Raw genomic sequence first — 130071 nt, forward strand, 5'->3', positions numbered from 1 at the left:
GGCTGGTAGGTACTGGGTTCGGATCCCAGTCGAGGCATGGGATTTTTAATCCAGATACCGACTCCAAACCCTGAGTGAGTGTTCCGCAAGGCTCAATGGGTAGGTGTAAACCACTTGCACCAACCAGTGATCCATAACTGGTTCAACAAAGGCCATGGTTTGTGCTATCCTGCCTGTGGGAAGCGCAAATAAAAGATCCCTTGCTGCTAATCGGAAGAGTAGCCCATGTAGGTGCGACAGCGGGTTTCCTCTCAAAATCTGTGTGGTCCTTAACCATATGTCTGACACCATATAACTGTAAATAAAATGTGTTGAGTGCGTCGTTAAATAAAACATTTCTTTCAATTCGGATTCCAGCCAACAAGAGGAACCGTTGATGCCATATTCTCATTGCATGCTATTATTACAAAAACTTTGTCTTCGAAAAAGAGGTTGTATTGTGCATTTGTTGATTTTAAAAAGGCTTCATAAACTCATTAAGGCTGGTGTCAAAGGAAAACTTTTAACTGTTATTTATTCACTGTATCTCAATGTGTGTAGTTGTATAAACATTAATGGTTATACATCGGATTATTTTGCCAACAATTTGGGTTTAATGCAAGGCGAAGTGTTATCACCTATTTTATTTTATTTGTTTATTAATGATTTAGAAGTTACCTTTATAGAAAAGGGTTGTTTACCATATGAATGTAAAGATATTACTCTAATTTTATTGTTGTATGCAGATGACTTGGTGATATTTTCTGAGTCTGTTGATGGTTTACAGCAAATGTTGGACTGCTTATATGAATATTCAAACCAATGGGGTATGGAAGTTAACTTAGAAAAGTCAAAAGTAATGATTTTTAGAAATGCTGGAAAAATTAAAAATGGGGAAAAGTGGTTTTATAACCATAAAGTTTTAGAAATAGTTGATAAATTCCCCTATTTGGGTTTCATTTTGCATTACAATAACAAATTCACAGTTGCTGAAAAACATCTAGCAGATCAAGGAAGAAAAGCAACGTTTGCATTGTGTTCCAATACAAAATCTTTATACTTAAATATTGAAACTTTGATATCATTGTTCGACTGTTATATCACTACTATTCCCCTGCGCGTGCTGTAACCTCACTGTGGTTCAGGGGTGTAACATTCTCTTTGAAAATGGCCAATACAGCACAAATCCTCTTTATTTCTTCGAGATATAATTGAAATTTTGAGTAAAAGTCCGTATCTATCTGTGATATTTGTGTTTTTGCACAGTTCTTTACACTGTGTTTTTATTTAAATCTTGAATTTTTATATTGATGTTGATCATCACTTTATTTGTTTGCATTACCATAGTTTGACACCCAATAGCCGATGTATTTTTCGTGTTTAAACATTCATTCATTCCATCACTATTATTATCTGTTATGCCTCTGAAGATGGGGTTTCCACAAAGGGAACACAATAGAAAAGCTTCACCTCGATTTTTGTAAAAGATTGCTAGGTGTAAAACGATCTACTGATAATTCCCTGATATATGCTGAACTGGGTCGTGTACCATTACGAGTCAACAGAATATTCAGTATGATAAAGTATTGGTACAAAATTTTAAATACTGATAATTGCATTATTAAAAATTGTTACTTATATCTATATGATTGTGTTGAGGTTCAAAACGAAACAAATTGGGCTTATTATGTCAAATATGAACTGACTAGGTTAGGTTTTGGAGAGTTATGGCTAAATCAACATATTGATTCTAAACACCTACCTGTCATTAAGCAAAGACTGCTAGATCAAGCACAACAGGTAATTAGAGGTCAGATCCATGACACTCCAAAATGTTTTTATTACAGGTTTTTCATTGATGGTAACATATATGGTTTTCAATACTACCTTAGTAAATACCTTCCTGTACATTTTAGAAAACATATTACTAAATACCGCCTATCAGCCCATAGTCTAGCCATTGAAACTGGCAGATATCACAATATTGATAAATCAGAAAGAAAATGTTTTAAATGTGCTGATGAAATTGAAGATTAATATCATTTTATATTGGTTTGTCCATTATATAACGATTTAAGAATTTCACTTATTAAGCCATATTGTTGGAAAAAGCCTTCTGTCTTTACATTTATTCAACTGCTTACTGTACATAATATTAAGCAAATGCTCAATTTAGGTAAATATTTATATCTTGCTGCAAATTTGAGAAATAGCTGTATTTAATAGGCTTTTTTATGTACTCTCCACAGCTCGTATAATATAATCATATCAAGTTATGTACATCACCACTGTTTACCTGTATGTATATATCATTATTCTGTACTGATGAGCTTTTAGCTCAAAGTCAATCAAGAAATTGAAAATTGAATTTGAAAGAAAAGTCGTACCACTATATTTTACACTGCCGCCCCTGCTCTGGTACCTTCCCCGCCTCCTCCCCCCCTCCTCCCCCCTCCTCCCCCCCTCCTCCCCCCTCCTCCCCCCTCCTCCCCCCCCCCCCTCCTCCCCCCCCCCCCCCCCCCCCCCAAAACCCTTTTGAGCTGTAGTTTAGCTCGTGCTCGTCGTGGTTTCTTGTTTGCTGTATCATGCGCAGTCGTAGAACGTGTCCTTTCCATTACGCACGGGTTCTGTTTACGGGTTTTGTTGGTATATGTATACTTTCAGAGCAAGCTGTTATAACGCAAGCCTGTCATAGGCGTAAGTTTTTACCACTGTCAGCTCCTTCGTCCGAGACTGAAGGGTTTGGGGCGGGAAAAGGTGGGAGTCGCACACTGGCGAGTGTAAGGGAGTACGTACGGGAAGTCCGAACGAGGGTCGGTAGTGTGCGAGGAGGTAATTAGTGATGCGGATTTTTGCAGTGTTTCCCTACAAATCCCTAGGGAATAAGCCAAAGGTAAAAAGCGTATTTTAATTTGTCTTGTTGATTTTGCGTTCAATTTGGTCGGGAAAAAACAAGATGTATCGGGTTAATGTGAAGATATGCCCAAAGAAGGTGTAGTCCGATTTGAATCTGATTGGTTAGCCCTTAAAAGGGAATTTTGGGTTGGTTTAATAGCCCTTTTGTCATTGGTTAGCCCTTAAAGGGAATTTTGGGTGAGGTTTAATAGCCCTTTTGTCAACTAGCAGAAAGGGATTCTTCCCATAGACAGGAACCATGGCCTTTAATATAGGACATTGATTGAGGCGGTAAGGTTAACTTGTACAGCTTACAGCAATCAAGTTTTATTGGATGGTATGGCTGTAGCAATTGGCTCATTATATGTCTTTAAATTGATAACAATGTTGAAGGCGGTAGGGGGTGTTTGGGTTGTTTTTTTTTTTTTTTTTTTTTTTTTTTTTTTTGGGGGGGGGGGGTCGGATATTTGGGTCTGATTGGATTTACTTTATCACTTGGACAATCGTATTACTTGAACAATTATGTTGGTACTCATCTGTGCATGCTTCTTTGATTTGTTACTGTACAATACATTTGCCAATAAATCCAAACATTGGGTTACTTTCCATCCTAGACGGGACGTAGCCGCTCCGTAAAGCGCTGGCATGATGCGCGGTCGATCTAGGATCGATACCTGTCGGTGGCCCATTTCTCGTTCCAACCAGTGCACAACGACTGGTATTTGCTATTTTGCCTGCGGGATTGTGCATATAAATAATCCCTTGCTACTAATGAAACGGCACAAGTCGACACAGGCGCCCATGACAGGCGTGCGCTACAACAACTTGTTCTGAATTTGCACGTAAAACCCTATGATCTGACCTGACCAAATGAAAAAAAAATCCGGTTTTTCACTCAAAGACTTTGTCAGAATTACCAAATGTTTGACATCTAATAGCCGATGATAAATAAATCAATGTGCTCTAGTGGTGTCGTTAAACAAAACTTTAACTTTCCATCACAAGGACTCATTTGCACGTGATGCGACGCGTGAGTGCATGCTGTCCAGCTCTTGCGTCTGTAATTATGTTCATAAACTGAAGGCGTAGTTTGTTATCATAGAATAAATATCTTTGCAATGAACTGTTTTGTTTTATATATTCATGTTAAAGGTGAAATATCATAATTACACTTGATTTTTTTTATTATTATTGACACTGGATTAATATATAATAGGCGCGTTCGGCCCGTTATTTCACTGCGGCTGATCACATGCGTTTTGTAAACGCACGTGTATCCAGTGCGAATGCTCTCATTGGAAATGGTGTAGTTTAATTTTTGTAGCTGCACTGCATCCAATGTGAATTACTAATAGATTCTTAGTATCCTTAGAGACCTTAGTGTCAACACATCTTTAAAAGAACTCTATCTTCTTTTTCGTTTTTTCTTCTGTTTTTCTATTTATTATTATTTTTTTTTTTAATGTTTTAATTTTTGCAGCTGCACCGCAGGTGCCACTATGTATCCAATTTGAATGAACCCTTAGATTGTTAGTATCCTTAGAGACCTTAGTGTCAACACTTCTTTTAAAAAAGCTTTCTTCTTTTTTTTCTTATGGTTTTGTTGTTGTTGTTGTTGTTGTTGTATTTGTTTTTTTAATATTTCAATTTTTGTAGCAGCACCGCATGTACCACTATGTATCCAATTTGAATGAGCCATTAGATTCTTAGTATCCTTAGAACCGTTAGTATTAACTTATCTAAAAAAAACCAAAAAAACACACAAAAAACCTTTTTATTCCTATAAAAACATGTTGCTCATAATTTCCGTTGTTTAAAAATTATAAAGCAAGTTATAATTAGTAGGATTTATTAACGACTTTTGTAACATAATACACAATTATTGGCATCAACATGTTTAATTCAAGGCGGATTTGTTTTGTTTATTGTTTGTTTTTGTTTTGTGTGTGTGTTTGTGTTGTTAGGGGGTTTATTTTGTGTTTCTTTGTATTTTTTTTTTTTTTTTTTTTTTATGATGTTGTTTGATGATGTTGTTTAAAGTAATGGAAAACAAAATAACAAAAGCATCCATTGTTACTGTTAATTTCGGACCATTTCAAATCCGCACTGTGTACTTTGTATGGTAAACATAATACATACAGAATTGCGTATTATCAGATCAAAGGCTTTCTTATCGATTTTGTGACATTCATTGTTTCCATTGACATTCCAACGTGCTACAGCGCAACAACGAATGGGAAAAGAATGTAAAATGTGAAGAAAAAAAAACAGGGAACTGTTCGTAGTTTACTATAGGCTGACCTTGGATGTAGAAATGTGATCCATCGTCACTTGATCAATAGTGGGCACCGTTTCCTCAAAAACGAATGCCCATTGTTGACAATGTGGACAAAAAAAATCGTTTTCACCTCACTTGTGCTTAAACTGGCTAGCAGAAAGAATGGAATGTGTTAAATAGATACTAATGTCTATTCGTCTTTACTGAAATATTCATTTTACAAAGCACACATGTTTCGTTAAAGGTATACAGTTTCCCATGGTCATCAATTTATTAAGGACGTTAACAAATGATGGTAAACCTAAATCATTCATTGCTGCGCATATATGACATATTGTGATGTAGTTTTCTATTTTTCATTCTTATGGTTATGGGAGTTTCAAAATGTTTTTTGACATGATTCAAGCACGGAACCTAAATGTTTATAGTAGCCTGTATCATTTTACGAAGAATTCAATAAGCGTATGGGGTGCATCACCACCACCATCCCCGACATTCGATGTGCCACCCAAATCCCCCAGTGTTTAACGGATGAATGTCTTAAATATATTTATTTTTAGTAAGAAGATATAATATACATGTATATCTATTCGAGGGAATACTGTCACATATATATAATGCATATTTACAAATACTGTTAGTACATTAAAAAATTTTTTTAATAAGTTGCAGACCCCTACTAGAAAAGACATGCATCCACACATCCACACTTGACTGTACTTGTAATAACGATCACCATTGTGTAACCTGTCGAGTGTTTCAAGTGTAAACATTATTATTTCAAAGCTGACCCAAAAAATATTTTAATTAGGGATCAAGGGCAAAAGCACACATGCACCAACTCCCTGAAAAGGGCACTTCAATGAAAATTGTAAACAAATTGTTCAAATTGTTTTTTCGGGGGGGGGGGGGACAGATCCCTTTTCCCCTCCCTTGGAATCGCCCTTGTATTTTTTGTTGTACGTACCCACCAACTAATATCTTACCAAAGTGTATTACAAGAAAAATACTGATTCGTATTGTTATGGTAATGTCAATACATCTAAGGGAGAACGTGTACTTTTAATGGTCAAAATTCGTCAGGCATCGTAGTATGTCTCGTGTATCCATTATACAAAATACGTAGTTCCAGAGCAGTTGTTGACACTCCGGTCGGCTGGTTGTCGCTAGTCTCAATGAGTAGAGTTTGTTCAGTGGATTTTTAATAACCAGTTGTACTTACGACGGCCGGGGTGTATTTATTCTCACAGGATTCCCCCGTGTTCATCGGTAAACAGCCAGTAATTGATTATCGCCTCGGGTACTAAGCTGTGCGTGTTTCAGCCTGTATACGTGTATGGCCAGCCAGACGAGTAGGTTTGATAGTAGCTATAACCTATCTTAATAATGCAAGTCAGATGTCACAATACAGACATGTAGATTAAAATATATGTTCTCTAAATTCTAACGTAACACTTGGTCGGCATAAACGGTTAGTTATTATTTTAAATTATACGTCTATCGCGTAAATGCGATGTAACCAACTTGGACACATTCTCTGTTACTTTCATTAACATGAAGAAAATCTAACGTCAAAATTAGTTTTACGGACTATACTCCCAGAAGCAGACGACAGTAACAGCATTACAATCTTGAATCTCCTCTCTGCGTTGATAGTACAGTTTCAAAATTACTTTCTACACAGTTTCTCAAAGCTTTGAACTGCACTGACCAAAAGAAGGGAAAAAAATCGATCTGCGTGACTCCCGTTTTTCTGTTTTTAAATGGAACGTTCTTACTTGACCCGCGCTGATATCGGCTGAGAGGTCGTGTCTGCCCCTGTAGGAGGAGGTCACGCATGTCCGTCCATAGGGACCCAGAAAAGAAGTTCGCGAGATGGATACAATTAAACTCGGTTCAGCCTGTATGATTTGTGAGAAAATTGCCTGGTGATTGAGGAGTGATCGGTGAAAGATCTTTGAAGATATGCCTGTAGTAAATGAGGGGCTGTTTAAAGTTACTGGTATTTTACCTGTGTGTGTTGACCGACATCCTCTTTTAAAGGAAAATAGTGGCTTAGCTCAGGATAAAGACGTGGGAATATACAGGCCCAGGCAATACGCTAAAGTCTATGTACTTTATACAGCTGCATATCCATCCTTGGAGTTTGAGTTAGCTACTGTATAACGTGTTCAGTGCTTCAGGTGAAAACTTATTTACTATTATTACTGTGCGAATTATAATCCGAACGCACTAAACTATTCGTGCAGTGAATAACGACCGCGCTTTGTGAATAAATCGGAATTACTTATCAGTTCGGCTTATTATATGTACCTGGTGACAATACATGGATGATCATACATGATCATTGGGTAAATAATTACATAACGGTTCTGTTCACCCGTTCGTGATTTTTATACGGACATACATGCATGATATATGTGTGTATAATTACATGTGTACGTTATAACCAACAAGTGTGACAAATGAAAACATTTATTAGCAGAAATTACAACATGTGATTTAAGACCTAAACTGCACCACAGTTCCACCAAATGAAGAAGACGACATATTTCTTTCTTCGTGCGTTCTATGGCCTTTCTGGATTAGTGTTCATGGAAAATAATGCCTCGTGGTTTCTTTGGCAAGTGGTAAATAATGCAGACCCTTTTTTTTTTGATGATTTTGTGATCAAATGCCTGAAGCATTTACTATGAATATTCTTGCAACAGACTTCAGTTAATGATGCTACACCCGCGGGCCAGCTGTATCATGGGATAATTATAGTCTGTTTGTATGCGAATGTCACAGCAACAACAAATGAAGTGGACCAGATTGTTTTGCTGGTGGTTATAAATACCACACCTCGTCGCGACTTTAATGAAACATTTACGTGTTCTGGTTTTAAAAATAAGTCTTCCAAAAACCTCTCATAAAGACAGCCAGCAATATCCAAGTTATTTTCAAGCAAAATTTCTTCAGATATACACATTTGGATCAGTGTAACGTCAATAACAGATGGAATAGAGCACTAACAGGATTCTTAACTTATAAACGTTGAATCCCGTGACTAATGTTCACTAAAATTCTGCAGATAGATCGTCTAATACCTATATTGTTCTGAATCATGATAACCTATCTGTAACAGCCTGGGCATTTGGTTTTATGGTTTTCGTCGACAGAAATGTTGCGATACAGATATGTGCCCAAACGTTCCACCACCGCCGCTGACGAAGATGCTGAAAACAATAAAGAGACGAAGAATTCCATAGACCTTAGTGTTCGAGCACCTGTTGGTGCCAGTACAAAACAGACACCACGTGATGATGGCAACACAGCGGACATTGTAAACAAACAAACTCACAAAGAAGCTGTTTCAAAAGAAGGTAAGAAAAGTGCATGATGCATGCGATACTGTTGTTTTTCTGTTGTTATTTAAATTACAGAGAGGACAAAGAAAGAAAAAGAAGAAAGAGAAAAAAAGAAAAAAAAATGAAGACGAATTTTCCAGTACTCTTATTCTTATTTTTCCTTTCCCTGTCAGTTCTGATTTTCAGAGTTAACATATTTTAGTCAGCATATTACCTAGGTCGTGTTAGTATTTTAAATTCCTCTCTGTGGGGAAGGTGCATATAAAAAAAATACTTTGCTGCTATTAGATAGAGTTGCTTAAGCGATGGCAGAGGGTTTCTTTTTTCACGACATATCAGTCTGTAAGCATCAAAGGGGAGTTTCACATTTTAGCTCCTACGTTTGTATTATTTTGAGACAACTTCTGAGTTCATAAGCTAACTTTCTAATTTTAAATAACCTTTAAACATTGAAGAAACATTAAAAGTAATACCCTTAATTTGATGACATTTCAAGTCCATTTTTTTTTAATTCACCATGATTGTGATATGTAAAAATACAAAGTGTCCACTGGCAGGATTCAAACCTCTGACACTGACTGGAATGGCACTTAACAGTCCATGACCTTAATCGTTCGGGCATCGGGACTTGCACAAAAATGGAATACTATACGAGGTTCACGTAGTCGTTAATAAATGAGCAAATAGTAAATAGTAAATTAATAAATACATTAATAAAATTGAAAGATGTCCAAACATTTATCAATCTACATTCATCTAGGATATTTGCACCGATATTTGTTTAATGTTGAATCAATAACAAATATTAAACTATACAACAGTGCCAACATCTTATTTATATATGTTCAAATCAGATTCCTCCAATAAGTAATTAAATAATTCATTTGTGAAATTAGAAAGGGGACATCGCCTTAGTTCGCCATAAACCATAAATCCAGGAGTACATTTATTAACAGTTAGTAAATATTTAGAAAATTTCCAATCATATCTTTCTATCGACTGTAAGTTTGTAGAGCACCACTTTTAGCAACCATATATTAAAACAATTTTATAAAACAAATCAATAGAATATATTATTCTGGTGGCTCTAAACTATTACACTATAAATAGCCTCCATTGTTTTATTACGATATTTTATATTTATAAATTAACAATCCATATCCCTAAGTATTTGTAGTTATCAACAATTCTTATAAGTGTTCCACTGAATTTAAATATAAATTAATCATAAGATTTTCTTCCTTTACTACTGATAATAATTATGTTGGTTAAGCCTCCATAATCAACAATAATCGGGTTATTCTGGTAGGGCCTCTACGAGTTCAAAATATTGGACTTGAGTACTTGAGAGTCAAGCTCGCCCCAGACCCGACACTTTACACAACATGATGATGAAACTAAATAATAAAGTGAAATAGCATTATGCATCCCAATTCCAGCGCTATACATAGATGCCAAACCATGTCCATGTATTGCATTCCACACATTCGACTTTTGTCGTTCTCTCCCCCCCCCCCCCCCCCCCCCCCCCCCCCCCCACCCCCCTCATGTCTCACACTCATAGCTCTATAATGTAACCGGCGGCAAGCATATGGCAAAATGATGTCAAAGAAATGTAATTAATTGAGAGTGCTCTTCCTTTCACGGGTACTCGAGTCCTGTGAACAGACTCGAGTATTCGTGGAGACCCTAGATTCCGGTAGGCCTAGAACATCTGATGATTCTGGTAGACCTAGCAGCTGTGATTCTGGTAGGCCAAGAGCAGCTTGTGATTCTAGTAGGCCTAGCAGCTGTGATTCTGGTAGGCCTAGAGCAGCTGGTGATTCTGGTAGGCCTAGAGTATCTGGTGATTCTGGCAGGCCTAGATTATCTGGTGATTCTGGCAGGCGTAGATTATCTGGTGATTCTGGTAGGCCTAGAGTATCTGGTGATTCTGACAGGCCTAGAGTATCTGGTGATTCTGGTATGCCTAGAACATCTGGTATTATAGTAGGTCTAGAGCCGCTGGGGATTCTAGTAAGTCTAGAGCAGCTGGTGATTCTAGTAGGCCTAGAGCATATGGTGATTCTAGTAGGTCTAGAGCAGCTGGTGATTATAATAGGTCTAGAGCAGCTGGTGATTCTAGTAGGCATAGAGCAGCTGGTGATTCTAGTAGGTCTAGAGCAGCTGGTGATACTGGTATGTCTGGAACAGCTGGTGATTCTGGTAGGCCTAGATCAACTGGTGATTTTGGTAGGCCTAGAGCAGCTGGTGATTTTGGTAGGCCTAGAACATCTGTTGATTCTAGTTTACATATAATTTTAGGCTCTGTATGTCGTAAACATGTTACAAAGACAGCAACCTTATGATAGTCCCTTTAAATCCTTGATTAAACACGTGCAATTGTGTCTAGCAGGCACGGATACAGGGTTTCTGAAAGGGGGGGGGGGGGGGGTGTCCAAATGTAATGACTGATCTCTGCTTTTACACGGAACAGTAAATATAATCACGTTTCCCTTTAAAGGGTATGGGCGATTTTCAAAAAAGGGGGTCCGGACCCCTGGACCCCCCTATATCCGCTACTGGTCTAGTCCATCTGCCTTTGTAGCAATAAGAAACGCAGATCATTTAGAAATAAAGAAAATAAAAATAGAGACGCATTTTTGTCCAATTTCACATACAAAATGTTTTATCACGCTGTAATTAGTGGAACGATTTTCTTTTTGTTACTAAAAAATAAAAATAAAATTATACTAGGAAATATAATAATACTAATGAGTTTTGTAAATGTTCTGAAGCTACAATCTTTAAATTTTCCACATAAACTTCAACAATACACAACAATTCAATGCAGACCCAAAGGGTAGGGTGTTGGGTGTCCACACACCTGTCTCGGAAATTCGAAGTGCTTCCGTTTTGCAAAATTGTAAGCCCTTCCTAAGAAGATCCTGCATTCGCTCCTGTACAGTGAATATGTTCTTTGAAGCGAAAAAGCTGCGTAATGAGAAATAATGGCCACCCGGAAGGCATATAAGTCCATGCATGATTAAAAATAGCAAATCAATGATCCCAAATGTTTAATAGGTGAAAAAACATTACCCACTGATTACGCGATGACAAACAACGCAACGCGTGACTAACAGCAATTCTGTCACAACTACACTTGACCCCTGACCAGTGCTGACTGCCCTGCTGGAGCTAATCGGATTAGTCTAGTATCCGCTTTAAACAACTAATGCCATGCTCAAACTGCAAAAAAAACAAAAACATATAAAGGTGATATTGGATACATAAGCGCCCCGGAATCGGCAACTGGCGAGGTCAGAGGCTGAATCCGGGGTGGGCGTGCCTGAACCCTTGTGGATAGGGGCACGTAAATATAGTTGCCCGTTGCCCGAGGCAGGAGGGCGCGGGGGGGGGGGGGGGCAACTGCCCCCTAGTGCTGGAGAAAAATCTCAAATTCGGGCAAAAATGGTAGAGATATTCGGGAAACAATTGCTAACCTGAGACCTTTTTATCATGTTTTTCCATCATTCTATGCTCAAAATTAGTTGTAATCAATGTAAAAATGCGTAGTGATTCGTTTATAAAACTCTATATAGCTTTTTTGGTAGTAATGAATATGAAAAATGGGAGCCCGTACGCCTATGTTGGATAGTTCTACCGACATCGGTGGTGTCGTGGTTAAGCCATCGGCCATAAGGCTGGTAGGTACATGGTTCGCATCCCGGTACCGGCTCCAACACAGAGCGAGTTTTAACGACTCAATGGGTAAGGTCACTATACCCTCTTATCTCTCATTAACCACTAATAACTAATAATTAACCCACTGTTCTGAACAGACATGCAGCCCAGATAGCTGAGGTTTAATAATTGGATATATGCATGAAAATAAGTTGAAACGAATGAATAAGGATAGTTCTAACTTCACCGAGGGCTTAATCAACATCATACAATTATATACTTTTTGGTAAAAACCCGACCCAACTAATTAAGATTTATAAATAACCTACTATATTAGACAGACGCGTCAAAATTATTTCCCCATCCCAGGGCTCACCCTGTCTATTGTCAAATTAGCCAACTGCAACATTTCATCTTTGACTAAGAAAATGTTACTTTAATTAACCACATTTTAATATAAAAACTTTCAAAACCAAATTTCGTTCCTGCCACTCAATTAAATAAAACTACCAAAATTGTCCCAAACCCAGCCACTGCCTATCCCAGAGACTGGCTCTTGAGTGGATATGCCTGAACTGTAACAGATATATAGCTGTAATCGTCATGATCGAATTATTTGACAATGACTAACTTCACCAGCCTCAGTGGCGGTATAAGCACAGTAGATTCTGGTAATGCTCGGTTTCTATTTTTAAATACGTATATTGATATAGGGACTTTGGATAGGCATCTTTCCAACAAAGAACGCTTATTTTTCATAATAACACTCCCTTTAAACCGTTCAGCTTAAAGCTCACATTCCAGTATGAGTGCTTCCCCAGAGAGAGTTTTAAAGAGGGTTAACGTTATACTGAGATTGCAACTAAGTGCTGTAACATAATATATATGTTAAAAAACCCAATGAATCTTTTTCTTTACACACCCGTTGGTGAGAACATCATTCGTTATCTCTGATAACACATACTTGTTAACACATATACGTGCGTTAACATTTTAAAGACATACGACTAGCTGCTCCAATGTGATGACCAGGGGCCTAATTCATTAAACTCTCGCAACTTTATGATCTCGCAGTGCAGTGCTAAAAGACTTGCAAAGAGGATGTTTTGTTGTCTAGCAGAGCTTAAGTGATCTTTGTGAATTAGGGTAGCAATGCGCTTAAGGTAATCTTAGGGCTAAGATCGCTCCGTGGAACGGGGCTCTGGTCACCAATACCATACCATCCAATGAAAAAGCCCCAAAACAACAACAACGGTCGAATCGATTACTCCGTGATGTACAAGATAACCTGAAATTGACTTGCTTGTGACGCACACGTTAACTATAAGCGCAAGGGCTATAAATAGGTTTTTGTTGGAAAAGGCATTTAAATTTATTTAACTGTTTTTTTCGGGATATGTAAGAAATAGAATACAACATTCGTGTCCGTTAGATATAATTTGTCTTACAAATCGTTGTTTAAAAAAGTACCCAACTCGCTTTTGCTCGTTAGATACGTTTTAAAACAACTCGTTGTAAGATAAATGGTATGTAACGGCCACTCAGGGCCGTGGCTAAGATTTTTTGTTGGGGGGGGGGGCAACTGAGTAGTTAATAGTCTAAAACTCCATAAAGGGTTAAGAAGAAAATTTTCTTTAAGTTTCTATAATGCCACTCTGTAGTATTTTCTATTTAACAACTAAAGTTACATCTTGCATGCAATTTATTGTTTAGAATATTGCTTTTTGTATATTGAAAGCGTTTATGGTCGTCTTAGTGTTTTTAGAAGCTCAATTTCATTTTACTTCCCATATATTCCCTATAAATTATATGGACGTTAAATATCTAGTGTTTGGACTACTACAAAAAATAGGATAACAAGTAACACATTCTATTTACAAACACTGATATTTTAAACAACAAAATGTATTTAATCTGTAATTTTAATTGTTAAAAATGCTCTGTTAGTTGAAAACATGTTAAATGAAAACAAATTAAGGATTGTCGATTTACGTAAGGAGGTAAAAGGCCTGGCCACCATACCGATTCTCTCGCCCAGACAGCGTGCTTGAACTTTAATTGGAAATATGACCACGAAAATCAAGTTTAAAGTGAAATAACGTTCTAACTTAGTGCATCTACAATTGTTTCAGTCATTTTTTCTTCTTCTTTTGTTTTTTGGTGTGTGTGTGTGTGTGTGAGGGGGGGGGGGAATGGGGAAGAGGCACATTGGTAACGGAAGGCCATAATTTTTAGTTACTTTATAAACAAATGAAAACAAATGGGGGTGTGGTGTAGGGTAGACGTTCGACGTCACAAATTCAAGATTGGAAAGCCAACATATAATCGACTGTAAACTCCGTTTAAACGGACATATATATAAAAGATACGGAACATTGTATTTTTCGTTGTCCTTTGCACATGTATGTGTGTGTGTGTGTGTGTGTGTGTGAATGAGTGTGTGTGTGTGTGTGTGTGTGTGTGTATGTATATATATATATATATATATATATATATATATATATATACTGAACCGCAAAAGAAACGCGAGATTTTTAAATGTCATTTCTATATGGTAAATTATAACAATTTATTTCGGGGATGTAACTGTCAATATTACAAGACATGCTGGTTTATGACTGAGACCCAAATTGCAGGTACCCTTTCAACTTTCCATGAAACGACACGCCAAAACGCACCTGTCTCGAAGGCCGTGGGTGGCAGTCGCAAACAATTGTCATGAAAACCGAAATGCACGTGCATCTCGTGGAGGTTATGGGTATAAAAACCAACTTGAACCGCGTTCCTGGCATTCGTAATTTGCACGCATCAGGTATGACCCGATTGTCAGCAGCGCAGAGAGAACAAGCTATCGGCCGATTGCAAGCCGGGCAGCGTGCCCTGGTTGTTGCTAACGCTTACAATGTCCATGTCAGCACCATCCATCGTCTACAGCAGCGGTACATCAACACCAACAGCACTGCCGACAGTCACCGCAGCGGGCGCTCCCGGGTGACCACGCCCAGGCAGGACCGCTACATCAACCGGCAACACCTCCATGATCGCTTCAAAACGGCCAGCATGACAGCTCGCGCGACCATTGGCACTGGACAGCGACCCATCAGTGACGACACGGTACGACGTCGACTGGCCGCCAACAACCTGTTTTGCCGACGTCCCGCTCGAGGACCTGTCCTCACCGCCCGCCACCGTCAGACACGACTACAGTGGGCTACACAGCACCAACATTGGCGGCATCAACAATGGAGGTTGATAGTCTTCTCTGACGAGAGCCGGTACTGCGTTTCCAACTCGGATGGCAGAGTGAGGGTGTGGCGTAGGAGGGGTGAACGCTACAGAGACGCATGTGTCCTGGAGAGAGACCCGTGGGGTGGCCAAAGCATCATGGTTTGGGGTGCTATAGGCCTGAATCGGAGAATTGGGCCCCATTTGTTCCAAAATGTTGGTGCAGGCAGAGGGAATGGCATCACAGCGCAGCGCTACGTTGACCAGATTCTAACACCTCACATAGTGCCCTTCTTCACGCGTCACCATAACCACGTGTTCCAGCAGGATAATGCTCGCCCCCACACGGCCAGGATCACCATGGACTTCCTGCGTCAGCACAACATCAGAACCATGCCGTGGCCGGCTCTCAGCCCTGATTTGAACCCGATTGAACACCTGTGGGATGAAATCCAGAGACGGCTTAACCAGGTGGTCCCACGGCCGACAACTCGTGTGCAACTGGAGGCAGCTTTCCTGAGGGTGTGGGCACAGGTGCCAATGGCTTTTGTGAACCGCCTCGTGCATTCCATGTACCGACGGTGTATGGCCGTTTTGAACACCCAGGGAGGACATACACGGTATTGAACATGTCACGCCCTACAATCTCGATGTGCTGGATCCCCCCACTACCTGAACACAGGCAAACGACCCAGAGACTGTGGTCAAAGTGCATCCAATAAATTGACTTTATCAGATTTTTCAAAATTTATCTTTGATATTAATAAATTGAAACATATTTTCTCAGCCACACATGTGTCGCGTTTCTTTTGCGGTTCAGTATATATATATATATATATATATGTATGTATATATATAGGGCTGAAGTTAGGTCCAATATGTAGTATGTTCAAAGTCATTTCTGGCTCTAACTTTGAGATGGAGATGTTTTCAACAAAAAGGAACGTAATGTTTTGATGACATAAAAACAATGTAATGGCATAATATTTACATTTTGATTACAATACTGTTATGAAGGGAACTGATGAAAAATGTTAGGAAATTGGGGGAAAGGCGTATATGTTTTTTTAGTTGGTTTGGAGTTGGGCAAAATGAAATTTTTAGACTTTCTTTTTTTTGAAGTATTGTTTAATTTGTCATTAATGCAGCTGTCAATTTAAGTAGTTTGTAAATGTATCGCAATTCGTATTAAAACAATTAAACAATTGAATAAGGGTAGGGGCACCATCTCTAGTGGGGAGCACAAGCCATATTTTAATCTTTATTATATAGAATAGGACAAAAACAAAAAAGTACATGTTCGTCCTCAAGTGGGGGCAACCCCCCCCCCCCCCCCCCCCCCCCCCCCCTCGTTTCTACGCACCTGCTATGTCACAGGTAAAAAATAGTTTTAGTAGTGTTAATTTCAGTGAACGATTAATTAGCTTTGATGTCTAGATAGGTCATCATCATCATGGAGCAGCTATTAAGATGTCTTTAAATCGATATTCAAGACACATGGGATACCAGAAATAACATTATATATTAAGACACCAAATAGCCATGGCGTGGGATGGACGTAGTCGAGTGGTACAATGCTCCTCTGATGCGCGATTGATCTGGAATCGATCCCGTATGTGAAACGATTTGAATGAAATTGCGTGGCATGATGGATTCATTGGACTGTTTCACCTTCCTGATAGTGCTATATAACTGACCGTGTTATGTAGTCTACTATCCCGTCTGTACGTTGGTAGTCCGATACAAACTGACCGCAATGGCATCAAAGATCTTTTGCTGCTAATGATTAATATATATAATCATTGAGTGGCTGCAGCCAATCTGATTAAGACCCAGTGGAGCTGATTTTAACCAGATTGGGCTGTAGCGGGCTTCCGCTCTCAGAAGGCAGGACTTAGCCCAGTGGTACAGCGTTCGCTCGATGCGCAATCGGTGTGGGGTCGATCCCCGTCGGTGGACCCATTGGGCTATTTCTTGTTCCAGCCAGTGCACCACGACTGGTATATCAAAGGCCGTGGTATGTACTACCCTGTCTGTGGGATAGTGCATATAAAATATCTCTTGCTGTTAATTGGAAAGTGGCGACAGCGGGTTTCCTCTCTCTGTGTGGTCTGTGACCATAATATGTCTGACGACATAAACCGTAAATAAAAATGTGTTGAGTGTGTCGTTAAATAAAACATGTCTTTCTTTCTTTCCGCTCTCGACCGTCCTCGGTGGCGTCGTGGCAGGCTATCGGTCTACAGGCTGGTAGGTACTGGGTTCGGATCCCAGTCGAGGCATGGGATTTTTAATCCAGATACCGACTCCAAACCCTGAGTGAGTGCTCCGCAAGGCTCAATGGGTAGGTGTAAACCACTTGCACCGACCAGTGATCCATAACTGGTTCAACAAAGGCCATGGTTTGTGCTATCCTGCCTGTGGGAAGCGCAAATAAAAGATCCCTTGCTGCCTGTCGTAAAGAAGAGTAGCCTATGTGGCGACAGCGGGTTTCCTCTAAAAACAGTGTCAGAATGACCATATGTTTGACGTCCAATAGCCGATGATAAGATTAAAAATCAATGTGCTCTAGTGGCGTCGTTAAATAAAACAAACAAACGCTCTCAGATACCGTAATAAAAATGTGATAAGTCTGTCCTTGAATAAAACATTTCTTCCTTCCTTCCAAAATTTGAAATAGCTGGATAAGTAGTTAAAAAAAGTGCTGAGGTGTCATTAGACGATCATTCCATTTCTTGTTACCACTGTGATTGAGCAATAAATAATAAATTATTGAATAATAGTACATCATTACATGATGTACTAGTACATCATTTAGAGTCGTCTGCTACTGAAATGCTATTGTAAAACCCTTTACGCGGAAATTTGGACGTGTATGCAGTGTTTTCGAAAGTAACATGACACCTACATCATATATTAGTTATAAATACACTATAATATCAGTAGTAGATAAAACTGCTTCAGATTCAAATTTAAAATCGAGGTCGTATGGTTGAGTGCTCTATGTGATATGGTCGATACGCTTCCGGAACTGTCCATACAAAAAAGGTCTTCTTCACCTTGAGAGGTATCCCACGAAACGAACCAATCAGAAGTCATGTTTTATCTAAGTTTTGAAATTGCCCTCCATCTTGCAGTGCTGAATGCAAATTATTGTTTACTTTTTGTCAATTTTCGTCTGGCATTTTAAATGTCGTGCATATTGTAGATATACTGAAAATTTCATGTGATGCTGAAGTAGTATTTTGGTTTTGAAACAGTAGATGGTGGTTAAAAGAGCATCGGGTAAATCGGAAACAATTGTAAACCGACAGTCACAGTGCGACACGCTATCAATGTATCATGCTATGATCATGATCGTGTTATCCACGGATTAAACCCCAAAAGGTAAATAAATAATAATAACAAATCTACAGTATCAAACACTGTTACATTGCATGCTGATTTTAAACAAAAAGTAAGCACAACTGTGGTTTAAGCTACACGAATGAACAGACGACGACGTGTGCAGTGTAGGAGAGCTGCTCAAGCCTTAGCCCGAGTACTCTGACTGTAAGAGAGCTAGACGGACATTTGGACATAAACACGCTCTCATTACAGTCAGAGACCAACCTATGTCTTTTTTTGGCAATTCTTGACTACCAAACGGTAGGCAACGATTCCCGCTCTAATACCAAAACAATCATATGTTTGACGTCAAATACCTTTACATCAATCATTTTCGAGTTAATTGATACAAAAAAATCCACATATTAATCACTAATACACTTACTACAGAAAGAAACCCGACAGCACCCACATTCAGTTACGCTTCGTGACACTCCGTCACAACAATTGCAAAGCTCGGCGATCTATTTCGAGACGTAGACCACGTGATCGTGCACTGGGCGATTCCACCTTGTGCAGCAGTTACAGGGGCCGTCTCATATCAAGCGAAGTTACAACATGGAAGAGTTGGCTAATGCCGTTTTGGATGAATTTGGATTTCATTACGTCATTAAACCAAAACAATTACACATTATTGATTCCATTTTGAATTTGAAGGATACATTTGGGGTGTTATCGACAGGATACAGCAAAAGTATGTGCTACGTACTGCCTCCTCTTATGAGACGACCCCTGTAACTGCTGCACAAGGCGGAATTGCCCAGTCTCGAAATAGATCGCCGAGCTTTGTAATTGTTGCGACGGAGTGTCACGAAGCGTAGCTGAATGTGGGTGCTATCGGGTTTCTTTCTGTAATATGTGTATTAGTGATTAATATGTGGATTTTTTGGTATCACTTAACTTGAAAATGATTGATGTAATGGTATTTGACGTCAAACATAGGATTGTTGTGGTATTAGAGCGGGACTCATTGCCTACCGTTTGGTAGTCAGGAATTGCCAAAAAAAGACATAGGTTGGTCTCTGACTGTATTGAGAGCGTGTTTATGTCCAAATGTCCGTCTAGCTCTCTTACAGTCAGAGTACTCGGGCTACTCAAGCCTTGGCTCGAGGATACCAGACGTTTGGTCCCCAAGCGAGTTTTGCTCCAGTCAGATCCCCCCCCCCCACACACACACACACACACACCTCCAGTTTGACTAATTCTCCCCATGTCAGTTGTTTGTCCCTAACAATTTGTCAGTTCCTCCACTCCCCAATATTACAGTGCTGTCCGGTGTATCGGCGCACCTAAGCTTTCAAGGACCATTTTCTATGTGAACATTGTGAAATATTTAATAAAATGCATTTCTTACCAATGAAGAAGTGCATAATCTGAAATACACTACAAAATGTTTTATGTCTGTAGTAAATAAACATTTTAAAATGGTGCATAAATATAGGCACCCCCTTGTATCCAAAACGATTTGCATGTCCGGTGATTCGGCGCAGTAGATGTGGATCGTAGACCCCGCTATTTATAAACCGCCCATGACCTCACTTTTAGCCCCTAAACGCTACACTATAATTGTCCCAGAATTATTTTAGTACTTTTTTGTTTTGTCTTGTTAAAAATATTACTATGAAAATGAACGATCACATATGACCCATCTCATGATCAGTTTCGGAATCGTTTTCTTGAGTGGCACAGTACTACAGATGCAGACATGTTCATTGTCATGCATGGCTAAGATGCCTACAGGGATTTATTTTTCTATGGTAGATTGTGCACACACGTGGATCTTATTTCGCTTTTATTTTTTATAACAATGTGACAATTTTGAACTGGAATGACTGTCAATTAAGGTGTAAAATATTCGTTTTCATTGCACTTGTCTGTGTTTTCTTTTTCGGTTTAAATAAAAAATAACCGAACAAAAATAATTACATTTATACTCTTTACTATAATTTTTAAAATGCGGTAAAGGTGTTTTTAGACTGGTTTTAACATTCTTAATATCAATAAGGCTGACCTACTTCGCGTTTATAAACACGAAAACAGGTGAATGATTTATTTTGAAATTATTATATAATTATTGATAATTCTAAAAAAAAAATTAATTGCACCCTTAACAATAAATATGTTGATACTTGATTAACCATTGAAAAAGGAATTGAACTTTAATTCGTTAAAAACTCTGACAACATGACAACTTCCTAAGCATACTTCACAAAATACCAAGTGCGTCGAATCACCGGACGCGCCGATACACCGGACATGGTTGTAATATTATGTTGGGTAATAAAGATGATTTTGGCAGTTATTTTATTGTAAATATTGTAAAGCGGGTTTTTGGTATATTTACACTCAAAAAACTTTTTCCCAAAGAAAAAACGTCACTAAAGCAATACCTATTGTTCGAAACACACATGTTAATTGTGATTGGAGCTTCGTAAACTCTAAAATCTGTTCTGTCCAGCATTTGTGAGGTTTTTCGATTGGGAAATGGGTTTTTTATTGTAAATATTGTAAAGCAGGTTTTTGGTATATTTACACTCCAAAAAATGTCACTAAAGCAATAGCTATTGTTCGAAACACACCTGTTCATTATTTTGTATAGTACAATCCCGAAAGCTGCTCATCCAATACGTATTTTGGGGGTATCTTGGGGGTAAATAGTCGGACCCTAAAATCAGTCCTGTTCCGCATTTTACAAACAAGGCGGAAACAGACGTATGCATATGTTTAGGTCTGACAACAATATTTGTGCTTCATGTAAATTGTAAATCATATAATATTGATAAACTGTCAATAAAGTATATAAAAAACCCTTGTTGGATATGATTTTGGCAGAATTATGTTTTTTGTGAGGTTTTTTGATTGCGAAAAGGTTTTTTGATTGTAAATATGCCAAAAACCAGGTTTTTGGCATATTTCGGGTGACCGGTTATTATTATTGTGTGTGTGGTTACTATTGTCCGAACCAAATTGTTAACAACTACAAAGAATTACTCTCCTACCTTTAATTGCCGTTAGATTTCCTCCAAAGTTTGTCCAGACACAAATCGCAAAAACCCCACTACAAATATACAGATTCCACACACGAGACTGCAACGATGTCGCCAATATTGTCTTTGCTGAGATTGCATAGGAAAAAATACATGCAGTTTTCTGCCGTCTGCCATGTTGCTTGTTTATGGAATACTCTTCAAGAAGGGTGAAAGCCTCCAAAGTATGTGACACAATTACTATGAAATCGATAATCTCTAGTGTATCATTAAAATAATAATAATAATAATAATAATATGACGTCATGACGTTTGCTTTTTATATCATAACATGTTATGACGTTGTTAGATTAAGTCCTATCTTTTCACCCCTCTTGAAGAATATTCCATAAAAAGTCAAAATGGCAGCTGATACAAAATTACATGCTTTTTTCCCTATGCGCTCTCAGCGAAGTCGATATAGGTGACATGGTTATCATCTGGTATGTGGAATCTATGTCATTGTAATGTTTTTTTCAAGATTTGTGTCTGGACAAACTTTGGAGGAAATCTAACGGCAATTAAAGGTAGGAGAGTAACGTTTCGTAGTTGTTAACAATTTGGTTTGGACAATAGTCATTTTGTACCATATTTTATCATTTATGGTCATTTTGTACCATAGTTTATGGTCATTTCATACCATAGTCGTTTCGTACCATAATGCTTTGGTCATTTCGTACCACAGTCATTTCGTACCATAGCCATTTCATACCTACTTTTTACCATCTCGTACCATAATGTTTGGTCATTTCGTACCATAGTGGTTTCGTACTCAGTATCTTATTTTTGTCATGGTATGCACTACTTATTTTTATTGTTGACGAATAAACGTTGATGTGTAAACATACCTTGTAAAGTGAGCAACGGTTTAAATGAACATATGTATATTGCCACTGATGATCATTTCATGTGATACGAGAACCCCCCCCCCCCCCCCCCCCCCCCCCCCCCCCCCCCCCCCCCCCCCCATCTTATATACTTATATAGGCTTAAAAATTACGTCCTTTGTCCACTTTCGACAGATTCTCTGCCCATGCTTGCCTTATTGCTGTTGGATAAACAATCGTTATAATCAACAGTCACATCAGTATCAATGTTACGAATGTAGAATATCACTATGTGGTCTAGTCTATGATTAAGTATAACAAAATATACACAATCTTGAAATCATTATAACTTTATTTTATAACAAAACACAGCACTGTACTCAAGCTACAGTTAAAACACTTTTGAAATCACTAGCGTTGCGGTGTCAGTCATCAGTGACATGCACCAATCTGGAACAGATTTTCAACAGGCGGCCGATGCTGATTTTCCCGTCACTATAAAGTGCCGAATTTTCGAAGAGCACCTTTTGTGTGACTCTCTCTCTATTAGTCAACTAAGCTGCACAATAAATGATTGAGGTACGAAATGACTTTGGTATGAAATGACCAAGGTACGAAATGACCAAACAGACATGGTACGAAATGACTATGGTACGAAATGGTAAAATTGGGTACAAAAGGATTATGGTACGAAGTTACTGGTTACCATGTGTGTGTGTGTACTTGGTTTGTTTGTTTGCACTGAGGATCAAGAAAAGAGAACAGATCTAATCTGTTTAAAGGTGACCCGTCATAACGCCCCCACATCAAATCGTCCCCACATGCGAAGGACCATGTTTTTGTCTGTAGCTCCGATCCGAGCACCATCAAAACAATGTTTTAAAAAAAAGATAACTAAGATAAGCACAACTGTTTTAATGCAGTTTTTACAGAACTATTTTGGCAAAATATGTTCGCTTATCCCATTTGAGGGATTGGTTCTTGGCATTCCCTGTAAAAGAAAGAAATAACAATCAAATTATTATTTTATTAAATATATTGGCGAAAGAGTTGTCGGTGTCGGGCATGATAAAAAAATAGTTGGAAGAAAAATATTGATGTATAGGCCTAATGGCATTCAGAGATTGAATAAGGTTCAAATGACATTGAATTTGATTCCACTTCTCACAAATAATTATTGTGTATGCGTTGTGTAGTCTGTGTTAAGTGTGACCGGGGACGTTTTGTTAGGAACCGGGGACGTTTTCACAGGGGGACGATTGGGTTAAGGTGAGGTTCCCACTTTATACATGCATTAATATAATGGGGATAACAAAGCTTCAGGTTACCATAAAGCACGGGTCTGGTAACCTCCATACTTGCCTGCAGAGTTTTAGCAGGTTTCTGCCAGAGGGTAAAATGGATATGGTGCCATACCCAATTTCTTTTGCAGAGTTTCGTTTTTTAAGTTGACCTTTTGACCAAAATTAATGACTTTATCATTACTGTCTGATTTTCTTAACCCTAACCCTGAACCTAACCAATTTTCTTTCTGGGGGCAGGCCCCCCATACCCGCTGTTGACTATGGTTGCATTCAGCACACACATTGTAAATATTCAGTTTCATAGCACCATACCCAAACATTTCTTTCTGGCAGAAATACTGTAAATTAGGTGAGCCAAGGCTAAAAGAATGGCCATACATCAGGGGCTTTACCAATGATAGTCTTTTGCTGGTGGGTAAAACTTATTGTCTGTTAAAGAAATAATATTTGCTTTTTAATTTAGTGCCTGCTGTGAGAGATAAATGTTTAAAATTGCTGTAGGTTGCTCAGATTTGCAGTAGGTGAGCATTTAGACTACGGCAAAACATTTCAAAATCACCTCAGTTAACAAGTTCGTAAGTTCTAACCCTGTGGGTGTGAGTGGAAAATTGATTGCCATGCCATAAAAGTTTTAATAAATTTTATTTGAAACTTCATATGATTGCTTGCCTAGCACCATTTCAGAAGAGTTATCGTCAACTGATCTAGATTTGGCTTATGTTGATGACTGGGTTATTGGGCGGATCCTGGAAATATTTGTTTTATGGGGAGGGGTGGGGGGACTAAATGAAAAGGGCACATGGACTAGCTCATGAAAAGGGCAATCAAATTTTTACATTTTTTAAAGCCTAAAAAAAAAAGAGGCACTGAAATATGTTTAGATAGGGTCCCACCTTTGTCCTGTGGCTTCTGCCTCTGGTTATGATGCATAATTTATCAAGTTAGTTTCCATTTTCCATTATCATTCCAAACACGAACATGCTGATACATTGTTATGCATTCATGTCACTGTTCTCATTGTACTGCTACTTGAGTGGCATTTATATTATAGTAAACATTATTGTTCATATATATGAAACTATTTATCAAACTGTTTCATAGCACAGTACATGTATGATCCAAAAGTAAAATTCAAGGGCTGAGTTTATAATATATTTTGTGGGGTTTTTTTTTTTAATACTAAGATATTTGTCTTCTCTGTTTGCAGAGAACAACATGAATCACCATCCTAAGCGGCGGAAGAAGCGCCCTGTACATGGCATTAAGACTGTCGATGTAATTCGGGGTCGTTCTGGATACGGCTTTACTATATCTGGTCAACATCCATGTGTTCTCAGTTGCATTGTTAGCGGCAGTCCTGCAGAGGTGGTTGGGCTGAAACCCGGAGATTACATAGTTGCTGTCAATGGGGAAAATGTCACGAAAGCCAGTCACGATGATGTTGTTCGGATCGTTGGCCTGTCTACAGGAACAATCGAACTTCAAGTGGCAGAAAATTACAACAGTTCCGATTCCTCGGATGATGATTATCCTCCAAGAACGAAATCCCGTTATCCGAATCGCATACGGCCAAGACATGGGCATGCTGGCAAAGATAAGTACCAGTTCTCAGAAGTACCTAGACTCAGTGGACACTTACATTCTTATGGGGAACTAAGGGGAAGTAATTCGAGGAATAGAAACCACGCTCCGGTAGGTGCGGAACCGGACATGTCTAATTCTGCCAGCAGCCAGTCGCAGAGTTCTTCTTTCACATCACAGGAACCTACCAACTCTTCTGCCAACACGGCATCATTTAACAGTTTTTCAGTTCATAACCGGACGCGCCAGTCACAGAGGCAAGAATCCAAATCGAGTTTGAACAGCAAGAATGGTCTGTCATGTTCGTCAACATCGGTCCAGTTTCAAGAACTACAAACGTCTCATGAAATGTCCAGCATGATGCGACATTGCAGTGACGGACGTCTCCAGGAAGCTCTGTCTCATAGTCGTGATAGACACGATCTGATTGACCATGTTTCGCGACATGCCAGTTGCAGCAATTTACAGGTAGGTTGGATAATTTGCTTTTTAATTATAGTTTGAGTATCCAATCTTACATACAATAAGACTATGTCAAAAAAGGATTGAGATGTGATTTTTCAACTTTTAAAAAATTTCATTTCATCTCTGTTTTTGTATGTTTAATTGTAAAATATTTGTACAAAATAGATTGTATTTGATCTGAAATGCTGAAAAACTACCTTTATTTAGGTGTAGTATAGAGGTTTCAGCTTTTTAAAATTCCTGAAGTCATTCAGGCCCTAATCTAGCCAGTGAGGTTTGTTTTCACTGACAATCTGCTCAAGTTGCCGAGTTATTAGCAGTAGTGAGAAATTGAAGTCGCTGTGATATCTTGGTCCTAATCTGATTTCAAAAACAAAATCACACAACAGACTTCAACCCCCCTACTTGTTTAGTGTCATTCACTTGGCACCTTGTCGGTCCGAGTTTTTACCTTAGCGTCAAACTTTACATCGATGCTTGTTGCACTGTTTGCAATGATCAGTCAAGCATTATTAATTCTCGGTGCATTCATTTCAGTAATAATTCAATTAAAAAAATACTAATTATTACTTTCATTTTAACATAACAATATATTATCAACTAGATGTTCTTAATAGTATCACATTTTTAATGAGACATACAATTGTTTTGTTTAAATTTTATTACCAGAAGTAGTAGTAAATTATATTGAAATATTATGGTTAGAAATGAGTGTGTAATTTGGATTTTTGTCTGAATGAATGTAGAACATGGCTAAACATTACGAAATGTACTGATAAATGTTCACTTCGCCTATTTTTTTTATTTGATCAAACTTCTCTTTCTTCTGGGAAGGAAGAAGTCACTTCCTCTACTTTTTCAATTCTAGACTAGGGTCTGGTAATTTTCTAGATTCAGAATTTTTGGTTATGTCATATGAAGTTATGGACAGTAAAAATTGATTAATAATTAGTTTTTTCCCCATCTAAAATATCACAAAAAGAAATCAGCAATTCATATCAAAATACAATATTATTACAATCTGATTATGTTGATGACAGTTTTGAAAATCCTCAAAAAGACATGGAATAAAACACGACTTTTTTAGTTTGGTGCCAAGTGATTTTTCAATTATCAGTGAATGATAATAATATAAAAATACATGCATTTTATTTTCTGTACTAAGATGAACATCATCTTCTCTTGTATTTCAGGGTGCCTCAGCAATGGCAGCCTTACCATGTGCAAATTGTAGTCAGGGTGACCAAGACGATGATGACAGTTTTGAAATGAACGTAGTCGGAGATATCAGAGCTGTTGTGGGCTACGTTGGTTCCATTGAAATGCCCGGTAATGCAAACCGGACTCACCAAAGACTACAGTCTCTGAGGAATGCAGTGCGACGCTTACGCAAAGAGCAGAAGATCCACACGCTGGTTTTGATGGAGGTTGGTGAGGATGGTGTGAAGTTGACCAACTCAACGGGATGCTCCTTGGCTCAATACCCCGTCGAAAGACTGGTTTTCAGCGGAATCTGTCCCGACGACAAGAGATTCTTTGGAATCGTGACCCTCCATAGCAGCTCTGACGATGTCAGTGAACTTAGCCAGCAGCAAGCAGACCATGCTGTGGCCAGCTCCTGCCACATTTTCATGGTCGATCCTGAGCTACGATCTCACAACATGCATGCTCAGAAGGCCCGCACTTTCAATATTCAGTGTACCGTTAATCCGGAAACCCAGCGGTGTCGAGAGTTTCCCAGGTCGGCCACGGCCATCATACTTTCAGTTGCCAACCTGTACAAGAACCGACCACAGGCCAGTTATGACAACGACATTGTCCAGTCCCAGGCGTTTGCAGACCCAGCTCGCGCTGTTCAGCGCAGCAGTAGCAACAGCTCGAACAGTGACAGTGGGTTAGGCTTTGGAAAGGAAGACCGAGCAAATGAACAGGTGTTTGTGGTTGAGATGCCTGTAGAAAACCGACAGCATTCGAACAGTGCTCATTCTGAATCACTACCTGCATTTCCTGTACAGGCAGCTCAGGAACATCCACATATATCCCCCGATGTTCCAACTTTACCCACACCCAGAAAGTCAGCTTTCAGCAGGCCGCATTCAGCATTTGAAATGTGCCGTGCCATCAATAATTCAACAATTAGCGAGGAATGCTGGCAAGGAAACAAACTGAACCTACGGGCGATGGGCGACACTTCCAAGACATCGAACATATGGCGTGCCAAGTCTTCCGACGATCTCGACAAAGCGAACAGTGCTGAGAACCTCCGTCACAGCATGCATAAGCTTATGCAGGCTCGTCAACGCCACAAGAGTGAACAGACGGTGAGTAGCGACAGTGAGTCTCAGACATCGGGTCACAGTGACTTCACACCGACCAACAGACCGAGTTTTTCTTCACGAAGACCTGTATCTGCACCATTTGCTCAGCTGTCGCACCTACATTCTGTCAGCGATAAAGTGGAAATGGTCGATATGGCGGTGGACAAACTCAGCCCACGAGTGTTCTTCCGTCCTCCTGATCCAACTTTGCGATCACCGTCAGCACCCACAATCCCTTACTTTAATCACCATGACGATGATGATTCTGATGAGTCTGATGAAGAAGAAGAGGATCCGATGGTTAGAGGAATAATTTCCAGGCTGAATCGAGACAAGGCGTTTGGGATGACTGGTGAAGATCCACGTAGATTTTCAGAGGGCTACATTTTGGCAAAAAAGGTATGTTTATTTATTTTTATTAATTTAATACTTACACTAACATGAAGAATTAGTGGTTACATTAAATTTTCACATCTCTTTCACTATTTTGTCTGGGTTTTCTAAGAGCCAGTTAAAAAGAATTGTAATTTTCCATTGTGTGAGTTGTCCAGGCTTTCCTGTTGTTAAACTAATGTCATCCTTGTACTGTACAAGACAAAACAATAATGTCAAACAGCAACCCATATTGGCCATAGTTAGAGGGGATGATTTTCCACAATTGCAGAAAAATGGATTGAATTGAGGAATTCCATGTAACCAGTTGGCCCTTTGTTTGAATTTAAAGTTGCATTTATATAATTGACATGCAAATAAAATGACAGTTGGTGTGAAATAATATTGTGCCCTGATGCTGCATTACAACTTTTGTTTTCTTTCAATCCAGCATATTTTGTCAATTGTATGCAGTTGAGAGACTTCTGTAAATATGATAAATTTTATCTTTGTGTCAGTACAATGCAGTCTTTGTTAAAATATAAGTTATTATAACAAGACTTTGAAATCTGTTGGAGGATGGGAGATAACTCTTACTGCTGTTGATTGAATGTTTTTGTGTGGTTTTTTTGTAATTAGAGATTCACTGTCATTAATTTTTGCTTTGTAGGCATGTTTGTGTCATTTTAAAAAACATTATTAGATTATAATTCTTATTAATAGTAGTGAATATTTTAAAGTAACCTGTATTCATATATGTGAATGAATGTGTACCAAAATGAGTAATAGTACTAATACTGCATGACTCATTGAGTATCTATGGTTAATATTGTTCATTCGTTTCATTTACTAGCCACCACCACCCTCCTCCCCACCCCCGCCAATTATGGTAGATCAACTGTTTTCCAAATATATGTAGTTTTATCATATCACTACTAAGGAATAGCATTGGGCACGCCCATTACATAAATCACATATTTTGAGACATAAGTATGCAAATATTTAGAACATAAGTATGCAAATTACATTATTATGCAAATTATATACCGAAAACAGAACTATTTTCACCTGTCAAAATTGTTGACAAACAAACATGGCGTCTTTTGAAGTCGGAGATAGCATTACTATCGATAAAAAAGGAAGTGCTATAATCAAAGCAACTCTACCTTCCGGTAATTATATAGTTATGATTCAAGCTGAATTGTCACCAGAACATTTAGTTAGTGCAAACAGGGGATAGGGTAGATCCACGGACATCGAAGCAGACGCCACAATCCGGCAGGCCCAAAAACAAAACTCGTAGATTTGTAGAAGTAGATGATACGATGATTGGTAATGTCATTACAGAAAATGAAAATAAGAATACTGCCAAAAAAAAACCTATACGACATGCGCATTTTTGAAAACTATCTACAATCAATCAATGAGTCCAGACCAATACATGAAATGCCCCCCCCCCCCCCCCCAAAGAACTCGATGTAATTCTGTGTAAGTTTTACATCAGTGTATGAAAAGAAACCGGGGGACATTACGAACCGAACAGTCTTACCTCTTTCTAAAGCAACATCGTAATAAATGTGGCTCAGCCTAAAAGTCCTGTTGTCCCCCTAAAACGACGAAGACTTATTTTCGACAGACTCAGACTGAACTTGATGAAGCCCTTAAATAGGTCAGTGACGTAGATAGGCCTATGTCTGACAATGACGTAGTACTTGGCAAAATGCCGCGAAAAGTTATTTTGAAAAATTTGGCTATTGTCAATTATTTTATTATAATTTCATTGTTTATATATAAAACTGTTAAATTAGTATTAAATTGTTTAAATAGCTACAATCTTTGTTTCCGCTTTTAACCTAGTTTCAGAAAGGATAGATAACCTTCAAGGTGTATTGACAAACCGATTATCAGCTGAGGATGATAATAATAATAATATTTTTTAATGTGTATTTGTTCAATGTTTATGCCATTTTTAACCAGATTTCCAAATATTTTTTTTTTTTTACATTTGCAAATGTTAATGGGCCATTATTTTGTGAGTATATATATGTATTTTCTGTTTGGGTAAAATACATTGAATTTTGTTACTGGTCATATTTTAAAATAAAATTCACAAAGTTAAATACTAACAATTATCAAAAGATTTTTTTTTTCTCCTAAAACTCTGATCATTGTATTAGGCTAAGACTGGAAAAAACATCACTTCATTTATAAAAAAGAAAAAGAAAGAAAAAAGTGTTTTTAATATTACAAATAATGTTCATACATATTTAAATGAACTTGAAAAACAGTTTATTGTGTTAATTCTTCACTTGGGATTTTCTTGTTTGTGAATACAGATAAATTAGGTTTACACTTGACTGAGGTGTCTGCATTTACATTTACGCTGACATAAAGCAGACCACCAGAGTTGTATCACCTTGAGATTCTCTGAGGTTCGAAGTTCTTAATTAGAGAAAGAGAGGAAGAAACAATAGCTTTTATCATCTCTATGGGCATTTGACAGCTCAGGTCCTACATTGAGTAGTGACCATTTGAAATAGTTTTCTCTATAATTAGCACACTAGCAGCTTCCACATAGCAGAGAACAATTGGAAGATTAGATACTGCAGGTTAAGTGAAGGGGAGTGCAATATCACTGTGTAAACACCATAGTTGCCTGATGCTACTTAGAGGTGTATCTAGAGAGAATGTCAGTGAGATGAGTCGGTAATGACAGTTTTACATGGTCAGTAACAGGTAAGGCTAGGGAACTGGTAGAAAAGTCATCATATAAAAAGGTAAACTTAAAACATATATATTTAAGTTAAGTTAAATAATTTTTTTACTTTCTTTTTGGACCTAATACCCGCTCTGAAACGTGTCAATAATTAACTAATGTTCAATAGCCTTCTATATTTTTTTTACAGATGCAAGCATATATAATCTCCCTTCCCCATTTGAAATGTACATCAATCGAAATTGCCCCCAATATTGAAACAACCCCCTTTATGTCCCGATCGAAACAACCAACATTTATCGGAGGTAGATATCGGGATAGACATGCCTGAACCTTCAGTGGATATAGGCACGTAAATAGAGTTTACACATGTAGATTGGTTGGTTGGACATATATTTTTATATACAGGTAGTTTTAGTCATGTATCCATAGTTTAATCCTAAAATATTTTACCTGTGAACAATATAGTCCGATTGGTTTTTCGCTGTGTGTTTGTGTATGATCAGTGTTTAAATGTTGATGTATGTATGGTTGTTCTATTATATGTCCAAATTACCAATGTTTGACATCCAATAGCCGGTGATTAATAAATGAATGTGCTCTAGTGGTGGTGTTAAACAAAACAAACTTTAACTGTATGTCCTGTTTTTCATATATGTAATAATTAAAAAAGTCTAGTTTTCCTGATGTTTACAAATTGTTAACTGAGGTTGGATAAGATGATCATAAATATTTTTGAGTGTTCAGGTTTTCCATTATTCACAGTTGGATGGTGAAATATTAGTCCTGAGCAAGTTTATAATTAAAGTAAAAATGTTTCTATGAATGAAAGTTGGCAAACAAAATGTATATTTTATGAAAAATGTTTTATACATGCTACTTAACCTTTAGACTACTGGATTAATTTTTAACGTTGAGTGGGTACAAGTTTATAATTTCACTTAAATGTTTTATAAATCCATGAAATAAAGTTCATATATGAATCGGTAAGTATTATTTTCATGTCTTTTTTGTAATTTTTATTATTTTTAGATCGGCTAATGGTAAAAATCTAAAAAGTTGCGTTTACTTACGGGCATTTGTGGCCAGCTGTCCAGTATTTATGTCCATTATTCACGATAATAGTGGTTTTCTGACCAGATTTTTTTTAAAACCCGAACTACGATTCATATTGCAATAATTGGTAATTTTCGTTGTTGGTAAAACGATCAAATTTATTATCAAATTAGCTATCACAATCAGCTATCGATCCCTGAAGATGATTGCGACGTGCCGCCATTGTTGTCAAGCGAAAATACTTGCCGAAAACCACTTTTTTAACTCAAAATTTCAAGGTATTTTCATTTGAAAAAATCAAAACAAAAGCCACCATTTTGAAAATAAAATAAAATTTCTTTTATTATATTTCCGTTTCCAGTGAATGTCGTTTGCAAAACGGCGGGAATGATGAATTGGGGAATGCACTGTATACAATGTACAGTATGTTGACTGACGTGACGTCGGGCGAGATATCTCGCCTGCAGTACTCAGAAGGTTAATTAATATTCATGGTTCTGAATTCTTTCATTCATCCATTCATCCATCGGTCTACAGGCTGGTAGGTACTGGGTTCGGATCCCAGTTGAGGCATGGGATTTTTAATCCAGATACCGACTCCAAACCCCGAGTGAGTGCTCCGCAAGGCTCAATGGGTAGGTGTAAACCACTTGCACCGATCAGTGATCCATAATTGGTTAACAAAGGTCATGGTTTGTGCTATCCTGCCTGTGGGAAGCACAAATAAAAGATCCCTTGCTGCCTGTCATAAAAGAGTAGCCTATGTGGCGACAGCGGGTTTCCTCTAAAAAAATCTGTGTGGTCCTTAACCATATGTCTGACGCGTCGTTAAATAAAACACTTCTTTCTTCTTTCTTTCATTTCCATTAGCCAATTATAGTCCTTCCCATATACTATAAAATTTATATTATAAGTTATTTATTTCTGAACAGATTGTTTTCCAAATTGCACACAAACATAGTTTAGTTTTTTTTGTTATTTCCAAAATACTTTTACTTTTCTTCTTATGTCAAACCAAATTGGATTAAAAAAAAAAAAAAATGAAATTTTTTTTGTAGGATGGAACAGCCGTACTGTTATACTATAGACAGGTATTGTGATATGCGTATGCTCTGGGTTAGCTGCCTATATTTATCTACAGAAGGCTACCGTAGCTTGTGTTGCGGTTCTTACAAATGTTAATTAAGCAATCAAAATTAAATAGAAATGTATAATATTTGGTTAATTAAGCAATCAAAATTAAATAGAAATGTATAATATTTGGTTTAAAGTACACATTCAATATGTTTCTTAGGTGCTTTGTTTTTATAAACTGGCCTCGGTGGCGTCGTGGCAGGCCATCGGTCTACAGGCTGGTAGGTACTGGGTTCAGATCCCAGTCGAGGCATGGGATTTTTAATCCAGATACCGACTCCAAACCCTGAGTGAGTGCTCCGCAAAGCTCAATGGGTAGGTGTAAACCACTTGCACCGACCAGTGATCCATAACTGGTTCAACAAAGGCCATGGTTTGTGCTATCCTGCCTGTGGGAAGCGCAAATAAAAGATCCCTTGCTGCCTGTCGTAAAGAAGAGTAGCCTATGTGGCGACAGCGGGTTTCCTCTAAAAACAGTGTCAGAATGACCATATGTTTGACGTCCAATAGCCGATGATAAGATTAAAAATCAATGTGCTCTAGTGGCGACCGACCAGTGATCCATAACGGGTTCAACAAAGGCCATGGTTTGTGCTATCCTGCCTGTGGGAAGAGTTGCCCATGTAGTGGCGACAGCGGGTTTCCTCTCAAAATCTGTGTGGTCCTTAACCATATGTCTGACGCCATATAACCATAAATAAAATGTGTTGAGTGTGTTTTTAAATAAAACATTTCTTTCTTTCTTTCTTTGTTTTTATAAAGTTATTTCATTTGCAAACGTGATTGGAATTCATTGACATTTTGTTGGCCTCATCGTTGTAACTTTTTAAATGTATATTTAACCAAATGAATTTTTAAAATTGGTTTTGTTGGAAAATATCAACTGTATTTTATTTTCGAATGAAATTTCAGCATGTCAGAAAGTCCAACGAAACAGTGTTTTGTTTTTATTACACAAGGCTCACCCTGTACATTGCCAAATTAGCCAATAGCTAATTTTTATACAAATAGCTACAATATTTAGACTTTGGCTAATAAATATTCAAAATTAATAACATTTTAATGTTTTTTCAAAGGAATACTCTACATTTCTCAAAATTGGCTAAACCAAATTTTTTTCAGTGTGAGCCCTGTTACATACCTTCAAATTATTTTCTGGTAGAAAGAAAGAAAGAAATGTTTTATTTAACGACGCACTCAACACATTTTATTTACGGTTATATGGTGTCAGACATATGGTTAAGGACCACACAGATTTTGAGAGGAAACCCGCTGTCGCCACTATATGGGCTACTCTTCCGATTAGCAGCAAGGGATCTTCTATTTGCACTTCCCACAGGCAGGATAGCACAAACCATGGCCTTTGTTGAACCAGTTATGGATTACTGGTCGGTGTCGGTGGTTTGCACCTACCCACTGAACCTTGCGGAGCTTCCCACAGGCAGGATAGCACAAACCATGGCCTTTGTTGAACCAGTTATGGATTACTGGTCGGTGTCAGTGGTTTGCACCTACCCACTGAACCTTGCGGAGCACTCACTCAGGGTTTGGAGTTGGTATCTGGATTAAAAATCCCATGCCTCGACTGGGATCCGAACCCAGTAGACCGATGGCCTACCACGACGCCACTGAGGCCGGTTTTCTGGTAGAAAGCCTGCATGTACCGGTACTGAGGGAAGGTGTGTGAAAATTTATAACCTCTAAGATGCAATGTAGTGCATTATGGAATTAAAATGTAACAGAATCACAAGCTAAATAAGAGATGAGATTGTCATGAGTGCATTTGTCTTTTTAAAAATTACCTGCAATTTTGATGGATAACCTGGTTGATAACAGGTGAATTTCAATTTCAAATTATTTTCTGACAGAAAGCCTGATTAACTGTAGTGAAAAATCAACTGGCTGTAATATTTTGGACCTAATCTGATTTCAAAAACAAAAATCACACAACAGACATTAAGATACTGGATTGTTTTTGTGTCACAGCTCACCAGACTCCTTGTTGCTGTCGATCCATTGTTGGTGCTAGACTACATAACGCATGTCACACTATTTTCAGTGACCAATTGAGCATTGTTTTGTTCTCGACCAGATTCATTTCAGTCATTTCAGAAAATACTAATTATTACTTAACAACGACACATTAATTATCAGATACATAATGCTTAATACTATCACAACTTTAAAGAAAATATTTGATTGTTTTGCTTAAATTTTATTACCATTATAGTAGTATTTAATATATATATATATATATATATATATATATATATATATATATATATATATATAAAATATTATGATTCAAACAGTGTATAATTTAGAAACTTTCTGAAAACATGTAGAGCAGGACAAAACATTACATGAATACAAGTTGTGCTGATAAGTGTTCACTTTGTCCATTTTTATTAATCTTCTCCTGGGAAGGAACAAGTCACTTCTACTTTTCCATTTCAAGATTAGGACCTCTATAAACTAATGTACATAACATAAACAGGAAGGCAAACTGGTCTTTGAATACAAATGAATACACATGTTGTAGGTTTTGGATATTGAGCACAAACATTCATGCCACCAGTTCCTGCCATGTCTCGATGTAAAGGTTCTTTCAGTCTTGTTATTAAATGTCAGTTTTCAGATAATACAAAGCCCAAATCTGCAACGTGTTACAGTTCATTGAAAAGGATATAATGTCAATGCAGAGTTACACCGGACTGCCCTTGTCACTGTAAGAATTATTGACAGCTGAATCATATTTTTATTTTGCCAAGGATATCCATTTCATTGATAACTTAATACATATGTAATTACGTCAATAACTAGGCCAGACAGAGATTGATTTGCCACGACAATCTGTTAAAGTGTATGTGTCTGTGCATAATATAGTAATCATCATGTTCGAGCTCCATGCATGCTGCTAAAATCCACTTTGACTGGATTGTGGTATTTAGATTACATATTTTTCAAATTGTGGAGTGTTTTTAATAATGGATGAAAATTGTAGATTGCTGATAGCACTATTATCATAATATTTGTCACACGTCAATTCATATACATTTCATCTGTCACACTGGAGGTGTTATTGTGACTTTTGTTGGAGAATGATTGACGTTTGTTTTAAAGTTTCTTATATGTTAGCATGCACGCATGCATAACTCTGTGGGAGCAACATAGACTTTTACAAAGTACATTTTTCGAGGTAGTTTAAACTACTGATTGTCAACAAATAGTTAAAACAAAATTTCGTTTGTAAATTGTATTACAAATTACAGTTTAATGGAGACAACCAAATACTAGTAATGTATTTAGGGGTCCTGGAGAAGCTAATATAGACAACAGATTGACATTAATGAAATGTTTTGGGATTTGTTTAAAATAAAGTTGAATCATAATCGGATATGTTAGTGACTCGAGCAATTATTCTTCGGAAGCACAGGATTCAGGTATGTTTGACTTGTAATATGATTTATTTCAAATCGTAAAGGTATAATGTTTATTTTTTCCTTTTTGTTGTACAAAAGTGTAGAGAAACTTTAGTCATACACTGATTGATACAGTATTTATTCCATGGATTATTTAAAGGGACTGTCCTGAGTTTGCATCCATTGTAAGATGTGTCCAAATAACAGAGATATTTTGGCAAAATGTTTTACATATTAAATACATTTTCTTGTCTAAAATACCAGTGTCTTTATATCCAATGTATTTGTGGTTGTAGGAGTAATTTTCTATTTACCTTAGTACATGTAATATATATTTTTGTCATACATACTAAATTGTTAGAAGGTAAAATCTGGTTTCGGTTACTACAAACATTAAGATGACAACAACAAACACCATGTCTATAGAGACACTGATATCCTAGAGAGAAAAACCCCCATCTTTAATATGTAATTTTAGTCATGTATCAAAAGGTTCCGTATGTTGTAAACATGTTACAATAGCAGCAGACTCATGATATAGTCCCTTTAATGGTAGTACTAAATCATGTAACTTCCGGCTGGGTCAAAGTTCGAGGTTCACCAAACCTTTGATAGAGAAGTGAACACCACAAGTCCTGTGATTGGTAATAAATGTGAGTGTTGGTTGTAAAAAAAAGAAATAGTTTCATCTGGGCAAAAAATGTATGCAATTTTATTTCATCTAGTACCACTGTGTCAAGTAGCCTTGTGCTTGAAACATGTATGGGGTACCTGAAAAAAAAAGTTTTAGAATTTTGTGCAGAACTAGTATAGTCATAGACGCTACCTGTTATCTCAGAAATGAGCAACTTGACCCCCAATTTTTCCCGATTCACTTTAAGGGTGAGGGGTGGTAGTATTTATATCTGGCGTTTATATGTTGATTGATATGCTGCAGGTAGGAGTTTCAGCCACATATGTTACTATTGTCGTCTATGGGATTTGATTTGGTAGTAACTAGTATATACCCTATAGGAACTATCCTGAGATTTCAGTGATTGTCAAGATGATGTCGACCAACAGTAATAGAGCCTTTTTAATAACTGTAAATACATGTTTTCAAATAAAATATTAGTGGTTTTATATTATCGTGTTTCTGATGGTCAAATTTCATTTTATTTCCTAATATAGTCATTAAACAATTTTAATAGTCAAAAACAATTTACAGTGCAGCAAACTCAGGATAGTCCCTTTAAGTACTAACAGATAGTTTTTAAATTAGTTCTTAACTTGGGAGGGCTGGGAAGTGAAGATTATTGGGAGTTGACCACCACCACCCTCAAAAAAAAAAAAAATGTAAAAACAAATACTGTGGTTTATTGTGCAGCTTTAAATTTAGCTAGCTTTCTGTTTTAATCCACATACATGTAGGTTTATATTATAACTGCTACACATATATAGCAGAATCTGTCGTGAGAAAAGTTTTGTTTTTATTTTATTTAAACTCAAATACATATAAGAGAGAGAGTGTTCTGAAAAATAATAAATATAAAAACTTTATAGTCTGTTTGCATAAAAAGGGAACCATGAATTGGGATATATCTCTATAATATATAATGTTAAATGTTCTATTAAACATATTACTAAGTTGTAAACCCATACGAACTCAAAAAAGACTTTTAAGAAATATTTTTGTGTAAATAAAAAAGTATCTTAAATTGCCATCAGATTATGATTATATAGATTAATCTCATTTTTAATACAGGGGTGAAGACAAAATGCTAGAACAGCCTTGGTTCCATTGCTATCGAAGTAATCAATAATACAGTACACTGTTACCAAAGGTAGAACCATGCATTCTCTACATTTGCTGTTCTATCAGTTGTGATCATACCTGCACTGTAACATTTTATGATATTTATAAAGAACCTATTTTTTTCATTTTTTTTCTTTATTTGAGTTGGTATGGGTTTAAAACTTAATAATTAATTTTTTTTTTGTGTCTATACACTTTACAGCAATCTGATTGGTCTAGAGGTAGTTACTTTTGTGCAACAAGCAACAGGCTGGATTATTATATACTCTTCAAAAAAAGAAACGCAAAAGGGTACAAATGGGTTATAACTCCGATTTTATGTTTCCTACCGGTTCATGCTTTGTGAATATAAGGTCATTGCATGTCCCAAACACATTCCCATGGTTACATTCGATAAAACGCAGCTACTGTACAATAAAGTTCCAAAATGTGAATATTCGCAAAAACGCAGCCACGTGCAAACCATGTCACCACTGCACGTGCGTTGTCTGCACGTGCAACATGAACACCGACAGTATAAAAGTGCAGGGTGTTCGCTTGCCTGACCTCTGTATCTGGCCGACAGTTGACAATCCAGGACATGCCACGTCTCAGTGAACCGCAGAGAAACAATGCCATCGGCCGACTAGACGCAGGCGAATCCAGAACGGCCGTTGCCAGGGCATTCCATGTGTCCCCAAGCACCATCTCCAGACTGTGGGACCGTTACCAGCAACATGGATCAACACTTGACCTCCCTAGATCCGGTCGACCACGGGTCACTACCCCCGGGCAGGACCGCTACATCCGGGTACGCCACCTTCAGGAACGATTGACTACTGCCACCTCCACAGCCGCAGCAATACCAGGTTTGCGCAGGATATCCGACCAGACCGTACGGAACCGCCTACGTGAGGTAGGAATTCGTGCCAGACGTCCAGTTCGAGGTGTCATCTTAACACCACAACACCGTCGACTCCGACTGCAGTGGTGCCAGATTCATCGACAATGGCCTCAACTGCGATGGAGACAGGTGTGGTTCAGTGACGAGTCCCGATTTCTGCTCCGTCGTCATGATGGAAGATGTCGCGTGTATAGGCGTCGTGGTGAACGTTATGCGGCAAACTGCGTGCAGGAAGTGGACAGATTCGGCGGGGGTAGTGTCATGGTGTGGGCAGCCATCTCACACACTGGCAGAACTGACCTGGTCCACGTGCAGGGCAACCTGAATGCACAGGGCTACATTGACCAGATCCTCCGGCCACACATCGTTCCAGTTATGGACAATACCAACGCAGTGTTCCAACATGACAACGCCAGGCCTCACACAGCACGTCTCACAACGGCTTTCCTACAGAACAACAACATTAATGTCCTTCCTTGGCCATCGATATCACCGGATTTGAACCCAATTGAGCATCTATGGGACGAGTTGGACCGACAGCGACAACCACAGCCCCAGACCCTGCCCGAGCTGGCAGCAGCCTTGCAGGCCGAGTGGGCCACCATCCCCCGGGACGTCATCCATACTCTGGTTGCTTCAATGGGCAGGCGGTGCCAGGCAGTTGTCAACACACGCGGAGGCCACACCCGGTATTGACTCCAGATGACCTTGACCTTGGTGGTATGTCCTATCACTTACTCACAATGGACTAGAGTGAATTGTGAACAATCCTGCAACATTTGGTAATTATCGGACTCCCCATTCAATAATTAAATCAATTCTCCAAATGTTACGACAATGTGGTTTTGCGTTTCTTCTTTTGAAGAGTATATTTAGATATTTTGAAGAAAACACACCAGAAAGATACAAAAGCAATAATATTGCTATAGCAAAGTTGACATGTAACGCATTGATAATAAAAAAAAAGAACACTCCTTTGCTAATGAAATGAGACTTGGTCAGTGGCCAAAGAAATGTAAATACTTCACACCTGAAACTTACTTTTAAGTGTTGTTCTACAGCTGTTGACAAAAATTAAACAGTTCCCTCAACAGTGCAAATGTTTGACACATTCCCTTCATTTACATTCACAAATATAAACTAAACACGAATTGGACAATTCCTTCCACTATTACTAAATGATCGGTAAAAATGCTACAGCTAGAGGAAATGGCATTGTTTATCAAAATGACATCATTTACCAAATGACATCATTTAAAAATCACCTGATTCAAATAATATTAAATGAACGTTTGCATTCTTATGTGATATAAATATCAATGAAGTTTACACAAACAATACTACAGGCATATTTAAAGTTTAACCAAATAAATTCAGTTATTAATTAAAGTATGCATATAAATTTAATTTTAAGAACTGACCTGAATTATTTTTTGATTCATGCAAGTATCATCATGGGTTTTTTTTGGTTCATACTTGCATGAACCAAAAAATAATTGTGGTCAATTCTTAAATAATATATTTTTATATGAATTTTAACTTTATTCATTACAGAGTTATATGCCAATTCATCGGTTCCTTTTTCATGCAAATGGACTAGTATTGTTTGTTAGGGTAAAAAGGTATATCAGACTGGGCTTTCCCCAATCCTCTCAATCCTGTCATACTAATGTGCATAAAAACTCCTGTCAGGCTGAGTTGGTGGTTTGTAGATTTTACTATTTTTGTTCTGCTGTATAGAAAAAAATTTCAGTGATTACACCAAATAGTGAGTGCAAAAAACCCTCACTCATCCATAGTGTAAGGCAATCAGCTGTAGTTATTTATTTATAAACATGACATTTGCATGTATATAAAAAATCAATCAAATCAAATCAAGTCATTTATTTATATATGAATCATATAAACATGGCATGGTATACATTGGACAACATACATAATTAGAACATAAAATGGTAAGATCAGACACACAGTAATAGTAATGATGACAATGATTATATACGTGTAATAGTTATATGACATGTACACGTAAATGTGTGCAGTGTGTATATGTGTTTATTCAAGTTGGTGTTGTAGTAGAGGGTCTGGTAAGTTCATTTTGCCGATGGTTGAACATTTCATAACAGAATTGGCCAACAGTTGGAGTTACTTGTTCTGGGCTGTCAAGAAGGAAAACACATTTTTCCAGTTCAGACAGAAATGTAAACTCAGAACATATTTGACCGACTTTATAATATATTATTTTTCTTAAATGCATATTTATTGGACATCAAGTCAAAAAATTAATCTCATCTTCTGGTTCTTTTTGGCACAGCCGGCATATATGGTAATTTCTATGGATATTCCTATAATGTCCTATCTCTATTTCCAGTCTGTGAGCACATAAACGTAGTTTTGTGAGAGCTTGTCTAAAATTGGTATTTTTTTATATGTTTCAAGTAATTTGCCATTTCATATTTGTTTTTAATATGTTTAAATATTTGCAGCTTTTCAGAGTTCTGTAGCTTAATTTTAAATTGTTTGTAATATCTGTCATCAAGCGTTAGTTAATAGACTTGTTAATGTTACTATCAAGCATATCTTGTAAATAAGCACTGCATCATATAATATAGATCTTGATTCTTCTACATTTTCTAGGTACATAAAATATTTACAAATATTTGTATGTATGTTATTTATAAGTGGGTAGCACCCCAATTCACTCCTGCAGGCAATGTTAACACTGTTTCGTGGGACTTGAAGATTAATTTTACAGAATTTTATATGTAATTTTTCAAAGGGTTCAGACTCTTAATATGTCAAAGAATTTGTGTTGGTTGTGTTTCTTTAGTTTGTCATGCAGTTCCGTGCCCCATACTTCCGAATTATAGAGTAGAATAGGTTTAATTAGTGTATCAAACAGTTGATTATATATATGTGGGGGTGGATTGACACCGGAGAAAGGTTGGTGTAATCTGAAGAGTGTTTTTGATCCCTTATTACTGAGTACAGTTTTAGTTTCAGTAAAGTTTCCAGCTGAGTTTATAGTCAGAGTATGACAAATATTTTGAAAAGTCACTAGCCACAGGGCTAGTGGGTTTGTGAAAACCACTAGCCCACAAGATAAAGCACTAGCCCAAATTCCTGATCAATTATAACTGGATTTTTAGATAAATTTTGTAACATTACACATTTACGAGTATAACAGTAAAATAAAACAAACACTTAAATCATGTTGTAACGTTCAGTTTAAAACACACAAGCAAAAGCATAAAATACACAATATAAACTGTCATGAAATTTGTCCAAAAAAGTTACTAATCAAGTTCCACCAACTCTTCCACATGGCCACCACAGGAATCCACAACAGGCAGATTGTGTCCATTTAGTACATGGCGTGTACCTTTTGCACACCCAATCCAGTGATGAATGCTTTCTTCTGGATCAAAACTTTCTATTTCAGGGCCATGATGCATAATGTACAGCAGAGACTGAAGAGTTTCCTGTGACATTCTGTTTCTCTGTAGTGTTTTCAGCTGGTTCAGTTTGCTGAAAGACCGTTCACAAGCAGCAGTTGATGGTGAAAGCACTATCATGATCTCAACCAGCTTTAAAATACTGCTGAGACCATCAGGTTTACAGTTAAGAATGCTAGCATAAACTTCACATGGCTTCAGATCTTTGTGTGCTTGCAAACGGGCTTTCAGCAACTGGTACTGACTGATCATGTCTGTTTTATCATCTTCTGTCAAAACTGCTGAGAAATGGTCTGTTAACAGCTGGATACTTTTGTTCCCATGTAATGCCAGGTCTTTTCTGCTTTCCGGCCAGTGTTGATGACAGAATGCATTGAATGACAGCAAGGGTTGTTGCGAAAATATTTCAAACCTGAAAAAAAGAGTTAAAACAATTAAGTAAAAGAAAAAATATTTTGAAAAAATATGTTTATAGAAACTATGAGTTTGTGTTGTTTGTTTTTTTTTTTTTTTTTTTTCATCTTTAAAAATGTTACATGATACATGTGTATCACATAATGGCTGATTTTTTTTTATGATAGATACTATAGTAGTTATATTTACCTTTTGTCGACATACTTGATAATGCCATTCACCAAATCCTGGAGGAAGCAGTCTTTCTCAAACGTGAAGTCCTCTGGACAAGCACCCAGCAGTGGAATTCCATCAAAAGATTTGGAGTCATGGCTATACTTGGACAGGAAGGAGTGCATGTTGACGCCTGCTGTTACTGGCTCTGTTCGTAGCAGTTCCAACTCCATGCTTACTCTTTTTATTTCCATCCTGATGTCCGTTACCATGAGTTCATCTCTTTGGAATATCTGAATATAAATAACCACAAAATGAGGCTAGTGAAATAAATATATAAATAAATAGCATGGTGACAAACATATTTTTTCATGTGTTACAAAATAATCAACAAATGACATATATTCACCTGTGACAATTTGGCAAGCAGTGGAAGGACATCCAACATAACATGCAACGTTTTCATGAATCGAAATGTCTGGATTTCCTTGTGAAAGTTGGCAGATTTACAGGCTGCAGTTCCTGCACTCTTGTTGGCTGCTGTGGTTTCAATATGTGTACACACCGCTTTTAGGTTGCACTGGATTGATTTTATTGCCCTGGTCTTGCTGGCTAACCACCGGACCTGTAAAAAAAAAAGATTTGATTGTAATATAATTAAATTACAAATAAACAAAAACAAATTATAGGTACGTTTATAAGAATGTAATATTAATAATAACTTTTTATTTTAAAGTAATTCAAACATATAATAAAATATAACTAACATTAGTTACCGGGTAATTGTTATTATATTATAAATAAATTACAAGGAAACAAAAACAAATTGTACAAGTATTTGCATTTGCAGAATGTAAAATTATTAATAACGTATTTTTATAAGTAATTAAATTTTATTAGTACATACCTGCTTTATACTCGACAGGTATGTTGATATTATGTTGATATTATTCGATGACAAACGTCACGATCAAATTTATTAAACGAAATTTAGCCGAAGTAATTTTAGCCGGGGAAAAAAAACAAAAAAACGATCGAGTGATAGGAGAGTGGGGAAAAAACCACTAGCCCAAAGGGTTTTGCGTTTGTCACTAGCCCGAACTTAAAAACCACTAGCCACGGGCGTCGGGCTAGCGGATTTGTCGAACTCTGTTTATAGTGCAACTCAGATACCTGTATGCATTTGTTTGAGAAATTGTATTGTTATCTAGGTACAAATTGCAGAATCGCAGCAAGTTGTTACTGGTGTGGAACAAAATAGTCTGATAGCCAGTTTGGTTTTAAACATCCGTCCCTCAAACCACCCCCACCCCATTTTTTTTGTTTTTTAAATTGGCGGCACATCAAAAAGTCAAACTGATCAAACTGATCTCCATTATATATAATGAATTCTTCTACAGCTGACGCAAGTTGCACGTGAGTCAGTTTCACAATTTATTTATTTTTAAAAATTGGTGTTTCACTTTTATGACTTGAAGCTGGTAATAACAATGTGCATGTAAACATGGTCAATATAATAATAATGAACAGTTCTACGCGTTGGATGAAGTGCAAACATAATTCTTGTTGAAATAAAATTTTACAAAATTGCCGATCCGCTGATCGGCAAATGTTTGGAAACATTTTTTTTTTCCAAGACTGCCGAAACCGCCGAGCTGATTGCCGATATTGCCACTTTGGTTGGTTCGTGTACTGTGGAGTTTAGTAGTTGTGGGGCTTTTCCTTTTTTGTATGATCATAAAATTTGAATTTGAATGGTTTATAGTTAGGTGCCATAGCTTACAGAAGTCATCAAGACTATTAAGACATTACTGAAGGCCTTGTGGGGTTTCAGACAGGAGGAGGTCATTTGCCCATAACAAATGGGATAGTTTTTCTTTTTGTAGTGTAACAGGTGCACATATAGTTGATTGAAAATTTAGGTCATCTATGAAAATGTTAAACATGGCAGGGCTGTGTGTATCACCTTGTTTTACCCCTATATTTGAGGAAAATGTATCTGTAATGTTATTTGTGAACCTAATTGCGACTTCAGTTTTGTCATAGATTGACTTAACAATGTTATAGAATTTCCCGCCAATCCCTAGATGTAAAATTTTAAGAAGTATCGAATGCTTTTTGAAAATCAATATAACATAGGTAGAGTCGTTTGTGTAATTTGGTTACATATTTGTTTATTAGGGTTTTAAGAATAAATATGTTGTCCTGGCTCTGGTAAATATATATATACCAGAGCCAGTTCAATTACCATATAGCTAAATTGTTATACCTTTTTATAATGGTGTTGTAATAGTTGGATTAATTCTTTTTATATGGGTTGTATTATAGCTATCGTATTATCTATGGTATAGCATTGTCTGTATGTCCGTCCATACATCTTTTGTTTCCGAAGCATTTTTTTTTTTTTTTTTTTTAATCAATTCATATGGGATCATCAAACCTTAAATGTAAATTTTACAATTTGGGATGGTAAAGTGTCGCATACCAATCAATACTAGGTCACTGCAAGCTACTTTTTATACATTACTGCACATTAAAGGAAATCTCTTGACGGGCATACCCCACCAGTATTCATTTGTAATTTATGGAGATACCCACCCCCCCCCCCCCCCCCCCCCCCCCCCCCCCAACTGTTATAAGCTTTCTGTGGCCAGCCTTGTGTGTTGAGAAATACCACAACACATGTAACAGCATCAAATGAAGAATACTTCTTTCCTTTTATTTGTTTGCATGGGTTTAAAACAATTGTTCTTTATGACATTTTACTGAAGGTTTATGAATACCACCCCTGGACAGAATAAATGCCTGCATTGTTTTAAAATAAGAAAACTTACAGACTTGTGTCTTTGATTTCACCAAACTGCTATTAAGTTTTATTCCATTTAAAAATACATTAAAAAACCCCACCCCATATATTATTTGATTTCATTGAGTTATTTATTTTATTGGTTCTTTTTAATATTATTATTTATTATTATTATTATTTTTAATTGTTATTATTATTATTATTATTATTTTTTTCCCCATTTATTTGTTTATTATTATTTTTTTTTTTTTTTTCAGTTTTTAATATATACCTTTTGGAGGAGTGAGGTGTGGGGACAGATGGGTGTTTAGCTTAAACCATGTGTAAATTTACATATATACATTTATGTCTGTGGGAATGTTGCTACAGCATCACGTCCTGTGGCTGGCTTCATGCTGGTGTGTTGACACTGATCATCTCTTGTTGAGCTGCTTCGTGCTGTCTGTCTGCATGTCTCACCAGCACAATTAGACATGCATAGTATGTACATGTAAACGGTGGGAACATTTATCAAATTTATTTTTACTTAACATAGCATTAAGCAAATCTACTTGCACATCATGCTCTATATGTATTTCTTAATGGAATAAATATTTTAATTAGTGAAATACTCATGGATAGATTTACAAATAGGTAAGTTAAAAACCAAAAAGTTTTCAGGGCTTGAAATTAGGTACTCTACTTATAATGCTGAGATCCTCTACTTAAAAAGCTGAGATTGACTAATAGGCTGGGCATATGCGCTACAAAAGCTTGTTCTGAATGTGCACGTAAAGCCCTATGACCTGACCTGACTAATAGGCTAAGATATATGGTATGTAATTATAAATTTGCATTAATAAGATACATTAAAGTTTAACAGACAGGCAGGATGTTCTTCAGACACCTGTTCAATCTTTTAAGGAAAACATTTACTTGGCCCTGTTTATCTTTCCTTAGGTATATTCTCGAGGTGGGATGTAGCCCAGTGATAAAGCGCTCGCCTGATGCGTGGTCAGTCTAGGATCGATCCCTGTAGGTGGGCCCATTGGGCTATTTCTTGTTCCAGCCAGTGCACCACAACTGGTATATCAAAGTCCATGGTATGTGCTATCCTGTCTGTGGGATGGTGCATATAAAAGATCCCTTGCTACTAATGTGTTTTCTTCTCTAAGACCAATGTCAGCAATACCAAATGTTTGACATCCAGTAACCATTGATTAATAAATCAGTGTGCTCTAGTGGTGGTGTTAAAGAAACAAACTTTCTTTTAAACTTATCGGAGTATATTCTCCTTAACTATGCAAAGAGGAGTTGGGATGATTTTGCCGACACCATATAGTTATTTATTATTACTATAATTAAATAACAGGTAATTGAACCATTTTACTTGTTCGGCTAACTGAAATAACTCCCTTTCATACAGGAGGTGTCCTCCCATAAGACAGACGTCCCATAACGCAGACGCGTTAAAACAACACAAGACCCATTACTCATTACCTGCCGTTTACCTTGAATAATACATGTAGTAAATAATGGAATAGTCTGATACAATTAAATACAAAACACATAACAAAATTATATAAAATTAGATTTATTTATACACATACATATACCCGGGATACACATTTTAACATGTCTCACGATTCAATTTTCTGTCTGTTCTACAATTTATACTAATTTTAACAGAGTGAACCATACAGGAGGTAGGACTGTGGAAGAAGGAAGGAAATGTTTTATTTAATGACATACTCAACACATTTTTCAGTGGAGTTCTTAGAAATTTGAAAGCTCATAATGTTATTACCTTGTTATGCTGCTGTTTTTACTGAAACAGTTTCCTGTTCTGTAATAAAATTACTAATTCTTGATTTTCCTAGCTGGGTAACATTGCGTATACTTACAATGTAGTTTTTTTTTTATTGGTTTTTAAAAATTATTGCTCTGGTTTAAATGCTACATGTACTTATATATTAGAAGAGTTTTCTAGGGGGTTTTAAAGGTAGTAAAAGGTTTCACATACTTAATTTTAGTGCTTTTTATTTTAATCTATGATTTAGGAATTTTTACATCCAACATTTCTTCTCATGAAACAATCTGGTCCCAACAGGTCCATGAGCATTAGGGAATTGTTATTTTATTATCACCAACCACAGTATGAACCCATAGCCTTCTGGACAATAGATCTGTCTAAATCTTTTTACGCTAGATCACCTAATTACATCAAACTAGGTGTACATTTTAAACCTTGTATGTGTCTGAACCTGTTTAACAGTGAACATTTAATGCAGTCTTCACAGTTGAAACATGTCTTCTGGTGTCTATTTATACTTGTCTACAGTTGATTGTTACTTTTTATAACCACTTATTTACGAAATGATTGTGCACATTGATAACATGCACAGCTTGTTAACTCTATTAATCAGGCAATTTCTTTAAAAGGCTTTCTTCTTGTATAGGTCAAGTTCTGGGATCCTGTGTTATTGTATGGGGTATATAAAAAAAATATTATTATCCCATTATATTGTCACTCATGACTAGAAAGTGCTTCAGTTAAGTGGAAAAAAGTTTTTGACAGCTAGTTTCACCAATCTTTTGTTAGTAATTTGTCTTTTGATGTGAAAAAAAATGTAAAAATGGCTACAAATATGCAGGTCAGTTTAGAGCTTTTTCAGTATCGGTGTTTGTTTTGGGTACAACTGAGTTTAGAAGCATATTGTCACGGATTTTAGGACCTTATTTCTCTGAAAATGAAGAATAAATGAAAATTATTGTGATACCAAACGTTGCTAAATTGTATTGCAGAAATTTAACCACGATGGAGGGAAATCCATGGCAACCCTCTCGGCAATTGTTTTAATTTTTTTTTAATTACAGACTGACGCCATAATTCAATTATTTTTACAAAATATCATTAAAAAGTGGGATATGGCTATTATGTAGATGGTTGAATTAAGTATTTATGCTTTATAGGGACAAATTAAATGTATGTATTTTTAGGTAATACCTTGTTAAGCCATTAAATAGGTTAATTCGTCTTTGACAGTATGCCTCTAAATTAGACCAGAAACATTATTAGCAATTTTGAGAATTCAGTCAGAAAATCTCAACTGCCAAATTCAAACTTCAATTAATGGCTGTATAGATCTACAAATGGCAGGCAATTTTTTAATTAGCTTTTTAGAAAATGAATAATGAAATATCTATATAGTCACCAAATTGAAGTTCAGTTCTGATTTGATGTAAATGTGTAGGGCTTGGGGAAAAGATATTAAATAGTTAAAGGTACAAATAGCGATTTGTAGGGTCTCTCCCAAATTGCAATGAACCCAACGATAGGTGCATGGTCATTATAATTCAAATCCTTCTTATGTCCATCTAATTTCTAACCAATTGTGTAATCAAAAGTTGATCAGTTAATGCAAAGCGATTATAACCAGTGATCGATGATGAAATTTCAACCAATTTCAAAACAGTTTGTGTGTAATTGACTGGACAACACAGTATTATAGAGTGCTTGTGGTGCATGCACATGGGTATGTATGCATACTTTTTTGCTGTTAAAAAAGTTGAGTGTTAGAACACGGTGCAATTTCCACCCATCCCATATTCAAATACTGGGCGTAAGCAGATGCACTCTGCATTTACATTTATACACCATGTACCTGAGTGAGAAGTGGAGGTTTAGATTAGAAAAACTGAGACTAGCTAATGAGTTATATTATTAGACTAAGTATTATGATGTAATGAAAGGTATTTTTAGTTCACAGACGTCCACTAAAATTATTTAAAATAAAACCTACATGTAGATCACATTGGTGTTTGCTCTTTGATCCGTGTTTCTGGCAGTGGTTCTCAAACACTTGACGTTCATTAAAAGGTGTTTGTCTACATTAGCTTACTCTCAGGGAAGGAGTTTTACTCAAGTGATTAATTACACTAATTGCTCCAACAGGCGGGTGCTGTGAGGAAGACCCTCTGACACTATGTGGAACTAATTGTACAGACAGGATGGGGCTTCCCACACAAACCACAGGCAACACTGCCAAATTAAAGACAGCACCGTCTCCGCTGGCTGCCGTTATTACTGTAGTAATAATTAACGTACATCTGTTATGATTATTAGTGGGAATGTCTTGCTCTGTCGGCTACCTCCTTATACTTTTGAAAATGTGTACTCAGAATGTTGTTTTAGGTTCCTGTGGATTCTTTGATACATACAATGTACAATAATGACAAGAAGTCTGTGCACCTGCAATTTGTTGTGTATACTTTTGATGGTTGTGTTCTTTAGACATCCTTTGAAAGTTTCCAGAAGTCATATTTAATTAGTGTTATTTCAAGAGAACATGAAGCAGATTTAATGTTAACACTATACTCTAGAAAGGAATGTTTGTTTAACATTGTTTAATCACAGTTGGCAGCTGTTGGCTGTTATACATGTGTCAAACATGATTTTTGTGATGTTTGATCTACAGTTAAAGAAGAAACCCACTGCTGTCATATTATGTTACTCTTTTAAGTTATCAGCAACTTGTTTAAAATATTATGACCAGCCTCAGTGGTGTCGTGGTTAAGCCATCGGATATAAGACTGGTAGGTACAGGGTTCGCAGCCCGGTACCGGCTCCCACCCAGAGCGAGTTTTAACAACTCAAGGGGTAGGTGTAAGACCACTACATCCACACATCTTTCACTAACCACTAGCAACTAACAACTAACCCACTGTCCTGGACAGACAGCCCAGATAGCTTAGGTGCGTGCCCAGGACAGTGTTATGTTGAAGTGAATGAAATGAATAAAATATTATTTTTAATGGCTTCTTCCCTTAAGCAGATCATACAAAAAAAAAGTTATGTGCTAACATGTCTATAATTAATAAAAGTACAGCATTCAGTATCTGTTTAGGTAATTACTAGTATATTTAGAAGAATATTTTATAATGTGTAAGAATCCTAAACTTTACACATTTATCCAAGATATAAACCAGACCTCAACATTTAAAGGAATGCTAAAGCAAGGCTTTTGGACTGGTGTGCATATTCAATGATACATAATGCACATTATTGCTTAATATCAACAAGTATAATCGTATAGTTAATTAATAAAACGGTTAACTGTGACGGCTATTATATATAACGGGCACAGCCATTTTGTACCATTCCAGTGAATTCGCCCTCTGGCGAGCTGGTGGTTACGTAATACCTAACGTGTTACGTCAGGAATTAGTCTTCGAACTAAAGAAACAAAACATACCTGATTTTTGCGGATGCATCGCAATGTTCTGTAATAAAATTCATCCCAGTAACACAGCAACGTGTATATGTGGTTTATTTTTCAATACAAAATAAACCACCATTGTCAAAGTGTTGAAATAACTGTATTATATTTTGTATATAAATTAACCCACGTACTGAAATAATAGTCTGAGTGTTTTCTGGGTTAATTGGTCTTCTCTTTCCGTGGCCTGTACCTGTGGTTCTTGATTGGCAGATGTATATTTAGACGGTCCCTAGACACTGTCTAGACACACTAAAAAGACGTGCCTCTTTTATGAAGATCACAGGGTATTGTGTGATAACCTCAAATCGTAATGGACTTTACCAGCTTTATTACTGTAAGTAATTCTGTAAAATCCTTGATTAAATAGACTTTCCCATCTAAAATCACAAAACTGACCAATTACGTAGTCCCAGAGAAAAGAAAATTATCACTTGGGTATCGTGAGTGGTCGTTTTTGCTCGAACATATCCTACCAATAGGCCTAATAATATGTATTTTTTCTTTGGATTTAAAAAAATAAATAAATACTATAACTCCATTTCGTTATATTGATGCAAATTGAAATATATTTAGTTAAATAGTTTATTATACTATCAAGTCATTTATGTTGTTTTACAAGTCAGGTTGATGAAAGCAAAGCGCCTTGTCGTAAATTAGAGCTTTTGTTTACACTGCATAATAGAGAAGTTGGACCTGAGCTGACGTCACTTTGCCCCAAGCTATACCACCGGACGTCACAAAAACAAAACAAAATGGCTGCCCCCAGTTAGCAGGAATAATCACGTTTTTTTTATTAATTCTGAAATTACGCGTTTTTCATTTGTTAAAGTGTCAGTATGTCTTGATGGTCCGGGTATGCATCTTTGCAACACATAAGGCTCTTGTTGGAGTTTAGTCTCCCTTTAAAGTGTCAGTATGTCTTGATGGTCCGGGTATGCACCTTTGCAACACATAAGGCTCTTGTTGGAGTTTAGTCTCCCTTTAAGGGGAGCTATCACTGTTGTTGCCCATCACTCCTCTGAGACTGACTGTATGTAGTTCAAGAAGAAGAATTTTTAGCTCCCCTTAGCATATAAATTTATACAGCATCAGTACATGTATGGTAATATCATAAATGGCTTCCCATAATTTAAGTATGGGGAGCCATTAATCACTCCCCTCAGTTTTTGAAATCTGATAACTTTAAATTTTTTGAAATGTGGCAAGATATGTAAATGTAGCTTATAATATTGCAATTTTTCATTATAGGAATTAGAAACAATACAGCACTGAAGACAATAAATTAAAACACAAACACAAAAACCCCAAAATACGTATAGTCCGTCCCATCATTCTATAAAAATGTTTTTGTAAATAACTTCAGTTTGGTTTGACGTAAGACGAAAATTAAGTGTTTTGGAAATAACAAAAAATTACTATTTTTGTGTGCAATTTACAAATCAGTCGGCTCAGAAATAAACAACTTGTAATAAATTCCTTAGTATCAAAAAAGGCGTTCCCTGTGGGATGGACTATACATGTACATCTGTATCCATTCCTTAATGATATTACAACAGTTTTCTTTAATTTAGAAGTTACATGTATATTTTAATTGGTAGTAGTGACACATTTTTATGGGACAAAAAAAAAGGGTTGGGGGGGATATCACATTTACGGTTTTTCTATTGTATTTAAAAAAATAAGATTTAAAAAGTAAATGGCATTTTTGTTTTGTTGTTTCTTTTATTATTTAATTTTGTTTTTTTATTTTACTATAAAAGTAGAAGTATAATTTAATTAACATGTTTCTATAACAATTGATTGTTTGACCATTGCATTACAAACTGTTACATTATTAAACTTTTTTTCCCCATATACATGTGTATATATATACATATATGTCTTTGATGTTCAAGAAATAAAATCTAGTATTGTTTGTAGAAGAATTTGGTATCATTACATTAAAAAGTTTTCAGGACCATTCAATCCATGGGGTCAATTAGGGCAGAATGAAAACAATACCTTTTCATCAATGCCCCTCATTTAACCCAGCTAGGTGGTCTCCCAGTTTATTGTACCAAGTAGCCACTGCGTCAACCCCCAACAGTAATTTTCACCATCGTTTTCACTGGGCATGGTGTCAAAACAAGGGATGTTGATTATACCTATGTGCACATGTAATGGCAAGAACATTTTATGAGAACAATGATTAATTTCCTTTGATCTTCTGAACAGTGTATACATTCCTTTCCACCTGTGGTAGGAAAAGCAATTACCTTGCTGTTTATGTCATTTTATCACAGTCTGAGTGATTAATTGCATGAAAAGTGAAATGAAGATTGCTTACATGTAACAGAGAGAACTTAAATGCAGTTCTTAAAGAACTTTTTTTTTTTCTTTCTTTCTTTTTTTAACACTATGAGTGTAATAATTTTTATATAAATGTGAAATGATTAATGCTTGATTATATTAACTAAAGGGAACTTAGCCATGATTAAATTTATGTTGCAAAAAAATCCTTCAGATGTGTTTCAGTTAATTACATGTCATTATGTAGGAGTTTTATTTCGATTTTTTAATATCTCTTAATGATTGCTTGAACGTGACAAGTAAAAAGGTTGATTATTATTATTATGAAAAAATACTTTTGATGTAACTTGACGATTAATGTCGTAACATCCTGTATACAGGTACTGGTAGTTGGTTAGGTATGAAACACATATTGCTTACGGGACATTTAAAGCATTGCAATTACCTGTAGATAATTCAGACAACTCAAATATACATGTACATTAAATTAGTATTTGTATTACACAAAAAACACCAAGCAAAAACAACTAAAAAAAATCAACGTCATGACATTTTTAAAATTTTTATTTTGGGTGTGGGTGGGGTGGCAGTGATTTAATCACTTATGCACTTACAGGTATTTTAAGGAAAAGAATGCATGTACAGTGAAACCCCTCTAAACTGAACACCCATGGGACCACGTAAAATGTCTGGTTTTAGAGGTATCCGGTTTAGAGACCTTAAGTTCTTTTCTGATTTTTGAAAAAGGGCCGTAAAAAAATGTCCGGTTTTGAGGGAATTCCGGTTTACCGAGGGTCCGGGTTTTGAGGGAGTTCCGATTTACCGAGGGTCCGGTTTTGAGGGAATTCCGGTTTACCGAGGGTCCGGTTTTGAGAGGTTTCACTGTACTAGTTTTAAAAAGTTTTCTTCAAAGGATCTTTCCAGTAACTCCTGCAACCCCTCACCCAATGAAAACAAAATAAGAAACAACAAACAAACAAACAAGCAAACAAGTTTGCAAACATACAAAACTCTTGTAAGACCATATTTATCCCCAAAAATACCAAACATTCAAAAACATGACCATGTGTCAGGTTTTCTACATGTATTTGTATAACAGCAAAAACAATTACATAATTGTTTTTGGTGTAGAACTTAAATAGTGTCATTGAGGATTGTTTGACATCATGGAGGGTTCTGCACAAGAAAGCCAGTCTAATGAAGAGGCTCATTATCCCTGGATCATGAGCTGCTTAGAAGGATCTACATTCATGTGTCTGCGTTACATAAGGCGCGAAGGCCACCCTTCTACCTGTCAAATTAACCAGGTAAACCAATACCTGGCAGGAGGCGTTCGCACCCACAATTAAGGGAACTGTTCCAAAGAAAAACAGGGGCTTGTGAGATATTATTCCAGTAGATTTTGGGGCTATTATGAATGCCGAGCCATTGACACCCTCTTGATGGGCAGGCATAGAGTCCCCAGTGTCCTGGCTTTTGTGTTCTGCTCATTACGCTGAACACCCGCTCCTTGTGTGACCAGATCACATTATCAAACAATAACAAAGACTTTTGTCTTCAGATTGTTCTACCTGTGGATTGACGGTTGTCACAATATGTAAGATTATGCTCGTATTTAGTAGCATGGTATGGCATTTAGAGAACAAAAATATGTTTACTGTTTTACCTACATGTTTGTAGCTGTGAGTACTATGACTTGGCGTTAACTGAATAAATTCATGACACTTGAAATGTACGAAACTTTATGGTGGTGACAGATCTCAAGACCATACTTAAAAAGTTGATGCTTAACAAGTATTAAAGTTCCAATGTCAAGTATATGTTTAATATTTATGCGTTTACGATAGATTGTGCAGTTGAAGTTTCTTTTCATTCTCTATTATTCTTTTATTTATATTGGCTGCTGTCACCAGTCTGCATATTTGTCACATAAAAAATACACTGTTAACCATTACATAGTACCAAGGTTGGGACACTTTCTGTTGTTTTTGTAAATGTACAAGTGTTAAAGGGACAGATCCTAGTTTTTAAACACTAAGGCATATTTTTCACCAAGACCCTAGTTTTAACCCGTAAAAATGGATATTAAGTTTGGTTAATTTACAAACCTGTAAAAAATTTGGATACCACAGAGTGAAACAAGAATCTGTGACATTGAAATACCCTTAAAAATAGACTAAAACGCGAATCTATAACCGTTACTTCTCAGATGCACGTGCATTTTTTTAAATATGAAAAATGCATTTTGTGGTATTAGAAACACCAAGATGACAAGAAACACTTCGGTTATACAGTCCAAATGGATAATCTAAACAATAAAATATAAGTAATGTTTGATTTCACTGATCATAAACGGCTCTATAATAGTAAAAAATATGCCTTAGTGTTTAATAACTAGGGTCTGTCCCTTTAACAATGATGACAAGTCTTGTATGTTGTATCAAAACAGTGACAGTATACAGGACGAGCAAAACTGTAGTTGTTTTTGTTTTGCATTAGCAATGTTAATGTTTACAAACTATAAAAGATTCCTTTGTTATAATGGTACTCTTATATAATATAATTTTTTATATCTACAAGAGAAAAAGAGAGAAAAAAGTGTTCATTTGTTAAATTTCAGATGTGTACATAAACCTTTACATTAAAATAACATACATAAAACTTTGGTATCTGCCAGAGATACATATGTACATGTAATCCAATATTGTCCGTTTTTTGTCATGGAGTGCCAAGGCTGACTTCCTATTTTTGGCCTTTTGTGTTCTAAGTATGCAAATAATGACTTTCTATAGGAAAAGTAAAGGATCAGTTGAAAACTCACAATCCTATTAGATGTCTTGACCTTTATTCTAGTTTATGCAGGGTTCAAATTATGTGGATTTATTCACTGTCACTACTGTAAACCGTTAACACTACCAGGGAATAGATATGCACCGTTACCACAGAATTTAGTGGTCCACCATAGCGTTTTTGGGAGGGTCATTAAGGAAATGGCGTAGGGGAGGGAGGGTGGGTGGGTTGTCTGGTAGTAGCCCGAGTACTCTGACTGTAAGAGGGCTAGACGGACATTTGGACATAAATACGCTCTCATTACAGTCGGAGACCAAGCTATGTATTTTTTTGGCAATTCCTGACAACTAAAAAGTTGGCAAAGATTTCCGCTCTAATACCACAACAATCCTATGTTTGACGTGAAATACCTTTACAACGATCATTTTCGAGTTGATTGATTAAAAGAAATTCAGATATTAATCACTAATACACACACTACAGAAAGAAACCCAACAGCACCCACATTCAGCTAAGCTTCGGCAAACTCCGAACAGCAGAATTCTAAATTCGCCAACTTATATCGTGACGATGCGTCACATGATCGCCCACTCAGCCATTCTGTTTTCCAGGGGCTGTCTCAAAACGACATGTGCCCGACAATCACCAAAAAAAGTTTGTTCTGTGTAATGACACCACTACAGCACATTGATTCATTAATCATCGGCTATTGGATGTCAAATATTTGGTGATTTTATCACTGTGTTAGAGAGGAAACCATTAGCCAACTCTTCCATGTTGTAACGTCGCTTGGTATGAGATGGCCCCTGTAACTGTTGCACAAGGCGGAATCGCCCAGTGGGCGATCATGTGATCTACATCACGAAATAGGTCACCGAGCTTTGTAATTCTTGCGACGGAGTGTCACGAAGTGTAGCTGAATGTGGGTGCTGTCGGATTTCTTTCTGTAGTATGTGTATTAGTGATTAATATGTGGATTTTTTTTAATCAGTTAACTCGAAAATGATCGATGTAAAGGTATTTGACATCAAACATAGGATTGGTGTGGTATTAGAGCGGAAATCTTTGCCAACTTTTTGGTTGTCGGGAATTGCCAAAAAAATACATAGCTTGGTCTCTGACTGTATGAGAGCGTATTTATGTCCAAATGTCCGTCTAGCTCTCTTACAGTCAGAGTACTCGGGCTAGTCTGGTGGGTGGACAAGATGTGGTAGATTAGGAAGATCAAAAGTTTGTTTGGCTTAATTTAACAACACCACTAGAGCACATTGATTTATTTATTTATTTGATCTATTTTATCAAAGTTTGTAATTCTGACAGTCTTCAGACAAAACCTGTTACATTTTTCCATTAATTAGTAGCAATTTGCCATAGACAGGACAGCACATAGCCTGGAATGGTGACATTTTATTACTGTAATATCCTTCACTCAGATTGAAGTAAAACCATGTGGATTTTGTTTTTGTAGTAGTATTTTTAAAAATTAAATGTACCTATACATCCTTTATGAAATGTGAGAAGAAATAATAAATTTAATGAGGAATATAAAAGATGCATACATGTATAACGAAAATATTTAAGGGGCTATTTCTGTTAAGCAGCTAGTAGTTACTGTACACCCAAAACATCTCGTTTGAACAAACTGCACTGAGCACTCATGTGACCATAGGATCAAACCTTGTCAGACCTATTTTCTGATTGGGATTTTCCCTGTCACAACCAGTGCCCCAAGATTGGTATATCAAAAGCAATGATATGTACTGTTCTGTTTATGGGAAAGTGAATACAAAAGAGTCCCCTGCTGTAAAATGAAAACTAAAGCAGATTTCCTCTGAGAGTTAATATCAGAATTATCTTGTATTTGGCATCTATTAGTTGATGATTAATAAATCAGTGTGCTCTAGTGGTTGTATTAAACAAAACAAATTTGTTAAGCAGACATCTGTTTTAAGAAGAAGTCCTCCTTAATATATTGAAAGCATAATTATTCAGTCCTACATGCTCCGTAGTAGGCTACTTCGACAAGTATTATTGCTTGTTATTGTAAATATGTAGCCCTCAAGCTGTGTGTTCGCCAGTTAGTCCCAATACTAATCAGCTGTGAACTAATTACATCAGATCAAGCAGAAAAAGTATATGACATATACATTTATAATATGGTGTCAGTATCCTGGTAAGTAACATTGACTTACAGCTAGGATAAAATTGTAAAAAAAAAAAAAAAAAAAAAATTCTGTTTTCCATATCCAAAAGCTCTTTTCAGAAAAAAGAAAATATTAATAATAAATTTTTAATTTTTTTTTTTAAATTAGACATTCAGTAATACAGTAGGTTGATTGGTAGTAAAAATAATATATTGTTACGATAAGAAAAAAAAAGGTAGGAAAAAAGAGAACATTAAAGCTGGAGAAAATGTGAGTCAAGGTGGTATTTACAAGTCGGTCAAGTTGTGGAAAACAATATTTATTTTGAGGAGATCTACCTGTAGTTCATTTCTGTGATTTCTTTTTAAGTATTATACTATAACAAAAGGGTATGGGCCCTGGTCGATCTATTTTATACCTTGTAAACATTTACAGTAAACACCACTGCCGCTTGAAGAGATATTTTAAAAAACCCTATTATTAACATATTTCAAAGCAATGAGTTACATATTTACCTACATTTGTTTGTGAAATAGATTGGGGTAGGAGTTTAAAGCTCGAACCATTCAGCTAACTAGTCAATAAACTGACTTGTGGTATAAAAGAAATTAAAATGTGTCAGCGATTTTGTTTGACATTAAGGTCTGCAAGAGATATGATACGTGAATAGAGACCTGTGTTGTATTGGTTGTCAGTGGGAGAAAATCAGTGGCGGTCAATTATTTTCATGGCTTGATCTTCTTGCTGGATCTGTATATTCTGAATGGAATGCAAAGCCGTGCTTTTGTTCCGTGTCCTGCGAGTGTATGTGTGTCTCTCTCGATAGATAATGTATCTGTAGAAGAACAGTTGAAAGCCAGTGGTGTACGAGCTACTGACATGTGACGGGTTGTGTGCTCCATGTTTGTCAATATTCTCTTGTGAAAGACAAACTTTGTGCATCCAAACCTAATTTTAGGATCCGCCCTCTCTCTCTATTGATCTTTAAAACAGTAAAATTGTTGTATGTTGTTGCATGTGTGGATTTGCAGAGTTTATTTATCGTCTCGAAAGAAGAAAGTGGAAACAACCGATTCGCTCCCTGCGTTGATATGTGTTTTTGTGGCATGGGTTGTACGACAATGTGAAAGTTAACTGCAGCTTTTTAATCAGTCGGTCTTCATTCCTCTGTATACATGATTAATGGAATGCGAACATTTTCGTTAAAATTTGGATCTTGTGACGTTTACCATGTCCATAAGGTAGGACTTATATTAATTATTTAATATTAAGTAGATTTATGACAAAACACAAGGAGGAAGAGTTCAAATTTTGTGATACAGAATTAGGTTTATGTCAAGCATATATAAGATAATCTACACATGTATGCAGGCATCAGAATAAGCATAAGGTGTGGTAATCTATGTATACTACTCAAAAGAATTTAACCTTTAGACTACTGGATTAATTTTTAACAAAAACCACGTTGAGTGGGTACAAGTTTATAATTTTTACTCACATATATTCACTTAAATGTTTTATAAATACATGAAATAAAGTTCATATATGATTCGATAAGTATTATTTTTGTGTCTTTTTTTTGTAATTTTTATTATTTTTAGATCGGCTAATGGTGATTAAAATTAAGCAAAAAATCGAAAAAGTTGCGTTTACTTACAGGCATTTGTGGCCAGCTGTCCAGTATTTATGTCCATTATTCCCGATAACAGTGGTTTTCTGACCAGAATTTTTTTTAAAACCCGAACTACGATTCATATTGCAATATTTGGTAATTTTCGTTGTTGGTAAAACAATCAAATTTATTATCAAATTAGCTGTTACAATCAGCTATCGATCCCTGATGACCGCGACGTGCCGCCATTGTTGTCAAGCGAAAATACTTGCCGAAAACCACTTTTTGAACTCAAAATTTCAAAGTATTTTCAATTGAAAAAAATCAAAACAAAAGACACCATTTTGAAAAAAAATCTTTTTTCTTTTATTATATTTCCGTTTCCGGTGAGTGTCATGTGCAAAACGGCGGGAAATATGAATTGGGGAATGCACTGTATACAGTGTACAGTATGTCGACTGACGTGACGTCGGGCGAGATATCTCGCCTGCAGTACTCAGAAGGCTAAGGGTCAAACATTTATAACCAAACAAGTTTCAGAGTGTATTAGATTGATGATGTAAACTACACCAAAATTTTTATTTGTTGTTCCATATTTACAAAAACCCACAAATAAACGTCACTGTGTACAAGAAAGTCACATGACATGCTGTCAAAGTTGAAGGTTGTCAAACATGGATTTTACACATTAGAACATTCGTTTAATAGTGTGTGAATCCACCCCTGGCGCGAATACATGAAGGTTGGCCAGAGGGGCATGGTTATCCCGAACTCTCCTGCCTAATTCGTCCCAGGCGTGCTCTATTGGGGCCAAGTCAGGCGAATATGCTGGCCAATCCATCCTGGCGATACCTTGTTGTCTGAGAAAGTCTGTTACCACCCTGGAGCGGTGGGGTCTGGCATTGTCATCCTGCAGAACTGCCCCGCCGCCAATCTGCTGAAGGCCTGGGAGAACCAACGGCCGGATAATCTCATTCAGATAGCGGATTCCATTCAGATTGCCATCCACCACATAGAGGGGGGTCCTGTGGTGGATAGAGATGCCGCCCCACACCATGACGCTGCCACCACCGAACCGGTGACGTTGTCTAACGTTAACGTCAGCGAAGCGCTCCCCAGGACGTCTGTAGACACGAACCCGACTGTCGTTGAACTGGAGACTAAACCTGGACTCATCAGTGAACATCACTCGACCCCACTGAACACGTTGCCACCGCAGATGAAGCATGCACCAGTGACGTCTGGCCATTCTGTGACGTCATTAGAACTAGTCGACAGTGTCAATGACAGTGGATTTTAATTCATTTATGGGTTGCTTAGACCCACTTTCATCAAAATGGAACAATACCATGCGTGACATTATGGTCTAGCTAATATAATTGACATTCAGAAAATAATGTTGAAAATATCGTCTGACCCTTAAATTCTTTTGAGTAGTATATGTGATACCAATAATCACAGGCTTGGTAGCCTATACTTTATGTCATGTTTATCATGTCCCATTGTTATTGCTGTAGAATCCCTTCACAGACACACTGATATGTTTTTATTTATTCACATCAGTGTTCTTATACTGATTCCAGCACATGTACAGTAAAGTACTCTTATAACGAATCAGATAGTACCATGATACTTCAGGTGTTATAGCAGTAGTTGTACACATTTGTACAAGTTTGTTATTAATATATAGGAAGATAAAACGGGACATTATGATCAGTTCATTCTATGCTTTAGTTCGTTCTAAGCATGGTCTTTATAAGTATACTTTATTGTATGTGAATTTCATACTAGGACAACACTCAGATGATACAAATTTATGTAGTTTTTGTTTTAATAAGAATTTGTGGAGAACAAAGTAACCTGAATGACTGTTCTTGACTTATTTCGATGCCTGCATCCAAGTTAATGTTTGAATGTTTAAGGCTATTCCAAGAGTGATAGCATTATTTCATGGAAAGCAGTGATAGAAATAAGCAGATTTTTTTACTAGTCCACCAGACAAGTACATCTACAAATCTTCTTGTCCATCAATATTTTTACTTGGCCAGATAAGTTGTTAGTTTTATTCAAGATCAAGGACAATGTTTTTGATTGGTCAAAATGAAACAGCATTGTAACTTTTTACTTGTCCACTGGACAACCACTGAGGTGCATTTTTTGCTTGTCCCAGCAGATTATCACTTGTCAGGACAAACGGATAAGTGCTTATTTTGAACACTGTAAGGCCAGAATTATATTTACTTTCATAAATAGTATTAGCCATATTTGTTCCTCATCCCATGCCAATCTTCCATATGCCCTAAATAAAATGCTATGGTTAATATAGGATTCATTTTGAGTGTTATCTAAAAAAAAAAAAAAAAAAAAAGGTTTTGTGTATATACTTCACTGCACATGTATATCTAAGAGATGTACACGTTGTGTAACCAAGAAGTCCTGCATTACACTATCTCTTTGTGTGTGTGTAACTTACACAGGTATGTGTACAGGTATGTTACTCATCTGTAGACATCGTGTTTCAGAATTTAATAGTGCATTTCAAACGTTTTTTTGATGTCTAATATAAATGAAAATATCAGTATCCAGGCACTAATAGCTTGACAGAAAAGTATGTATTATGCTTTGTGGTATATAATTGCAAATCATAGAAAAGCTAAAGTGTCGGCAACTGTTTGATATTAAAGAGTATTTTCCCATATTGTTATAATGTATTTGTCCTACTATACTCAACAAACATCTTGATATAGGTTTATCCTATTACAGTAAATGATGTACGTGTAAACTATCAGTTCAACCCCTATGCTTAGTCAGGGTAGGCATTGCTGACACAGATTTAATTACTAAACACCGTATCTGATGTCTTATTAACCTTTAGACTACTGGATTAATTTTTAACAAAAACCATGTTGAGTGGGTACAAGTTTATAATTTTTACTGACATATATTCACTTAAATGTTTTATAAATACATGAAATAAAGTTCATATATGTATCGGTAAGTATTATTTTCGTGGGTTTTTGTAATTTTAATTATTTTTAGATCAGTTAATGGTGATTAAAATTTGGCAAAAAATCGAAAAAGTTGCGTTTACTTACGGGCATTTGTGGCCAGCTGTCCAGTATTTATGTCTATTATTCCCGATAACCGTGGTGATTTTCGTTGTTGGTAAAACGATCGAATTTATCATCAAATTAGCTGTCACAATCAGCTATCGATCGCTGAAAATAACCGCGACGTGCCGCCATTGTTTCAAGGTATTTTCAATTGAAAAAATCAAAACAAAAGCCACCATTTTAAAAAGAAATATTTTTTCTTTTATTATATTTCTGTTTCCGGTGAGTGTCGTGTGCAAAACGGCGGGAAATATGAATTGGGGAATGCACTGTATACAGTATACAGTATGTCAACTGACGTGATGTCGGGCGAGATATCTAGCCTGCAGTACTCGGAAGGTTAAAACCTTTTTAAATTGGGGCCAGGATCTAGCTCAGTCAGTATAGTGCTTACCTGAGGTGCTATCATAGTAGGATCTATAACCTCCTCTATTAACCCATTCTCTGATTGGACTTTTCCAGCCCCAACCAATGCCCCACCACTGGAATATCAAAATTTGTAGTATGTGCTAATGGAAAAATGTGGGTTTCCTCTGAAGACTATGAGCCAAAATTACCAAATGTTTGATATCCAATTGCCGATGGTTAATAAATCAGTGTGTTCTAGTGGTGTTGTTAAACAAAATAAACTTTAAAACTTTTCTTTTTTTATACACAATGTATAAGAGGGAATTAAAAAAAAAAATTAATGACACCACTAGAGCACATTTATTAATTAATCATCAACTATTGGATGTCAAACATTTGGTAATTCTGACTCGTAGTCACCGGAGGAAACCAGCTACATTTTTCCTTGCTACTAATGGAAAAATGTAGCTGGTTTATCTCTAAGACTATATATGTCAGAATTACTAAATGTTTGACATCCAACAGCCGATGATAAATAAATCAATGTGCTCTAGTGGTGTCGTTAAACAAAACAAACTTCTTCTAAAAGAAATATTTAAATGCATTTGCAAAAAATACCACTAAAAATAACTATTTTGACAAAATTGTGACAATGTCCAACAGCAATGATTACTGAACTGTTAGACAAATATACGCTAAATTCTTTTTGTGAATGAAGATACAGTAGGATAAAAGATGAACTATGTGTATTTTTTTATTAATTGTGGGGAACATATTTTGGGTTTCTAAAACTCTTTTGATAACTTGAGCATTAATTTTTGTTTATATACAGACTTGAATTTGTAAAATATTACACATATAACATAAAGTTATAACCTATTGTGACTGTAAATTATCATAAAAACATTTATTCCTCGTGACACTATAAAACATAATGGGCTGAACCTACAAAGCCTGTTTATGTCTTAAACGCATGTAACTACATACATTTACAATGCTTAAACACCTGCGTTGAAGAAAAACAGGCTTCGTACATTTGGCCCAAAGTATTCTACCCACCATGGTGACCATGTAAAACATAAACAATATTCTACCCATCATGATATTAAAATAACAAAGTATTTTACTCATGATTATGCCAAGCAGCCATTACAACAATATAAAACACCATACGGGTCATTTCCCATCTGCATGCTTTTAGGAATGGCAATGGACGCATTAAAAAAAGAAGAAGAAGAAAAAAGGTTATTAGTAGCAGCATTTCCATATAGTGTGGCATCAAACACCACACATGGAAAACAACCCAGAAGAATACCCATCAGGATTGAAAAGGAAAAGAAAGTAATCTTTGTTTAAGGACACTGTTGCACATAGGGGCAGGACACAGCCCAGTGGTAAAGCATTCGCTTGATGCACGGTCAGTCTGGGATCGATCCTCGTTGGTGGGCCCATTGGCCTATTTCTCGCTGCAGCCAGTGCACCACGATTGGTATATCAAAGGCCGTGGTATGTGTTATCCTGTCTGTGGGATAGTGCATATAAAATGTCCCTTGCTGCTAATCGAAAAGAGTAGTCCATGAAGTGGCGACAGCGGGTTTGCTCTCTCAATATCTGTGCGGTCCTTAACCATATGTCCTTAACCATATAACCGTAAATAAAATGTGTTGAGTGTGTCATTAAATAAAACATTTTCTTTGTTCCATCTGTTGCATTTTTTTAACTTGTATTTTTTAACATGTATGGTTATTTGGTATCATATGGCAGATGATTAAAATTTATTTTATTTAACGACACCACTTGAGCATATTGATTTGTTAATCATCGGCTATTGAATGTCAACCATTTGGTAATTCTGACGTATAGTCTTAGAAGAAACCTGCTGTCTTTCCAATTGGAGCAAAATGTATTTTATATGCACATTTCCAGCACATACCACAACCGTTGATATGTCATTTATGGGGCACTGGTTGGAATGGAGGGGCGGGATTTAGCTCAGTCGATTGAGTGCTCACTTGAGGTGCTTGCGTTGCAGGATCGAACCACCTTGGTGGATCCATTCAGCTAATTGGATCTTTACTCCTTCCAACCAGTGCACCACAACTGGCTAAAGGTCATGGTATATGCTTTCCTGTCTGTGGGAAAGTGCATATAAAAGATCCCTTGCTACATTAGGTAAAATATAGTGGATTTCCTCTGATGACTATGAGTCAGAATTACCAAATGTTTGACATCCAATAGCCGATGATTAATCAGAGTTCGACAAATCCGCTAGCCCGACGCCCGTGGCTAGTGGTTTTTAAGTTCGGGCTAGTGAGAAACGCAAAACCACTAGCCCCTGCGGGCTAGTGGTTTCCCCCCTCCTCTCGTCATCGCTCGATCGTGGGGTTTTTTCTGTCTTTCTTTCTTTTTCTCTCGGCTGAAATTTCGTTTAATAAATTTGATTGTGACGTTTGTCATCGAATAATATCAACAACGCAATGAGTATATAATAATAATCCACTTGAGCTAGGTCTGCAAACTGCAGTAACATGCTATCTCTACATCGTCAAAGTTACAGCATGCATTGTTTACCTTTCCCTTTCAAGTTTCTGGCACAGGAAATAAAGTCTAATGACATGCGTGTTTTGATTGGTTAGACACGTCACGTGGTCGTTAATCGCGCACATGTTTTAGGCTAAGAACTTGGAAATCACCAATCGCGACGACAGGTTAATCTCAATCAAGTAAACCCCAGCCATGCTTTGAATTTCAGTGTTTTTTTTATTCTGATTTAACACTTCGCTAACATGTGGTTATCGGCAATCAGGAAAACAATTTACTTTAATGGTAACCGCATATGCAATGACTCGGCTTGGCCTATTACGTGTATCGGTTTGGATAATACGTCACAGCTGCCGATACAAGATAATACCTTTTTTGTTCATCAATTAACAACGGATTAGATGTCGCCGTTATATTCTTTTGATATCGGTCCGACACGGAATAATGCCCTGTATTTGGCATCACAGTTCCTGGCGACATAAATAGTAGGCCCTAAATATATAACCAACTACCAAATACACAGAACCATCTATTACCGTGTGTCACACTGTCGTACCATCATTTAAATTTAATTATTTTGATAGGTTTTTTTAGATACCAACCAAGAGTTTGCTCAATTATTTTTCCCCGGGGGGAGGGTAAAAACAAAAACGGGACAATGACGATGGATCACACTTGACAAAAGACAAAACGTACGACACGACAAAAAACTGAAAGTTACAACATGATTTAAGTGTTTGTTTTATTTTACTGTTATACTCGTAAATGTGTAATGTTACAAAAATTATATAAAAATCCAGTTATAATTGATCAGGAATTTGGGCTAGTGCTTTATCTTGGTGGGCTAGTGGTTTTCACAAACCCACTAGCCCTGTGGCTAGTGACTTTTCAAAATATTTGTCATACTCTGGATTAATTATAATCCATGTGCTCCAGTGGTGTCGTTAAATAAAACAAACTTCTTGTTTGGAACGGATAAGTTGGAATTTAAAAAAAAAAAAGATAATGGGTCCACTGAAGGGTTCAGTTACAGATAGCACTAAACCAAATAATTTCTGGCTGGGTCAAAGTTCGAGGTGCACCAAACTTTTGATAGAGAAGTTAACGCTACAAGTCCTTTAATTGGTTATAAATGTGAGTGTGTTGGTTGTTAAAAAAAATAGTTTCATCTGGGCTAAAAATGTATGCAGTTTTATTTGATCTAGTACCACTGTGTCAAGTAGACTTGTGCTTGGAACATGTATATAGGGTACCTGTTAAAAAAAAAGTACTGAAATGTTGTGCGAAACTAGGGGTGTTGTAAAAACATCTGGTTATACCAAAAATGAGCCATGAAAGGTACCATTTTCTTCAGTTAATACTTTGAGGGAGGGTTGTAGTACTGATATTTATGGGTCATAGTTTGGTTGATATATTGCATATAGTGTTTTTAAACACAAACGTTAACATGGTCGCCTATGGGATTTTATTTGGTATAGTCATACCTACTCAGTCCAAGCACCTAAGGCAAACACTCTATACTGACTAAGCTAGATCGCACCCCTTACAGTAGATGGAGGCGATAAAATATGGTAATATTTTAACTCTTAATCAAGAGAAGAAACCTGCTGACTACTCCTTACATGCATAGACAGACCAATACATACCATAACTTTTGAGGTACCAGTCGCAAGGAAATTGTTTGAAATGTGTGTGTGTGTGTGTGTGTGTTTGGATCCACAAGTCTACTAGGGCAATGGATTCTTGCAGTCTGTCACATCTCAAAGAAGCACTGTACCATTAAACTACATCTCATTTGATCATTGTGTAGGACATGCGTTCACCTCATTTGAGTTTGTACAAATGCATATTATTCTACACATCATGATTGAAACAATCATTAAGTATGATTCCCATTATGATCAGGCAAAAACATTAAAAAGTATTACACACATCATAAACTATTACACCTATCATATAACCATGTAAAACATCACTGATACAGTGTTGTGAAAATTGTTAATTATAAAATGTAGGGAGGGCATTGCCTGTTGGTCAGTCTCTCAAACATAAATTGATATGTTAATAAATATTGTTTATATAAAAAAGGTATTCTATCCACCATGACTATGTTAGACTGTTAACTTGCAATATCTCACACTTGACATCATCTGGAAATCTGTGATCATTGTGTAGGACAAGCGGTTACCTCATTATTTGTAAATAGCACAGTTGTATGATATTTCTATTAGCAGTTTAATGAGCTGTTTGTTGAGAGGAGCAGCTCGGTCTAACCACAACAATAAACTGCAGGTTTGTATCTCCGCGAGATAGCGACAGTTAGCACAGACTGTTGACTCGGTGGATAAAATACATTAGACGGTTGACACCACATGTTTGGTATTTAGCCCCAAGTTCAAACACTTCCGCTGAACATCCTGGTTTATTTTAGTATTTGAAATAAAAACAAGACGAAAATATCCTGAACAATTGGATCAGTGTATGTGCAAAATGTCTTCAGTAACCAGGCTTTCTGCCAGGAAATAATTTTAGGGTACGTAATAAAAACAAAACTGATCATAGGTGCTCTTATTAGGCATTTCATGTACTTTGCAGGGCTTCAAGATTCTGCTAGTCCCACTCCCATGGCTAGTGATATTCAATGTACATTGGATTTGATAAAAGTTGATAATTAAGCACAAAATTTGAACTAATAAGTAATTTAATGTTGGGAGTGGGGAATTGTAATATCAAAAAGTATTCTGTTTTGCTTTATAACTAGGTTTAGTGCCATTAATAAATAAATGAATGTCAGACACATGCAGCTGCGTTAAGCAACCACAATATTATTCTGCCAGTTCATCTATAATAGACACCGTGTCAGTGGACCTATATTAGGCTATTTCTCATTCCACCAGTGCACCACGACTGGTATATCAAAGGCTGTGGTATGTACTATCTTTTCTATGGGATGATGTATATGAAAGATCCCTTGCTACTAATGAAAAAATGTAGCGGGTTTCCTGTCCAAGACTGTATGTCAAAATTACCAAATGTTTGACATCCAATAGCCAATGTTTAATAAATCAATGTGCTCTAGTGGTGTTGCTAAACAAAAACAAGCTATAATAGACATGTGGAACATAGCCCATTGGTAAAGTGCCCACCTGAGGCATGATCAATCTAGGATTGATACCCATCGGTGGACCATTGGGCTATTTCTTGTTCCAGCCAGTACTGGTGTAATAAAGCCTGTGGTATGTACTACCCTGTCTGTGGGATGGTGCATATAAAATATTCCATGCTGCTAATGAAAAAGAATATCCCATGAAGTGGCGTCAGTGGGTTTCCTCTCATTATCTATGCGATTACTGACCATATGTCTGCCACCATATAACTATAGATAAAAATGTGCTGAGTATATTTGGTTTAACATTTCTTTCATTCTTTCTACAATGGAAGAAAATGATTGTATAAGATACTTTATAAAAGTCAAAGGCAGCTTGGTACAGATGAACTAGAAGAAATGTAAGTGGCTACTTAATGCAAGTGGTGTCACGTACAGGTACATTATTAATAATATGAGAATAATTCTTTGAAAATTGGCTTCATTACTTGAGTGCACGGGTTTGCCCCTATGCCACAGCCTAAACACATCACCTCGTCGGAAAACGGTAATCAGTAATCAGTGTACAATGTATGTACACACCTTGTTCAGCCTGGCACACACGCTGCAACACATCATTTGTCGGGAGTATGAGAGAACAAAATAATTAGCATTATACGAGGGAGGTTGTTTTGTAATGTATAATGCTCACTCTGTTTATTTATTTATGTGAAAATAAAGCTGGTGTACTAAAATTCAGATTACGGTCAGTCCCATCCTTGAAAGCTGCACCTTCCAGGCAGTTTGGTTCACTCGTCTCCCCACGTTTCTGTCTGTAGTCGATTCCTCCTATAAATTCATGGCTTCCACATTCAGGCTTCCAGTGCAGTCAGGATGTTTGGCTAAGTGATTACGTTCCTTGCTAATTCTCTTCCAATATTGCCTCAGGATGTTTCTTTAGTCAAACAAAACTTTACTGATTCTTTCTTTATGTTATTTGACTTCTTACCTTCACCAAACGAGTTCTGCTGCCCCTGTGTATAGCTTTGAGGGTCGTCAATGAAAAAAAAAGAATACAAAAAGAATCTTTTGATCCCTTCGATTCTGCCTTGTTGGCAGTTTATTCATTTGAGGTGAAAATCAGTGGAAGTTAGTTCAGTCTGATGATGGTAAGTCGCACAAAGTTTGCTGATTCTGTCATGATAGACACGGTAAATTTATTTGACTTTGCTTGTTTATTGTTGTATTTCTACTGTTTCAGTTGAATCTGACTTGAGACATACATGGTTAAAATGATCAATGATTTTTTATGGGACAATTAAAAAAGATACCCCAAACAGTAAAGTAATTTGTATGTCATATCATATACATTTTGTTTCTGTGTACCTGTAAGTGTATGTGTTATCACTGTTTACGACTGAATTTGATTTTACTGGGTCCTGTAATTCATACAGTATTTAAATAATTATGTAACTGAATCAGCTATCAGCATTCTTAATAGTACTTCATTTGCATACATGTACTTATGCATACTACATGTATATTATTTAAACAATTTGTACATGTAGTAATACTACTTTTACACTCCATAGTGATATTTTGTTATTACTAAAAACTTTCAAAATATTTTTTTAACAGTGAAAATTAATAATATGTATATAGAGGATAATAAATGAGTTACCAGTTATTATGAAACTTATGTTCCGAGTGAAATAATTTTTACTTGTCACAAGCATGTGACAAATGAAATGTTATGAGGGATATAAATTTAATAATAAATGTTACTGAGTTTCTTTTTCGATTTATTACCACAGCTATTGCATGGTATCTAAAAACCTTTATTTTCAGTATCCTTACACATAGGCCTGTATAGATTTTATTTATTGCTATAGAGATAATTTGTATTTTATTTATGTTCACTGACAGTTGTCAAAATCAGAGTTCTATTTATTTTATTTTAAAAATCAATAATGATAATGCATTTGTATTAAAATAACATTTTTGGAGAGAAAATTTGATGGTGAAAGCAAAGTGGTGTAAATGTAAACTCTTTAAATAATATATAATATGTGACATTGTTAAATTATATGTTTGCTAAGTCATGATGATGTCATATCTAGAATTGACAAGGTCATTGGTTTGTCAGTATCAAATCATCCACTAATGTATGTTAAACCAATGGCATTTCTCATCGAGAAAATACGAAAAATATTTTTCCATTGTGAGTGACCGGTGAAGTAATAGCAGTATAAATGCAAATACATGTTACTAGTACATATGGTTTAGAATTTATTGAACAAGAATAATGTTTAGGTTGTAGCAGTAATGAGAAATTGCAATGCTTGTATTCAGCAAAATTATTGGATTATGAATAAAATATATTGACTACATGTACACTGTTCATGTGAAATTGCATTGAATCAGAAACAGATAGTCATACTTGCGATTAGGTTTGTATTTCACCTTAGTTTGTTGTTGTTGAGGGGTTTTTTTAGTATCCAGTAATAAATTATATGTATTTGAGAAATAAATTAAACTAAATTTATTCCATTGTAACTTACTCCCAACAACAAAAAAACATACCACAAAGCCAAATGAACCCCCTCTCCCCCCCCCCCCCCCCCCCCCCCCCCCCCCCAAAAAAAATATATGCACACAAATACATTGAGAGGGATTTATTTTTTTATGCAAACCTTAAAAAAACCCCAGAAGTATTGGCTGTAATGAGAAGAGACTAGCTATTATTATGCCTTAAAATGGATTTACATTTTATGTGGATAAGCAATGATATTAATGCAATTGCCACTGGTGTACTGTTAAAAACCGAACTGCCTAGAAGTAGAGGTGTGTCGGGTATATATTTCCACTATAATGTACATGTGCAATTTAATTGTTTGGAAGATGTTCATTATTTTTAAAAGTAGGGAGCTGTTTGAGAAAAGTAGGTGGTTACATCTACTGATTGCAGTGAGGTGCAGTGGCACAACCATAACTAGCTGCCAAAAATCACCGCCTACTACCTGTTAATACAGGCTTTCTGCCAGAAAATAATTTGAGAGTTCGTAATAAAAATAAAATAGATGATGATAAGTGTCACTACTATATGTAGGTAATTACGGGTCTGAAATCTTTTAAAACTGAACACTGCATTTCATGTACATTGACAGATGTTCAGCAGCAATTCTCTTACTATAATTTTTCTAAAAGAAAAATTCATTAAAAGTTTATCCATTAATTTCCAAGATTTAAGGGTAAGCAATTTTACCCTTTCGTACCCTCTGGTAGAAACCCTGTAATAAACATTTGTGTATTTGATGAAGATTTATCTTGTTCATGCCAAATTAATGACAAATAAAAAAAAAGGAAAAGGGTTTACCTGCCCAGATACATGTGTAATTATAAGGTGGAACCGGAATTCCCTCCAGATTGGATGTCTGTACAGAAGAGAACCTCTCTAAACCGGATACCTCCTAAAACCGGATGTTTTACTTAGTCCCGAGGGCGTCTGGTTTAGAGGAGTTTCCACTGTATGTATTTTTTTCTTTTAATACTGAATGTTTTATGTTTTCCTTCATTTTTCAGCGAGAGAAAGAAAAGGCGAGTTTAGAAGCTGTTCAAAAGTGGAGCAAGAGAGGCTCGTTCCAGAATCAAAGAAACATGAAACTCCAGCTGCCAATCAGCCAGTCACATGAAGTAAGCTTTAACAAAGTTTTGGTTCTGTTACTTTTTGTTTGTTTACCTGTCTGAAGTGTGAAATTTAAAGGGAGCATTATGTCTTTAGTTGCAGCACTATATATCTTCTTTGGTTAATGCCCAGATTAAAGTTTTTTCCAAATTGCAGTAATGTAACAGTACCCCTTTTTAAATTGATTAATTGCAAGCATAAATAAGAACACTTGTATATACTATTGATTTATTTTATCCATTAAGAGCCAAGAAATGTGTCAAAATGGAATATGTGTACTTTTCAAATCTATTTCTTTGCAACCACAAGACTTTATGCATAGCAGATTAAAACAAATTCAGTCTGCAGTAACTTAATGGCACCCCTATTGGAATCGATTAAAGCATAAATAAAAACACCTGATACATGTATATACTTTTGATTTATTTTTATCCATTAAGAGCCAAGAAATGTGTCAAAATGGAATATGTGTACTTTTCAAATCTGTTTCTTTGCAACTACAAGACTTATAATGCATAGTGGATTTTTGTTTGTAAATCTGTTTGAAGTTCAGAATGTTCTTATCAATCTAATGATATTATTAGCACCATGTTGTTTCTGTACACAAACATTAGCACTGTGTTTTTCCAGTACACAAACGTATTGGAGCCTATATACAAGTCTATAACTAATGACCGGTTGGTTTCAAAGTCATTATGTCGTTACTTCACTCTTAAGAGTGCTACATTGGTTCAGCAATGTACATTGACTGTGTCGACTAGACGATACATTGCTGCTGTGTGTGTTTAATTGATGGTCTGCGTAGAAATAAACAGTGCTACTAGCATGGTCGGTAGCAGTCCTCAAAGCAGACAGAGTCTGCAGTAGTAATAACAATGTTAACTCTGGCTGCTGCACTAATTGACTCTTGGACATGGGATTAATCAGGATATTAATTTCTGAATATTGCTAAGTCTGCAGGTTCAGAGCATTAATTACTCTTAGAGAAAAAATAAATCTGTTGAGGATGTTTAAAATAAGCATGAGCCATAACATATGTAATAATAATTACACTAAAAAGAAAAAAGTCGCAATTAATTTTTTTTATCAAATAAGCACGAGCCTTTTTTTTTCTTTTTTTCCCCTCTCTCTCAAATTTGTCTGACTTAAATTTACCAAGGTGGTGTATAAGGAATATGGTTCTTTTGGCTAATAATATAGTCAGTTTTTATTTACTTTGCTTCACAATAACCCAATATTTTCACACAAAACTTTGGTGATAATCTGATAGTAATATCTTGTAATAAATATATTTCTTTGATATGTATTTGTTTAACAAAACAGATATTTGTCTGGTAAATATTATTTATATTTATATTTATGTATTATTGACAATATTACATGTATATCATTTATGTTTGATTATTACATGTACATTTACTGTGTAAGTCCAGGGTTAAAAATCATAGCTATATCTGTTGAAAGTTTAATATTTTATATAAAATTAGGAATTTCAATTCACCTTTAAAAACAAAGTAGGTTATGTTATAAAGTTAATAATTGGTTGAGTAATTTGGAATATGTTTCAAGGGTGGTAAATTCAACACATCACAATATTTGAAAGGCTTCCGAAATATAAAACCAATTTATAATTTAATTAAAAAAAATTATTTATATTTAGTGATGAAAATTGTTGTGAATGTATTGATTTAAATATCTATATGTGTGTTTATCTGTCATAAAAGATTTTTATAATAAAGAATATTAAATTAAAACAAAATAATAATTTAAAATTCAAGTTTGTAATACTGACTGAGGAATCTTGGGAGTCTAGCAACATAAGAAATAACTAAACATTTGAAGACTGATATATTTGAACACGGGAATGTTCTATAGATGTTTGTGGTCACCCTGTTTAATTTCAACTGTATTGACAAGAAAAATGTATATAGTATTTTTCTGTTATTCTGTATGCATGCAACATCCTTTTGTTACAATTGCACACAGTCACTGTGACAGCCTAATGGGTGGTGATGTTCCTGTAATTCTAGCAAATAAATGGAAAAGATGTTATTAAACATGGCTACATCCAATAATCTTTTTTTTTAACTTTTTAACCAGAATATTTTTATTTTAAAAATTGTATTACTTTCATTATAATAAAATAAGCTGATTAATTGTTAAATACTGTTGATATCTAAAAATGCTTTTAAGTTTAAAAAAAATGTCATTTGGAGTTTTAAATTTGTTTTTTAAATCATTAAAATTAATAGGATTTTGTTTATTGCAAAGAACATGTTACAAAGATGTCAATATATTTATAAATATGAATATTTTTCCTTTTGGGAATTTGTTTTAATAATCTACATATATTAAAAAAAACACCTGTCTACTTGATTTAAATGTTAAAAATATTTTTTTATTTATTTATAATAATACATTATGACTTACACATCTAAAGGACCCGAATATATATCTTCATATACATGTCTAAAAACCCAATCAGGAATAAATGTTTAAAATCCCAATCCAGCAGCCAACTAAGCCACTGTTAAACTTAATTACAAATATTACAGCTCTAATGATTTACCAATAGTGTTTAGCCTAATTACTTGAGAAAAAATCATTAATCAAAGTCAATCACTTCCCCCAAAAACTAATTACCCCATCACTGTTCAGCCATCCAACCCTCTGATGCTGTTCGACCAATCAGAGACCAATCTGGACTTCTTACACACAGCCCCTTTTCTTAAGTCCCTCAATGGGAACAGGGCCCACCAACAATAGGTACACTGGGATGGGGTCACACACAGTGGCAGCTCATTGGCCAATTAGATTTGGCAGGTGGATTGTTTTATCCAACTGACTGGAACAGAACTGTCACAGAACTCAATCAGGCCACCGACAGTTATAGGCCAGCTTCTGAAGTTCATGTGTGATGTTATAAGTAAGGATTTGGTCTGTGGCCAGGCAGTGTGTGCTTGTCTATCACAGCTTCAGCAGCTTCTTTCTATTCTACAAACTGTTGTTTGTCCTTGGCCACTGTTTGAAAACAAAACACCCTGCTGATTCAGGCTTTAAACCTGACTTGCTGAAAGTGAAGCTTGCATGCTAGAAACTGAATTAGACTTTGCAAGTCGACGTGACATCCAGAGTTGCTCGTAAACCCACAGGAAAGGAAACAGATTTTGCTTCTCTCAAAATGGTGCTAGATATAAGCTTTCAGCTGAGCATCTCAATGAACCAGTCGCATGTTTATGGGTATGACCAGGTGTACAAAAAGAAGCGACACCACCGGTCCCGGTCGGGACATATTCACAAGAAAACGCGTTCCGTGCACCCTTTTGGATACTCTTTTATGGATTACACCATTGATATGCATCATGTAAGTACATCAAGAGATACCATGTGATATGCATATAATACATGCATGTATTAGTTTGTTTTTTTATTCATGTAAATCATTAATCATGTGAAATCAATGTGTTGTGTCTTTAAACAAAACAAAATTTATCTTTTTTTCATTAATAATGTGCATCATGTAAATATTATAATTAAAGTATAGCAGAGGCTGGGGGTTTTATCTATCAAGAGATAGACACATGGGCCATAGATTATAATGTATCAGTGCTTTTTTAATTAAATTATTGATATCATGCATCATGTAAGTATTGTACTTGTACATCAATAGATAATAATTATATGTATCATTGTTTTTAAATTTGATTAAACTGTTAATACTGTAGATCATAAAGTATTATAGCAGAGGTTGTGTTTTTTCATACTTCTAAAAAGAAAAGAAGAGGATAAAATAATAATGTAGTTATTAAAAACAGAAGTTATATTTTAATACTTTCTAATACACGTAGTACAAATATTGTTATATATAAATACATGTATTATGCAATAAGCACCAGTACATAGATTGGCTTAGTTTAGGTGTATTTTTAATAATAATGTAGTTGCATAAAACAGACAAGTTATATTTTCTAATAGTACAAATATTGTTAAATATATAAGCACTGGCACCAAGATTGATTTGGTTTCTGTGTAAATGAAGTACATGGTACATACATACAGTGGTGGCTGTGTTACATCTGAGCTACTGTATACTATTACTGTTAGAGCAGGTGTGTCAATTACTTTGCTAATAACCAGCAGCTGATGACAAACCTTTGAAGTCTTTTACATGTATATAAAAGAAGACAGTTTTGATGTTTACTATATGTGTGTTAATAAATAATGTACTGTGGTTAAGTCACATCAAGTCTTTTTAAGACCAACTTGTGAATTTTAAAATACAAATAATTTCTTTTCTACCTTGCAAGCTCAAGTATATAATATATTATATATAAATAGCGTGTTATTTATTTATAATTTGAAATTTATTAACAAGACAAAAATGTGTTTAAGTAAATAATGACATCTCTTTCTCTGCTGTTTGTATTCTATATAATGATAACTTAACTTTTAACTATAATAAATTAATATTCATATTTATAATAATTTTGGTGCAAATGGGCTTACCATGTACACATTGATATTGATTTTATTAATCCAATTCATCTTCTACAACTTAACCTACATGTACATGTAAAGGTAATTTGATGTGACTCAGTGTTCAAGCACAATGTACATATATATATATATATATATATATATAGTAGTCAAAAAGACAGGTGTGTTAAAAGTCGGAAAGCAAACACACAACACCTATTTTCTTGTGCCTGTGTTTAAACCTCTTTGAAGTACAGATGTTTTCTTTGGTCACAGCATGTACCTTCATTCATACTTTCTGTTGGGAGTTTCTCCCTCAAATTATTTCTATTATCTCACAGGCTTTTGTACTGTGGGCCTTCACACCCTGGACAGCTGTTCACTGGAGGTAAAAGAGGCTAAAACACAGACAAGTGTCGAGCCACATGCATGTAGATAACAGTATACGGCCTAGACTGTTATAAACAGTGCGATTAGAGCATTAATGAATGGGTAATTTTGTATTGATCATGCAGGATTATTGCCAGAGCTACTTTAGCATGTGTGAAAATGATGGGCTAGGGTCTAAAGGCAAACGATACATGTGTGTGGTGGCTGTAGTATGTCATGAGCTTTATTCAGGAAAGAATTTTCAAGGCATACAGGCCATACTTTTCTGTAAAGAAGAAAAGAAGAAAGGAATGTTTTATTTAACGAAACACTCAAAATATTTTAATTAAGGTTATTCTCTGTAAGATGACAATAGAGGTTAGTAATTATATAGAACTAAAAATAATATATAAAAATAAAAAAAATAAAAAACCCCAACATTTATTGTTTAGTTTTATAATGATTTTTCAAAGTGTATAAAAAGCAGTTGTGTTGTATACAATATGTATCTTAATAAATGTGATGTGGCAAATTCAGTAATATGTACACTGGTATTTATTATAAAACTATTTTTGAATGTTAAAATTACAGGTGCATGTAAATCTGGTGACTTGGAGTTGGGGGGAATGTAAACAGAAGAAGTAGTTTGTTTTGTTTAACAACACCACTAGAGCACATTGATTTGGATCTTTTATATGCATCATCCCACAGACAGGATAGCACATGCCACAGCCTTTGATATACCAGTCGTGGTGCACTGGCTGGAATGAGAAATAGCCCAATGGAGGAATGTAAACAATAATACTGTTACATAATAGACATGTGCATATAAATCAGATTTATATATTCAATCCACAGAGGTCTTCTAATAATAGTATGTGTACATACTTTTATTATTGTATTCCCGAGGCTATATGTTGTAAATACATGTACTGACCTCGAAAGTATTAATTCTTTGACTAAGTACATTCTATTGTGTATGTTGAAAGACCCAACCCATACAGGTTTATATTTGGATACTAGTATTGGGAGATTAATATCTAAGAAATATTCTGTTTCTTTATGTAATATATATTTTATTTATTTATGTATTTTTTATTATTATTATTATTTTATTATTTTGTTGTTGTTGTTGATTTGTTGTATTCAATTGAATATGCATAATCTTGATGTATCAATATTTTGAAATACAAAAAAAAAAGAGTTACTCTTTTGTCAGATTTAATAGTATTCATGATACTGGCAAGAAACTACGATTAAATGTCTGGTACATTGTAGATGGCTACACTGTTCTTTTGTGTTACACTAGACATAGAAAAATTGGACTTTATGTTAAAATTATGCTCAGAATATTTGCATTTTGACAGAAAATTAATGTATTTGATTTACTTTGTCAGTTTGTCCACCAGCGTCTTTCTCACTAAGCTGTAATGGCTAACCATAATCAGTGTACATTATAGACAGCCCAAATAACTGAGGTGTGTGCCCAGGATAGCATACTTGAACCTTAAATAAAAATAAGGACACAGAAATAAATCAAGGACTAAATCAATGTAAATAGTAATTGAATACAATGTTGAAACTTGATTTACCGTAGAACAACAAAAGATAATCATAAATAATCATATCTAAAGTTTATTTTGTATTTGTGCAAAATAATTAAAAGAAAAATATTAGACTGTGGTTACAGTAATTTAACTAATTAAATTACCAAGACAATAACATTAATAGGATCATAAATACTCATTTTAAATCCCAGAGTAATATTTTGATTTGACAAGTTAATTACCGTACCATGTTTGTTTCGTTATTAATCCACTCTTGTGTCTGATTGACAAGTGTTGGTGTTATTGATGTTAATTGTCCCAGTAATTAATAAATAGTGTCAGCTTTGACAGGCCCAGGTGAACAGTTGTCAGTCAATCATTTCTGTTGTTGTGGGGCAGCCAGCTTGTGTAATTAACCAGTGCTTATGGTGTCCACTCTGTAACACAGACAATCTGTAGCAGCAGCATGCTCTGTTCAACCGGATTTCACAACATACTGGAGTTGACTCTTCAAATTGTGCTGTCCATTCCAGCCACAGAGATAACTGTTGCATATATGCTCATATACTAATGACTAGTTTATTGAGAGTTCAGTTTGCCAGTTTGTTTGGTGTGTTCAAGTGGAGGAAATATGCCCGAGGATACAGCCCAGTTAGAGATAGAGAAGTCGGAAACGTTTCTTCTCCAGAGCTCGTTTCCTGGATTCCGTGGCAGTGTCGCATGGTCTCCTGCTTGTTACTACTGCTCTGTCATTTCACTTCACACTGCCAAACTTCTTAAAGCAAATGTAACATGGCTCGTTTTGTTGTCTTGTGCTGATTTAAAGCAATATTTAATTAACTCAAAGCAATTTGTATATTTCAATGCAAACAGTGAAATGCATGTACCGGTGGTAGTTTGTTGAGTGACAAAAGTGTACATTTATGTAAAGCCTTCAGATAACTATATCGCAGGTGTAAAAAAAAAAAAAAAAATTAATTCAACATTGTTTCAGTATATATACAATAATTTACAGACATGTTTATTTAATTTGGTAATACCATTTAAGTGTAATAAAATCAGATTTTAACTATATTTAAAAAAAAACCTAAAGAAATTGCCGTTATTAGTACCTTTCCTAATATGTTCAGCCATTATACAGTGCACTCTATTCAAAGAAACTTTTATATTCATGCAACAGAGAAATGTTAATTAATGTTTTAATGTAAAATATTTTGTAAATAAGCGACTCATAAATCTAGTTTAGACATGCATAAAATGGCTTAACGATCATGTATATTTTAAAATTGTGTTAAATCTTTTTCAAATAATACTCTATGTTGATGATTACATGTTTGGAATGTGAGGCTACATGTAATGTTTGAGGGATTACAGGTAACAATAAAAATAAATTGCCAGTCTCGAGGGATTAACTTGCTGGCTTACTTTATTGTTTGGTGCTGTATTGGATAGGTTGATTTCCGAATTGATAAAATAGAATAGATTGGATTACAAAGATTAAGAAAAATCCCAACTTCAGTCTTCGTGTTGCTTTAAACAACACACAGGAGATTTATATCACCAAGGGTTTGCTGGTTTGTATCATAAATATTAAAGGCAACTTTGTCTGGTTAACAATTAAATTTATACACTTTTGATAGTAATCAGTTAGCTATATATAACCAGATTACTGAAATGTAAAAATAATTTACTAAATTGTTTGACAAAATTAATAGATGCTTGTGAGGCTAATTTGGTAGAAAATGGAACCACAGTGACATTGTGTGTGTTTCTCTGGGTTTTTTTTTCTTCCACACAGTGTAAATAGGTGGCATTATATTTTGCCTACTGGATGCAACATAAAACTTGGTTTGATTGTTCGGTGATAATAGGTTTATGCTGTCACATGTGACTGGGTTAAGGGGTAAGCCGTGCTTTGGCAAAGTGGTAATAACTGTTATCTCAAATCCCATCTTAAAAAACAGCTAATGAATTCATTCACCTATGAAACACGTGTTTGGGCCATTCTGTAGACTTAACTGAAGTTCAGTTCTGCCACATATCTGGATACTTGGTGCATTAATTGTTTTGTGCCCCTTCGAAACCACGTTTGGATCCCATTTTAACATAAATTCTGACACTGGCTGCAGAAAACAAGTTTCTTATTTGTGTAGAAACATTATGGTTTGAAAAACCACATAACTTTGGGATGTAGATAGAAGTTGTGTTACAGTTTCTATCAATGTGACTAGAAAGTGGCTCTTTGTTCAGCATTTTCCAACTAGTATCAACATGTGTCTGTACCTGTAAACATGGAATATTGTGAATACCTGGATAACGGTTCCTGACAGCATTAGATTTTAAACTGAAGTACATAATTATGATAATTATGTGTGAATGTACATCATTGATTAAAATATCGTAAACATTGGTGGTGGTGACAGATTTTATAATCTGATGATAAACAAAATTGAGAAAAATTCTGGAGCAAAATAATTCTGATAAAATGTGATATATTTTTTTAACACTTGTTTGAAGGGTAAATCTTCCTGTGTTACGGCTGTGCATGGTCCCTAATTAATTTGATAATGATATGTATGAAGATTCTTCGACAAGAATTATTTTCAAATGGATCTGATGACCCCAGGGTCAGTCGCATTCCAACAGCAGATGTGTTACTGGCTCGTAGATTGGTAGGTTTTCACATTTGTTGAGGAATGTCTGTTGCATTTTCTGTTCAGTGTTCTTTTAATTTATATATATATTTTTAACTTTTGTGTTGATTCTTTTTGGACACAAGATATTTTTCTTTGAAACAAGAATGAACTAACACTAATTAATATAAGTCCATGAAAGGTGTGTGTATGTGTGTGTGTGTGTGTGTGTTGGGGGGGGGGGGGGATTGAAAAGGTTAATGGGTACACAATTACTGCTGCTAATAATAATTTTTTAAAACCTGGAAAAAAAACCACCCAGTGATTATTTCTTTTTTTCTTTTCTTCACATGCATTCCAGGTGTTTTTAAAATACTTTCAACTAATGGATTCAGTAATAAAGACAGGCATTTTGGATAAATGTAATCCTGACATTTGAAGACATTGTTTTCTATATTTGTAAAATTATCTTTGCAGTCCCTAATTGAGCCTGATGTTCACTCAAAGTTGGTCAACGCAACAAGTGTGAACAATATTGCTAGTCATGACCGAGAAGAAAAACGGGAAGTCGGAAGAGTTGCGGGATGGGCCGTCAGTTTTGACAAACTTTTACATGACTTTGGAGGTGTTGCAGTGTTTACTGTGAGTAAAGTCTGGTGTCCTAACAGTATACATAACAACAGCTTCATCTATTGGGGAAAAAAAACAAACACAGATATTCATTTTATTCTGCTTTAAAGAAAAATTAATTTATAGATTGTCTTGGCACTCAAATACATATTTTGTGTGAAATTATCAAGTCGGAACATGAAATGCAATATTTCAATTCATACCATGTCTAATGGTGTGTTTCTGTTAATTGTTTTGTTTTTGTTTCTAGAAGGAAAAGTATACTTGTAACATCACTCTTGTATGTTAACAGATTCAATATTAAATATATCCAGTTTCAATATTAATTTCTTCCACCCTGACATGTTATATTTTTCAAAACACTTACAGACTATAAGTTCTATTGTTAATGCAATCTTTTATCTTTTATTCATATGCAATCTCCTGGTAATGACAAACATGTATTTATGTTTGTGTTATGCAGATAACTAATGTTGTTTAATTTATATATTTAGGAATTTCTCAAGAAAGAGTTCAGTGAAGAAAATATTATTTTCTGGCAGGCTTGTGCCGATTACAAGAAGTTAACAAGTGATGACCAGGTAAGACAACCTGGTTTAGTTACTTGCCAGTTTTTCTTCTTTTAAAAAAAAAAAAAAAAAAAATCATTTTTCTTTGGTCTGTTAAAGTTTGTGCCATCCCCTTCCCCACACCGATTTACCACTTATTATTTTTTTAAATAGCAAAAATCTTTCAACTCCACATTCCAGTCCTTGTCATGAGATAATTGTGCACCATTTTCCCAATAGAATTGTTCTGGAATAGTCTGTAGAAAAAGCTTATTTCGCTTTGCTAGTAACCATGTGTAAAGAGTCGATATGATTTTTGATTTATTGCATAGTGATGTCATCTGTGCCGTCATGGCTACCACATTCACATTGGCAATCATCACCAATATGTCTTACTGCATGCAATGTTTTCCGATTTCTTAACCTTGTGTGTAGTTTGATCATGAACTGTAACTGTGCATGTCAGTTGAATCTTTTTATCTTTTTCCACGTCATCTGGTGTGAGTGTTTTACAAAGAATGATTGATAATGGTAAATGCTTGAGATATCGATATAACCAGTCGACCATTGAGACTGATGGTTATCATAAGTGACAGCTGAATAGTATGGGGTGTCTTTATTTAGTTTTTTTTTCTCTTCTTTTTATGTTTTGTTTTATTTTCAAAGGTTTACTTCTAAAAGCTCTTTTAAAGTCTTTTGTGGATTTTTTTTTATAAGCATGTCTTGAATTTTTTTAATTTTTTTTAATTCATTTAAGTAGAATTTTATTTCAAGACATTAAAAGTGTGTGGTACAAGCTGGTACCCAGTTGTCTGACTGAGATGTCCATGCGTGGATTCCAACCAGTGATATGTTATTAGTATTAATATCAAAGGCCAGGCTAATTCTGTCAGTAACTTAATTAACCAATTGCTAAATCTTTATGTTAGAAAATAACTGGTACTGTAAACGTGAGGGGGGGGGGGGGGGGGGAATGGTGGCATATGAATTTTATGAATTTTATATTGTCACTTTCATCCTTGAGTTCCAAATTTGTATGCACTCAATACTGTAATTCCAGATGCACATTGCAGATACTATTGATTGCTTGCGAAACTTTTATGTTGCAAACATGCATTAAGGTGATATTACCGGAAACAGACATGTCATAATATTAATCTGGATTACAGTAAAACTAAAAGTTTTGCTATGGCACTTTTATTAATTGCTCACTTCAATATTAAAACAAAAACACTGGCTGAAAGAATATTGTTTTTAAGTTTTTTCCTTCAATGTGTCATATATTATATATAATTACCAGCAACCAATGCATTTACCTGATGATTACGTGAATATGTTGGGATGACTCTTATTGTCCTCAGGGGACGAGACGTAGCCCAGTGGTAAAGTGCTCGCTTGATGCATAGTCGATTTGGGATCAATCCCTGTCAGTGGGCCCATTGGGCCATTTCTCGCTCCAGCCAGTGCACCCTGACTGGTACATCAAAGGCCTTGGTATGGGATGGTGCTTATAAAAGATCCCTTGCTGCTAATGGAAAAGAGTAGCCCATGAAGTGGCGACAGTAGGTTTACTCCCTCAATATCTGTGTGGTCCTTAATCAAATGTCTGACGCCATATAACTGTAAATAAAATGTGTTGAGTGCATCGTTAAATAAACCGTTTCCTTCCTTCCTTCTTATTGTCGTCATGTTTTTATTGAAAAGTGCATTGATTTCTTGTTACTGACTGATAAATGTGAATTTTTTTCTCAGAAAAAAGTAAAGGCCAAGGAGATTTACAACAGACACCTGTCCGTGAGGGCCCCAGACCCAGTAAATGTGGACAGTTCGTCCCGTCACCAGGCCGAGAAGTTTCTCGACAACCCAACGTCCATCATGTTTGACATGGCTCAGATGCATGTAAGTCAGGTTTAATTACCTCACAGACACAGTGTTCTTAAAAACAGATTTAATGAGGTTGGAATGTGAGAAGGACATGTTAAGACTTGCAGTAACAGTTGTAGGACATGTAAAACCAGTGGTAAGGCAGCAAGAAATTGGGCTACGGTGGCAGTAAGCCGAGTTTGAACAATGTGGGAAAGTTCATATATTTATAATGATGTTGTTCTATAGGAATAACCCATGCAGCAGCAGCAGCAGCTTTCCTTTAAACAATATATCACAATATGGATATGTTTGATACCAAATACCATAACTTTAAAATGTGCTGAGGTGTCTCATTAAAATCTATATGCCAATATGAAATGCTAATATTATTGTTTTGAGTGTGGGGATTCACCCAGGGGTCACTAGGTCAAAGGATAGATGCACCTTAGTATGTGTTTCCTACTAGCACTTCATTTCTGGTATATGGAAATCTGTTATATGTCATCTTGTCTCTTGGGATTACATACAAAAAATAATGATACACCCCCTCTCCCCCCCCCCCCCCCCCCCAAAAAAAAACAACAACAAAAAACACCCCATAAAAAACCCCCACTAAACAAAAAAATAAAAACAAAGAAAACACACGCACACACACCCAAAAAATATGCATTCCTAAAAACCTCATCAAAAGGAGTCTAGCTTAGTGTATCACAACTCAGTCGCTAATAATACAATGACTTTTTCATGCCCTCTTTAAAGGGATAACTGGTACAGAGATTTTGACTTGAGTTATTTGCTTTGCAGATCCACCAGCTGATGAAACAGGACAGCTACGTTCGCTTCCTGAAGTGTGACCTGTACAAGGTGTACCTGATGCGCGAGATGGAGGGCCAGCCCCTGTGTCTGCCCCTGAAGGAGGACCTCAACATTGTGCTGGAGAAGGAGAAAAGCAAGGTAGCCAAGAGGCCTATGTCTTTTCTCCTAAGATCCTTGAAAGCTTTTTCTTTGAAAAATTTCAGTGAGTATGGTTTTGTTTTGGTGGTTCAGCCTGGATATATCCAGCCTTTTCATATTGGGATGTCGCTTGTGTCAGGTGGGGCTGCAATCTAGCATGCTGGAATGGAATGTGGCAGACATGTGGCCGTAATGTGGCATGGTAACATGGAATGTGACAGACATTTTTGGGCCACAATCAAGCATGCTGAAATGGCCTCTGGCAGTCATTTTGGGACAATATATTTAGAATCCTACAATAGTTGTATCGTTTTGAGTTTTTGTGTTGGATATTTTGGTTCCATAATTTAGCATGATGCTATAACTGTAAAGTGTCATTGTGAGAGAGCATAGGACATGTGTATTGTTGCTGTTTCATTCATATGGATTAAGAAAGATATCCATGGATAGTAATGTTGGCTTCACATTAATATTTAGATTGGGTAAAATGATCACTTGTTATTTTTTTGACAGATGTCATAGATGATTTATTGTGCAAAATAAAAACAGGTTAATGTTACAGTTGGTTCTTTTAAAAGTGGTGTTGATAGACTGTGTCAGGGATTTTGAAAAATATATATTTATATAACTTTATGATTGGATGGTTTTGGGCTGATGGACGTTTCATAACTGTGTAAACTTCTATTGATGTACAGGTCCACTTTAGGAAATAGGTTTGCTTTCCTTTTGGTTGGTTTTTCAAGTTTGTTGTATTGTTGACACTGATTTTAAATCCTGACAGTTTGGTTGGGACACAAACCAGAAAGTTCATTTGGTACATTGTGTAGATGATACTGTTTTCTTAGGATTGTGGTTTGTGTTTCAAAGAAAGTGCTTTAGAATTTCAAGAAAAGACTGTGCATTTTGATTCAAAGGAAATTGAGCTGAATAATCTTGATTCGTTGTTTGTGTTTTGCTTAGAGTTTTGATTGAGAGTTTAATAATGGATTAGTTTTGGTCTTTTCTTAGGATTGTTGAATTTGATTTAGAGGAAGTTGAATAATCTGATTCATTGTTGGTTTTTTCTTAGGATTGTGGAATTTGATTTAGAGGAAGTTGAATAATCTGATTCATTGTTGGTTTTTTCTTAGGATTGTGGAATTTGATTTAGAGGAAGTTGAATAATCTGATTCATTGTTGGTTGTTTCTTAGGATTGTGGAATTTGATTTACATCAAATTGAATGGTCTGATTCATTGTTGTTTTTTGTGTGGTAACTTTTAGGATTGTTAATCTGAATTAATGGCAGTTCATACTCTGAAAAGGTTTAAGCTTCAGGGTTCTTTTAGTCTCTTATTAATCTTCTCAATGGAAGGACCACACAACAATAACAATTTTATATTCATGTAATCATTTAATTATTTTATTTATTTTAGAGCGGCAAAGGGAAGGAAAACGAGAAAAGAAGGCGGTCGCTTCTGCCTTGGCGGCAAGGTAAGAACTGAAAGTGATACTGTAAATAGCATTAATGAATGTTTGAGTAAATTTTATTATAAATTCTACTGAAATATCAGATTTAAGTTGTTTAGACCTGTGTCTGCAGCAAATAGTTTTGATTTGAACGATATATATTAAATGAAGTACATTGGCAAATGACCATGCATGCCCTTGTTGTGTTAGTTTCATACCTAGCTTAATTTAAGTGAGAAAAGCATTAAAACTAGTTACGGCACATTACTGTAGGGTCTTTTCCAGCTAGACAAAAACGGCCATTTTGAATTAAAGAAGGCAATTTAGAATTTTGTTTAAAAAGACACTTGATTTTATTTTTTAAAGGCTCTTTTGATTTTTTTTTTTTTTAAAGGCACTTTTGAAAAAAGAGTAAAAAAACCACTTGTATTAAAAAAAAACATATTTACTTTGTGCCTTCCCCTATACCTGGAGGTTGTGCTCGCAAGCATTCAGTTTTACAGAAGTTAGTAATAAGTCGTTGATGTGTCAAATTCTATTGATGCATTATAGCAACATAACAAGCTAGCAGTTTGTTGTTGAATTTAACTATAGCTGTGGCTTTTAATTTACAGGCAAAAGCAAGCAAAGCGCGAAGGCGGCATCCAACTCTGAGCTGAAATTGCTCGGAAAAGATGTGAAGAGATTGGGCAAGGAAGTGAACAACAACTCTAAGAAGCCTCCAGGGCCTGGCATCGACCTTAGTACAATGAGGAAAGAAGTTTTTCAAACTAAGGAGGTAAGTTGTAAAATGGCATTCAGTGTGTTTTTATATCTGTGAACTGTATAACATACATACTCTTAACAATAAGAAAGGCAAGTCAGAATCCTTTCCTAAATCTACATTACTAATTTAGGTCATTTTAAAAAGCATTTTAAAATGTTTTAAAGCAATTTGAAGAGAAACTAGGATTTTAAAATTATTTTGGTGAGACTGTCTTTATCTGAATTATTGTCTCATTGCATAATTATTATAAATAAACTAAAAGAAAATAAGACATTTCTTTAATAGTAAAGTTATGTTATAATTAAAAGAACACGAGCCTACTTAGACTGTACTTATATAGACCATTTTAATATTTAAGTTATATTAACCCTTATATATGGCGCACCATCCATCTAAATACATTGTCGATGTGAAGGCCTGCTGCACACCACTATTGATTCAACATCATTGTATCACAGACACGAAAAGGTTCAGCCTGTATTTATAATGTTGTCTTGAAAAAACTTAGTACAGTGGCAATGTTTCATAAATTTGATATAATTAACAAAGGTTAAAATGACTGTGTTCTGCTTATAGGAAATGCGAGATGTCAACGAAGGCCAGTTTAAGTTCTGTAGAGTTGTGCTTCCTGACGGTTCCACGACAGTGGTGTGTGCGAAGCCAGGACAGTCGATCCGAGCAGTTCTCGGCAAGCTGTGTGAGAAGAGAGGGCTGTCCATCGCTGCTGTCGACGTCTTTATGCTGGGAGCTGACAAGGTGAGCAGTGTTTATTTTAAAATTTTAAGGGTAGAATCTGGTTCATTCGGTAAAGAGAGCATTGGCCCTGGGGTGTTTGGATGCTGGAGTTGAACCCTCTCAGCAGTCTCATCTGGGGGGTTTTCCAGTTCCAACCAGTGCCTATACAGCTGGTATATCAAAAGCTGTGGTTTGTGGTGTCCTGTGTACATAATTTTGATATATAAAAGATCTTTTACTGCTAATGGGTTTCCTATGAATGTACTGTGTGTAAGAAGTTTAAAATGTTTTTCATCCAGAAGCATACATTGTGGTCTAATGGTGTTTTTAAACTAAATAAACTTTACTTCTACTTCATTTATCTTCACTGCTATCAGTGTAATAGGTTATTGGGGAAATTTGTATTTATATCAAGCACAACTAAAAGGTCTGTTAGCAGTTTATGTCTTCATCACTATCAGTGTGATAGGTTATGGGAATTCGGGATATTCAGTGTTTAATTTGACTTAAAAAGTCCTATTTGACTCAGTTTTGTTAGATAATGTCTAACCATATTCAGGGATGGAATCCTTGCATTTAAATGCAAAAATATTAAAATGGTGGTTTTTATTTGTTTGTGAAAATGTTATGGGCATAATAATTAAATTGTGGCTTCATACTTGTTGAAGTTTGGTTTCCTGTACAAAATTAGACGATTGTTTGTTTGTAGAAGTGGTTTTTGTAGAAGTGGTGGTGTCAGATAAAACAAGTACAGTGTATTCAGTAAACAAAGTATTCTCTAAGTGTTAACCCTATCAATCATTTTAATGCATGTTCTTAATTCTTCCAGCCCTTAGACCTGGGTGATGACGTGTCGACATTGGGGTCGAAGGAAGTGCTGATTGAACGAAGAGTGCTATTCCGCATGGACTTGCCAAACAAGAAGTCAATTGGGGTCAAGGCTAAGCCAAACCGATCAATACGAGACGTTTTCAAACCAATCCTCAACAAGTATGGCTACAGAATTGACAACATTTATATACAGCTTGTAAGTGAAATAAAAAAAATATATCTTATTTTATAGTACAGTTACTTTATGAGTGGTAACATAATGTAGCAGTGTGTTGAATAACGTCATCAAACTCACTTGTGGCAGTCTTTATCAACACATTCTTTATAGTCTCCTGATCAACTAAAAAAAACATTTGTATTTAGCCATAATTTTAATTTTTCTAAGGTTGATCAAGGTTTTATGCTGTTGTGTTTAAATAATGTACACAGGAAACCATTTTTATTAAAAAAGAGACCAATATCCAATGAAGTTGGGGTTGGAAATTACATACTTGAAAGCACATTAGTTTGTATTTCTGGAATAATTTTGATTCTTTTGAGGATTAATATGCATTTGACAAGTTAACTCCACCCCATTGTTTTAGACAAAACCAATATATATATTTTGAGTTTTAAAATATTTTGCAACATTTTGTTAATAAATAAATATATTTTGTATAAATTTTCCTCTTTTTTTTCCCTCAGACTGGACTGGACAGTTACCTTGATGCTGAAATTCCTGTATCAGACATTGACAATCAAAGAGTTGTGATCATTCCCCGTGACGAGACATCTGGTAAGATGGCTCCCTGTCTCAAACAGCAGTATTATCCTTACAGCATCCTCTTCTCGTCTTCGTCTCACTAACTGTGTGTGATACCCTGTGCTACTAAAATCAAAATGTCACCACGCTCAATGTCAAGTGAATTTGTATTTTGTAAATTTGCTTGCACTGTTGATCATGGTGGACGTAAATCAAATGATGGTGCAAAAATATTTATTTTTATTGTTGTATGACCAGAAAACTGTTTTTTGTTTATTTCTGGAAGTTGTTTATTTTTTAAAAAATAAAAGTTACTTTTAAAATAATTTGGTGCTTTTTTTTAATCTTATTTTTATTTTATTTTTCATTTTGGGATGCAAATAAACACACAATTCATGAAAAGAAAAGATTGCTAGGAATATTTTATATCATTGTCAAATGAACTTGATGTATTATATTCTATATCCATTGTGGGTGGGGGAGTGGGGACATAGCCCAGTGGTAAAGCGCTCACTTGATGCACGGTCGGTTTGGGATTGATCCCTATCTGTGGGCCCATTGGGCTATTTCTTGTTCCGGCCACGACTGTTATATCAAAGGTCGTGGTATGTGCTATCCTTTCTGTGGGATGGTGCATATAAAAGATCCCTTGCTACAAAGTTTTCTTTCTAAGACTATATGTCAAAATTACCAAATGTTTGACATCCATTAGCCAATGATTAATAAATCAATGTGCTCTAGTGGTGTCGTTAAACAATTTTTTTTTATTTTATATCCATTGTGCAACATAGTTTTAGATTTTATACTAGTTTACTGTTCCAAATGATCATGCTGTAAAATGGGTAGTTTGGGATAGAATTTAGTGGGGGTTTTCAATCTCCACATAATTGAAAATAGCATTTAGGCTGTTCAGTTCCACAGTGTTTCTGATGAAGTGACTTCAGGATTACGTTATGATTTAGCCAAAAATATGTCTTGCTCTTAGAGATGGTATATTCACTCCTAGTACTACTACAACTATTTCAACAGTTTGTGTATGAAATAGGTTTGTAGTTACCATTCGTATGAAGTTAAATAGATAAGAAAGATAATGTTAGGAAATTACAAAACAAACAGAAGTTTTATTTTAATAATAATAATGTAAATTTGTTTTTTACCATTACTTCATAAAATCTGTGCCGGTTTGATTTAATAAAGGTCACAGATAACACTACCCATTTTACAGTATTTTCAGGTGGTTAATAATTATAATTGCAATTTGTTGGATGATGGTGGGAGATGCTTACTAAGCATATACATATTTAAATATTTAAGCTTATCTATATATGTTGAATTTAGTTTTTTTAATATTCTGTATTTATGGGTTTCATTTATAGTAGTATGGTCAGTACTGATCTCTGTAGGTTTCTGTTTATTTTACTTACTTAAGAGCTACTATTTTATCATTGATAGCTTGAAGATTATTGCTTTAATGGATGGCTTCCCTAAGTTAGTTCTTCGCAAATGAAACTGAAATTTTTTAGAGATCGCTTAACTAATACTTAAAAACCCTGCATAAATCCATTTTTATGCTTCCTGAAATGATTCTATCCGTAGGAAGTTCTGGCTCTGCTTAATGCCACACAATGGCTTAATGTCTTGCTGCTCTCCCATTTGTTTTTACATGTCGTGCACATCACAGTTCTGCATATGGCACATCCTGTCACCGTGCAGCCAAACAAATTAAGAGAACTGAACATTTTGTTTACTTTATCAAATTGGAAATTTCAACTGCTGATTTGTAGCATTTCTAACTGCAAACAGAATTTTAAATGTTTTGATAATGGTTGTAAGAGAAACTGATCCTTTGGATTTGTTATACATGATTCAGGCCCATGTGTCACTAAAAAAAAGAAAAAAGAAAAAAAGGAACTAAAAAAAAGAAGAAATGATATTTGTGCTAAAAATCCCCATCTAAGTTAACATGTACTGTATGTTTTCAACTAAAAGTATGTTCTCAAAACAACTACAGGTATCTAGAAAAAGTGGGCTTGTAAAATGTGATAGTTAGTAGTATATAAATGGAAAATTGCACTTAGTGATCAGTCCTGGAGAATATTGTTAATTCTTAAGTACAATGCTCACAGAGTCTTAGTATCTAAATGACTTCTTAGAATAAAGTAGTTAATTCATTACAAATCTAGTACAAATCATATCATTTTTTATTTTAGTTAGCGTTGACAGTAAATGGTGGCGGCAACATTGTTAAAATATATTATTTTAATCTTCAAAATAATTTGTTTAATTGGTTAGAGGTTTTTGTTTGACATCTTGATCGTCATGGAAATGGTCTCTTTCAGTAATGCCTCATCTGATTCTACAAAGGAGTGTTGATCTTAATATTTTAAGCCATCTATGTAAATTTTTCATAGAATGGTCTTTTAATTTTTCTTCCAAGAGCAAATAGTTGATCTCTTTCTATGTGAAGATTTATGGATTACAGTGAAACTTGTCTTCATTAAGTGATTTTCTTGTGGTTTGGCAGATGAATTTGCTGCAACTGATTTAGTACTACAGTAACTTTGTTTGGTGTAGAAGAACAACACAGTCTTAAGAACAGTTCATGGTTTTTGTGTTTGTTGCCACTAGAATTAAGGACATAGAATAAGAATAATTCATGACTTTTGCATCCACTGCCATCAGAATTTAGAGCATGGTATGGGAACAGATAATGATTTTTTTGTGGTATCTTTGTCAACTGAATCAGATTGAAGGGATATTGTTGTTGTCTTTATTCACACTAGAATAAAGGGCATGGTGTAATAACAAATTCATGACTTTCATCATTGTTGACATCAGAATGAAAGACATTCTTACAAGAACAGTTCATGGCCTTTGCCCTTATTGCCATCAGAGAATTGCTTAAAACAATTCATGGTTTTCATCTCTGTTGAAACCACAACGAACAGCATGGTATGAGAACAAAACTAAATCAATTTGTAGATGTCTGTAGACATTTCAGATTAGACTAGTTGATTTCCACAAAATTGATACACAGTCTTGTCATCTTGGCCATCAAACCCTACATCAAGTCTTAACATCATGCTGATTACATTGTTTACTGTTTTCTAAATTGTTCTCTTCTTCGCCAGTTATGGTTACCGGGTACTCAATTTTTATGAAGACTGTGACTTGCACTATTTTGAAGCTACTAAGTTTTGTTTATGATTGCCCTTCATCGGCAGATTTTTGAGTGCTGTGTAGACAAAAATAGCTCCCGCCACACCACCCATTTTAAACACCTTTTAATAACATGTTAATGTTTTAGTTTACTTCTATTAACAAGCTAGTTTTAAACTTATCTTCCATTAACATAATAACAAGCTAGTTTTCAACTTATCTTTCATTAACATAACAAGAAGGATATAATGTCTAAAAGTACCACATATATCAAGCTTTTATGTGGCTTTAACACCTGCATACAAACCATCTTCCTGTTGCATGTTGTATCTGCTTGAGCATGTATTAACTGTTTTTGATATTCTAAAAAGTTATGACTGAAACTCTCCTGGAGGGTAATGAGTAGACTATTTTATCTTTGTCAAATATTGTAAAGTAATTAGTTCATGTATTTGGGGGGGGGGGGGGGTGTACTCATTTTTTTTTTTAAATTGCATCATATTTAACAAAGAAATTTCTCCTGAAATACCATAAACTGAATTTATGTTGACCTTCCAACATGGATCTAGTGTGTGTTGAATTAAACAGCATATCCGAGAAATATGCCTACATTTACTGAACACTAACCAGAATGGTTTCAGTCTGAACTACTAACATTTGTTAATACAATACTAACGCATGGGTTGAAAAAAATATATATTGCTTGCCAGTATTTTTGCCAGAAATAAATTTTTGGGTATGGCACTATGGATTGAAAGCAACCAGAGTCAACAGGGGGTATAGGGGGCCTACCCCAGAATGAAAATGGGTTATGTTTAGCGTTAGGGTTAAGAAAATCATACAGTAATAATAAGAGTAAATGATTTTGTGAAAAAGTGAACTTAAAAAAAGAAAGAAATTTGGGCATGGTGCCATACCCAATTTACCCTCTGGCAGAAACCCTGCTTGCTGCATGTATGCACATGTTTCTTTTAATAGCACTATTTTAGTTTAGTTATAGGTTGCATGCTTGAACCTTTTTCTTTTGAATGCTTAATTATCATTATTATTATTATTTGTGGGTTTTTTTGGCATGCTGTCTTTATTGTTACTGTTTATAGTTTGTGTTCTTCATCTTCATCTTCACCTTCACCTTCACCTTCATCTTTATCTACCACATGATGACCTCATCCTCATCCTCATCCTCATCCTCATCGCATGATGTATTCAAAACCGTTAAATAATGGCCCTGCATGTTTCCTTGTTTGTCTAACAGAGTGGGCTGGCCAGGATGGAGCCAGTAGCCATGTAACCATGGCAATGCCCTCACAACATCCTCCACTTCCGCCCGCTAGGCACAAATACGGGAGTGGTAATGTTAAGGCGGCCACGTCTCTGGATGAACTTACTAATCGCATATTTGATGACTTGATGAAGGGCAAATCGGAAATTGCTCATGGGTTTGATGAGCTGGGAGTTGTTGAGCTAGACAGGCAGAAGGTAAGATCTTGGCTCGTGTGCAGTGCTTGGATCATGTCGGCTTGGACAAAAAAAAAATAAAAAATTCTTTTCGGGTGGGGTTTTTTTTTTTTTTTTTGGGGGGGGAGAGGGGAGTTGGTTATCCTGTCTGTGGGATGGTACATATAAAAGATCCCTTGCTACTAATGGAAAAATGTAGCAGGTTTCCTCTCTGACTGTATGTCAAAATTACCAAATGTTCGACATCCAGTGGTTGATGATTAATAAATCAGGGTGCTCTAGTAGTGTCCTTAAACAAAAACAAGCTATAATAGACAGGTGGAACATAGCCCATTGGTAAAATGCCCACCTGAGCCGGGATCAATCTAGGATCGATACCCATCAATAGTAAATAAAGGAATAAGTAAATTTGAACAGTGTAATTTAGTTCCATTCCAAAAAGCTACAATTTTGGCCAGTGACCAGAAATATTGACATTTATCCTGTGATCATATCTTGACAATATATATAGTGATTGCTAGATAAATTAAATAATTCCACACCATGGTAAAAACATTGTGCTTTATTGAATTTAAAGTAGTTCTTACAAAACAAATTTCTGTGTTTAATACTTAATATTGAAACTTGAAAACATTACAGCATATCCTTAATACATAAATTGTACTATTATAGTTTGTCCCATCCTCCTACAAAAATGTTATTTTGTTGTAAATCATTTCAGTTTGGTTTGACGTAAGAACAAAAGTAAAAGTGTTTTGTAAATAATATATATACACATGTATATGTATTTAATTTGTAATTTTTTATTATTTTTTGTTTTTTGTAAAAAGGCATATGGGAAGGACTGTAGATGAAAACAAAATTACTAATAGATATTACTTTTAAAAAAGAAAGTGTTCACATGATCCAAGCAATGACGGCCAAACCTTGGCTTGTAGTGAGGTGTTCGTGTCTTTAGGTTTCACACTGGGTTTGTGGTGTAGTGGTCTCTTCACTTGCTGGTTGTTGTTGTTTTGTTTGTTGTCTGTATTTTCTCCCATTGACAGATGGAAATTGGTGTGCATATCCAGCATGTTCACTATTAAAATGTTGTCTCTTGTATCATGATTTTGCTGTAATACCTCACATCATAAAATCAGATGCACTTTGAATAAGCTTTCAAATAAATAAATAATACATTTTTAGTTACAATAATGGTCCCTATTTTCTTTTCCTCATTTTTAAGTTAATTTTATTATTATTATTATTATTATTCATTAATAAACAAATCACACCCTTGTTAATTATACTAGATATAAGTTTTTGTCACAGCATCACAGTATTATCAAGCATATTAGGATCTAGTCAAGTTTTACAGCAAGAATAAAGACAAGATTGATTTTTAAAATGAATTGATACAAAGCATTTATTACTACTATTACTTCAGTTCTAGTAATCAATAATTAACATAATGCAATACTTCAAATTAAAAAGTTAATACTGTCATTGTAAATGATCTTCCAAACAGTTTTAGTGTTTTAAAATAAATTTAAAAAATACACTTTTATGGTCTTTATCATAAAAATAGAGTGGGAAGAGCGAAAAAAGAGAGATTTTATTAATTTATCACTAATATAAGTCGCATAGTCGAATAGCTCTATCCCATACTACCTTTATTGGGGGGGGTTTCCGATAACTGTTCACATATTCATTAGGCAACTGTTTGACTCTGTGTTCTTTCTTTATCTTTTAATTTAATACAGTTCTCACTTTCCTCAGCACAAAAGCCTAATTAACACGATATGAACTCTCATCTAAAACCTTGTACTTGTAGCATGTGTGGTTTGTGGTGGAATCTACTTGTAAATATGTATATACAGTTATTAACATATTTAATAACAAATATATATTCTCAAGTGCTGAGAATGAAGCTTTGTAAATATTTTTTTAATATTATATTATATATCTGCACATCACATTTGTTACACTTGAAAAACAAAATCTTAACCATTCCTAATAAATATATATATACCTTTTATTAGGAATGGTTATTAAGATTTTGTTTTTCAAATGTAATGAATGCGATGTACAGATATATAATACAGTTTATGATGAATGCAGTCCACTGTGGCTTAGTGGTTGAGCAGTAAAGCCATTAGTGTTGGGACTGTAGGTATTGGGTTCGTATCCCAGTGCCGTATCTGCCAGTTCCATCTTGCAGTTGGTGTACTCTTGTAAGGTCAGTGCACCTAGTTGTCCTTCATGAATTCCTCTGCTAGACAGCCAGCCAGGTAGCTGAGATGTGTGCCCAGGACAATGTGGCTGAACATGAATTGGATATAAGCATAAAAACAAATGAAAATTACTAATATATATATATATATATGTATGGATGTACATGAGTGGTTTAATTGATTATTGTACAAAGATAATTATGATAACAAAATATGACAAAAGTTTGTTAACGGTCATCAGTATTTGAAAAGATTTACCTTTTTTTTTTTCTTCAAGAATCATTAAATTAAACTATTTTTTAATACTTTTTTTTAACAGAAAAACCACGAAGACAATCGCTTATCCGCCTTATTCGGCCTTCGGAAAAAAGACTCGCTGGGCGTACGAGAAGCCAAGCAGAAGGCAAAGGTCAAAGCGACAGCTGTTCTCCCAAGGACTGAAGTTCATTTTAGGAGACGAAATTCAGAAGGTAACTTAAGAAAAGTAAAGAAAGATCTTTTGATTCATATATAGTATACCTCAATTTTCAGGGTACCTTCAAAACATGTAAGTATTAAAAAAAACATACAGCACTTCTAAAAGTATATGTATGTTCTTAGCATCAGAAAATGTCAGCAGTTGGGATGCAGACAGTTACACACTGTTGCCTTTCAACTAGGGATGTATGGGGAAAGGCTGAATCTTCACAGTTGGGGCATTTTTCCATTTCTATTATTGTAAGTTTCCTCTAATTATCTAGACTACATTTAAGTGTTGAAATAAAATGTGCTCAGATGTTATTAAACAAATATTCCATTTCATTCCTTTCTGAATGTAATAACCAGTGATAAAACACACTTCATTGTTATCAATGTTAAAATCTCAGTATAGAGATGTGGCCCCATGGTAAAGTGCTCGCTGGATGTGCAGTCAGTCTAGGATCAATCCCCGTTGGTGGGCCCATTGGGCTAGTTCTCATTCCAGCCAGTTTTACCATGACTGGTATATCAAAGGCTGTGGTATGTGCTCTCCTGTCTGTGAGATGGTGCATATAAAAGTTTCCTTTCTACTAATGGAAAAATGTAGCAGATTTTCTCTTTAAGATTATATGTTGATATTACCAAATGTTTGACATCCAATAGCCAATGATCTAGTAATGTTGTTAAACAAAACAAACTTTTAACAGTATGGAGATGAACAAGAACTTATTATGTTTCTTGACTTTATGCATTTTGTAGTAGGGCTAGCTCTGGCTCCCGTCAAATTGGCTAATTGCGAATTTCAAAAACAATTAGCTAAATTTATTTTAATTTGGTAAAACGATTTCATGAAATAAATGACATTTTGTCCGAAAATAACTGGGTTTTTGCTTGTTATGACTTTTAGTTGATAATTTAGTGACATTTTCTGTTGACCCAGATCTAGCCTTGTGTAGGTTTGATTTCTGATCATTTAATAAAAAAAAAATATTTGCTCGTTTCAGATGAAAAGTTGTTTGAGTTGCTGTCACGAGCTCAGAGTCAGCGATTGGATGATCAGAGAGGAGTGGGCATGCCCAATCCAGAGATCCCCGAGTTTTTACGGAGAGCGCCTGAACCGGACGACGTGAATACGCTGCTCCGGTGTCAGTCGACCGGAGACCTCTTCGATGACGTTGAATACATGCAGGCCGATGGTGCACATTCTGCCAGAACCACAGAGGGCACAGATCAGCACGACCAGAATGTCACCCGTCGGAGCCTCTCTTCCGTCAACATAGACGCAAATTGTTCTGCCCAGTCTGATGACTTCACGTTCTCCAATCGAAGTTTCTCGTCGGATGGATTTTTTCCATCAACGGAAATGGCCGATGCCTATTTTCAGATGCAACCAGTTATTGTGGAAACGTGCAGTTCCGACGTAGAACGCTCTCAAGTGCGATTCCGTAAAGACGTACAGCGCGGTGCTAATGGTGGTGCTGATGTGTTTGGTTTCCATCAACAGAGTACATTTCCATCAGGGATGGGCAAAGATGCGGCGCCCGTTGCCTCTCCCGAGCGTTTTTCTCCCGGTCCCAACCCACATCATCATCACCACCATCATCATCATCATCGGTGGTCTGAGAGTCTGGACGACACACTAATTAACTCACCAAGGTATTCGGTACATGATGAGACGTTAGAGAACTCGCCGAGGTATTCACCTCATAAAAGACTTTCACCTCCACCTCTTCCCATGCCGTGTAAAACAGCTGGTGCTTCACAACGCAAGCACGGTCGGGATGCAGACTTCAGTCCTTCCACTCCGGCGGAACAGAACAAAAGCAGCAGACAGTGTGAGGACTCGAAGCAGAGACAGCACGTGGACAGTTCACAGCGTAAACAACTGAATGTGAACAAATACATGCAGCCAGTGAACAGGTGCAATGTGGAAAATATCGAGGCTAGCTGGACCAAAGATAAATTAATGTCAAAATGTGTCAAGTCTGGAAGCAGCAACGCAGGCATGACGCCCAAAGTGTTGAAAGACAAACACGAAAATGGTCCAAAACCGGTTGTGTTGGAACTCTCCACAAAAGACGAATTAGTGACTTTTGTATGACCAATTTATGTAAATATTAATGTATATATACTTATATTTATATACAAAATGCAATTTTTCAAATACAGTTTACAAAACTTAAAAAGTTATTTTGTTGTTTAATACCAAATATCATTAATTTCATTTTAGGTTGTGAACATTTTTAGACTAATTTTACAATATGTTCTTTATCATTCTGTCATTCTTATGTACTGCTTTGATTTATGATAAAAATGATAAAAAAAAGTGTTTCATTTCATTGTTTATTGTTTTATGGAATATTTTACCAGTAATAATGAGTAATAAGTTACAATCTTTTGACAAAAGGCTTTTGTCCAGTTAAGCGTCAAGCAGTGCTCTCCCAAGCAAAAACTATGATGTGTCATTAGGGGATATTTAACACAGTACCAGTATATACACACTTGCACATTCGGTAATGATTAAGTATTGTCACATTTTTGAATTGGGATACAGGAATCTGAATATAATTGCGAAGACCAATTCTCAATTATAAGAATTTATAAAGTGCTCTAATTTCCTGTACATTTTGTATAAAGTTAGTTTGTTTTGTTTAATGATACCACTAGAGCACATTGATTAATCATCGGCTGTTGGATGTCAAACATTTGGTAATTCTGACTCGTAGTCATCAGAAACCACCTCATTTTTACATGATCCATATTAAGGAGTGAGATGTATACCTGATGCATGGTCGACCTAGGATCGATCCCTGTCGGTGACCCATTGATTAAGCTATTGCTTGTTAAGCCAGTGCACCATGACTGATATATCGAAAGTCATGTTATGTGCCATCCTGTCTGTGGGATGGTGCATATGAAAAATATTTACGGTTTTCTCTTCAACACTACTTGTCACAATTACCAAATGTTTGACATCCAATACCCAAAACAATTTGCTCTAGTGGTGTCATTGAAAAAAAACTAACTTTTTAACTTTGATTCATATCATGATAACATTGATATGATCTCATTTTCTGTTTTATCGGTCTGAATGCAGTAAAGTATCGGAAATCAAGTAATTTAAATTATTATTAAAAACTACAGTACACACCACAAGTAGAAAAATGTGATATAATTTGCAAACTAGCTACAAAATTTCCCCCACTCCTACTTTGCAGATCTTTTGGCACAATGGATCATATTGTTTTAGCATAGTCAAAAATGTTGTTTACTGATCTCGGTGTAGAAAATGCTAAATAAAAAAAAAACCCACAACATCCTTAAAATTGTTTTGCAGTCACAAAATGGATCTGTTTGCGTTATGTGGTAACACAGGGTATATCCAGTTTATTGCTGTTAAAAAGGATAAAACCAACAAGGTGAAAAATCAATGGTCACACACACACACAAATGCAGAAGAAAAAAAACAGCCCACATCTTCCTTGTCAGTTTATATAAGATTACTGAACCATGCATGCAAGTACAACTTGGGATGGCAGTGAATTGTATACCATAACTAGGTCACCACACCCTTTTTTTGATGGGCATATCATGTACCTCATTAATACACTTTTTTTTTCTTTTTTTTTTTTCTTCAGCAAATATTGCATTAATCAAACGGATGACTTTTATCCTGCAACCATTGTTTCTATCGGTGGATTAAAGCAGTTGTAAATGTATGATAGAAAATTATGACTTGTAATGTCACATGCATAGCTACATTACAAGTCATACATTACATTTTTATGGTCTGCAGGGATAAAGATAATAACAAGTTAATGATAAAAGATCTCGGCTTTATCCTGTTCAGGCCGAATGGGAAATTCTGCTCTGCAAAAGCCTTGTGCAATTTCCCATTCTTACCTTCTCAGGATAACGGTATTAACTGATATCCAACGTCATTCTGTATGTATGTTCAGTTATATAACATAAAAGATGCCTTGCTGCCTTGCAGTAGAAATAGCCTACATGGCAGCAGTGGGTTTGTTCTTGCTTTAGGCCAAGCATTGCAATAACAGAATTGTATTGAGGCAATGAAAAACTAATCAGTGTGCAACTAGTGTCTGATGTTAAATCCAACATGCGTTTCACCACCAATAGTTTCCATTTCTAGGATAGTGTTTATCTCAGGGGTGGGAATTGGTGAACTGTAAAATAGAGGGGTCTGGGGTGGTGAACTGTAAAAAAAAGAGGAAATCTAGAGGGGTCTGGTGGCAAGGACCATTAAAATGCGAGGAAACACAATGTTCCATGAGAGGAGAACCGTGGATCCGAGGACAATTCCCATCCCTGTTATCTACTAGATGTGTGTAGCATAGCAATAAAAGAATACCTCGTATACATCACCATGCTGGTAGGAATAGGATGTAGTTCAGTCATAATGAGCTTACTGGAGGAGCAATGGGGTGCAGGTTAATTGTTTTCCTGTTCCAACACAAATCCGATTCATTAAAATTAAAATTGTTTAACGACACCACTAGAGCACATTGATTTATTAATCATCGGCTATTGGAAGTCAAACATTTGGTAATTTTGACATATAGTCTTAGAAAACCTGCTACATTTTTCCATTAGTAGCAAGGGATCTTTTATATGCACCATCCCACAGGCAGGATAGCACATACCATGAGTCGTGCACTGGTTGGAACGAGAAATGGCCCAATTGGTCCACCGATGGGGATCAATCCTAGATGCACTGTGTATCAGGTAAATGCTTTACCACTGGGCTACATCCCACCCCTCAGATTCATTATAGACCATGGCATGTGAGGAAGTGCACATGAAAGATCCCTTGCTACTGTTTCTGTGGAGGTGGCTTCAGACTTTCTCTCTTGATAAAGTTTAAAGATAACCATATATTTAAATTATATGGCTTTAATTTAAAATGTGATGAAGTATTGTTAGATCTTCTATACCTCTCTCTTCCCCGCCTGAAAGCTTTCAGCAATTAATTTTGTAGAAAAAATATTACAAATGTTAATGAAGAACATAAGCTATGACAAGAAACAAGTATCTGCAGTTCCTGATGAGATGAACACTGGGATCTGTAGTTAAATTGGAGAAAATCTGCTGCAACTAGATACATTGCATGTTCTTTACAGGGTTGATTTCATTTATGTATATATTTATTTAGGAGTTGTGAAGTTCTGAATGTGACTGGGTATACGAGTTGTGGGATAAAAACAATAACATTAAAGGCATGTAAAGTTTGTTTTATTTAACGACGCCACTAGAGCACATTGATTTTTTATCTTATCATCGGCTATTGGACGTCAAACATATGGTCATTTTGACGCTTTTTTGAAGAGGAAACCCGCTGTTGCCACATAGGCTACTCTTTTTTTGACCGGCAGCAAGGGATCTTTTATTTGCGCTTCCCACAGGCAGGATAGCACAAACCATGGCCTTTGTTGAACCAGTTATGGATCACTGGTCGGTGCAAGTGGTTTACACCTACCCATTGAGCCTTGTGGAGCACTCACTCAGGGTTTGGAGTCGGTATCTGGATTAAAAATCCCATGCCTCGACTGGGATCTGAACCCAGTACCTACCAGCCTGTAGACCGATGGCCTGCCACGACGCCGGTTTTAAAGGTATGTTGTCACAGACCATTGACCTATTTAATGGTCTAACAAAGTATTAACTGAACAAAAATAATTTGATTTGTCCCTAAATGTACTTTATTAAACCATCTTCATAACCACCATACTCCATTTATTAATGACATTTTGTAAAAATAATTGAATTATGGCAATGGTCCATAATTCAAAAACTAAAATTGCCGAGAGGGTTGACATGGATTTCACTCCATCATGGTTCAGTTAAGGTGATACAATAGCTAGATTTGGTTTCCAACAATAATATAATGTAATTTTTAATTATCCATTTTTAGAGAAATAAGGTCCTTAAATCCGTGACAGTATGCCTTTAATGATGAAGGTTATTGTCTTTATCCTGTTCAGGCTGAAGGAGGAATTTTAAGGGCTAGCCTCAAAGAATTCCACGTCCTTATCTTAACATTAAAAAGTTGACAAGCAAAGTAATTTATCTGTTATTCTTCAAAGATCGCAACAATACAATTACTGTACCATTACAACAAAAAAGTTTGTTTTATTTAACACCACCACTCAAGCACATAGATTTATTAATCATCGGCTATTGGATGTCAAACATTCGGTAATTGCGACATATAATCTTGGAGAGGAAACCCGCTACATTTTTCCATTAGTAGCAAGGGATCTTTTATATGCACCATCCCACAGACAGGATAACATATACCTTTGATATACCAGTTGTGCTGCACTGGCTGGAATGAGAAATAGCCCAATAGGCCCACTGACAGGGATCGATCCCAAACCGACCGCGCATCAATCGAGCACTTTACCACTGGGTTACATCCCACCTATATTACAACAAAGACATTATAAAAATACAAACAACATAACTTTATTTTGGCATGTTGGACAAAATATGTTTCAACATTCATTAACTAAGATGGCAATACTAATAAATTCAACAGTTTTTTATTTTAAAAACCCCCCACAAAACAAACGTCCTGACAACAATTTCATTGACAAAATGAAATATGCCTATAACATTCGGAAATGTTTTGTTAATTGTAATGAGATGAAAATATCTTTTGAATTGTTTATTGAAACTGTTAGAACTAAACTACACAGTATCACTCCTGTTTTAACCTAGTTTTAAGATAACAATTAACAGATGAAAGGAAACTAACAAATCAACAGTTATAACTTTAAACAAATGCCCAAAGTGCAAGTTTTGTACTGGATGGGGACAATTTATTCTTAATACAAAAAACGTAAATTATTTTGCAAGTGAAAGCAAATGGATTTTGCATTTTAAAAAAATATGAATGTATTTGTAGTGTTCCCAAACATACAATGCAAACCAAATGTATTTATTATATAAATATATGGATTGCTACAGATAATCAATAAAATCATGAATTGAAAACAAGTTCCAGCAGATTCACCAAACAATAAATAAAACGGAGATATGACCAGCTTTTAAACAGCCCATACAACATGCTCTATAATTAATATACTTTTGGTTTAACAAAACTCCACATATTTCATCGAAAATAAGAAAATAAAAAGACTAGGAGCAATCCCCAGTTAATTAATAATTTTTACAGCAAAAAACATTTTGTATTTTGCTCTGAATCATAGAAAAAAATATTAGTAACAGAAAAAACACATTCCATAGGAATAGTCTTAAACTTTTGAGGACCGTAAGGCCCAAAACACAATGGGTATGGGTCTGGCGAGTAAGGTACCAGTTGAAACATGAAACACTGAATCGAATGTGACAAAACACACAGATCTGGCAACAGATTGCACAGAAACATGCACTATATTTTCACACTGCCAGACTGGCAGCTGAACAATGTTAGAACTGTACTCATTTTTTTAAAAATTTTTTAAATAACCAACAGGAAATGTATATATTAATCAATATAGATTTCTCATACTTATTGTTGATGTTTATAGAAGTATATTTATCTAAAAATATGAACGCATTAATATATTGATAACATGTTACAGTTACAAGACTCGGATGTCAAAATACACCAGACATGGTGTTTTTGCCACTCATCAGACCCAGACTCCGTCTCTTTTGGGCCTTAAGATTGGTTCTTGGCTCTATTAAATGCACAAACTGTAAACTGACCCCAAAAAAGTTTGCCATGTTTTGTTTTTCTTGTTTTTCAAAGCCTGAAGAAATTAAATGAAATAACAGATAATCCTTTCAATTAACACACTTATTAATAAAAACACAAACAAGATCATTCAGTGAAACCCTTCTAAACAGGTCACCTACTGAACCAAGTAAAAAGTCTTGTTTTTATGGGTATCCAGTTTAGAGAAGTTCTGTCATGTAGTGATATTTAAAAAGAGACCATGAATGACATGTTTTTGAGGGAATTCAGATTACAGAGGGTCCAGTGTTGAGTGGTGTCATTGCTTTTATAAAAACAAATTAGGCTTCTTCTTCTTTTTTTTCTTTTCTTTTTTTTGGGGGGGGGGGGGTTTTCCGGAACGAACGACACTCAATAATACAAAGTACCAATATAAAGTGACATCATCAGATGTGACGAACACTGACATTTTTACCTTTATCAAGAAAAAAAAATTGTACTGTTTAACGACACCACTAGAGCACATTGATTTATTAATCATCGGCTATTGGATGTCAAACATTTGGTATTTTTTTTTACAGTCTTAGAGAGGAAACCTGTTAAATTTTTCCATTTTTAGCAAGGTATCTTTTATATGCCCCATCCAACAGACATGACAGCACATAGCACGGCCTTTGATATACAAATCGTGGTGCACTGGCTAGAATGAGAAATAGCCCAATGGGCCCTTTAACAGGGATCGATCCTAAACTGACCGCACATCAAGCGAATGCTTTACCAATGGGTGCGTCAAGAAACGAACAAACATGGTGTTGCTACAGCTGGACCAATGGGATGGTTTTCAACTGTAATGCTTACAATGAAAATCTAAATTATTATGATGTATTTCTAAAAGGAACTTTAAAACCCCCACACTATCATCAAAATTGTGGCCTACTCCAAACAGTCACAGGAAAACAATTATCTTGAGATTCTGTATGCATACGGATAAATGAAGAATATACCCGACTGACAAGAAATGAATATTCTAAAACACCACTAAAACCCCCAACTAAATTTCAAACAAATGTTCTTAGATTACCCTGAATCTTTAGAGAAAATCAGCTTCTTTTTTATAGACCACTTCATGACTCGGGGGTTAGGTATCTTTTCACTTAAGCAGTTTACGCCACAAAACAAAACAAAAACATGTTGGTAAAATGCTTCATTTGCTACAATGGAGTTATGACATGGTTTCCATTACATCCTGGTGTTATATAACCCATGTCCTGTCATAGTGGCATGAAATGTTTCAAATGCAGACAACGCTTTGTGATGCATGTATACTTTTTACACCAAATAGCCAATGTATTCTTTGTGCTGGGGTGTTTACAAAAAAAAAAAAAAAAAAAATTCAAGCAATGTATATGGCTGTACATGTATTTGTGCAAAACAACCAGGTGCATACTAGGTTTGTAATTTTTATCATCACTTGCTTTAACAGCAAGCATAAAAATCAAAATGGCATTGTTATAAATGGCAAAAATTCTTCTAGTCTAGTATGATCTAATTACTACACATCAGTGATTTTATTTTTTTTACACTTTTCGTCTATTTTGATAGTCTATTTTGTATTTGTTTCCCTCACCTATAACATGGTGCAATTCTTGATGCCGTCTTGAATGAAATCACTCTCATTGTTAAAGTCAAATGAGAAGTATACTCTTTACTGCAGGGTTAGTTCTGGCACTCACCAAATTCAGCAATTGCGAATTTCAAAAATAATTGACGAATTTTATTTCAATTTGGCGAAATAATTTTATGAAATAACTGATATTTTGCTAGAAAATATCTGGGTTTTTACAATGTTTTAACTTTAGTAGATAATTTGGTGAAATTTTCTGCTGACCCACAGCTAGTCCAGGACTGATTATTACAAATCTGGCAGAGTCATGGAAAAAAACAGCCCTTGTATTGTTTAGCCAATGGGATTCCTGTATTTGGTGTCAGTTCATTTTGATTGACGGAAAGAGAACTAATCGCCGTATGTTTACTGCCAAGATGGAAACAGTTCTCCAGAGCATTGAATGCCACATGTTTGTTGTGCGTAAAATGGTTTGTGAAAACACCGTAAAATGCTTTAATGGACCTTTAAACTAAAAAGAAAAAATGTACAAAATAATTTTCAGGTAGCATGTGGTAGAGGTAAATGGAAGTTGCAATCGTACTTCTGGGGCCTAATTCACTAAACCCTCGCAACTTTGCGATCTCGCAGTGCAGTGCTAAAAGACTTGCAAAGAGGATGCTTTGTTGTCTAGCAGAGCCTAAGAGACCTTTGTGAATTAGGCCCCTGGTTTGTATAATTATATTACAAATGGAGTGTCTAACTGTCATCACTATTGGCTGTAGTTCAAAGGAAAGGAAGGGTTAATGACACCTCAGCACATTTTAAACATCTCAAATATGGATATTTCGACATTCAGTTCAAAGCGAAAAAAAGAAACCCCACTGCTGTCATATAAGCTAAAGTCTGAACCAAATTGTTAACAACTATGATAAATTACTCTACTATCTTTAATTGCTGTTAGCTTTCCTAAAAAAAACCCATTAAAGTGACACAGCTTCCACATACGACACACTGTTAACGGTGTCATCGATATCAACTTGCTGAGATTGCACAGGGCAAAATACATGCAGTTTTCTGCCATCTGCTATTTTGCTCGTTTATGGAATACTCTTCAATAGGGGTGGGTTGATATGACGTAATCTAACAACGCCATGACACACGCTACAGTATAATGCACTTATCATGACATAAGATTAATTGTCACATACTTAGGAAGCTTCCACCCCTCTTGAAGAGTATTCCAAAAAAATGCAAAACTGCAGAAGGTGAAAAATTGCATGTATATTGCCCTATGCAATCTCAGCAGTCGATATTGGTAGAATATGTGTCACTGTAATGAGGTTTTTTTCCACGATTTATGTTTGGATAAAAAGTGGAAAAAATCTAATGGTAATTAAAGGTAAAGAGTAATTTATCGTAGTTGTTAACAATTTGGTTCAGACTTTAATGTACTCCTACTGATATGGCAGCAAGAGATTATTATACACTTTTCAGGCAAGGCAGTACATACCATAGCCTCACGGACCAGTGTTTGGGATGGAAAACAACAAGAGTGCGATCGATCCTGCACTCCGTTACAACTGGGGTCAGAGATCTACCTCTGAGCCCTTCCGCCCTCGGTGGCATCGTGGTTAAACCATTGGACTACAGGTTGGTAGGTACAGGGTTCACATCCCGGTACCTACTCCAACCCAGAGCGAGTTCTTAAGGGCTCAATGGGTAAGTGTAATGCCACTACACCCTCTTCTTTCAGTAACCACTAACCAACTAACCCACTGTCCTGAACAGACAGCCCAGATAGCTGAAGTGTGTGCCCAGGACATCGTGCTTGAACCGTAATTGGATAAAAGCACGAAAATAAGTTGAAATGAAACATCCCACCCCTTTATAGTTTAAAATGTGCTGGGATATCATTGTCATTAAATATAAACATTCCTTTTTTTTAATATACTAATGGATTTGTTCTTCACTATCCTAAATGAGGACAAATGATAAGACTAGAACAAAATAAGCAGCAAATATGTGGTAAATGACTTTTCCCATCAAAGTGTTTGACACCTACACCCGATGTATAAAATTTAAATATACTTTTAAATTATATCTTCAACATGACACTTTATGGCTCCCTACACCCATCCCTCTGAAAGTTGGAATGGATTTCAGTTTCAGTAACATTCCTAAATTTATGCAGGTGCATCCGTGCCATACACCCCATATATGAAACAAATCACGACCCCCCCCCCCCCCCCATTCTATTTTTAACAAGGTTCACACATCTTTTTATTAACACCTCAAAAGTCCATAACATTCTAAGCCTGGAAAATAAAATTTGAAAATTCCATGACAGATATGAAACCTGTTAATTTTCATATGAAACACTGACCTTTTTAAAACACTGAAAATCCATATACGATTTTCTACTGTTTATATATCATTTAAATAAAATTTCAATCGTTACAACCATTAAACATTGGGACATTTGTAACTTCATCTGAAAAACCAGCCAAAGGTTAATGTAAAAAAAAGATATAAAAAAAAAAAAAAGACTTGGATGTTTGAAACAAAATATGTAAAGAAGATATAAACTAAAAACCAAAATCACACACACGTGTGCACACATACACACAAGCAATCCAGTGCAGGATTGAATATATGCATTTCAACATTTGAAATGAAGAATGCAGATCTGAATTGTAATATTGCACAAACTGTGACCTGTATTTTGTAGAATGTTCTGGACGTTTTCCCCGACTATTGTAAGATGTTTCCGATGAACAAAGCCCTTTTTAAAATTAGATAATAATTCAATACAATTTCTTGTTTAGAATACCAGTGTCTGCATAATGAGCTTTTTTTTGGGATCATTCTCATGTATGTAGCAACCCAAATTGGTATTTCACTTCCTGATAATTTTTGTACAAAAAAACACACCCAAAAAACCTACTTTCAAACGTTCCTGATGCCAACAATATAATAACTAATTTATTATTATTATTATTATTATATATTATGAAATAAAACAAAGTTTGAGCTTTTTTATACTAGTATTTTCTGTATATTTCAAAACACAAATTAGAGGCAGTTACCCTGTTACAATGTATGCATGGTAAAATATTTTTGGCTTTTACACAAAAAAAAGATATTGTCAAATGACACATTTCTTGCAAGTTCTTGCTTAAATTAACAATTTTGGCAAACCAATATATACCAGGGATCAAAAGAAATGTAAATATTTAAATATATCTTCTTCTATTTTTGTAAAATTAACTCGGTAAATAAACTCAAAATGGGTCGAAACTATTCTCAAGACATTGATGATTTTAATAGACACCAAAGCTAATGGAATTTAAACTAAACTGGAAATAATTTTTAAAAAACTGAATTAATATTTGTGTTTCTTTTATTGTTCAGTATATTTCTGGTGAATGTTTCTGTTTTGTTTAACGACACCACTAGAGCACACTGATTTTTTAATCATCGGCTATTGGATGTCAAACATTTGTTAAGTTTGACATATAGTCTAAGAAAGGAAACTCACTACATTTTTCTATAATCTATTTGTAGCACGGGATCTTTAACATTGGTGAATGGTTGTCCTGTTTGTAGTAGCTCCAAATGCATTTTATGCAAAACAAAGGTTCTTACCTTGCAAACTAGAGTCCGTGACATTAAACAATAAAAATATAATTGAGATAGAAGCTTTGGCAAGCTCAGACTTTTGAATTTCAAGCGAGTAATTCATGATGGTCAAACCTATCATTGGGTTGATGCAAGCCAAAAAATGTAATTAACAATATACTGAGAAAACATAAGCTGTGTTAGTAAACATTTTTTAATATTAGAAGTCTAAACGTGGTAAACAGAGGCCAGCCAATAGTAGATAATACTTTTTTTCTGTCACAGGAATTTGGTACCAAATATAAAGAAGACAAAATTAAGATACCTTAACATCTAGGTAATCAATTTATTACTTTGCAAAAAAATAGAAGGAAATATGTGTCTTATATTATGTGGAATTGCATATTATGTCTTATACTAATACTATATCCCGGAAATGTTGCTGGTTTGTTGAACCTTTTCAAAGCTTAGGTATTTAATAAGTGTGGATACATTTGGCACCAAACACCTATCATCATTCTTAATACTACATCAGTACAAGTACCACGTTTGTAGAATTAAAAAAAAAACAAGAAGAAATCTCAAGCAGTCAAAAACATCCACTTTTAGAAACCTCGTTTCCAATTGCACACAGTTTTTGGTTTAATAAATATGCACAGACATTCACAGCATTGACTAGACACTACGTTAACAGCACTTTCACGTTTGGCACATCTCTTGCAATTGAATTGTTTGCACTGCAGATATTTCAGGTGACGGAGATGATATTCGATGTTCGACTTGGCCATTCCGCTGATGGCCATATTCAAATTTAATTCTCAATTCTCCTATACGAGATTTGGGTAAAATGTCAGGTATCCACTCGATGATGAATGGGTGTGGCTCTTTTTGTTCAGACGACACAGGACCTGGAAGAAGAGAATGAATGAATGAATGAATGAATAGGGAACATCTGATCAGTATTATTTCTTAATTCACTCATTTTCATAAATCAAGGCTAATATTCGTTCCTCGTATTCAGCTTTGATACATGTAGTCAAGATTACTGATATCCACTACTAGCGCCCTCTGTTGGAAGAAAATTTGTAACACCGATTATGTCCCTTACACAATGACATCGCTGACCAATCACAGCATCGGTAACATGTGACAATCTTGAAAGCAATATAAAAAATTAACCGCCGAATCCTTTTTTTTAACATATCGTGACAAACATGACACGTTTCCACGGGTGCTGATGCTGCCATCTTTGTTTACAATAACAAGGGAATCTATAAGGAGCGTTGCGATTCGTTGCAATCAGATCTCATCGCATCCAATGAAATTTAAGCATTTTGTGGCACGATTTCTTGACGACATGTATCAAGGCTGAATACAAGGAACGAATATTAGCCTTGATTTATGAAGATGTAATTCACTATGCAAGTTTTCGAGATCAAATGTTAAAGTTTGTTTTGTTTAATGACACCACTAGAGCACACTGATAAATTAATCATCGACTATTGGATGTCAAACATTTGGTAATTCCGACATGTAGTCATCAGATGAAAAAAAAACCGCTACATTTTTATATGCACTTTCCCACATACAGAAAAGCACATACCACAGCCGTTGACCAGTTGTGATGCACTGGTTGGAACGAGAAAAAACTAACCAGTTGAATGGATCCACCAAGGTGGTTCGATAGGTGATTCGATCATGCAATACAAGCACATATGGCTAGCACTCAACCGACGGAACTAAATCCCACCCCCGTTTTGAAGATCACTACTATATTCTACAATGTTAAATAGCATTTGCTAATTTTAAATTAGTAACTATCACTAATGATAATTTTGAACACAAAGTGTTCCCTGATTAATGGATGTTTATCAATATCCCAGTACCAAAAATATATCGGCTTTTACAAGGATTGAATAAAAAGAAATTAAAATGTCAAACATGATCTTTTGGGTAAAAAATTACCCTCATTCACTGAAATCCTATATTACTGGCCACTTCGACTTTAGAGCAGCACATTTAACCAATGCTAATAAATAACATTGCAAGTACAGATAATTTTACCAATCAAAACACTACTGTTCAAAATATCAAGTTCACTCAGGACGGAACATAGATTAGTGGTAAAGTGCTCACATGATGTGCTCTTAAAGGGACGGTCCTGAGTTTGCAGCCATTGTAAGATGTTTGCGATAACAGAGCCTTGTTGGCGACTACTATTTCATACTAAATACTGAGTTTGCAGCCATTGTAAGATGTTTGCGATAACAGAGCCTTGATGGCGACTACCATTTCATACTAAATACTGAGTTTACAGCCATTGTAAGATGTTTGCGATAACAGAGCCTTGTTGGCGACTACTATTTCATACTAAATACTGAGTTTGCAGCCATTGTAAGATGTTTGCGATAACCAAGCCTTGTTGGCGACTACTATTTCATACTAAATACTGAGTTTGCAGCCATTGTAAGATGTTTGCGATAACAGAGCCTTGATGGTGACTACCATTGTCACTACTATTTCATACTAAATACTGAGTTTGCAGCCATTGTAAGATGTTTGCGATAACAGAGCCTTGTTGGCGACTACTATTTCATACTAAATACTGAGTTTGCAGCCATTGTAAGATGTTTGCGATAACAGAGCCTTGATGGTGACTACTATTTCATACTAAATACTGAGTTTGCAGCCATTGTAAGATGTTTGCGATAACAGAGCCTTGTTGGCGACTACTATTTCATACTAAATACTGAGTTTGCAGCCATTGTAAGATGTTTGCGATAACAGAGCCTTGTTGGCGACTACTATTTCATACTAAATACTGAGTTTGCAGCCATTGTAAGATGTTTGCGACAACAGAGCCTTGATGGTGACTACTATTTCATACTAAATACTGAGTTTACAGCCATTGTAAGATGTTTGCGATAACAGAGCCTTGATGGTGACTACTATTTCATACTAAATACTGAGTTTGCAGCCATTGTAAGATGTTTGCGATAACAGAGCCTTGATGGTGACTACTATTTCAAATACTGAGTTTGCAGCCATTGTAAGATGTTTGCGATAACAGAGCCTTGTTGGTGACTACTATTTCGTACTAAATACTGAGTTTGCAGCCATTGTAAGATGTTTGCGATAACAGAGCCTTGATGGTGACTACTATTTCATACTAAATACTGAGTTTGCAGCCATTGTAAGATGTTTGCGATAACAGAGCCTTGTTGGCGACTACTATTTCATACTAAATACTGAGTTTGCAGCCATTGTAAGATGTTTGCGATAACAGAGCCTTGTTGGTGACTACTATTTCATACTAAATACTGAGTTTGCAGCCATTGTAAGATGTTTGCGACAACAGAGCCTTGATGGTGACTACTATTTCATACTAAATACTGAGTTTGCAGCCATTGTAAGATGTTTGCGATAACAGAGCCTTGTTGGCGACTACTATTTCATACTAAATACTGAGTTTGCAGCCATTGTAAGATGTTTGCGATAACAGAGCCTTGATGGTGACTACTATTTCATACTAAATACTGAGTTTGCAGCCATTGTAAGATGTTTGCGATAACAGAGCCTTGTTGGCGACTTGTAAGATTTGTTTGCGATAACAGAGCCTTGATGGTGACTACTATTTCATACTAAATACTGAGTTTGCAGCCATTGTAAGATGTTTGCGATAACAGAGCCTTGTTGGTGACTACTATTTCGTACTAAATACTGAGTTTGCAGCCATTGTAAGATGTTTGCGATAACAGAGCCTTGTTGGTGACTACTATTTCATACTAAATACTGAGTTTGCAGCCATTGTAAGATGTTTGCGATAACAGAGCCTTGTTGGTGACTACTATTTCATACTAAATACTGAGTTTGCAGCCATTGTAAGATGTTTGCGACAACAGAGCCTTGATGGTGACTACTATTTCATACTAAATACTGAGTTTGCAGCCATTGTAAGATGTTTGCGATAACAGAGCCTTGATGGTGACTACTATTTCATACTAAATACTGAGTTTGCAGCCATTGTAAGATGTTTGCGATAACAGAGCCTTGTTGGCGACTACTATTTCATACTAAATACTGAGTTTACAGCCATTGTAAGATGTTTGCGATAACAGAGCCTTGTTGGCGACTACTATTTCATACTAAATACTGAGTTTACAGCCATTGTAAGATGTTTGCGATAACAGAGCCTTGTTGGTGACTACCATTTCATACTAAATACTGAGTTTGCAGCCATTGTAAGATGTTTGCGATAACAGAGCCTTGTTGGCGACTACTATTTCATACTAAATACTGAGTTTGCAGCCATTGTAAGATGTTTGCGATAACAGAGCCTTGTTGGTGACTACCATTTCATACTAAATACTGAGTTTGCAGCCATTGTAAGATGTTTGCGATAACAGAGCCTTGTTGGCGACTGGTGTTTGCGATAACTACTATACTAAATACTTTTGCAGCCATTGTACTAACAGAGCCTTGTTGGCGACTGAGTTTACAGCCATTGTAAGATGTTTGCGACAACAGAGCCTTGTTGGTGACTACCATTTCATACTAAATACTGAGTTTGCAGCCATTGTAAGATGTTTGCGATAACAGAGTCTTGTTGGCCACTACTATTTCATACTAAATACTGAGTTTGCAGCCATTGTAAGATGTTTGCGATAACAGAGCCTTGATGGTGACTACTATTTCATACTAAATACTGAGTTTACAGCCATTGTAAGATGTTTGCAATAACAGAGCCTTGTTGGCGACTACTAATTTCATACTAAATACATTTTCTTGTTTAGAATACCAGTGTTTGTATATCGAATGCGGTTGCAGTCGTATACTAATGTTTGTAGCACTCAGTTTTTACTTTACTTTGTACAAAAATTTTGAGAGGTAAAATCCGGTCTGGGCTACCTCAAACATTAGGTCAACAACAAACACCTTGTAAATACAGACACTGGTATTTTAAATAAGAAAATGTACTTAATTTGTATGTTATGTCATCGAAAAGGCTCTATTGGTCGGAAACTGTTTACAATGGTTGTAAACTCAGGACTGTCCCTTGAATCTAAGATCAATCCATGTTGGTGGACCCATTGAACTGTTTCTCGTCCCAGCCGGTGCTCCACAACTGGCGTTAACAAAGGCCATGTAAGTAATACCCTGTCTGTGGGATGATATATATAAAAGATACCTTGCTGCTAATCAAAAAGAGCAGCCCATGGAAATGGCAGCAGTGTCTTTCCTCTTTCATTATCTAAGTGCTCCTTAACCTTATGCTTGTTTTTTTTTAATACAAATAACCATAAATAAAAATGCGTGGAATGCATCTTTAAATTAAAAAATATACATTTCCTTCTGATTTCACTTGCATTTCCTTATGCACATTTAAATTAAACTACCTGATAGATCTATTACATTTTCTTATTTAGTATCTGTATATTACGTGTTTCTGGATGTTCTATTTGTAGAGGCCTAAAGTGGATTTTATTACATACCTATTCAATCTTACTAAAGATAAAGATTAAGACATTTTCAAACCGTGTGATAAATTTATCTTGTATCACACATATGTGAACTTGTAAATGGAGAATTCCCTTTTTATTTTTACTGGAGTTAGAGCCGTTTTGTTATTGATGTCATATATGATTTACAAATTACATCACATTGCATTTGAAACATTACACAAGATTGCTGCAGAGTATAATTCTTAACGTTAAGTATATCCATGAAAGGAGGATTGATCATAGATTTAAGAAACTGTATTTATGACGTTAAATTAAAAACCGATTTGTAAAAAGTAAAAGAAGGTATGTAATAAATACAGAACCTCACATACGCTGTTTTTGCTTCCTATTTATTGCAATTGTTTATTTTGCGCAAGAACATACCACTCAACCCCTACGTGGTCTCGTGGTATATATATTCTTGCACAAAATGAACTTAAACAGGAAGATAAAACAATGTATGTGAGGTTCTGTATATTTACCACCCAATAATTGTTAAATATATATTAGGAAATAAAATTATTTTTAAGCTCTTACAAGCATTAGGACGATTAAACATGCACTGAATCAGGGCTTCTAGAATTTTTTTTAAATTGACTAGCCATGGGATCAATGATTAATTTTTTTTACTAGCCACAATTTAAATTTCACTAGCCCTACTTTACTTTAAGTTAATACAATTTTACTAAATAATAGTAATAATCAGATATGTCACCTAAAGAGGGAGATAGAGCTTAAAAACACTAACATTGGGGTTGGGGTGGGGGCATGTATTTACAAATACTTAACTGCAATTTCACAAAAAAACAATTCACTAGCCATCGGGCATGGCAATAGTAATTATTTACTAGCCCAACATTGAATGTCACTAGCCATGGGAGTCGGGCTACCATAATCTAGAAGCCCTGACTGAATTATTAAAGAAACCATTACTCACCAACTTTAAGGAATGTTTTTAATTCAAAAGGACGAATTGGTGTTGGGTTCTTTCCCTTGAAGGAATCATCTACGTTTTCCACTTCTACTTTTGGCACTTCGTACAAGTCGTAAGTTCCATCATGATTTTCCACAAAATTACGTGTAATTTCCAATGGCATCTGTACAAAGTGGTGAAAAACTGACAAATATTACAAGATTTAACATATAATACATTTCAATGTCACTAAAAGTAATTCAAATGTTTCATTTCCTCATTTGAAAAGTAATTAAATAGCATGTGTCAAGACTTAATTATGTACTAAATAAAGCTATACTGGCCCGCTTCTGAATAAAGAGTAAATGTAATCTGAATATAACTGGAAATTGACCTATCAGTGCATCATTTCATTTCAACTTATTTTCGTGCTTATATCCAATTAAGGTTCAAGCGCGTTGTCCTAGGCACACACACCTCGGCTATCTGGGCTCTGTTCAGGACAGTGGGTTAGTGGTTAGTGGGTTAGTGGATGTGAGAGAAAAGAGAGTGTAGTGGTCAAAATTTTGCAAATCCCCATAAGAGTCAAACTGGATTTGTAACCAGCCTCAGTGGTGTCATGATTAAGCCATCGGACATAAGGCTGGTAGGTACTGGGTTCGCAGCTCGGTACCCGCTCCCATCCAGAGTGAGTTTTAATGACTCGATGGGTAGGTGTAAGGCCACTACACCCTCTACTCTCTCACTAACCACTAACCACTAACAACTAAACCACTGTTCTCAAAAGACAGCCCAGATAGCTGAAGTGTGTGCCCAGGACAGCGTGCTTGAACCTTAATTGGATATAAGCAGGAAAATAAGTTGAAATAAAATAAAATGAAAAAGGATTTGTAACTCTACATGATAAAGTTATACACAACATTTCAGCTCAATATCTTGAGGCATTGTGAGAAAAAAATCATCTGGAAAACTATATGTGGGAGAAACAGATGGACAGACAAAGACCAAACCTTCCCTTCTAGCTGGACCAGTAAATGATTAATAAATGCCTTCCATGAAAACTACAAAACACCATGCATCAGCAGACTTTGCTATCTTACAAACCTCAACAGTGTCGAATATCTGCTTGACATGCAGTATGTTGGTCATGTGCCACGTGTATTTTGTGAAGGTTCCTAGAGGGAGGGCATCCTTGCGAACAAAGCCTGTCGTGTAGTTAGGCAGACGTTTCTTTCGGCTCCCAGATGAGATTCGTTGTTGTAAACAATCAAAAAATACTTGCGGGGCATGGAACACCAGGGGATCGGGGTTGCCTGAAATGTTTTAACAAAGAAAGTTAAAAATGTGATATTGAACCAAAGCCATTTATATAACATGTCAGCAATAATACACAGTGTGCAATTTTCAGGAGAGTCCGGGAGCCTGTGGCTCGCAAGAATCATATAAGACTCTCTAGCTTGGCTAGCATACGAGTCAGCATGGCTCATAAAAATTATTTGTACAAATTACATTCTTCGAAATGACACAGTCAACATATATCTCAAAATCCTGGGAAACCAGTCTTGAATAGTGATCTTTTCCATGGTTTCATGCAAAACATTTAGTGTATCTTCTGTTCTACTAGAGACGCATGGCAGGGTTCGCTGGGTTAGTGGCGGGTTCTAAATATTTGCAAACAGGGAGTCCTTATGACACTTCAATTTTTTTAACCAAAATTACACACTGGTACACATAACATTAAGACAGTAACCAACTATTCTCTATATATGCTGTTATATTTTAATTCCATAATATTCTAAAATACACCTCAGATGTCCTCAAAAAAATTACACACTATCTCAAACCATTCCCTCATTTGATGCCGTCTTATTTCCAAGAGGTCATTTTTTTTCTTTTGAGCTGTTATGTTAAAATAACACCAGCAGGCCATATTTTACTTCTTGTTTCGAGCCCTGTAATACAGAACAGATCGATTTACCATCAAACTGATAGTGCATAGTCTGGTTAATTCTCTCTGTAACACTCGCCAGCCATTCGTGAAATGTGATGCCAGTTGCTCCTTCGTCCAATGCAAGGTGAACTACAACCAAAATGTACATGACATTATAATAAAACAATAACATACAAAAAACCCACAGGATGAATGATAATGAATGAATTAAATGTTTTATTTAACTACGTAGTCAACACATTTTATTTACAGTTATATGGCATCAGACCACACAGATATTGAGAGAGGAAACCCGCTGTCACCACTTCATGGGCTATTCTTTTCGATTAACAGCAAGGGATTTTTTATATGCACCATCCAGGAAAGTACATACCACGACCTTTGTTACACCAGTTGTGGAGCACTGGCTGAACGAGAAATAGCGCAATGGCTGAATGAGAAATAGCGCAATGGGCCCACCGACGCGAATCGATGAGAGATCGATCATGCATCAGACAAGCGCTGTACCACTGAGCTACGTCCCAACCCTGGATGAATGATAAATTACCTGGGTTTAATTCAGAAAATATATTTCATAATTTATTTCATTGCAAAAGTAACAGAATACATGTAAAAAAACCCAGATGCTATTTGAAAACTGGTTAGCAACTACTATTTAACGTTTTAGAAAGATGTAGTGATTTCTGAAATTAGCACAGCAAATCTAGATGTGATACTAAACATAAAGTTCCCTGGTACCAAATACATACCAAATTAAATGTAGAGGTTTAAAAATGTTAATTTCAAAATGACATCATGTATTGTTGCAAATCAGATTTCTTATTTTCAGTACAGCAGAGCCAAAAATATAAGAATTTTAATATACATGTACTGTAAAAACTGTCTAAACCAGACCATGCTGGGGACTTAATAGTCATCGGATTTAGACAGAATTTGCTCTTTAGATGGTCACATTTAAAAAAATTTAAAATTTGAGACCATAAAACGTGGCCGGTTTTGACAGGATTCCTGTTTGTTTGGGGTCTGGTTTAGACAGGTTTCACGGTTTATATCACTTTGTAGCACACCAAGTTTATGAAGTGACATACAAATTATGAATAAAGGATTACACTGATATTGCAACAATTAACATGTAGGTGACAGATTTAGATCCCACTGAAAAGAGTGTTGGTATCAGAATTAATTTGACTGTTAAGTTATGCAAAGTTGAAATGGGTCAACTCACATAATTAATGTGTAAAACAGAGTTGATACCTGCATTTAGAACAGAATGTCATATCATTAATTTTTTGTAATAGCACGACACCACAGGCTATTCTCTTCAAAAAAGGCTTCTAGATTATGGTAGCCCAACTCCCATGACTAGTGATATTCAATGTTGGGCTAGTAAATAACTACTATTGCCATGCCTAATGGCTAGTGAAAAAACAGTTGTCAAATGCTGCATTTAAGTCTATTTTGTAAATATGAATATCCTACCCCAACCCCCCAGTATTAGTGGTTTTAGGCTCTATATCCCTCTTTAGGTGACATAGCCAATTATTACTATTAGTAAAATTGTATAAACTTAAAGTAAAGTAGGGCTAGTGAATTTTTAATCATGGCTAGTCAATTTTGAAGCCCTGTCTGAGGTTGAAAGTAAAAAACCCATTCTCGTTTAATTGCTACATTGTCTAATGTTTGTATGATTGCTTAGATGTAAACAAAAATATTGGTGAAATACTATATTATTGGTCTATATTTATCACATTGAGTGTTGTGATCGCAGCTCAATTAAAAATATTGTTTTGAAGCTAACCGATTCAACAATGAAAGTAATATACAGAGGTAGGGTACCAAACTATTTAACACATACATGTAAATAGTTTACAAGAGCTGTACCGATCATAGATAATATCACTGGCCTGTAATTTACCACACAGTGTCATTTCAAGGCAGCTCATTCAGAAATGTTGTTTTAAAGATAGCTGATGCAAAAATTAGAGTGAAAACTGAATTTAAAAAATTAAAAAAATTATTTACTAAGTAAACTTATAAAGTGGCATACTAATCAAAAATAACGTGACTGGCCTATAATTTACCAAAGGGAAGTTTGGGTATGCTGGCTGGTTTTTTGGGAGTATTAACACCTGTTTGCTTGCCCGGACTAGATTTCTTTTGTGCAGGTGGTCCCTCTTGCAAGGTTAACAGAGCACTGCTTGCTTGAGCTGTAAAAAGACGAAAAACAATTATTTCCTTAAAATAATTGTATTTTAATGAATAGTAAACAAGGAAATTAGGTGTGTGATTGAACATTGCATAGATGTGTAAATTTTTAAAAGACAGCAAATCATCATGATGACATCAATGATTTATGAAAACAAGAGTTGGCACGATTTAGATCAGTCGGTTGAGCGCTTTCCTGAGGTGCTTGCATCGCAGGATCAAACCACTATAGTGGATCCCTTCAACCAGTACACCACAACTGGTCAAAGGCTGTGGTATGTGCTTTCCTATCTGTGGGAAAGTGCATATAAAAGATCCCTTGCTGCATTAGGAAAAATGTAGCAGGTTTCCTCTGTTGACTATAAGTCAGAATTAGCAAATGTTTGACATCCAATAGCCGATAATTAATTAATCAATGTGCTCTATAACGCAATTTGGGACATTGACGATATGCACCCCAAGGTCGTTTTGGTGTGGATGGCATCGGCTGTTGTCATTTGTTTTGTGTCGCAGAAAAATTGTTGGTACGGCATCTTTTTTTAAAAGCCATAACACATGGTATTCCCATATCTCACTTAAGCCGACAAGCCAGTTCAGACGAATCAAAACTAAAGTGCATGCAGTCAACGGTCTCCGGCATTTTCTTCCTGTCTAGTATTTTCACGTTGTTTTAATCAAATTCACACACAGATTTCTCACAGCAACATTACTAGGAAATGTGTGAAGACTAAATTTATCGGCTTTTGTATTGCTACAGCCGCCAACAACACGCCGTTTAACCATAATAAACACAAAAGAAGCAATGAACAATGTCGCTGACTATCGAAAGGAATTCCCTTCGTGACGTCACGGATCAAATCTTACGGAAATTCCCGAAACGAATTCAGCTGGTTCTGTTTTTCAGGGGAATATTTTTAAATGGAAAATATACCGGTATATAATTTGTTTACATTTTTTTCTAATCATATTAAATAATATCTTGATTGATATAGCTCAATACATCATACATCTGGAACAGCACTTTAAGATATGGCCTGGACACGGATTTCCGTTAATGTGCAGTAATGCCTAGAAAGTAGGTTGCTGTGACCTACTTATACTATGCTACATTTGTAATTTAAGTAAAAAAATATAAACCGTATGGTTTTTTAGAACCCAAGTCAAGAAATTTCAAACTAATTTCTGTTTTTAATTATTCTAGAAAATGCTGAAAACATTTCATTCTTGAACCCTATTGGGCCACAAATTGCATGCAGTTTGAATAAATAAAAAACATGTTTTAATGAGTTTTAACCACACTTTAAGTTTAAGTGACTGAAACAGATTGTGAAAATCCAATAAATACCAATCAAAGCATCGTCTTTCTTCCGTTTCTTGGGCGATATTTCCCCAAGAAGCTCGTCCTCTGTGACTATGACCTCGAGTGTGTTATTATCTGTGGTGACCTCTCCATCAGCTGTCTGGTAGATTGTCACCACCTGTCGCTCAACTGCAGAATCAATACTTGTGTGTGGTGGGATAATAACTAAAAATAGTAAGTACAGGTGTGTTTAATGTCACCAGTCTGTACAGGAAAAAACAACAGAATTAGCTTGCTATTAAAAATAAATCTGTGGTGTGTAAGAGAGAGAAAGTGTGTGTTTGACAGAGAGAGATATGTATATATAGAGATAGATAGATAACGAGAGAGAGAGTAGTGGGGGGGGGGGGGAGGGAGAGAGAGAGAGAGAGAGAGAGAGAGAGAGAGAGAGAGAGAGAGAGAGAGAGAGAGAGAGAGAGAGAGAGAGAGAGAGAGAGACAGACAGAGAGCGAGTGTGTATGTGTATTTGTGTGGAGGTTGGCTGTCAAAATATATCAATTAAATAAAATTGCACATGTTTTTATACTTGTATATATATATATATATATATATAGATATTAAAATAACAAGACCCTCAACTTGTAACTTTCACACTGTCTACATTTTACAGATTACCTTAATTACAGATTCATTATACTGTTTATAGGAATGTAATTAACACGGCCACCTACTTTCAAGAAGCAGTGATTTATTAACAACCCACCAGCACTGTCCAAATTAATGTAGTACATGAATTCCTCGGCAAGTTTTTCATCACTGGCGAATGCGCACACACATGCATAGAAATGAACACATCTTTTTAATGTGTCTTCTTTAAGCACACCTTGTTTAGAGTGCTGAAAATAGTCGAAAAGAAAGAAAATTACAAACAAGGTGACTTCAAAACATTCAGTAGTTACAGTTAAAACCAGATCAGATGTGCTTTTAAAATCTCAATTCAAAATAAAAAGCAGAACTAGCATTCTAATTTTTAATGAAGTATAAATTACTTGTTTAAATTAAAACAAAATAAATTTTCAGTCTGATGTTTACCTAAATCTTCAATGTATACATGTTCTATACTCAGGTCAGTTTCACTATCCAATATAAACTACATGTATGTATGTATTCTTTCATAAAGTTTTTAATAATGAAATGCCTAGTCAATCGAAGTCAAGAAGTTGAAATACCTGTAATACACAAAATAGATTGCCAGTGCCATAACTATTAACATTCAAGAACATAAGGTGATCTGTTGCGTGTAAATAATATTAAATATGTCATATGTACCTTGAATTTGTGAGTGTGTCAATACAGTTTTGCATGTATTTTTTAAACTAAGATTTCATATGATTTGCCTCCCCCCCCCCCCCCCCCCCCCTAAAAAAAGAAGAAGAGAAAACCCCACACTCCATACTCCTAAATCTGTGCTAGGCAGTACATACAGGTACAGGTACAGACCATGCCGCAAAAAAAAACACACGAAGGAAGCGATTATGGAAGAGCGGATCGAGGATTTTGACAGTGGAGGGGGGAGGGGGGAAATTATCATTAATGCATACTTGCATATCCATGTATCTCAGTGAGCTGTGTATGTGACTGTCTGCAGGTGCAAGTGTGTGTCTGTGTGTGTGTGTGTGCACGCGCATGAGTGGGTGAGGGCATTTCCAGGTGGAAAAAAGAAAAAAAATTAACAATGCATTTATTTTACTTGGCAGCTAAAGGGGATGGTTTAAACCCCCTAAACTTGGATCCGCAATTGTTATGATTTAAGATATTGCTATATTGTCCAGTTATATATTGTTCTTTTATATAGTACTATTTTTTTCTTAATTCCTGTACTAACGAGAGCTAAAAATTACTCTCCTTGAATTCTAGGCAAAGAAGAGTAATGGGGAGCTAGAAATAGCTCCCGTTAAATGGTGAGGTCTGTCTGTATATATATCAGGGTTCTATCTTAACTGTCGCCCCTGGCAACTGAAAATATTGACGGGCAAAAAAAGTATACTTTTACACGACTTTTGGTAAATTCCGACATTTTTATTTTTCAGAATAGTCTGTATTAAATATAATAACTTAATATCAAAGAAAGAAATGTTTTATTTAACGACGCACTCAACACATTTTATTTACGGTTATATGGCGTCAGACATATGGTTAAGGACCACACAGATTTTTGAGAGGAAACCCGCTGTTGCCACTACATGGGCTACTCTTCCGATTAGCAGCAAGGGATCTTTCACTCAAACATGCTACAAATATTCTAGCTTGCAATCTGTTCCTATTCCTCTTTATGGTTGGTTTGCACACTTAGTAATGATTCATTAAAAGTAGTGTTTTGCTTTTAAATGGCACCACTAGAGCAGATTAATTCTTTTTTTCATCAGCTCTTAGAATTCCAAAACATGTGATAATTCTGAAGCAACAATTTTCAGAGAAAACCAGCAAAATGTTTCTATCAATTAGCAACAAAGGATATTTTATAATATATGCATAATTAATTACTATTCTTATCATTTTAATATTTGTAAAATTTTATATTCATTGTCATTATTTGCTTTGATGTAAATATTGGCAATAATTTCAAAACCAATACTCTGTAAATTGTAAAATAAGTTATTTGGACAAATAACATTAATTATTGTTATTACCCACTTTCACACAGACCAATCTTCTTACCTTAAAAGCCTTACAGCTACACTGGAATCTATAATCTGGATTAGACTTGTTTCTAGTCGACTCAAAAAAGGAAAAATGGAGAAAGCCCAGTGGCTGCTTTTGATACGGCTTGCACTTAACAACCATAATGTTTTTCGTCACCCTCTGCACCAGAGGTCCTGTCGTTTCTGTGGCCAACAACCATATTGCCTGCTTTGTTTCATTGGAAACTTGCAGCGAGTTCAAAACTGAATTCTTCAGCGTCAGAGGCTGAGCCTCGGCGTTGCAGTCTATTGCCGATTTTATGTGGGCACACGGCGTTTCCGTGAATCCCAGCTGATTGGTGTGACGACTGCAAGTGTCCACATAGCATCGTGCCGCCTGCGCCAACACCGATGGATCCACCACCGTGGCCGGATTTCCATCCATGTCCTGAACAAGAGGCAACTGGACGAAGCCCCGGTAGTCCGGCCCACGGTCGCGCAGTCGGACAGAAAACACCTGCACGGTGGAGCCGGTGATTATTTTCACAGCGTCCGCACTGTGACCGCGCTTTCGTTCACGCTCCTTGAAGACCACGTCACAGTTCTTGTTCTTGCAGCTGATGCCTCTCGTGCCATTATAGGTGCCACACTTGGGGCATTTCCTCACACCACGGAGGGTGGGCTTGCCAAGATCTTCAAACAGAGCTTTGAGTTTCTCTGAAGTAGACATCTCTCAGTCTGAAATTAGAAAAAAACCCAATAGAAAGTAAGAAAAATATATACAACTGTACATATCAACAGTGTTTCTCTAAACATTAGTCATAATTAAAAACAAAATTATGTGTAGATTATTATTATTATTGTTATATATAATTAGTAATAAGGCCTAAAGGGACAATATTCTGGAACTAATTGAACTACAGTACCTTCTATATATTTAATAAAGATTTTATTATTATTATTATTATTACAGTCTTAGATATATTCTATAATGAATGTAAATTTTCTTTATTTTCTTTTTAAAATACTTTGAAATGATGTGACTGGAATATCAAAGGCTGTGGTATGTGCTATTCCATCTATGGGATGGTGCATATAAATAATCCCTTGCTACTTATGGAAAAATGTTGAAGGTTTCCTTTCTTAGACAATATGTCAAAATTACCAAATGTTTGACATCCATTGGCTAATGATTAATAAATCAATGTGCTCTAGTGGTGTCAGATGGGACAGGACAGCATATTATAACATAGCCTTTGCTATATATACATGTATCAGTTGTGGGGCACTGGTTAGATTTGAAAAAAAATCCTGCTGGTCCACCCAGGAACACTGATCAATGCTATATATAGATAATATCCCACCCAGAGTGTATCAATGTACAATCTGACAGAAAAATTATAAGAATCATTACAACTGTGTTAAATAAAATTAAACTGGTACAGGTAGGGATAGATTAATTTTGAAAATGAGCCCAAAATTGTTTGTGGCTATTTGATAAGTATCAACTATATATATATATATATGTTAATTTTGCATGAATTTGGTAAAGGAATTTATTTCAACTTTTTTCTGGTCATCAAAGAACTGAGGCAGCATACAGTAACAGTGTCAAACCCAGATGGTAGACAGCAGGTTCAAGATACATGGAAACAATATATAGTGAATAGGAAGGAAATGTTTAACTTTATGTTAACATATTTTGCTCAGGGGTGGGAATTGGTGAACTGTAAAAAAGAGGAAATCTAGAGGGGTCCTGGAAATTCTTGAAATCTTAGGTTAAAATCTAAGCCATCTGACACATTTTTGAAGAAAGGATGATTAAAATGCGAGAAAATGCAATGTTCCACGAGAGGAAAACAGCGGATCTGAGAATTCCCAACCCTGTTTGCTAGAGTGGGGGTCATTTACCATTTCAAGGTTTTTGAAAATGGCACATAATTTAGACTTTAAAAAAAAAAAGCAAAAAATTTATATGATGGAATATTTCACACTGATTTGTTTGCATTTATCAAAAACATAATTCTTTCTGTCTATTTGCATGTATACTCGTACCCTGTTGAGTCGCCATCTCTATTAAGTTGTGCCATTTGGGATTTCTCTCTTTTTTAAAGTAATATGTCACATACCATTTGTGTATGTTCCACGTCTCACAGTATGTGTAGACAGTCAGTTTAAAAACCATGCAACAATCTGCTGACTACTAAATCAATAAAAAATAATTGTAAAAACAGTTCCTTTTCTATTGATTGCTTCAAGACATAAATTCAGCCATGCAAATTTCAGCAAATATTATGTTTTGTGCCTCTATACTTGAACATAGTAAATAACGCGACTCAATAATTATCAATGTTTTTTCGTTCATTGAGCTCAGCCGATTGTAAGCATGTATGCACTTTTGATTGCATCAGTTATGTAGATTGTTCTGCACTGTTGGTTCAAGTAACAATTAAAAAGTTTCAACTAATAATTATAATAAAATTACAAAGCAGTTTTAAAATATGCTAATACAAATTATTAAATTCCACAAATCATCAGGGACCCATGTTTAATCATGTTATGTCAACAAATGTTAAGACGACACTAACAAAAGTTTATTCCAAAAATAGCCGATACCTCGGACTGCAAACCCACTGTAACTACATGTCAGACTATAACACAAATTACATTCAGTGCACAAAGATGAGTATATTATTATTATAAACATAATAAATTTGGGTGGGTAGTAAAACGTCAGACATTTTTCATTGGTGAGAAGCAAAATATTACATTTTACTTCACTACAGATTTTCTCTAAACTTAGTCAGGTAACTCTTACATTACAATTACGCCATGCACTGATCACAATGTGCGTTGCATCTTCATATGTTCCTATGCTATCGAAAACCTGTAGGCCCCTACTTTATAATTCATTCTTTTTTCCTTAATTTTTAGTTTACAATTATTACACTTCAAAATAAATCATTTTCTGGATTTCTTGAGATGTTTATTAGCTGTCCAGTGCTTTATTTTACAGCGCAACATAAAAATGTATTCCAATTTTTTAAATAGCATACCCTTAATGAGTTCAAACGAGTGTAAAATCCATACAAAAAATTATGAAAGTGACAATTCCGCCATCTTGCCAACTGCATCAAAGAAATGAAATGTCGTCTGCGACGATTGGTTGTTACTGAGCACATGATATGAACTCTACGTTTATTGGGGGTACGTTACGTTAATATAAAATGTGGATTCGGAAAAACATTTATAATGTGCGGATTAGGATTTATCTTTTACATTTTATAACTGCAAACAAGACATTGTGAACTTTATTTTGTATTTCATTGCATGTCAGCAAGAATTAAGTAGCAATTTGTTAATCATGTGGGGATTAAAACCAGACCAACCATTGATTATCTAGTTAATGACAATACTATGAATTAAAAATAAATAAATAAATAAATAAATAATAACATACATACATACATACATACATACATACATACATACATACATACATACATACATACATACATACATATATATATATATAATAATAAATTAATTATTGTATTTTTGGCATTGGTTGGCATCAGGAATATTTGAAAGTGTATGTCTTGTATCATTATCTCAAAGAAAAATTACATTTAGTCAAGATTTTACATTCTTTATGGACATTTAGGTCTATCTTAAATATTATATATAATTTAAAAAATTAGCCTTCTCATATTGACTCTTTTTGTTTTATATTTGTATTTTGTCAATTTTTATTATAATTTTTAAGACATTGGAAAATCTTAAGATGACTTAAGACAGGTGTCAACTTAAGCAGGTTTGACTGCATCTATCACTTTTACATTAAGAGAGAGTACCGGTACTTGCAGCCCAATAAGATTAAACTTACATCATCCAGATAACCTTTTGTCACGATCATGTATTCTTTTATTTTAGAGTTCCTGAACCTAGATTGGATATAGGTTGTTAAAAAATATTACTCATTCACTCTTTTGTTTTAAGGGTAGGACATAGCCCACTGGTAAAGTGCTCATCTGGGTCCATTGGGCTATATCTCATTCCAGCCAGTGCACCACGACTGGTATATCAAAGGCCTTGGTATGTGCTATCCTGTCTGTGGGATGGTGCAGATTCCTTGCTACTAATGGAAAAATGTAGCAGATTTCCTCTACAAGACTACATGTCAAAATTACCAAATGTTTGACATCCAATAGCTGATGATTAATAAATCCATGTGCTCTAGTGGTATCATTAAACAAAACAAACTTTAACTTTTTCTTAAATTTTAGCTATACCATGAATTTAAGATTAACAAGCAATGCATGTGTCCAAAATATTTTGGTATCTCCTAAATTCAAGGGCCATAACTCTGTGAAAAATTAGTAAATTGC

At 35.6% G+C, this 130071-nt stretch overlaps 2 protein-coding genes across 4 annotated transcripts; one reads left to right on the plus strand and one right to left on the minus strand.

The window, feature by feature from the left end:
• The first annotated feature begins 8300 nt into the window (after positions 1 to 8300).
• On the plus strand, positions 8301 to 100392 carry LOC121384386 (regulator of G-protein signaling 12-like). Of its 2 annotated transcripts, none has more exons than XM_041514768.1 (16): positions 8301 to 8517; positions 25142 to 25983; positions 27174 to 28697; positions 73270 to 73380; positions 82875 to 83039; positions 83522 to 83608; positions 85328 to 85474; positions 86246 to 86395; positions 87810 to 87867; positions 88458 to 88621; positions 89186 to 89365; positions 90174 to 90371; positions 90860 to 90950; positions 95332 to 95555; positions 98067 to 98217; positions 99211 to 100392. In XM_041514768.1, the coding sequence occupies exons 1-16, from the start codon at positions 8316 to 8318 to the stop codon at positions 100305 to 100307; spliced, it is 5391 nt and encodes a 1796-aa protein (XP_041370702.1). In that variant the 5' UTR covers positions 8301 to 8315; the 3' UTR covers positions 100308 to 100392. The 2 variants fall into 2 exon arrangements, with proteins under 2 accessions (XP_041370702.1, XP_041370703.1); XM_041514769.1 differs by lacking the exon at positions 8301 to 8517 and adding an exon at positions 18527 to 18777.
• A 9375-nt stretch (positions 100393 to 109767) lies between these two features.
• On the minus strand, positions 109768 to 128835 carry LOC121384555 (uncharacterized protein C2orf42-like). Of its 2 annotated transcripts, none has more exons than XM_041514997.1 (9): positions 128740 to 128835; positions 125721 to 126421; positions 123766 to 123898; positions 123048 to 123227; positions 121627 to 121704; positions 119525 to 119626; positions 118651 to 118859; positions 117571 to 117730; positions 109768 to 112040 (listed from the first exon to the last, which is right to left on the minus strand). In XM_041514997.1, the coding sequence occupies exons 2-9, from the start codon at positions 126411 to 126413 to the stop codon at positions 111832 to 111834; spliced, it is 1764 nt and encodes a 587-aa protein (XP_041370931.1). In that variant the 5' UTR covers positions 126414 to 126421; positions 128740 to 128835; the 3' UTR covers positions 109768 to 111831. The 2 variants fall into 2 exon arrangements, with proteins under 2 accessions (XP_041370931.1, XP_041370930.1); XM_041514996.1 differs by having other exon boundaries at positions 121579 to 121704.
• Between the last annotated feature and the right edge of the window lie 1236 nt (positions 128836 to 130071).

The sequence above is a fragment of the Gigantopelta aegis genome, chromosome 10 (genome assembly GCF_016097555.1).
Source record: "Gigantopelta aegis isolate Gae_Host chromosome 10, Gae_host_genome, whole genome shotgun sequence".
NCBI lineage: Eukaryota > Metazoa > Mollusca > Gastropoda > Neomphalida > Peltospiridae > Gigantopelta > Gigantopelta aegis.

Bases quoted from the DNA above. Each gene is read 5' to 3' on its own strand.
- LOC121384386 (XM_041514768.1), top strand. From the start codon at position 8,316: ATGTTGCGATACAGATATGTGCCCAAACGTTCCACCACCGCCGCTGAC. The intron at 8,518-25,141 runs GTAAGAAAAGTG...CTCTGTTTGCAG, and splicing joins AGAAGCTGTTTCAAAAGAAG to AGAACAACATGAATCACCAT. The intron at 90,951-95,331 runs GTAAGATGGCTC...TTTGTCTAACAG, and splicing joins TCCCCGTGACGAGACATCTG to AGTGGGCTGGCCAGGATGGA.
- LOC121384555 (XM_041514996.1), bottom strand. From the start codon at position 126,413: ATGTCTACTTCAGAGAAACTCAAAGCTCTGTTTGAAGATCTTGGCAAG. The intron at 123,899-125,720 runs GTAAGAAGATTG...GACTATTTTCAG, and splicing joins GTAGCTGTAAGGCTTTTAAG to CACTCTAAACAAGGTGTGCT. The intron at 118,860-119,524 runs GTAAATCGATCT...AAAACATTTCAG, and splicing joins TATGCACTATCAGTTTGATG to GCAACCCCGATCCCCTGGTG.